Here is a 136,322-nt window from a genome sequence, read left to right on the forward strand (position 1 = left end):
AGGGGTCCGAATGAGGTAATGGACCCCATTGGGCCCCTAGTTTTTGTGACTTGTGGGGGTCTCTAACTGAGACCCCCACCAATCAGCAAGTTAGACCCTTTGATTAGTGGGAAAACGACTTTAAGGAAAAGAGGGGGGGGGGGGGGGTGTCAGAGATTTTCTATGGCAGGTACCTCTACCTCTAGCTCTCCTGAGGCCGCGGTCACACGTACCGCTAGACGTTCGTTCATAACGCGACACGCTAGCGCACAGGGGGCGGTCCTCGGCCCGACCGCACATGCGTTAACAGGGAAACGCATGCGATTGATAAGCCGATCGCATGCGTTTCCCTGTTAACGCATGTGCGTTCGGGCCGAGGACCGCCCCCTGTGCGCTAGCGTTGCGTTATGAACGGACGCCAAGCGGATCGTGTGACCGCAGCCTAAGGGTGAAGACACACGTGGCGTTTTTAGGCCGTTTTTAGTTTTCAGATCGTTATAAACGCACACATTAAAAAACGCATGCGTTTTTAAAAAACGGATACGTTTTTTGTTTTTTTTTGTATCATTCTTCTTTATTGCGGTTAGAATAGAAACAGAATTAACAGAGCATAGGACACGCAGGTCCATCAAATGACATATAGAGCTTATATTATTTCTGCACATGAATAATTACATCGATATGCATATACAAGTATATCAAAATCGTTACCATTAATCGTCTGGTAGATGTAATATGGAAATTCACTTTTATAACAGGTTTCCTTTTGAACGCATTAACGCATGCGTTTTTAATCTGAAAACGCACTAACTAAAAACAGACCAAAAACGGCCTAAAAACGCCACATGTGTCTTCACCCTAAGGGCGCGTTAACACGTTCCGCTAGCACCGCGTTCATAACGCAACGCTATCGCACAGGGGGCGGCGTTTGGGGCGATCGCATATGCGTTTCCAGAGAAACGCATGCGATCGGGTTATTAATCGCATGCGTTTCCCGGGAAACACATATGCGATCGGCCCGAGCCCCGCCCACTGTGCGCTAGCGTCGCGTTATGAACGCGACGATAGCAGAATGTGTGAACGCGCCCTCAGGTGTTTTTTGCATTGTTTACCGCCTCTTTCCCAATGGCAAACATTGAGGCGGCGTTGACACACTGCGTTTTGAAACAAGGAGAGAATTGCATAATAATAATTCCTTTATTTATATAGCGCACACATATTCTGCAGCGCTGTACAGAGCTTGCCAAATCGGTCCCTGTCCCCAATGGGGCTCACTAATCAACCTACCAGTATGTTTTTGCAATTACATTTTTGTTAACATTTTTATTTACAAAACATGTGCTAACAATATCATTTGTAAACTGTGTTAACTGAATTTTAACAGTGCAAACAAATGTTGTAAACACAAATGTTAACCCCAATGTAATTTAGCAAATCTCCTTTCCTCAACTGTTACAACGCGTTTCAAAATGCAATGTGTAAACGCGACCTTAGGGTGATGCCACACGTGATGTTTTTAGTCCGTTCTTAAGCATGCGTTTTCAGTCCGTTTAAAAATGTATGTTTTTTTTTTAACGTTTTTCCAAGTTATCTTAACAGATAAACAGGTTGTAAGGAGCCAAACGCATGGTAAACAGTTTTTAAAACAAAAATGAATTTTTAAATGCGTTCCTTTCAGGCAAACCCCCCTCCCACTTGCGTTTTGGATGCGTTTTTAAGCAGTCCGTTAAAAACGCGTCCGTTTTTGTTAACTGCATCCGTTTTGGACAGGTTTTACCAATTATCTTAATTAAAAAGGGTCCAAAACGGATGCGTTTCAAAAAAGCGACTGTTTAAAAATGGCCCAAAAATGGGTTCAAAGCACCACGGATGCCATTGAGACATGAAAAAGAAGGGATGCGGATACATAATAGAAGATCAGCACTAGAGTTGTGTGGTGCAGACAGATACTTAACCCCTTAGTAGAATTCTTATTAAGAGTGTTAATAAAGTTATGTATTTCATGTCAGTCTCACCTATTGACTCTCAATGTGATATACATTGGCACTGAGCTGTAGATACTAGTAGTAGCATCTCAAACAGTCTCTGAGAGCTGGCGAGGCGCGTCACTGCGCATGCGCGTCGCATATCACGCCCCCTGCAGAACCTTGCAGTCAGGTATCAGTTTCCACCCGGAGCGCTGATGTGCGCGCACCCTCTTCCGCGATGCTGGCGGTCGCGTTGGTTGCGGTGATTGCTGTGCTGTGGTGGGTGTGCAGCAGCTGGCGGGAGGCAGTGTGTGGCCGGGGAGCGGCTCTGCTCCCGGGTGTCCGTGCTCCGCTGCTGCTCATCGCTCACCCAGATGATGAGTGTATGTTTTTCGCCCCCACTATCCTCGCTCTGGTGCAGAGACAGCGCCCCCTCTCTGTGCTCTGCTGCTCCACAGGTATGGACACTGCTGGAGCCGGGCACCATGATAATATTATGTATCTGCCAACATTGGCCTATGTGAGCCTCGTCTATGACGACCAATCAGAGTTCAGCTTCCAACTTTCCTAAGAGAATATAAATATGAAAGTAGTGATCTGATTGGTTGCCACAGTCGCAATAGTGGAGACCGAGGAAACAAAGAAAATAAATAGTAGAAGCCAAGAGCAACATGTGTCCAAAGCTGCAATGTGTCTGGTTGCTTTGGGAAACGTAGTCTTTTGGAGTTGTACATCTAAAGCAGATTTTTCCCTGAAATGCAAAGCTAAAATCAGTCAGTCTTAAAGGGGTGTCCACTTTTAGCAAGTGATTGATATTTTGTTCAATAAAAAGTACAGAATTCCAATACAGTTTCTGTATCAATTCCTCAGTTTTCTAGATCGCTGCTTGCTGTCAACTCTATAGGATAAAAATAACAGGTTCATGATGATGTGATGTCATAACAGATGTATAACACACAGGTCTGATTACTGTAACGAGGCGTACCATCCACAGAATGTAAACAATGATGTTTGCTATAGAATAACAGCAAGCAGAGATCTAGAAAGCTTTCAGGATTTTGTATAACCTTTCATTACACAAACAATATCAATTATTTACTGAAGATGGACAACTCCTGTAAAGGACATTTATCAAAATCAGTCTATTACTAGAGCCTCTCCATGTTGTAGCTTCACAGGCTGTTAAGCTGTGCAGAAGAGAATCCCCCTCCCACTGTGTGCCGAAACTAACTCTCCTGCACAGTGTAAGGCTGCATTCACACTGGCACTAACACATGCGTTTTGAAACGCATCAGAACAGTTGAAGAGAGGAGATTTGCCTAATTACAATACTGTCAACATTGCGTTTGCAAAGCACATGTGTTAACACAATGTTAATGAATCTGTTAACACATGCGTTTTGTAAACACAATGCTGAGATTAATGTAATTAAGCAAATCTCCCATGCTTAGCTGTTCTTATGTGTTTAAAAAACACATGCAAATGCACAGTAGAGATGCATTCACACGTGGCATTAAATGCATGCATTTCAAAGCACAATGGAGAAGCTGAAGAGAGATTTGCTTTATTACACAGCTGTTAACATGGCGTTACCATAGAAAAACCGATGCGATTGGGTCGCGGCCTACCCCGGTTGGTGCGGCTTGGTCTGCACAGACAAAACGCCACGTGTGCCGCCACCCTAAGGGCGCTGTCACACGTTGCGTTTGCAGACGCAGACCAAACCGCGCCCACCGGGCGGTCCGCGGTCCAATCGCATCGGCGTTTTCAATAGAAACAAAGAGAAACGCCGATGCGATTGGACCGCGGACCGCCCGGTGGGCGCGGTTTGGTCTGCGTCTGCAAACGCAACGTGTGACAGCGCCCTCAGGGTGAAGACACACATGCCGTTTTTGGGCCGTTTTTACTGAGTGCGTTTTCAGATCGTTAAAAACGCATGCGTTAAAAAATGCATCCGTTTTTCTAAAACGCATGCGTTTTTGTCCGTTTTTCATTGCGCAATTTCTGAAAAACTGACAAAAATGCATGCGTTTTCTAAAAACGGATGCGTTTTTAACGACCTGAAAACGCACTTAGTAAAAACGGCCCAAAAACGCCATGTGTGTCTTCACCCTAAGAGCGCATTCACACGTTGCATGTTGGCCTGTGTTTTCATTGCGTTTGAAACTCATTGCAGCAGCTGAGAAGTGGTGATTTGCCTAATTACACTACTCTTGACATTCGCATTTACAAAACGCATAGCAAACACAATGTTAACACATATGTTCACAGTGTGTAAACACATGCGTTTAGTCAACACATGCGTTAACATGACATTAAAATATTTAAACAGTAATGTAATTAGGCAAATCATCTCTCCTTAGCTGTTGCAATGTGTTTCAAACACAATGAAGAAGCAGGGCAAAATGCAACATGTGAATGTGCCCTGTTTGACACAAATGTGTGTAGCCAGTGTAAACGTGGCGTATGGTGACACGATCCCATGGGCTGAACACAGAGCAGAGGACAGGAGTCCCTGCATTAGGGCGTTGTCTCATGCACCGCTATGCATCCATTTATAAGCCGAACGCATATGTGGCTTATCAATCACATGCGTTTCCCTGGAAACGCATTTGCGTTCGGACCGAGGACCGCCCCCTGTGCGCAAGCGTCGCTTTATGAACGGACGCCTAGCGGAACGTGTGACCGCGGCCTTAGAAAACCTCTGTAACACATAATAAATAATATGGAAGTAGAAAGTGACTCTCCTGAATTGCTGATGCAACATGGGAGCCCAGCCTTATGATCTTGTAAACATTATGTAAGATTAAAAAAAACAAAGTAATGATGTAATGATCCGAACAAGATGGAGTTACCGTAATTTATTTCTGTTTTGTAGGAAATTACTACAATCAAGGTGAGATGAGGAAGAGAGAGTTGGTTCAGAGTTGTGCTGCTTTGGGAATTGCTCCCTCTGATGTAACACTTATTGACCACAGGTATGATACAGAATAGGATTTCATACTGATTATGGTCTATCATGTAACGATAAACATGCATGTTTGATGATTACTACTCCACACCTGATGTAGAATTGCATAGAAAATGATCATTTATAAATCTCCCCTTTAAGCTGCGTTCACACATTGCGTTTCAGTTGCGTTTTGAAAAGCAATTTAAATGTAACGGGGAGTGTTTTTCCCGATCGCATATGCATTTCCACAGAAACACATGTGATCCTAATGAGCACTGAGTTATTTAAATGCAAAATATGTGATCCTTGTTCCCAGTCGCATCCGCTTCAGTGTAAACGCAAATGCGATTGTGCCAGGCACCTCCGCTGTGTTTTGAATTACGTCTAAAAACACAATTAAAACACAAAGTGTGACCGCAGCCTTAGGGCAAGGTTGTAATGTAATGGTTTTAACTGCTGTCTGCTCAAGGTCAAAGTTTAAAACCTTAAAGTACACAATCAGTTCAGCATAATCTTCCTAACTACATAACGTGGTGTATACCTTTAGCAAATGTTACTGTTTTTTGTGAATGAGGTTATATATATGCTCAAAAAGAAGTTCCATCTGTGGCTCATACCATCCAGAAGTACTGTAATATTTTACAGAAACTGATCAAAAACCATGCAAGATATGCAGTTCACGGCATTTATATTGCTCTAAGCCACGCCTTTTGTTCTGCCCCTTGCTCCACCCACACAGTATATTTTCCCCCTTTTCTCCCTCACATTTTGTGCCCCCAGCTCCCTGTCACACCGTAGCCCCTCTGATATTGTGCCCCCAGCAGTTCCTTATCTTTTTGCCCTTCAATTTTCCCCCTTATTGTGCCCCCTCCAGCAGTTTCCTATTTTTGCCCCCCAGCACCTCCCCCTCTTATTGTGACTCCCCCAGCACCTCCCCCTCTTATTGTGACTCCCACAAGCAGCGCCCCCGCCTCTTATTTTGCCCCCTTCCCCCCAGTAAAATAATAAACACCTTTCCCTGTCCCCCCCAGCTGTTTGTAGCAGTAAAGCTGGAATCACATTGCGCCTGTCGGTTCTGCTGCATTCAGCAGTAGGAGTGGATGCACAGTGAAAGTGCAGGAAGCCCGCAGCTCCCTGCACTACCACTGTAATCAGCTCTGTCAGTGTCCAGAGGATGTCAGCAGAGCTGTTCTCCCAGCACATAACTCCTGGCAGGAGGGAAAGATCCCGAAAAAACAGGTGGTCCCACAGGACAGTTGAGAGGTATCTAAGACTGGTGGATGCAGTGGGACAGTTGTGTTATAGCAGTATTTTAAGTTCTCCTTTATTTCAGTCTTGAAAGCCCCATCGATCATGAGAATTCTCCCACAGATATTGATAGAGCACATATGTATGTGTGACCAGCTTCTTCATTCATACAGGGTTCTTAAGGGACTGATCCATGTACAGAACCTTTGTTCTCCATTGTGACTACAACCCATAACATATTACACTATATTATGGTAAAATCTGTTGCTACTTTTTAGCTTTAGTGACTTTTTCTACACTATTGGAGATGGCAGAATGCGTCTCACATTCAAGTATAAAATCTCCCAGGCGCTCCATGTTCAACTGGAATGCCCCATTAATCTGGGAGATTTCATTAAACCTAGATGAGCTTGGCTGAACGGGTGTTAGACAGGGTCATATCCCATTGCATTGGCTGCAGAGCCCATCCCCCACCCAGCAGGAGACCCAAATAGCACATGATAATGGATCTGAAGGCTCAGCGTTTTGCATCATACAGGAGAGGCCTGGGACAGTGGGGCAATGAATCTCACTGCGGGGTCACACTGTCACATAGACTTCTCGCCACAGCAGCCACAAAGGAAGGGAGGAATTCATTTTCATGTATTCTGGGTCTGGATTTTTTTGGCTTCTAAAGGTCATTTGGTGGCTTTAAGTATATACAAGGAAATTAGTAATCTTGAAAGTCAGTGTTGTCTCTAATTATGTGTTCACAATACGGCTACATTCAAATTGCTTTTTGTGAAAAAAGTATGCTAGTAAAGCTCCCAGCACATATATATACGCTGAACCTGTTCATATACATGTGCTGCCAGACTTTTTCCCTCTGTATTCTCGCTATATGTCGCATCCAGCAGGGAACACTGGATGAAAAAGCACAGCAGACTGTGCTATAGCATCCTGCATCCAGGTTTTTTCATTAGCGATGTAAATCTCTATAAATGGATCACGATGAGGGAGTGTTCACAAGTGGCGATACCGTTGCTTTTACATACATAATGCTAGCGCCCAGGGGTAGGCCTCGGATCGGTTGCATATGAGTTTTGAGTGAAGCGCATGTAGCTGGTAACCAGCACCCTGTGTCTTGCATTATACAATACAAGACACCGGGTGCCTTGGCCCACTCCATCCGCATCCAGGTGCTATACGCTCCTGCTTTGAAGAGGAGAGGAGCTGAATCACAGGACGTATCCCACTATGTTAGCGTACAGTGGGATATGCTGTTAACCTTTCAATGCGGTCACAAGCGACGTTTGCAAAGGAAACGCATATGCGAATGAGCCGTGGCCTCTCTCCCCCCCCCCCCCATGCGCTTGCACTGTGTTTACATAATGCAAATCTCATTTACATCAGATATACATCCCCCAGCAATGGGCTCACGGCGACGTATGGAGCAGTAAACGTACTGTTCTGTAGCCGGGGAAAAGATAGGACAGGTCCTATCTTTCCCCGGAATACGGCGCCGACGCTCATCACCCCCTCCTCTCCCCGGGAACCCACGTGTGCCTGCTGGCGGAAACACATTCGTCTGAATTTAGCCTAAGGGTGAAGACACACATGGCGTTTTTGGGCCGTTTTTACTAAGTGCGTTTTCAGATTGTTAAAAACGCATGCGTTTCTTGAAAACGCATGCGTTTTTGTCCGTTTTTCCGAAATTGCGCAATGAAAAACGGACAAAAACGCATGCGTTTTCAAAAACCTGATGCGTTTTTTAACAATCTGAAAATGCACTTAGTAAAAACGGCCCAAAAACGCCATGTGTGTCTTCACCCTAAGGCTGGTGCCACACGTAGCACTTTGTCTGCGCTATGGAAACGCCTGCGATCGGGAACGAGCCGCCGGTGTTTCGCGTTTTGTGGTGGGCGCGACTTTGTCTGCGTTTGCAAGCGCAGACAAAGTGCTACGTGTGGCGCCGGCCTCAGGGTGATGCCACACATGGCATTTTGAAACCGCTTTAGGTCAGTTTTAAAGCAATCCGTTAAAAAACGCATACGTTTTTGACAGGTTTTCTTAATTTGCGCACTAAAAAACTGACAAAAACAGATGCGTTTTCAAAAACAGACCAAAACGGTTTCAAAACACCATGTGTGGCATCACCCTAAGGGTGAAGACACACGTGGCGTTTTTAGGCCGTTTTTAGTTTACATTTGTTAACTCGATGTTAATGCATGTGTTAATACTTGTTAACATTGTGTTAGGGCTTCTCCTGTGATCACCTGTTAAAGTAGCATTTTATTTGTTTTTGGGGGTGGAGCTTTTGGCTTTGTTTTAATGCCATGTGTGACATCGCCCTAATACTAATGGCGGCTTACAAGTCAGTTCTTACCATGTATGTACCTCGGTTTGCCTTGTACTTTGCAGGATTGTCCGATATTATTCCCCAGGTCAGTTTCCTACTTTCCCTTCGTGGGTACAATTTATGTTTTCTCATTCGCAGGGCCCCTTCAATAAAGATTGTTTTCTCCCTTTGGGTCTTTATGGAATATTTGCACTTTTGACTTTACCAAGGAAATGAAAAGGACATTTAAAAAAAAAAAAAAAAAAAAAAAAAAAAAGCTGTTTTTCACCACTTCCAACATAATTCATTTCCTTTAGTTTAAAAAAAGAAAAGGTTGGAAGGGGGAGAGGGGGCGAGATAGGTGAAAGGGGAGCGGGAGGAGGGAAAAATGATGGCACAAATCCTATTCTCTACTAGAAAGATCAGCTCCATCCGCAGGCCGTGTGTGAGTGGTTTGGAGACATTCATCAGAGCGGGGTGTTACTCCCAGCTGTATACACACAAGGCCGAGGCCCCGGAGCTCTGCTCCAGAATGGGATTACTCTGCCTTATGGCTCCCGCGATTGAAAGCAGCAATATTGGAGCTTTACAATCCAAACACCAGAAAATAGCAGGAGAGAGATGCAATAGTGAAGTTTCCGGTGTGGAAGACTTTGTAGTAAGATTTCTGCTCATGTATTGAATCTACACTAAGTAGAACTGGCCATAAATGGATCCTATGCGACCTCTTATATCATCTGTATCAGTGTTTCTCATCCTTATCGAGCCAAGTCCCCCCCCCCCCCCCCTAGTAACTCCCAAAAGAGCGATCAATTATAGATTTGATTAAAATAGCACTTTATTCTGAACCTTAGTAGAATAGCATTACATAATATCATTGCTCCTAAAAAGCATCTGGCATCATGAACTTGAAATGCAATTCAAACATAAAGTGTGAGCGAGATATAAAGCAGTAGGGTCTGTGGAGGAAGCGGCAGGGGGTGATGGTGTCCGTCCTGTGTGTGACCAAACTGGCTACCACTCAGAAAACACAAAAAATCGCACATGTAAATTATTGGGAAAACCTATGGTTTTTTCAGTACTGGCACTGCATTTTGGCCAGAAGACGGGGAGTCCTTGCATCTTATTTCTGTATGATGCAAGGGCTCCCGTCCTTTAAGTCCAACATACAAATATGTTTTTACAGGTTGAATACATCCTCTGCAGACTGCCTAAGGCAAAAAATCGCCACATTGCTCTCATAATCAAAACAATTGTACAACCATTGGCGCTATTTTTTTTTAGGGGAATCCTCTTTAAATTATGAGATATCGGCAGTAGTTTTTCAGCTGCCGTCTATCACGTGCATATGACCTGACTAGGTTTGCTGCGATTTAGTGAACTTTGGCATGACTCTCTAATCATGACCCCATAGTGGCTGGTTACATAACAGATAACCTTATACTTATACGATATTGGGTGACCTTCATAGATCCAACATAGATCCGCTAGCACTCGCTGCTTTTCCCCCCATACAGTTTGTGTGTGCTGCGTGTCATACAAACAAATCATCTGTCAGTGTCTCTTCGTGTGAAGGCTTCATTTTCTTTTGACGCTTTAGCATGATTTTGCATTTTGTGGAGTTCATATTGCAGAGCACCTGTCAGTATATATTAATCTACACCGGACAGGTTTTTATGGGGGGGGTTTGGGATTTTTCCAGTTCATTTTTTGCTTTTGTAGGAGTAAACATGCCCAAAGCAGTTGTTAATTGTTCTTTTATAGGAAAACATATCCAATAATGTAGACGTGTTTGTGCCTTTTTTAACATTACTTTTGGAGTTTTTGTTGTCACTGATTGAAAAACGAGTCTAAATGTATTACAGACAAAAAGCAAGCCTATGAATGATGGATCATCTGTGGGTTAGGGGGTTATTGGTGAAACATTTATCAGGGTTTTTACTCCAGGGGGCAGCGGTAGAGTGGGCAGGCATTCAGCGTTCCTGTCCCTCGTCTGCGCACTCGCTGTTGCCTGCGACCGATCACTGGTAACAGCGCAATTACCATCATGTATAACTATGATGTTTGAACTTCTGTCCCTGGAGCAGTGTTCACTGTCTGGGTGGCATGTCTCATGGACCGAGCACGTTCCTCTTATCGTCTCAGAGAATTTCTCCTTTTGTATTGTGAGGAGAGATGAAATCTGCTGCAGAAAATGGACAGTTTGTGGTTATTAAATTCAGCACCTGATGTTTCTTTCTGTGCAGAAATATTCCACATGGGCAGCGCTGTGGAGTCGGGGTCAGTATTGTGATAAAATGGAGACCCCCCCCCGAGCAGATAAAATTAAATAAATTCGCTCCTTTTCTTCTCCATGTACCACACTGCAACTTCTTCTCTTCTCTGCTTCACGCTGCAACGTCTTCTCCCCTCTCTCCTTCACGCTGCAACTTCTTCTCTTCTCTGCTTCACGCTGCAACGTCTTCTCCCCTCTCTCCTTCACGCTGCAACGTCTTCTCCCCTCTCTCCTTCACGCTGCAACGTCTTCTCCCCTCTCTCCTTCACGCTGCAATGTCTTCTCCCCTCTCTCCTTCACGCTGCAACGTCTTCTCTCCTCTCTGCTCCACGCTGCAACGTCTTCTCTCCTCTGTGCTCCACGCTGCAACGTCTTCTCTCCTCTCTGCTCCACGCTGCAACGTCTTCTCTCCTCTGTGCTCCACGCTGCAACGTCTTCTCTCCTCTCTGCTCCACGCTGCAACGTCTTCTCTCCTCTCTGCTCCACGCTGCAACGTCTTCTCTCCTCTCTGCTCCACGCTGCAACGTCTTCTCTCCTCTCTGCTCCACGCTGCAACGTCTTCTCTCCTCTCTGCTCCACGCTGCAACGTCTTCTCTCCTCTCTGCTCCACGCTGCAACGTCTTCTCTCCTCTCTGCTCCACGCTGCAACGTCTTCTCTCCTCTCTGCTCCACGCTGCAACGTCTTCTCTCCTCTCTGCTCCACGCTGCAACGTCTTCTCTCCTCTCTGCTCCACGCTGCAACGTCTTCTCTCCTCTCTGCTCCACGCTGCAACGTCTTCTCTCCTCTCTGCTCCACGCTGCAACGTCTTCTCTCCTCTCTGCTCCACGCTGCAACGTCTTCTCTCCTCTCTGCTCCACGCTGCAACGTCTTCTCTCCTCTCTGCTCCACGCTGCAACGTCTTCTCTCCTCTCTGCTCCACGCTGCAACGTCTTCTCTCCTCTCTGCTCCACGCTGCAACGTCTTCTCTCCTCTCTGCTCCACGCTGCAACGTCTTCTCTCCTCTCTGCTCCACGCTGCAACGTCTTCTCTCCTCTCTGCTCCACGCTGCAACGTCTTCTCTCCTCTCTGCTCCACGCTGCAACGTCTTCTCTCCTCTCTGCTCCACGCTGCAACGTCTTCTCTCCTCTCTGCTCCACACTGCATTTTGGTGGGGCTGGAGTCGAAGTTGGGTAAATTGAGGAGCTAAAGTCACAAGTTGGGTTATCGACTCCACAGCCCTGCACATGCGATATTCTCTCTTTGAAATATTATTAATTTGGAAAGCTATTGCAATCTAGAGAGGGTTTTCTATGTTAATACAATGCAGAAAATCTTCTATGAAAACTGACCACGTTAGGTACCCTAAGGATCCATCCACACGTTGCGCTTGAAATGTGTTTTGAAACCTTATTCAAGAGCAGTGGTCGCAGGAGTTACGCAGTGGAGGGGTGGGCATTGCTCACCCCTCAGCTCTCCGTAGAGATGCGGGCGGCCGAAAACACGACAAAATATAGGACACGTTCTATTTTGCGTTGTGCAGCGACACAACGTGACCCAATGGGGGTGACCTCATACCAGTCCCCATTGCGTTTGTGTGAATGATCCCTTACTCTCGAACGTTGTTGGGTTCAGACCTAAAAGCTTGTGATAAGGGATCTAGCATCACTTTTTGTTTTTTGTAAAAAAGGCAAAACAGTGTTGCCAGTTCCCACAAGAAAGCGTTTGGGTCAGAGCGCATCTGCTTTAGAGAGTAACTCCACCCGGATGCATTTTGGAAATGCAATTCAATCACAACATGTGAACACAGCCTAAGTACAGATGCACACGTTCTGCAAATGGATTAATTTTCGGTATCATATTTTATATAATGATGGCTCTTAAGAATATAATGATGAAATCTTAAGAATATGCTGAGATTTTAAGCACGTTTATCATGAATTCATAATTTTAAAATGGGTGGAGGAGAAATTCTCTGTAAAGTTTTCATAGAAATCCTGAGGTAAATTTCTTGCTATGATACACTTTGCTATGTGACGTCTCAATGTAATTGATCTTCACGCAGTGTTTTATTGATAAGCACCATGATAGTCCCAAAATTTTTGTGTGTGGGGTTTTTTTGCCGGCGGTTGTGGCTATTAAAACCTTTAAACCCAAGTATTGGTGACTTTTTTACCTCAGAAAGCGATCATTAGTTATGGGGTGACTTGGAAAAAGGCATTTTTTAAAGCTGCAAAATAAAAACCTTGTTAAAATGCTGTGAAAACACGTCATGTCTTCAGTTTGAATAACCCTGAAAAGTGTAGGTGTGAAAGTAACAGGTCCATTTAGAATGAGAAGTGTAATATCATCCCCTTCGCATGTCAGGAGAGTCCATGTCTGGATAATACTGAGAAGTCTACACGGAGGAGCGCGGCCAGCAGTTCCTGGAAACGCTGTCATTTCATAACCTTGTGACATAAACAGTCTAACCCCAGCAAGGCTATGCTCCGCAGGGAAATGTAGCACTCGGGAGGCCCCTGCTTCCCCACGCTCACTTTGTCATGCCTCAGGCTGCATCACATGTGACTAGTACTCAGTACTATTTTTACTATTGTGCTCTTACTATATGAATATGACCAGCATTCCCAACGTACACACACAACAGCGATGTCTCAACCATTGCAAGGTTTTTTCCACTGTAATCTGGATCCGACAACAGTCCGTTCTGGGAAAATTCTGGCTCTGTTCTGGTGATTATTGGTTGTCGCTTTGCTTCATCACAAACTTATGACTAATCGTTAGACTACTAATGCATTAGTGCTTGACAGCAGAGGACATCTCAAGGTTGTCTGTTTACAGAGGAATAGGTTTGTTTGTGGCCCGACCGCTGTAAAGGTCATAGGATACATCTCATCGTTAACTAGATGTTACCCCGGTATGTGACAAATTAAACCAGAGCCATACAGCAGTACTCAATTATAAGTTTGATTGTTATCCACTATCGTATGTGACACCGTGGACTCCTAACGATCATTGTATTTTAGTGTGTTTAATGTGTGTTAGTAGCAACAGTGCCATGAAAAATGCATTTATATTACAGGATTGTAGCCGGAATTCTGGTGTACTGTGTGAGATCTATCCAATCTATCCAATGTACACAGCAGAGCCCCTCTCTGAGTAACTCTCTGAAATTGCTATTTTGTGGGGAGGGGCTGTGCAGTACTACTGGTGCATCTTCATGGTCCAAGTCCAGCTACATCCCTAGGATGTTGGGGACTTTTAGTCCCTTATTCTTCTGATCCCTGTCATTCTGTTGGGACTACCCCTTTAAGCTTTTCATACACTCACTATAAAACACTGGAATATCAAGCTGGTGCTTTGCACAGATCAGATGATGGAAAAGAATATGCAAATCTTCCTGGCGAGAGGCTCTATCCGATCTCATTCAAATGTGAAACTGAGAGGAACATCCCTTGCACCTGTCAGACAGTAACAAGCCATTTATGACTAGGGCGATGCGACACCTTTATAAGTTAGTTTTTTTAGGTGGTAGTTCTTTTGAGTTACCTACCTTATGTATCATAGTGCAGGTATCATAGATAATACACTATGCAAGTGCTCCATCTACTACTAATTTTGGCATATTACATGAGGCAGTAAATCTGAGGGACTGAGGTGTCCCTGTCCTGCTCCTTGCTTTAAAAAATCAGGGTGTAAAATGCAAAAATTTTTACCTGTTGCAGACATGGAAAGCATAAAAGGCATGATAAATTTCCTCCCATGTTTTTAATAATAACACTAATAATAATAATAATTAATGGCCCCCAAAAAATGGGAAAAGAAGAACCACAAATGCAATAATCAGCAATAAGTGACTGTAAACCTGCTACAAACATGTGCAAGTCTGATGATAGAAGTGAGCAGGCATTATACCAGGGCAGCTGCGTCTTTCTACTGTCAGTCTTCTATGTTTCTGTGAAATATTGCAGAGTTTCAAAGTAAAATATTCATCTTTTTTTCATGAATGATCCAAGGTCTATTTTTTGCTGCCGGCTACTACTGTGTAAAGAATGGAATTTTTTCCCCCCACCTTGTGTTATTGCCCTACAGCTTTTTCTATATTTCCCAACATCTCCTCGCTTCACTACAGACAAAACTTCTCCCACATCTTAAGACGGTGTCCTTACAGGACATGGCGGCTGCGCAGAGGATCCTCTGTTCTTACAATGAACATGTACTATATAGTCATGGAATACTCTCCAGTTGAAAACGCCAGCCTGAATGTCCATGGCCAGCTGCACAGGTGCAGCGCACATGCGCCAGTGATGTGTACGTTGCACTGAGAGCCAGCCGCCATGCACACTAGCTCTCAATCACGCCCATTTCAGGCGCATAGAATAGCAGAGATTTAAAGAAGGGGGATATAATGGTTCTAAACTTTACGCGTTGTTTGGAAAATTGGGGAAATTCATCATACGCCCCTCTTCGGCGACATATAATAAAGGCCGACCCTGTCCTGCTGGATACATCAAGAGGCTTAGGCTTCTTGATGTATCCGGCGAGTGGCAGTGCCGCCCAGAAAACCTATACCAGGTCCGCCTGTTTGCAAATTTTTTGAAAGTCCCGCCCTGTGCCCGCCCACTCCACTGGCAGCCACGCCCCGTCATACCCACATGGCTTGGATATGGCGTAGTTGCAAATATAATCGTAATTTATTGCAGTGCACAAGAAATCTCTATTATATCGGCGCTTTTACGCCAAAAAACTGCAATGGAAGCACTGATACATCTCTCCTATTTCTGGTGTGTGGGTTGGCTGCTTTGTCTTCTGGCTTGTGAACCTTGATGGTCATAAGATTTATAGGATCAAAATGAAATGGTATACAATGGATGAAGATGAAGGGTGATGCCACATGTTGCGTTTTTGAATGTTTACCATGTGTTTGGCTGCTTTGAACCTGTTTACCTTCATTTCTAGAAGTATAGGCATCTGTGAAGCAGATCTATACCAGCCAAACACATGGTAAACACTGGCAAGGTGTGGCATCGCCCAAAGGGAAACAAAAGATCTATCGAATAAGCATTGGTCAATAGCTTATCATGCCGCTTTACAACATACAGTTGATGCCACATTTTACACTGTGAGTTCTTGAGATCCTATATGAGAAGTGTTTTCTGTGGTGATCAGTAAAGCGGCGTAGTTCATGAGAATTTAGACGCAGCCATGACCTGACAGCAACTGATGAGGCCACCAGTTGGCTCCACTGTCACAATGAACATGACCCCCCAAAACTACTATGGACCAAAGAGCTGGAGCTGTAAGGAAGGAAGGGGGGTTCTCTGGAGTTGAACTTAGAGCATTTAGAACAAAGAACCGTTAAGGTCAGAGAAACATAATCTTGGTAGGTCTTTGAATCCAGGATGGATTTCACAGGCCTACCACAATGCCGAGAAGGGACTCCAACCATCATGCATATATATGATGCAAGGAGTCCCTTATTCACAGTGTTATTGCTGTTTAGCAATGAAACAGGGACTCCTTGTATCGTATACGGTGGCTTAGTGGTTAGCATTACAGCCTTGCAACGCTGGGGACTGGGTTTAGGTCCAAGGGTCAACATCTGCAAAGAGTTTGTATGTTCTCTCTGTGCTTGAATGGGTTTCTTCCGGGTCCTCTGGTTTCCTCCCACTCCAAAACATACTGGTAGGTTTATTAGATTGTGAGCCCCATTGGGGATAGGGACCGATTTGGCAAGTTCTTTGTAGCACTCTGTAATCTGCATGAGCTACATAAATAAAGGAATTATTATTATTATAGACATACCATGGTCATTTCATACAGCCTTTAGTTTAATGCTCAGATTCCCGTCCTTGACACTGTGGTTGGTCTATGAAATCAGAACCGCGCACAGTCTGGGTTTCACAAACTGACCGTGATGTTATTTCTTTGGCCTTAGTGTCTAAAGTGCCTAACGTTTTGCTCTCATCTTGTCTTGTAGTTTAAACACGTTCCATTATTTTTTATGTTCTTTTGTGTTTGTTACTTCCTCCTAATTGTAAGGGGCTGCGGCTGTATAATCATATATGAAAGTTATTATTATGTGACGCCCCACATCTCAAAAACCTACATCCATGTGACATGAGGCGGGGGATAATGGCGTTAATTACGGCTACACCTTAATTTTCCAGGTTTGAGTGGATTTAGGCTTCAACATGCTCCGTTCTCTGCATTAAGGGAATTTTGATGCGCTTTTCACATTCATTATTTTTAATAGCTGCCGATAAAGGCTTTTAGCGAAGTTGTTCTAGTTGAGTAAAAAGTACATTTTAGAGTATTTTTTATTTATTTTTTAAATGTCTTTGCATTCTATTACGGTTTGTAGGATAAGGCGGTTTACTAGCACAGAAGGGGTTAATGAGTACAGCTTGGTATCCGGTCCCCTACATGTCAGATTGCCCTGGGGACTGGCAGGCCCCTTTGGACCACGTCCCAGAGGATGACTGAAGAGGACGGCGGTGTTGACAGTCTGTGCGCTCCAGGGCATTGTGGGACGGGTGTAATCAGTCCAGATCTGTAAACGCTCCATTGCTTTAACAATGAACTGATGTGACCTCCGTGTGTTTTGGACCACAGAGGAAGTGACTGAGTTGAGGGGGAAAAAAAAACTTGGCACAGTAAGATGAGACTGCAAAGGACAAATGAAGACCTCAAAACCAAATAAGGGTGTGTGTGTGTCCCTGATTCTCCTGCTATAAGGCCAAGCACATAGTGTGCGGAGGAGCCTGCGGCAGACATGGGGACAGGTCCATGCACGGATCAAATGTCTACACTAGAAGGTCATAGCGGGGAAAGCAGGGTGTCCCCATCTGGTCAGTCATATGAGCTGCCAACTAGGCCTAAAATTATTGCACTAGCAGAAACGGAAGGAAAAACCCTCCTCTTCAAAGTAAATTACTAATACTATGGATATGGGACTGTGACAGGTATAAAAGGTGTGTAGATCCTGAGAAAGCACAATGGCGAGCATTATCTTCTTTACTGTCCTTGTTGGGGAGGATTAAAGGGGTTTTCCCACTTAGGTTAGGCTCTATCCACGGGATAGGGTCTAACTTTCTGATCGGTGGGTCTCTCCGTGATGAGACCTCCACAGATGGCGAAAATGAGGGGTCCAACGTACCCTTGTTTTCGCGATCTGTGGGGGTCCCAGCACGGAGTTCATGGGAAAACCCTTTTAATCAAAATGATAATCTTTATTTATATAGCGCCATCATATTGCGTACCACTTTACAAATCATAGGGGACATGTGCAAATAATATAATGTATGACAGAGTACAAACATTCATATGCAACAAAAGGAGTGAGGGCCCTGCTCACAAGAGCTTACAGTCTATGAGGATGAAGGGGGTGACACAAGAGCTTACAGTCTATGAGGATGAAGTGGTGACACAAGAGCTTACAGTCTATGAGGATGAAGGGGGTGACACAAGAGCTTACAGTCTATGAGGATGAAGGAGGTGACACAAGAGCTCACAGTCTATGAGGATGAAGGGGGTGACACAAGAGCTTACAGTCTATGAGGATGAAGAGGCTGACACAAGAGCTTACAGTCTATGAGGATGAAGAGGCTGACACAAGAGCTTACAGTCTATGAGGATGAGGGGGTGACACAAGAGCTTACAGTGTATGAGGATGAGGGGGTGACACAAGAACTTAGTCTATGAGGATGAAGGGGGTGACACAAGAGCTTACAGTCTATGAGGATGAAGCGGGAGACACAAGAGCTTACAGTCTATGAGGAGGAGGGGTCGACACAAGAGCTTACAGTCTATGAGGATGAGGGGTGACACAAGTTTATAAGGAGGGAAGAAAACAAGATTTCTAAGATTATCAAGGGTGATTATCACTGTGCTGTATATAGAGTACAGCTATTCACTGTGCTGTATATAGCCCTATGGCTACTCACTGTGCTGTATATAGCGCTACGGCTACTCACTGTGCTGTATATAGCGCTACGGCTACTCGCTGTGCAGTATATAGTGCTACGGCTACTCGCTGTGCTGTATATAGGGCTACGGCTACTCACTGTGCTGTATATAGGGCTACGGCTACTCACTGTGCTGTATATAGCGCTACGGCTACTAACTGCTATATATAGCGCTACGGCTACTCACTGTGCTGTATATAGCGCTACGGCTACTCACTGTGCTGTATATAGCGCTACGGCTACTCACTGTGCTGTATATAGCGCTACGGCTACTCACTGTGCTGTATATAGCACTACGGCTACTCACTGTGCTGTATATAGGGCTACGGCTACTCACTGTGCTGTATATAGCACTACGGCTACTAACTGTGCTATATATAGCGCTACGGCAACTCATTGTGCCATATATAACACTACGGCTACTGACTGTGCTGTATATAGGGTACATCTATTCACTGTGCTGTATATAGCGCTACGGCTACTCACTGTGCTGTATATAGGGTACATCTATTCACTGTGCCGTATATAGCGCTACGGCTACTCACTGTGCCGTATATAGCGCTACGGCTACTCACTGTGCCGTATATAGCGCTACGGCTACTCACTGTGCTGTATATAGCGCTACGGCTACTCACTGTGCTGTATATAGCGCTACGGCTACTCACTGTGCTGTATATAGCGCTACGGCTACTCACTGTGCTGTATATAGCGCTACGGCTACTCACTGTGCTGTATATACCGCTACGGCTACTCACTGTGCTGTATATAGCGCAACGGCTACTCATTGTGCCGTATATAACACTACGGCTACTCACTGTGCCGTATATAGCGCTACGGCTACTCACTGTGCCGTATATAGCGCTACGGCTACTCACTGTGCTGTATATAGCGCTACGGCTACTCACTGTGCCGTATATAGCGCTACGGCTACTCACTGTGCCGTATATAGCGCTACGGCTACTCACTGTGCTGTATATAGCGCTACGGCTACTCACTGTGCTGTATATAGCGCTACGGCTACTCACTGTGCTGTATATAGCGCAACGGCTACTCACTGTGCTGTATATAGCGCAACGGCTACTCATTGTGCCGTATATAACACTACGGCTACTCACTGTGCTGTATATAGCGCTACGGCTACTCACTGTGCTGTATATAGGGCTACAACTACTCCCTGTGCTGTATATAGCGCAACGGCTACTCACTGTGCTGTATATAGCGCAACGGCTACTCACTGTGCTGTATATAGCGCAACGGCTACTCATTGTGCCGTATATAACACTACGGCTACTCACTGTGCTGTATATAGCGCTACGGCTACTCACTGTGCTGTATATAGGGCTACAACTACTCCCTGTGCTGTATATAGCGCAACGGCTACTCACTGTGCTGTATATAGCACTACGGCTACTCACTGTGCTGTATATAGGGCTACGGCTACTCACTGTGCTGTATATAGCACTACGGCTACTAACTGTGCTATATATAGCGCTACGGCTACTCACTGTGCTGTATATAGCGCTACGGCTACTCACTGTGCTGTATATAGGGCTACAACTACTCCCTGTGCTGTATATACCGCTACGGCTACTCACTGTGCTGTATATAGCGCAACGGCTACTCATTGTGCCGTATATAACACTACGGCTACTCACTGTGCCGTATATAGCGCTACGGCTACTCACTGTGCTGTATATAGCGCTACGGCTACTCACTGTGCTGTATATAGCGCTACGGCTACTCACTTTGCTGTATATAACGCTACGGCTACTCACTGTGCTGTATATAGCGCTACGGCTACTCACTGTGCTGTATATAGGGTACAGCTATTCACTGTATTGTATATAGCGCTACGGCTACTCACTGTGCTGTATATAGCGCTACGGCTACTCACTGTGCTGTATATAGCGCTACGGCTACTCACTGTGCTGTATATAGCGCTACGGCTACTCACTGTGCTGTATATAGCGCTACGGCTACTCACTGTGCTGTATATAGCGCTACGGCTACTCACTGTGCTGTATATAGCGCTACGGCTACTCACTGTGCTGTATATAGCGCTACGGCTACTCACTGTGCTGTATATACCGCTACGGCTACTCACTGTGCTGTATATACCGCTACGGCTACTCACTGTGCTGTATATAGGGCTACAGCTACTCACTGTGCTGTATATAGGGCTACAACTACTCACTGTGCTGTATATAGGGCTACAACTACTCACTGTGCTGTATATAGCGCTACGGCTACTCACTGTGCTGTATATAGCGCTACGGCTACTCACTGTGCTGTATATAGCGCTACGGCTACTCACTGTGCTGTATATAGCGCTACGGCTACTCACTGTGCTGTATATAGCGCTACGGCTACTCACTGTGCTGTATATAGCGCTACGGCTACTCACTGTGCTGTGTATAGCGCTACGGCTACTCACTGTGCTGTGTATGGCGCTACGGCTACTCACTGTGCTGTATATAGGGCTACAACTATACAACTACTCACTGTGCTGTATATAGCGCTACGGCTACTCACTGTGCTGTATATAGCGCTACGGCTACTCACTGTGCTGTGTATGGCGCTACGGCTACTCACTGTGCTGTATATAGGGCTACAACTATACAACTACTCACTGTGCTGTATATAGCGCTACGGCTACTCACTGTGCTGTATATAGCGCTACGGCTACTCACTGTGCTGTATATAGCGCTACGGCTACTCACTGTGCTGTATATAGCGCTACGGCTACTCACTGTGCTGTATATAGCGCTACGGCTACTCACTGTGCTGTGTATGGCGCTACGGCTACTCACTGTGCTGTATATAGGGCTACAACTATACAACTACTCACTGTGCTGTATATAGCGCTACGGCTACTCACTGTGCTGTATATAGCGCTACGGCTACTCACTGTGCTGTGTATGGCGCTACGGCTACTCACTGTGCTGTATATAGGGCTACAACTATACAACTACTCACTGTGCTGTATATAGCGCTACGGCTACTCACTGTGCTGTATATAGAGCTACGGCTACTCACTGTGCTGTATATAGGGCTACAGCTACTCACAGTGCTGTATATAGCGCTACGGCTACTCACTGTGCTGTATATAGCGCTACGGCTACTCACTGTGCTGTATATAGCGCTACGGCTACTCACTGTGCTGTATATAGCGCTACGGCTACTCACTGTGCTGTATATAGCGCTACGGCTACTCACTGTGCTGTATATAGCGCTACGGCTACTCACTGTGCTGTATATAGCGCTACGGCTACTCACTGTGCTGTATATAGCGCTACGGCTACTCACTGTGCTGTATATAGCGCTACGGCTACTCACTGTGCTGTATATAGCGCTACGGCTACTCACTGTGCTGTATATAGCGCTACGGCTACTCACTGTGCTGTATATAGCGCTACGGCTACTCACTGTGCTGTATATAGGGCTACAACTATACAACTACTCACTGTGCTGTATATAGCGCTACGGCTACTCACTGTGCTGTATATAGAGCTACGGCTACTCACTGTGCTGTATATAGCGCTACGGCTACTCACTGTGCTGTGTATGGCGCTACGGCTACTCACTGTGCTGTATATAGGGCTACAACTATACAACTACTCACTGTGCTGTATATAGCGCTACGGCTACTCACTGTGCTGTATATAGCGCTACGGCTACTCACTGTGCTGTATATAGCGCTACGGCTACTCACTGTGCTGTATATAGCGCTACGGCTACTCACTGTGCTGTATATAGCGCTACGGCTACTCACTGTGCTGTGTATGGCGCTACGGCTACTCACTGTGCTGTATATAGGGCTACAACTATACAACTACTCACTGTGCTGTATATAGCGCTACGGCTACTCACTGTGCTGTATATAGCGCTACGGCTACTCACTGTGCTGTGTATGGCGCTACGGCTACTCACTGTGCTGTATATAGGGCTACAACTATACAACTACTCACTGTGCTGTATATAGCGCTACGGCTACTCACTGTGCTGTATATAGAGCTACGGCTACTCACTGTGCTGTATATAGGGCTACAGCTACTCACTGTGCTGTATATAGCGCTACGGCTACTCACTGTGCTGTATATAGCGCTACGGCTACTCACTGTGCTGTATATAGCGCTACGGCTACTCACTGTGCTGTATATAGCGCTACGGCTACTCACTGTGCTGTATATAGCGCTACGGCTACTCACTGTGCTGTATATAGCGCTACGGCTACTCACTGTGCTGTATATAGCGCTACGGCTACTCACTGTGCTGTATATAGCGCTACGGCTACTCACTGTGCTGTATATAGGGCTACAACTATACAACTACTCACTGTGCTGTATATAGCGCTACGGCTACTCACTGTGCTGTATATAGCGCTACGGCTACTCACTGTGCTGTGTATGGAGCTACGGCTACTCACTGTGCTGTATATAGGGCTACAACTATACAACTACTCACTGTGCTGTATATAGCGCTACGGCTACTCACTGTGCTGTATATAGAGCTACGGCTACTCACTGTGCTGTATATAGGGCTACAGCTACTCACAGTGCTGTATATAGCGCTACGGCTACTCACTGTGCTGTATATAGCGCTACGGCTACTCACTGTGCTGTATATAGCGCTACGGCTACTCACTGTGCTGTATATAGCGCTACGGCTACTCACTGTGCTGTATATAGCGCTACGGCTACTCACTGTGCTGTATATAGCGCTACGGCTACTCACTGTGCTGTATATAGCGCTACGGCTACTCACTGTGCTGTATATAGCGCTACGGCTACTCACTGTGCTGTATATAGCGCTACGGCTACTCACTGTGCTGTATATAGCGCTACGGCTACTCACTGTGCTGTATATAGCGCTACGGCTACTCACTGTGCTGTATATAGCGCTACGGCTACTCACTGTGCTGTATATAGCGCTACGGCTACTCACTGTGCTGTATATAGGGCTACAACTATACAACTACTCACTGTGCTGTATATAGCGCTACGGCTACTCACTGTGCTGTATATAGAGCTACGGCTACTCACTGTGCTGTATATAGCGCTACGGCTACTCACTGTGCTGTGTATGGCGCTACGGCTACTCACTGTGCTGTATATAGGGCTACAACTATACAACTACTCACTGTGCTGTATATAGCGCTACGGCTACTCACTGTGCTGTATATAGCGCTACGGCTACTCACTGTGCTGTATATAGCGCTACGGCTACTCACTGTGCTGTATATAGCGCTACGGCTACTCACTGTGCTGTATATAGCGCTACGGCTACTCACTGTGCTGTGTATGGCGCTACGGCTACTCACTGTGCTGTATATAGGGCTACAACTATACAACTACTCACTGTGCTGTATATAGCGCTACGGCTACTCACTGTGCTGTATATAGCGCTACGGCTACTCACTGTGCTGTGTATGGCGCTACGGCTACTCACTGTGCTGTATATAGGGCTACAACTATACAACTACTCACTGTGCTGTATATAGCGCTACGGCTACTCACTGTGCTGTATATAGAGCTACGGCTACTCACTGTGCTGTATATAGGGCTACAGCTACTCACAGTGCTGTATATAGCGCTACGGCTACTCACTGTGCTGTATATAGCGCTACGGCTACTCACTGTGCTGTATATAGCGCTACGGCTACTCACTGTGCTGTATATAGCGCTACGGCTACTCACTGTGCTGTATATAGCGCTACGGCTACTCACTGTGCTGTATATAGCGCTACGGCTACTCACTGTGCTGTATATAGCGCTACGGCTACTCACTGTGCTGTATATAGCGCTACGGCTACTCACTGTGCTGTATATAGCGCTACGGCTACTCACTGTGCTGTATATAGCGCTACGGCTACTCACTGTGCTGTATATAGCGCTACGGCTACTCACTGTGCTGTATATAGCGCTACGGCTACTCACTGTGCTGTATATAGGGCTACAACTATACAACTACTCACTGTGCTGTATATAGCGCTACGGCTACTCACTGTGCTGTATATAGAGCTACGGCTACTCACTGTGCTGTATATAGAGCTACGGCTACTCACTGTGCTGTATATAGGGCTACAACTACTCACTGTGCTGTGTGTAGCACTACAGCTACGCACAGTGCTGTATATAGCGCTACGGCTACTCACTGTGCTGTATATAGCGCTATGGCTTCTCACTGTGCTGTATATAGCGCTACGGCTACTCACTGTGCTGTATATAGAGCTACGGCTACTCACTGTGCTGTATATAGGGCTACAACTACTCACTGTGCTGTATATAGCGCTACGGCTACTCACTGTGCTGTATATAGGGCTACAACTACTCACTGTGCTGTATATAGGGCTACATCTACTCACTGTGCTGTATATAGCGCTACAACTACTCACTGTGCTGTATATAGGGCTACGGCTACTCACTGTGCTGTATATAGGGCTACAACTACTCACTGTGCTGTATATAGGGCTACGGCTACTCACTGTGCTGTATATAGGGCTACAACTACTCACTGTGCTGTATATAGCGCTACGGCTACTCACTGTGCTGTATATAGCGCTACGGCTACTCACTGTGCTGTATATAGCGCTACGGCTACTCACTGTGCTGTATATAGCGCTACGGCTACTCACTGTGCTGTATATAGCACTATGGCTTCTCACTGTGCTGTATATAACGCTACGGCTACTCACTGTGCTGTATATAGCGCTACGGCTACTCACTGTGCTGTATATAGCGCTACGGCTACTCACTGCTGTATATAGGGCTACAACTATACAACTACTCACTGTGCTGTATATAGCGCTACGGCTACTCACTGTGCTGTATATAGAGCTACGGCTACTCACTGTGCTGTATATAGGGCTACAACTACTCACTGTGCTGTATATAGCGCTACGGCTACTCACTGTGCTGTATATAGGGCTACGGCTACTCACTGTGCTGTATATAGGGCTACAACTACTCACTGTGCTGTTTATAGCGCTACGGCTACTCACTGTGCTGTATATAGCGCTACGGCTACTCACTGTGCTGTATATAGCGCTACGGCTACTCACTGTGCTGTATATAGCGCTACGGCTACTCACTGTGCTGTATATAGCGCTACGGCCACTCACTGTGCTGTATATAGCGCTACGGCCACTCACTATGCTGTATATAGCGCTACGGCCACTCACTGTGCTGTATATAGGGCTACGGCTACCCACTGTGCTGTATATAGTGCTACGGCTACTCACTGTGCTGTATATAGGGCTACAACTACACACTGTACTGTATATAGGGCTACAGCTACTCACTGTGCTGTATATAGCGCTACGGCTACTCACTGTGCTGTATATAGGGCTACGGCTACTCACTGTGCTGTATATAGGGCTACGGCTACTCACTGTGCTGTATATAGGGCTACAACTACTCACTGTGCTGTATATAGCGCTACGGCTACTCACTGTGCTGTATATAGGGCTACGGCTACTCACTGTGCTGTATATAGGGCTACAACTACTCACTGTGCTGTTTATAGCGCTACGGCTACTCACTGTGCTGTATATAGCGCTACGGCTACTCACTGTGCTGTATATAGCGCTACGGCTACTCACTGTGCTGTATATAGCGCTACGGCTACTCACTGTGCTGTATATAGCGCTACGGCTACTCACTGTGCTGTATATAGCGCTACGGCCACTCACTGTGCTGTATATAGCGCTACGGCCACTCACTGTGCTGTATATAGCGCTACGGCCACTCACTGTGCTGTATATAGGGCTACGGCTACCCACTGTGCTGTATATAGTGCTACGGCTACTCACTGTGCTGTATATAGGGCTACAACTACACATTGTGCTGTATATAGGGCTACAGCTACTCACTGTACTGTATATAGGGCTACAGCTACTCACTGTGCTGTATATAGCGCTACGGCTACTCACTGTGCTGTATATAGGGCTACAACTATACAACTACTCACTGTGCTGTATATAGCGCTACGGCTGCTCACTGTGCTGTATATAGAGCTACGGCTACTCACTGTGCTGTATATAGGGCTACAACTACTCACTGTGCTGTATATAGCGCTACGGCTACTCACTGTGCTGTATATAGGGCTACGGCTACTCACTGTGCTGTATATAGGGCTACAACTACTCACTGTGCTGTTTATAGCGCTACGGCTACTCACTGTGCTGTATATAGCGCTACGGCTACTCACTGTGCTGTATATAGCGCTACGGCTACTCACTGTGCTGTATATAGCGCTACGGCTACTCACTGTGCTGTATATAGCGCTACGGCCACTCACTGTGCTGTATATAGCGCTACGGCCACTCACTGTGCTGTATATAGCGCTACGGCCACTCACTGTGCTGTATATAGGGCTACGGCCACTCACTGTGCTGTATATAGGGCTACGGCTACCCACTGTGCTGTATATAGTGCTACGGCTACTCACTGTGCTGTATATAGGGCTACAACTACACACTGTGCTGTATATAGGGCTACAGCTACTCACTGTACTGTATATAGGGCTACAGCTACTCACTGTGCTGTATATAGCGCTACGGCTACTCACTGTGCTGTATATAGGGCTACGGCTACTCACTGTGCTGTATATAGGGCTACGGCTACTCACTGTGCTGTATATACCGCTACGGCTACTCACTGTGCTGTATATAGCGCTACGGCTACTCACTGTGCTGTATATAGCGCTACGGCTACTCACTGTGCTGTATATAGCGCTATGGCTACTCACTGTGCTGTATATAGCGCTACGGCTACTCACTGTGCTGTATATAGGGCTACAACTACTCACTGTGCTGTATATAGCGCTACGGCTACTCACTGTGCTGTATATAGCGCTACGGCTACTCACTGTGCTGTATATAGGGCTACGGCTACTCACTGTGCTGTATATAGCGCTACGGCTACTCACTGTGCTGTATATAGCGCTACGGCTACTCACTGTGCTGTATATAGCGCTACGGCTACTCACTGTGCTGTATATAGCGCTACGGCTACTCACTGTGCTGTATATAGCGCTACGGCTACTCACTGTGCTGTATATAGCGCTACGGCTACTCACTGTGCTGTATATAGCGCTACGGCTACTCACTGTGCTGTATATAGCGCTACGGCTACTCACTGTGCTGTATATAGCGCTACGGCTACTCACTGTGCTGTATATAGGGCTACAACTATACAACTACTCACTGTGCTGTATATAGCGCTACGGCTACTCACTGTGCTGTATATAGAGCTACGGCTACTCACTGTGCTGTATATAGGGCTACAACTACTCACTGTGCTGTGTGTAGCACTACAGCTACGCACAGTGCTGTATATAGCGCTACGGCTACTCACTGTGCTGTATATAGCGCTATGGCTTCTCACTGTGCTGTATATAGCGCTACGGCTACTCACTGTGCTGTATATAGAGCTACGGCTACTCACTGTGCTGTATATAGGGCTACAACTACTCACTGTGCTGTATATAGCGCTACGGCTACTCACTGTGCTGTATATAGGGCTACAACTACTCACTGTGCTGTATATAGGGCTACATCTACTCACTGTGCTGTATATAGCGCTACAACTACTCACTGTGCTGTATATAGGGCTACGGCTACTCACTGTGCTGTATATAGGGCTACAACTACTCACTGTGCTGTATATAGGGCTACGGCTACTCACTGTGCTGTATATAGGGCTACAACTACTCACTGTGCTGTATATAGCGCTACGGCTACTCACTGTGCTGTATATAGCGCTACGGCTACTCACTGTGCTGTATATAGCGCTACGGCTACTCACTGTGCTGTATATAGCGCTACGGCTACTCACTGTGCTGTATATAGCACTATGGCTTCTCACTGTGCTGTATATAGCGCTACGGCTACTCACTGTGCTGTATATAGCGCTACGGCTACTCACTGTGCTGTATATAGCGCTACGGCTACTCACTGCTGTATATAGGGCTACAACTATACAACTACTCACTGTGCTGTATATAGCGCTACGGCTACTCACTGTGCTGTATATAGAGCTACGGCTACTCACTGTGCTGTATATAGGGCTACAACTACTCACTGTGCTGTATATAGCGCTACGGCTACTCACTGTGCTGTATATAGGGCTACGGCTACTCACTGTGCTGTATATAGGGCTACAACTACTCACTGTGCTGTTTATAGCGCTACGGCTACTCACTGTGCTGTATATAGCGCTACGGCTACTCACTGTGCTGTATATAGCGCTACGGCTACTCACTGTGCTGTATATAGCGCTACGGCTACTCACTGTGCTGTATATAGCGCTACGGCCACTCACTGTGCTGTATATAGCGCTACGGCCACTCACTATGCTGTATATAGCGCTACGGCCACTCACTGTGCTGTATATAGGGCTACGGCTACCCACTGTGCTGTATATAGTGCTACGGCTACTCACTGTGCTGTATATAGGGCTACAACTACACACTGTGCTGTATATAGGGCTACAGCTACTCACTGTACTGTATATAGGGCTACAGCTACTCACTGTGCTGTATATAGCGCTACGGCTACTCACTGTGCTGTATATAGGGCTACGGCTACTCACTGTGCTGTATATAGGGCTACGGCTACTCACTGTGCTGTATATAGGGCTACAACTACTCACTGTGCTGTATATAGCGCTACGGCTACTCACTGTGCTGTATATAGGGCTACGGCTACTCACTGTGCTGTATATAGGGCTACAACTACTCACTGTGCTGTTTATAGCGCTACGGCTACTCACTGTGCTGTATATAGCGCTACGGCTACTCACTGTGCTGTATATAGCGCTACGGCTACTCACTGTGCTGTATATAGCGCTACGGCTACTCACTGTGCTGTATATAGCGCTACGGCTACTCACTGTGCTGTATATAGCGCTACGGCCACTCACTGTGCTGTATATAGCGCTACGGCCACTCACTGTGCTGTATATAGCGCTACGGCCACTCACTGTGCTGTATATAGGGCTACGGCTACCCACTGTGCTGTATATAGTGCTACGGCTACTCACTGTGCTGTATATAGGGCTACAACTACACATTGTGCTGTATATAGGGCTACAGCTACTCACTGTACTGTATATAGGGCTACAGCTACTCACTGTGCTGTATATAGCGCTACGGCTACTCACTGTGCTGTATATAGGGCTACAACTATACAACTACTCACTGTGCTGTATATAGCGCTACGGCTACTCACTGTGCTGTATATAGAGCTACGGCTACTCACTGTGCTGTATATAGGGCTACAACTACTCACTGTGCTGTATATAGCGCTACGGCTACTCACTGTGCTGTATATAGGGCTACGGCTACTCACTGTGCTGTATATAGGGCTACAACTACTCACTGTGCTGTTTATAGCGCTACGGCTACTCACTGTGCTGTATATAGCGCTACGGCTACTCACTGTGTTGTATATAGCGCTACGGCTACTCACTGTGCTGTATATAGCGCTACGGCTACTCACTGTGCTGTATATAGCGCTACGGCCACTCACTGTGCTGTATATAGCGCTACGGCCACTCACTGTGCTGTATATAGCGCTACGGCCACTCACTGTGCTGTATATAGGGCTACGGCTACCCACTGTGCTGTATATAGTGCTACGGCTACTCACTGTGCTGTATATAGGGCTACAACTACACACTGTGCTGTATATAGGGCTACAGCTACTCACTGTACTGTATATAGGGCTACAGCTACTCACTGTGCTGTATATAGCGCTACGGCTACTCACTGTGCTGTATATAGGGCTACGGCTACTCACTGTGCTGTATATAGGGCTACGGCTACTCACTGTGCTGTATATACCGCTACGGCTACTCACTGTGCTGTATATAGCGCTACGGCTACTCACTGTGCTGTATATAGCGCTACGGCTACTCACTGTGCTGTATATAGCGCTATGGCTACTCACTGTGCTGTATATAGCGCTACGGCTACTCACTGTGCTGTATATAGGGCTACAACTACTCACTGTGCTGTATATAGCGCTACGGCTACTCACTGTGCTGTATATAGCGCTACGGCTACTCACTGTGCTGTATATAGGGCTACGGCTACTCACTGTGCTGTATATAGCGCTACGGCTACTCACTGTGCTGTATATAGCGCTACGGCTACTAACTGTGTCCATGTGAATTTATACCTAGTATAAGTAATAACAGGACAGGGACTGTGACCAGCCGAACCATGTTGCAATCCAACCAAGTAATACAGTCCCTCATCTTCCTTTCTGCTTGTACGTGTTAATGATAATGTACCTATATATCATTTCATGCTCAAACTGCTAATACCGATAATAGATCATTGGTGGTCCAACTATGGGAAACTTTCCCCAATGAATTGTTTAAAGGGGCCACAGTGTCCAGGCTAAGTCCATGTATACATATGATACTTGGACTCTCGTCCCAGGAACAGTGTTTGGTCTGTGAAATGCGTCCAATACACATTTGTGTGGTTCGGCCCTTTAGCTGTGATACCATCACTTAAAATATGGGTCTGTGACTGGGTGGTCCTTGTAGTGAATATCCAACTAGACCTCCATAAATGACCTAGATTTTCTATATTCCAAATCCTTTGGCTAACTACTCTATTTGTATTTTTCCATGTGCTGGATATTTGCACAATTGTGCTATGAATCTAGCTGATATTGGTGGTCTAATATCTGATATCTGGAATATGGATTGGATTAATGGAGTAATAAGAAAATATCACAGAAGAGGTCAGTTTTCCTTGTGTACCACTCTACAGTAGTGTAGCCTCTTGGCATCGGTCTAGTCAATGGTGTCCTCTGGATAAATACTACATATCTCTCTCATTAGGACTGTCCTGGTAAGTATGCCAAATGTAGAACAGGACCGAGAGAAGAACAGAGATGAATTTTGATTTAACTTTTTATGTGTGACAACCCCTATTGGCCCGGCAATAGCTGACTCTAGTGGTTTCATCTTTGTAAACCCAACCTTTGATATCTGGCAGATGGGTAAAAGTACCATTATGAAACATCACAGAGGAGGCCATTTATGTTTTGTCAGGATAAGAGCACGGTCGCTACATTGCACAAGAACAAATACTATTTAGGGAACACCGGGTCCTCTATTCGGTTCATAGACGATGGAGCAGATGTAGGTGCAGATCTCTCCTCGTGCAAAGTCTTGCAGGGCTCCTAGGGGTTTATCTTGGGGTTCTTGTAGACCCACTATAGATCTCCTTTTGGCAATGACATTATTCTACAAGAACCCCAAGGTACACCCCTATGAGCCCTGCAAGACTTTGCCCGATGCTATGCACATATTTTACAAATAGACAATAATATCTGTAGAAGGGAAAACCACAAGAATGCTTTTGTGTGCCGGATCGGTCCGGTTGGAGGCAGGTAACTATATCCAGGTCACTGTGGTTTTTCATTCACATTTGCCTTCTATAAATATCATGGTAAACAGTCTGGGATATGCTGAGTAAGTTACTCCAAGTTGAGAGATTATTATAGCAATGGAAAAAATGTATCAAGTCTACAGGTAAGTATATACTATAGATACCTCCTACTCTGTGGTTATGCTGTACTCAATAAAGATTTAATGCATATGGCTGATGTTATATGTTACTACAACTAAGCATCATCTGTTTGTTTCTGGATATTGGTAGGTGCTGAGCCTAGACCCCTAGATTTCACCAGATTGTAAGGTTATTGTAGCAGCATTAGTGTATAGGGAGTAGTCTTGGTTGTCATCAGGGGATCAATCAGAATGTAGACTGGTGAAGGCAAGGAAAGAAGAAAATGACTAGGAACAGGGGTCAGGAGCAGATTTGTAAGTTCATACTATAAGTTAAGTGAAATAGAAGAGCCATGGAAGGATGTACCTTATACACAAAATGGTGACTACTTGGAAGCCCTTTATTCAATAGCCCTATAGTTCCAACACATTATTTGAACATGGGTTGTCTTGGCCACTCTGACCTACCGTATCCCACACAACAAATGGGGCTCTGTTAGTTCTGCCCCCCAGGAGCTAATGGGGTAGTGGACAGTCACTTATATAATGTTGATGACCTTTACAAAATATAGGTGATAAATATCAATAGCGCATCAAATTCCTTTAATAGGATTTTTTTTTAAATTGGTCATCTTTACATCAGTTTTACCATCAGTGGTTTGAGAATAAAATCCCTTTACTGTATATAAGTATTCCCTTATAATAAGATACACAATAGAGCAGAGCCCTCTAGAATGGGAGATGCCCCTTCCAGCAGGTTTTTACTCTGACTTAGGCTACGGGCACACAAATATATTTTTGGATTGTGTGTCAGCCTTTGTTTTAAGGGCTAGCACCCTGCCTTTTTATTTTAATTGGCTTATTCCCATAGCCATAGTTTCTACAGTCCCCTGTGCGAGCCGACCGGCTGAGCTCCAAATTTTGGAGTAGGTCCTATTCCTGCTTGTGTTTGTGGTTTGGGCAGTCTTTTCTACGATCATTGGTGGCCCTCAAAACGGGCCTGAGTAGAGAGACTACATCTTTGCAGTTGTATGACATAATATAATAAATAAATAAATATCGTTGTCCAGATGTATGGGGCCTATTCATGTGTATTGTTGACATTGGACTGTTTTCCACGAACCAAAACCAACCTCTCATCTCCTAGAACAGAAGAGAGCTATATTCCAGCCATACAGATTATCTACATTACTAGTTGTGACTAGGGATGAGCAAGATTGATTTTAAGTTCAGACCTGGGATTTGGGTGCGTCTCGGGCGACCGCGACATATTGCCAGATTGGTGGCCATACAGATAGCCATGGTGGGACGCATCCAAACCCTTTAAGTTTGGCTCCCTCATTTCTAGTCGAGTCGGGGCCTGCCTGCCACAATATAATAAAAATGGTGCATTGACTTCCACCTCCCTTAATGTGACAGCAGTCTCACTTATTGTGTATCGTCTGATGAAGTGAAATGTGAAGATGCCATCTACACCCACCGCGCTCCCCCCTTTTTCATGGCACTGAGCTGTACGGGGGTAGGGGGGGGGGGGGGCAGAGGTTTCACGGGGCTGCCAAACAACAATATCAGGTTCTGAATTTGGACACCACTGTGTTGTCCATAAACAGTACTGACCTTTGCGGGATGGTTGGCGGCTAGAAAAAGCTAAGTCAATAGAGACGCAAGCAAACAGTCTCAGCATGATAGGGAGCCCTATTTATCTCCAGGCAGGGGGCCCTTTTATACGGCACACTGTCCCGATTGTAGATTTATTATTGCAAGGATGGAATGGGCATAAATGCCATTATGATTAGTTTTTATATAGATAAACCTCCAACATACAGTATGGCATTATATACACATATAGTGACACCACTTTGCCTAAAAGTTCAGCTTTTAAGTTCATGTTTCTGGTCCCCTGAAGACAATGGGGCACATTTACTAAGGGTCGCGCTGCACTTTTGTTGGAACGTGCATGTACTTCATGGCTACAATGGCTTGCACAGGTATTTAAACCGTGTTTGCGCTGGGATTGTGTCACAGGTGGCCCTTTTGTGCCACACGTGGCCCCTTTGTGGCGCCGCTGTGCTGGCTTCCATGCAATACAAATTAGGGGGAGTGCGGTTGGACGGTCCGACTGATTTGGACCGAGCGCCGTATTTACCTTTCAAATTGTGTCTCACTCCCTATGTTAAAGGTGCACCACAAAAAAGATGGTGACCTGAGCGGGGAAGCGACACATTCATGCTTTCTGTCGAACGATCTTAGTGAATCACCGCATCATCACTGGTGCCCTTGGTGTTGCAGCGCTCTTAGGTGTTTGGGCCGCCTGGTCAGGAGGAATTACTTGTGGTGTAGAAAAAGAGAAGTCCCTGTTTCCACTAAAGTCACTGAATGACTGGAGTGGGTCCAGTGGAACCGGGATCAGGGTAAGTACACGTTTTTTTTTTCGTTACTGTCTGCCATGTGTTTGCATGGGTTTCCTCCTCCCACACTCCAAAACTTACTGGTAGGTTAATTAGATTGTGAGCCCCATTGGTGACGGGGACCGATTTGGAAAGTTCTGTGCAGCGCTGTGTAATCTGTGTGCGCTATATAAATAAAGGAATTATTATTTTGTTTTCAGGATTCCTGGAGAATCATTTTATTTTCAGTGACATCTCATACTCTTTCAGTAGAAATGACACAACTTTTTTTTAATGTTGGTTCTTTGAAGGACCTTTGTGACCATTCAGATCATGTTAAAAGCCTAAGGCTGGCGCCACACTTGGCGCTTTGAACCTGTTTTTGGGCCGTTTTTTAAGCAGTCCGTTAAAAAATGCTTGCGTTTTTTGAAAACGCCTCTGTTTTTGACTGGTTTTACCAATTATCTTAATTAAAACGAGTCAAAAACGGATGCGTTTTTTTAATGCATGCGTTTTTTAACGGATTGCTTAAAAACGGCCCAAAAACTGGTTCAAAACACCACGTGTGCCGCCGGCCTAATGTCTGAGTTGTACATCAAAGGAATCTCGACATATAGCAGCCCGCCAGAGACACTGCCCTGGAATCTGTAAGTGATTTTGAGGCCGATGGATAAATTTTATTTTGGGCTGCCTGCACACACACACACACACACGGTCTCTTGTGTGAGGTTTGTGTATTAATGACGTGTGAGCCATGATGGTTGTGTGTTTGGGACGCCTGGCCAGGAGGCGTTGCTTGTGGCGTAGATTAAGGTTAATGGATGGCTGAAGCAGGACTCAGAACGGGGAGAAGGGTAAGTACTTTTTTTGTTACTCCCCATGCATGGGCCTTCATGGTTTTTTAGGAGGATTCCTGGAGAACCCCTTAATTTCAATGACGTCTCATAGTCTGGAAGCAGAAATTACAAAGCTTTTATTTTTTTTTTTTTAAATGTTAAATGTTCTTTGAAGGATCTTTGGGTCTGTTCAGATCCTATAAAAACCTAAAGTCTGAGTCATACATCAAAGGAATCTCGACATATAGCAGCCCGACAAAAACACGATTTTGGCCTCTGTAAGTAAATTGAGGCCGATGGATAATTTTGGTGTAAATGAAAATGAGCTGTTCTTGGCATAAACACCAATTGTGGGTTCCTTAAGTAACTTAATCAGACTCCCGGTTATTTTAGGTTGTGTTCAGCAGAAACACAGAAGTTTTTGTCCTCCGACTGAGAGGTTTTATGACTTTTTTTTTAATTATTCACTTTATGCAATCAGATTCACGTCTTTCCCTTGGAGGCTTCATGGGTCAGTGATGGTGTCATGTAACAATTTAAATAAACGGTAAAGGCCTCCTATAACCCGGCCTGATATTACTTGGCAATCACTTCTGTGCTTAAACAGGCCTGAGAAATGTCACCTGAAAGAGTTAAATTGAGGGCTGAGCGGAGGTCGGCAGGTTTAGAAGAAAAAAAATGACTTGGATAGTACATGAAGGTGCTCTAAATCCACAGCGGCCTCCCCATACTCGAGCCATGTGACTCTACCAAACATGCAGGAGTCCTGCCAACCAAAACAGGAGGGACACTAGTAGGCCAAAGTTGAACGCCTTCATGCCAAACCCCTCGGGCAATCAGACGCGTTCATCTGCAGAGGAGGGTGGAGGCAGCGGAGGTTACTGCAGATCATCCTCACTGTTACTATGGGGAAAGTCTTTCATAATCCTAGAAAGACGCCTACAAGAGGGGGGAACACATGCAACAGGTCCCTAAATCTCCTCAAGTTTGGCATCTTGCTCCTTGTGCTCAATCTTGAGATTTTGTTTCACAGATTTCCTTATCTGTAACTTTCTCACCCATTTACAAGCCAAAAGAAAACTTGGACATAATTTTGATTAATTTTTTTTTTTTTGGTACAGAAATACTATGAGATAAAAATACGACGAGGCAGATTTATAATATGTAGTTATGCTGAGTTAGAGTAGACACTTTGTAACTAGGAGATGATGAATTTGGCTAAGGCTCCATACACATGAACGCTGTTTTTGACCATGGGATAGCGATTGTTTTAACATCTGCATGTATCTCTATGGGCACATACACATGGCTGTAGGTTAATAGGTGTATGACGCAGTACAGGTGCATTGTTAGTGGCCGATAAATGTTCATGGTAGTATTACCGTATTTATCAGACTATAAGGTGCACCATCAATTAATGCCTCCTAAAACGTCTAGGTTCATATATAAGGTGCACCGGATTATAAAGCGCACCTTATTATAAGGATAAATGACCAGCAGGTGGCAGACCTGTGCACAGTTCAAGGCAGCTGTTGTCTGTAAGTACGATTCATATATAAGGCGCACTGGACTATAAGGCGCACCATTGATTTCTGATTAAATCAAAGGATTTTTTTGTGCGCCTTATAGTCCGAAAAAATACGGTACTTTACATCTCCTATTAGCTCACGGTAGTTTCTGCCAGAAAATATGCAAAAATTTGAGTCATTTTTTTTAGTGTACGTTGTCACGAGTTGGCAAAAAACTTTTCAGTAGGTCGAATTAGTTGTAAAAGTGGGCAACGCACTTGAGAAATGTGGTGAAAGGCAGGTTAGTCACGTTTTTGGCCACAATTTACACCACATTTTGGCCCATTTTGCTTTATAAATTTCCACCTATGACTGTATCAGGGGAAATAAATAATCAAGTTTTCTCAAAAATTTTCAAACTTTTTGATCACTACTGTATAAGGATCTGTCACGCATTTTCTTTATTGACAGGCGTATCTGTGTTTTTCCATGTTACTGGATCTAATGACTGACTGACGAAAGATTGCTGCGACTGTTCATTGTGCACAGCCAGGTATTTCCTCCATCACGTGGGCAGGTAGTGCTACATATTGCACCAGGATCTTGGCGCAAGATATACGGTAGCCGAATTCTACACCAAGGCCGAACCGGATGTAGAATTCACCAGGATCCTCTTAGTATTTTTGGGAACAAGTTGGGGGGTAGTTTCACTATTGGCGCACAATGTGCCCAATCGTAAGTCCCTCTAATTGAGTGTAACATTGAATACCCACCGTTGATTTGGACTTGAATGCATTATCCCTGCTCAAAGCAGGAATTACCTCCACTTTCCCCAAAAGACGGCAATACACACTAATAGAACACATTATATTTATACTTTTGTATCTTTTTACTATACTTGTCTACCGGTGTACCCTTTTTACATCTTTCACCTTTTCCCTAAATACGGTAAATAATTTTTTCGCTACCAAAGGTTTATTTGTTGTGAAATCATTCCAGCCCTTTATAAAGGGAAACACTTTCCAAAGAGAACCTGTTCCTTCTCCTGACATGTCGAGAGAGAGAGACTTCCACCTATGAGGGAAACCAATCAGAGCGCAGATTTTATTTTATAAACACCTGTGGGAAATTGAAAGCTGAGCTCTGATTGGTTTCCTTGGGCAACTAGAACAGTTTTACCTCCGACACTTCTAATCAATCTCCCCAAATTGGGGAGTGAGCAATTTTTTCTTTCTCGAAATTCTGGTATAAAGAGTCTCACCTGATTAGGTTGTGCTTGTCATTAGGCACAACTTTAGTTTAGCCAGCAGGTTCTCTGTTTAGTTTAGGGTGCTGGTTTATAGGTGACCTGGGGCATTGGCTGCCATGCTGGCTGGAGTTAGGAATAGGGAGTGGGATTGAAGTCAGGAGCCATACCAAAGATGTTTAGGTTCCTAGCTTTATTAGGTTCTTTCATTTCATTTACAGGTTTAAAAACCACAACGCCTTTCAGGGTCCTAGTTGGCTCTTAGAAAAGGGGCCACGTTGTACCGTGAAAAGCGTGGAGACTTTTATACCTGTACGTTCTCCAGTCATGTGTTAGTGCATGTATCTTGTATGGTATAATAGACTGGAAGCATCTTTTGTGCCTTCTAAAAATATGAATCAATTGAAAACTGGGTAGTAATTTTTCCCTATAAGGGTGATGCCACACATGGCGTTTTGAACCTGTTTTTGGTCCGTTTTTAGGCAGTCCGTTAAACGCATCCGTTTTTGACAGGTTTTACCAATTATCTTACCGTAATTAAAACTGGTAAAATATATATATATATATATCATATATATTCTGTCTGACCGGTATACGTAGCAGCTAATGATGGAAAGACTTAGCAAACTATGTGTTTTCAACCTGATCCTTCCTGCCCAAGCTACGAATATGCTCAGCAGAGGCAATAGAAGCGCATGGGGAGCAGGCCCCACGTATTTCATCCTGCATCCCCAGCTGCTGAGCGAGGGGGGACCTGGTGATGTCTCTGTCCATATGAGGACAGTGATATCACTGGGGGAACACCCCCTAAATCGGCAGCAATCGCTGGCTACTGCCATCGTTCACTCCTCCCCTCGCATTCATAGGGGGAGGAGGGGCCCATGGGTAGCTAATCCCATTGTATAAGCATACAGGGGGATAGGTCAGTGCCATATGTTGTAAGGACACATCAGAAACCCCCCCACTTGTCCTTACAATGTATGGCACAAAACTATATGTGAACCGGACCTTAGGTTCCAGTTTTAGAAAGAGTTTAATTGGAATTGTTTAATTATCTCATTTATCTAACATCCAAACGAATTACTATTTTGTGGCTTGGATTCTGTGAATGACAAAACTTTTTTTTTTCCTTCGGGAAAATGATAATTCAACATTGAGTTAAAAATGAGTTGTTAATAACCTTTAAGTGGGCGACTTGCGACATTGCATAGCACTTGTCCTTACACCCTTCATTAGGCAAGATTTCTGGGGAAAAATCCTGGTTTTGGAACATTTTTTTTTTTCTAATCAGAACATTTTGTTTGATATAAAATGAATTCGGATTTGTTAGATTTCCGAGAATCATTAATAATTTACCCGTAGTGTACATCCTGTCCTCCTCGCCCTGAACAGCCCGAATCAGACGCAGTTTTCATGTAATGAATGATTTACATGTGGCTTTATTTCCCTACTGTGCGCTGTGATGGGGAACAGTCTGTGACATGTTATACGAAGGCGCCACTGCTTATTCTATGCTTATATTAATAGGATTAAAATAACCATTACATATAAGTAGGTCCAGACTGCACGTAAATCACCAATACTTTTAATTCGTTTCAGTCTCAAGCACTTACAAAAAGAGTGTTTTCAGAGTCTAATAAGAATTAGAGGTCATCTTCGTCTCCCATTTCTCTTCAAAAGGTGCCAAAGTGGCCAAAGAGACCCCTTAACCACACATTGTGTGTCAGAAATTGACTACATATTGGTAGAGATGGTGGTGGTGAGTCTATATATATAAAAACAATAAAAAAAATATAAAACCACTTTCTACCTAGAGTCTCTACCATATTTATATGACTGTGTGAGCACCCATCCATGGGTGCATCAATGTATGGCCATCAATGTAGAGAACTTGAAGATCCACACCAATTCTATACAATCGGATACAGATTGTATTTAAGAAGGTTTCCACTTTAGGAGCTTAGATCTGTTGTCATCAAACTTGTGATTTGGGTAAGATCATTAGTAGTCAATACATAGGGTGGTCATTATGCAGGAGACCAGTCCCAACTGGCTAAGCTCTGGAGAACTTGCTCATGGAAGCTGCTGGGAGCCACTGATCATGTGACCCCCTGGCAGCAGTATTCAGGACTTCCTGTGACGTCCTATGTCCTGCTGGCTTCCTGTTGATGAAGCGGGCTGGACAGTCATTAATGTCTGCAAAAACCCTCTATCATAACCCCTCCCATTTCAGTGGTTGTAGGGACGTGTGGATGTCCCTGGCAGGCCTCTCCATCCACCAGAAACCAGCAGGACATGGGCTGTCACAGGTAGTCCTAAACTCTGCTGCCAAGGGGCCAAACCTAGGACTTCAGGCGAACGTGAAACTTTATCATGGTAAGAATGTGGATGACCCTATTAGGTTATACTTCTACTTAAACTGTTAAAGTTTCCATGAAGTGGCCAACCCCTTTAATAGGCGGTGTATATTAGGCCACTGTAATGGATAATAGGTCACCACTAGGTTATGTATATCCTCACGTTTACACATGTAGATTGACAATTATTAGGATGACAATGTAAGAAATTATTACATCGGGTTCAGACTACCACAAGGGACATTTCCTAATTCTGTCCTCATGCACACAAATATATTTTTTGTGGGCACCGGATTGTTTTCTGGTTTCCTCACCACTCAGACAAGCCACCATGGAGTTGCAGGAGAGTAACCTCCTTTTACGTAGAAGATGACTTCATCAAGGTGTGGACATTGTTATCCAACATTATCTTGTTCGGGGTCAAATATCGAAATCCATTCAATATTAATAGAGAATCATATTACGGTAACTCACCTTGGTGAGATCATTCAGCATGTACGACTGGAGACGTTTGCAAGTCACAATATTCTCTTTACTCCATGCATTTAGTATAGGATATAAAAATTAAAGGGAACCTTTCACTACATTTGCACATATACAGCCAGTGACAGGTTCCCATAGAGATCTATAAAGTAAACTGACCATCTATTTTTTTAGCTAAACATTGTTTTGCTGCCATCCACATAAATCACCTTTTATCTTATATTACCTGGCATCAAAGAGGGTGTGTCCTGCTCATTCGGCCCCTCCCATCTAATACTAATACCTCGTCTCGGGTCCTTTAACCTCTTAACAACAGCAAACGGTACCGCATGTATGTATCTGACCACATGAAGTCACAGCTGCCTTCATGGACTTCTACTCCTCCTCATCCTCCATGGAGGCTGCTGTGATTTAATGTAATCACATACATGGTGTACAGTTTACTATTATTAGAAGGCTGAAGGACCTGCAATGATGTCACTCAACACAGTATCCGATCTAAAAAAAAAAAAAAAAAAAGCCTATTGTTCTTCCTAACTGCTAGGAAGAGTTTAATCCAACAAAAAAAAGCACAATATAATACAAAAATAGGTAAATAATCAAAGAATGTTTTAATCCAAAATGTTTATTAGTAAAGCAAGATACTGGTTAAAAAACTTGGCCCCAGCGCAGGGGGACACAAGGCAAAAGTTGAATTACAGACAAACAGATCAGGCAGATAAACAGTGTAAATGGATAGTAAGGCTACAATGGCCATGAACATGTATGCACAATGTAGAATGGGAAGCATAGAGGAGTGACACCATAATTATGAACAGATAACAGTGGTATAATGATCAATGATATAAGAACAGCTTACCCATGTTAAACCTGATCGCTGCCTGGAAGACAACAGCCCCGACGCGCGTTTCGGCTGGTTCACAGCCTTCGTCTGTACATAGAGCTTTATATGTCTGTCGTTGAATATTAGCAGACAGTCCTTTAGTACTAGAAGGCAGAGCATTGATTTGAAGAGACACAGAGCTGTCAGTCACAATAATGGAGCGTGGCTCACTGCCAGCCTGAGAGAGAGAAGAGACACAGATACCAGACATGAGTCACAAAAGCTAATTTGCATATCACAAAAACATTTGTAATTAAGGTACAGTGCTCCACTGGCAGCTCATTTTAGTTCATATGGGGAGGACTAGTAACCCTTTATCAGCAGGCATTGTTAGTGAGGGGGTCAAAATCCGGTGACATGTCCTCTTTAAGGCAAACTTCTGCAGCCTTATGACAAAGCAGACGTGCAAAGCACCCCACCCCCAAACACCACTAACAATGCCTTTATAGAAACCTACCTTTGTGGTCACAAACTGATGAAGCAAAGCAGAGATAATTATCTTTTTTAATGATGTGCAAATCAGCTGCAGGTACACGGCGGGGTGGGGGTCTGACTTATGGGTGGGGGTCAAATTTATTACAGGCAACCATACCAGCTGTGGCTAATAAATTTCAAAATGGCAACAGTGGCTTGTGTTCCTAGAGGGGTCATGGGACACTTGTTTGTAATCTAATTGGACCTTCCCCCACTGCACTTTGATTGCAGGTCGATTTGCATATCCATAAAAGGATGATATGCTCCACATTGCACATTCAGAATATGGCCACAAAAATATGTTCTGCTCTTATTAAAGACCTCCTTAATAACACTTTAATTGAATTGGAAGGGATTTTAAATCAAACAAATAATTGATATTGTTTTTTATGTAATGTTATGTCATTTTCTAGATCTCTGCTTGCAGTCATTCTATAGGAATGTGGATAGAAAGCGGTCCCTGGTCATGTGATGTCACACAGGTGCACAACTTGTTAGTATCACAGAGTAATCAGAGCTCTATGAGCCGTGCACCTGTGTGATGTCACATGACCAGGGATATAACTAGCCCTGCACCTGTGTGACATCACATGACCAAGGACCGCTTTTTACCCACAGCAACAATGAGGCTTCCTATAGAATGACAGCAAGCAGAGATAAGGAAACTGAGAAACTGTTAGATAAAATATGTTGGAAAATTGTATAACTTTTTATTACACCAATAAGTTCAGTTATTTGCGGTTTGGAAGGCTTACACCCTCAGCGTTACACGCGCTGCTCCTTTTTCTGATCACGTATCAGGAAAACTTTGTAATGTCTCAATGAAACTGGACGACTTCCAGAAAATTTATGGGAAGACCTGAAAGAACAGAGCCATCCACTGGGGCTTGGTGTACTCTTCTTAATGAGGGACTCTGTAGTCACAATCCTTGGAGACATCTCCTGTTCACATTTCCATTGTTATATCTATTCTCCATAAACCTCATGCACACGACCTTCCGGATTATGGTGTTGTATGGAACTACAATATGGCACACATGGAAATCTATGGGCAATACCGATCCTCTTTCATACTGGATCATACTGAGGTTCTCCCATTTCATGGAGAATCAAAACCGAAAAATGGTTCCCCTGGAGGTTACTTTACAGAGACACCCCCCACCGTTTTTATATGGATGTCCCAAGATTGACACTTATCAGCTGATTGTCCACGGAATACATGGTAAGTGTATGGATCACCAAGGCTTCCTCAAGATCTCAAAAACTCTGAAGGGGTTTTCCGGTTCTGTAAAATGGACACCCCCCAAAAAAAACAGCTACAGCAATCTAGAATTTCCCATACTATCAGTTGTAAAACAGCTTGGGTCCCGTTTACTGAATTGGGCAAATGGCAATTGTATAACCAGACACAACTATTGAGTGCTAGCTACACAAAAGTGCAATAACACTTCAAAGCAGCAGCTGGTGTTAGTTATTGGCCCCGGAGATCTGTGTAACCATTCCTTTGTGTGTTTGTTGTTAGTAGCAGCAGGACTGAGACAATACATTTTTAAGTTCCAAGATTGTATCTGGACTTGAAACATGTCATCCTGGTCCTTGGACTCTGTTCTCTCATCCACACTTTAGTGTTCTGTAGCGATGTGTCGTTCGCGAATGAGTCTGCTCTTGTTCGTGAACAATGGGAGGCGGCTCCCATCAGTGATCCGTTGGCTCACTTAACCCCGCCCCTAACTGGCTCACCATGCCCCCTTTAACCCGATACAATCGTGTTAAAAGTGGAGTGGTGTGGGGTGATCGACCGGCCTGCGGCTCCTTATTCTATATATTTAAAGGGAGCCGTTCAGTAGCCATTAGAGCCGGCTCTTCTTAGTGAGCGGAGCCTAATGAGTCAGCTCACTCAGAAGAGCCGTAATTCCCATCACTAGTATTCTGCTGTACAGCCTCACACCCTGCTGTAGGAGCTTCTGTTTGAATACTACAGCAGTTACTTAGGGGGAGGGGCTGTGCTTTGTTCAGTGAAGAGACCTCACACCAATGCATCAGACTGCTCCAAGTACAGCTACAATCCTGAAGTATAAATGTATTTTTATAGTCCTGCTGCTACTGCTAACACACACAAAGGAAAGGTTACACAGATGGTTACACATGGTCAATACCTAACACTATCTACAGCTTTGTATGGTCTAAACAGCTGATACTATACATTTTATTGGACTTGTGTCTTTTTCCAACCATATATTATATATACATTATTATGTAAAAGTGCCAAACAAATTGTTTGGTCTCATAATTTTCCATGTTAGAATTAAGAATACAATATCATAGCAGATGACCTTCCTATTGATGAATAATAGGTGTCTTGTACATGTTATAGCTGTCATATTGCACCTGGTTTCCTTCCTGCGTACCTATCCGCTCTCCTTCCAGACATTAATACATGCGCTACGCCGGCATGTTTGGTAGTCATTTCTTTTATTTGTGTATATGTATATGTGTGTGTATATATGTGTATATATATATATATATATATATATATATATATATATATATAATTTTTTTTTTTTTTTTTTTTTTTTTTTTTTGAAAGCCAGAATATCAAGTAATTATTAACAAATGCCATAGGTAATGTATGTCAGGCTTGGCATGGATTGGCACCAAGCGTTTCAGAAATGGATACCCTGGCCTCAGGAGCCTCAGGCCTGCGCTGCAGAGAAAAGCATCCGGTGCGGGTTCACAGATCCGCATAGCTTGTCACTGTAGATTTGTAATGTTTCCCTGTATGGAATGATGGGTCGCGCTGCTATACGCTTTCTGTCTGGTAATTCATCTTCTACATCTCCAAATAAGATCACGTCTCTTATTGTATCGCTTCCCCAGTGTGGTCCTTAATCCCCTAATGCAGGGGTAGGGAACCTATGGCTCGGGAGCCAGATATGGCTCTTTTGTTGGCTTCATCTGGCTCTCAGACAGATCTTTAATAAATTGTGATGGCTGCTGATCACTGGACACAGGCAGCGACGTTACCACTGCCTATGTCCTTTGTACGACCCAGGGGCCATCGTCTAAGCCTGGTTCAAACCGAAGAATTTGGGAGCGATGAGGCGCTGCCTGCAGAGAGTGCTGGTAAGTGAATATTCTTTTTTTTTGCTGTGACTACCTATCTAATGGGGCTACCAATATACTGGGAGGAATGTGCTGTGGCTACCTATTTACTTGGGGGCATTTGCTGTGGCTACCTATTTACTGGGAGTATGTGCTGTAGCTACTTTTCTACTGGAGGTATGTGCTGGGACTACCTATCTACTGGGAGGCACGTGGTGGGTGTCAGGATTTGGAGTAGTGAACCCCCTTGACCACCGCGGTCAATGAAGTAAGCAGACACCTGGGACTGGAATCTAAGTGGCACTCGGTTTTCATCAGAGCCTGCCGCAAAGCAGAATGGTACCACCAGGTCGTTCCACAGGCGCGGCTTATCCACGGTGGCAGCCAAGGTCGAGGTACAAGATCACTAGGCAGTCGCGTGGTCAGGAACAGGCAGGCGGTCAAGGCAGGCGGCAATGATGAAAGAGGTCAGGGCTAGCAGTGAAGGAGCAGAATCAGGAACAGGTCCGGGGTCACAACGGGAGGTCAACTCTTTGGAAACATTAAGATCCGGCGGGGAAGAACCCGGGAAGTGGGCAGCACCAATCAGCGGCGCTGGCCCTTTAAATCCGTGAGTGCCGTCTGGCGCGCGCTGGCCAGCAGGGACAGGAGCCGGAAAGTGGTGAGTTGAGTGAATTCAGAAAGGGGCGCCGCCAAGGAGAGGGGCACGTGTATGCCTGCGATCTGAGACGTAGATCGCTGGGACTACCTATCTATTGGGGGGCTTGTGCATATGGTACGGCTCTCACGGAATAACATTTTAGAATATGTGGTGTTCATGGCTCTCCCAGCCAAAAAGGTTCCTGACCCCTGCCCTAATGTGATTTCTGCTTCATTGTAAATGTAAAGGGATAATGTACCATTGTATATGTGTAGCCTTGTCCTGCCTGTAGGCAGTATGTTATAGAGCTGGAGGAGCTGAGCTTATTGTACATTGTGTCCTATCTGCAGGCAACATGTTGTAGAGCAGAGGGAGCTAAGAGGATTGTACATAGTGTCCTATCTGCAGGCAGCATGTTATAGAGCAGGAGCAGCTGAGAAGATTGTACATAGTGTCCTATCTGCAGGCAGCATGTTGTAGAGCAGAAGGAGCTAAGAGGATTGTACATTGTGTCCTATCTGCAGGCACACATGTTATAGAGCAAGAGGAGCTGAGAAGATTGTACATTGTGTCCTATCTGCAGGCAGCATGTTATAGAGCAGGAGCAGCTGAGAAGATTGTACATAGTGTCCTATCTGCAGGCAGCATGTTGTAGAGCAGAAGGAGCTAAGAGGATTGTACATTGTGTCCTATCTGCGGGCAGCATGTTATAGAGCAGGGGGAGCTGAGCTTATTGTACATTGTGTCCTATCTGCAGGCAGCATGTTATAGAGCAGGAACAGCTGAGAAGATTGTACATAGTGTCCTATCTGCAGGCAGCATGTTGTAGAGCAGAAGGAGCTAAGAGGATTGTACATTGTGTCCTATATGCAGGCAGCATGTTATAGAGCAAGAGGAGCTGAGCTTATTGTACATTGTGTCCTATCTGCAGGCAGCATGTTATAGAGCAGGAGCAGCTGAGAAGATTGTACATAGTGTCCTATCTGCAGGCAGCATGTTACAGAGCAGGAGCAGCTGAGAAGATTGTACATAGTGTCCTATCTGCAGGCAACATGTTGTAGAGCAGAAGGAGCTAAGAGGATTGTACATTGTGTCCTATCTGCAGGCACACATGTTATAGAGCAAGAGGAGCTGAGCTTATTGTACATTGTGTCCTATCTGCAGGCAGCATGTTATAGAGCAGGAGCAGCTGAGAAGATTGTACATAGTGTCCTATCTGCAGGCAGCATGTTGTAGAGCAGAAGGAGCTAAGAGGATTGTACATTGTGTCCTATCTGCAGGCACACATGTTATAGAGCAAGAGGAGCTGAGCTTATTGTACATTGTGTCCTATCTGCAGGCAGCATGTTATAGAGCAGGAGCAGCTGAGAAGATTGTACATAGTGTCCTATCTGCAGGCAGCATGTTGTAGAGCAGAAGGAGCTAAGAGGATTGTACCTTGTGTCCTATCTGCGGGCAGCATGTTATAGAGCAGGAGGAGCTGAGCTTATTGTACATTGTGTCCTATCTGCAGGCAGCATGTTATAGAGCAGGAACAGCTGAGAAGATTGTACATAGTGTCCTATCTGCAGGCAGCATGTTGTAGAGCAGAAGGAGCTAAGAGGATTGTACATTGTGTCCTATATGCAGGCAGCATGTTATAGAGCAAGAGGAGCTGAGCTTATTGTACATTGTGTCCTATCTGCAGGCAGCATGTTATAGAGCAGGAGCAGCTGAGAAGATTGTACATAGTGTCCTATCTGCAGGCAGCATGTTATAGAGCAGGAGCAGCTGAGAAGATTGTACATAGTGTCCTATCTGCAGGCAGCATGTTGTAGAGCAGAAGGAGCTAAGAGGATTGTACATTGTGTCCTATCTGCAGGCACACATGTTATAGAGCAAGAGGAGCTGAGCTTATTGTACATTGTGTCCTATCTGCAGGCAGCATGTTATAGAGCCGGAGCAGCTGAGAAGATTGTACATAGTGTCCTATCTGCAGGCAGCATGTTGTAGAGCAGAAGGAGCTAAGAGGATTGTACATTGTGTCCTATCTGCGGGCAGCATGTTATAGAGCAGGAGGAGCTGAGCTTATTGTACATTGTGTCCTATCTGCAGGCAGCATGTTATAGAGCAGGAACAGCTGAGAAGATTGTACATAGTGTCCTATCTGCAGGCAGCATGTTGTAGAGCAGAAGGAGCTAAGAGGATTGTACATTGTGTCCTATATGCAGGCAGCATGTTATAGAGCAAGAGGAGCTGAGCTTATTGTACATTGTGTCCTATCTGCAGGCAGCATGTTATAGAGCAGGAGCAGCTGAGAAGATTGTACATTGTGTCCTATCTGCAGGCAGCATCATGGAGTAGTTATGAGAAGGGAGCATTCCATCATGTGTGGTTTCTTGGCTACTGAAATATGGACGACCTACCTCCTGTTGTCTTTGATCCTGCATGTGACACACGTTATACGTCATAACACATCGGATTTGTGGGTTTTGTGATATTGTGGATGATGACATAACGGGCCAGTGGTGTATTTTACAAGGCGGGGTAATATTGTTTGCGTAGGTGAACCTTTTCCGTCGTTGATCACACGAATGTCCTGCGCTGTCAGTGAATCATTAACAACTCAATGGCCTGTGGTGGAGATGGAGTTAGAGCATTGTGTGTTTGGCTTCTCTGGTGACAAGGGGAGGGCTGCATGGATGACTTCCCTCTTGTAGCACACGTGATTTATACCTTGATCCATCATGTAGCTTGTCAGCTCTGCCATCAGGACCCAGGAGACAAAAGGCCATGGGGGAGGCAGGAAGGCCGGGCCTGGGGACAGCGGTCCATCATCTCCTCTGTGTGACCTTGAGCTTACAGACGCTATCCCGTGTTACCAGCGCACATGCCACATACTTGGCCCGTCATGGCGTCTGCCTTACTCTCTCCAGGTTTTCCTAGACGACTTCTTCAAGGTCTTTCAGGCATCCAAACTTAGAAGAACACAGTGTCCATGCGGCCTCCTGCAGAAGATACTATCATGGGTTTTCTCAAGAACTTTTATCCCTAAATCTGGGCTTCAAGCTTCAATCCCTAATGTTGAAGCAGCTCTGGTTACCAGACATGGTTTTTGTCTTTTCCACAAACCTGCCTCTAGTCCGTCCTCATGTGAAATCTACCATCAAAACCCATCATGATAAACCAGGGACACTTACTCCTAGATCCAGGCTCGTGACTGTGGTAATCTTCTTATATGTGTTATCCACGGGCTCCATGCTTTAGCTTCACCGGCTGTTACACTGTGCAGGATCATTTCTTCCCCTCACCCTCTTTTCCCCGCAGAGTTCCCTCTGCCTGCTCTAATCTATCACAGAGGGAGGGTAAATGCTCCTCTACAGTGTAGCAGCTTGTGAAGCTGCAATACAGAGGGGCTCTGGTATCAGCCCCCCTTTCATTGACATAATTTTAAATATTGATTTTAGAAGGAAGGAGACGATAGATAACAAATATAAGAAGATTGCCACAGTTACAGTGTCTGGATCCATGAATAAGTGTCCCTGGTTTATCATGATAACACTTTATTAATCCTTATATAGGAAGTGGCTTCAACGCACTGTGCGCACGACCACTTTGTGCGGCTGAGTAGGAAGTGGTCGCGTGCACGGTGCGCTGAGCGGGGACCACGGTGCGGTGCAGCTACTTGTATATAAAGATTAATAAAGTGTATAAACGCTTTACATCTGTTTAATAAGATAACGAAAATAAGCGCCAGCACCAGATCACTCTGAGCTGGTGCACGTCATTTGCAGCTTATACCCACCATCGGAAGTGGTAGGTTTCCTTTAAGTACATAGGCATCTTTATTTCCAGTACCCTTGCCCCAGTTGTGCCCACAAGGCTTTGTTTTTTTTTGGCTTTTTCTGTAAAGTTCTACATACTTTATAGCTCTACATCAGAAAATCACTCAGGCAGTGAATGTCTGCAGCGGCCTGTTTGCTTATACATGATATCAAAACTTCAACCAAGGAAATAAAGTCTGATGGTTGGACAGGGGCAGCAGTAATGGATCAAACAAAGCAGTATAACATTTAAAACGAAAGGTGAAATACTTATCTTTAATATGACACCACGATCCTGTTTCTAGTTGCTATAAAAGTGAAGATAGGGGCGTCTGAAGTAACCTACCCCATGCAGCTTCCAATGTGGACTAATCTCGGGTAAAATATGACTCTTCTCTGCTCATTTTCACATGACTATGTAGCAATTTCTTTATAGGTACATGGATGAGTTTTCATATAAAAGAGGGAATTCTAGAAAGGACATTTCATACATTTATGCCTGAGGTGGGTAGTAGTCTAATGGGATAAAATTTGGTGAAAGGTTCCCTTTAAATGCTTTAACTTTAAAGAAAGATAATTCTGATATTATTATTATCATCGCAGTGAAGAGTTCTCTAGCAGATCGTGTTTAAGAGGATTATATTTATATCATACTTGTAGATGGATATTGCATGAGCGCTCCACTCTTTCTATATGGCACCTTGTTACAGTGCGCTGCTGAGAATTATCTCCGAAAACTGTCAGCAAGTATAAAAACCTGACAGAACAAGAGGAAGACCGGAAGTATTGCAACTGTTTCTAACATGTACTTTATACACTCACCGGCCACTTTATTAGGTACACATGTCCAACTGCTGGTTAACACTTAATTTCTAATCAGCCAATCACATGGCGGCATGTATTTAGGCATGTAGACATGGTCAAGACAATCTCCTGCAGTTTAAACCGAGCATCAGTATGGGGAAGAAAGGTGATTTGAGTGCCTTTGAACGTGGCATGGTTGTTGGTGCCAGAAGGGCTGGGAGTATTTCAGAAACTGCTGATCTACTGGGATTTTCACGCACAACCATCTCTAGGGTTGAGGGGATGAGTCTCGATTTCTGCTGCGACATTCGGATGGTAGGGTCAGAATTTGGCGTCAACAACATGAAAGCATGGATCCATCCTGCCTTGTATCAGCGGTTCAGGCTGGTGGTGGTGGTGTCATGGTGTGAGGAATATTTTCTTGGCACTCTTTGGGCCTCTTGGTACCAATTGAGCATCGTTGCAACGCCACAGCCTACCTGAGTATTGTTGCTGACCATGTCCATCCCTTTATGACCACAATGTACCCTGTAACATCTGATGGCTACTTTCAGCAGGATAATGCGCCATGTCATAAAGCTGGAATAAAGTGGCCGGTGAGTGTAGAACCAATATATGATCCTTTCCTGTCACTTTTTTCTTAATTTAAAGGCAACCTGCCTCCAGATTGACCCCATTAAACCCCCAGCCCCCTCTTTTATGTGAATTCCAAGCCTTTTACATATAAAAATATCTCCTCCAGAGTCATGGGAAAATTAGTAGAAAAGAGTCCTAATTGACTGAGATGAGTCAAGTTAAGAGGCTGCAGGAATAGAGTCACTTCAGATGCCCCTACTTTGGTTCTTTGGCACCTAAAAACGTGCTTTTGGTGTCATTTGAAAGATCATAATCTTCAGATTTCATCATTGTTTGTGGTTCTGTGAGATGCAGACAGTCACATACATAGGCAAGCTGCAGATAAAGATCCAGTTCCTTCCTGTATCTTACTCATTAACTGTGTAATGGGATGAGATTCCACATAAAAGAGGGAATCAGTTGAGGTCAATTGGACCTTTTTTGTATATACTGTAAGGCTGCATGCACACAAACACAGTCCACAGCATAGGACAGTGGTGGCGAACTTTTAAGAGACCGAGTGCCCAAACTATAACCAAAATCCACTTATTTGCCGCAAAGTGCCAACATAGCACCAACATAGCATCTTAAGCAGTAACTAATTGCTACCTGCTCTTCAACATCTATCAGTCGTACAGGCCCCTTCAGGCCACTAATACAGTTGAAAGAAGGAGGGCAAATTCAGTCTATCATTGTATCTTCTCACCAGGGTCTCTCTGTACAGTAAGAATGTAGGGTCCAGTAGGATGACCTACAAAGATACTGCAGTTCTATCAACACTTTCTTACTTTTACCGCAGTTTCAAACAGCCAATGAAGTGTAGTTTTAAAACGGCGCTGATTGAAGCATCTTTTATATTGCCTGGGTCTGCAGGAAGATTTGGTGAATTTGGTCCTGTTTAGTGAGCTCTGTCTTGGGATTAATGGCCTGAGTGCCACCTCTGGCACCCGTGCCATAGGTTCGCCACCACTGGCATAGGAGATGATCTGATGTCTGGGTCTGATTGTTGAAAATGGACCAGGGAGTCACGCATGAGTGGAACGGCAGAACAAGCATGTGCCATTCAATACTATGGGAGTATGGACATTGCTCAACTGTCTATGCGAGTGATGGAGAAACCTGAGGGCTGTGCTCTGCAATTTCAGATATCCCTATAGTGTTGAATAGAGCTGCTGGACACGTGCTGCACCCGCTGCTCCTTTATTTGTGAGAATGGGACCCAAGTTCTCCAGATCGCTGGGGGTCTTGTAATTTTGAGGGTCCAAGCACTTGGATCCAATCCAATTATTACAGCTCAGGGGATAACATGCAAACTTGAGACTGTGTACCCTCCTGTGTACCCTCCTAGCATATGGAAGCTACATATGGTATATACAATCCACACGTTCATGGACATTTTATATAATACAGTATATTTTGGCAAAGTAAAACAATGTTAGACTTGTCCATATTTGGGTCTGGTTGTCCCTCTCTACTCATTCAGTCTTCAGAGAATCTTATTAAATTCTGGGGTGACTGATGTGGCTCAGAGTCTGGCTCAGAGGTGACGGGTTCTCTAAAGGATGTGAACCCTGTCCATATAGGGTTAAAGGTGGTGGGATTAATTTGGGTCTTTGAGCTGTAGGGTTCCAGTGAACTGAAGTGACCTTTATCTGTCCCTGTCCCTATCCTATAGACAAAGTGGGCGCAGACTCGGGCAGGGACCCTCAGGCCTTTATTCAGCTTGTCACACCTAATATTAATGGCTCCTTCCTGACCCCATTCCATTTCCATAATGCCTTAATGGTTTTCACTTGGAATTCTTCCCAAAATAAATCTTACTTCATTATTTTTGAGGGAATGAAGCACATTGGGCTGACTCTGACGCATACGGTGTTATCCCTCTCCAGTTTCTGAAGGGCCTTTTTTCATGTTAATATTAAGCTGTGTCTTCACGCCCCTTCTTGATATGGGACTCATGATATCTAAAAACTTAGTGTGCGCAGGGATAAAAAAAAATGATGCATTTCAGACGGATGAACCATTAAAGATTAAAGGAAAGTTACCTTTATAAATCAAGCATTATAAACTTTTAAAATTATTCAAATAAGCCAGGAGGGTTAATTCTTCTACACAGTGTAACAGCCTGTGAAGCTACAGCATGGAGGAGATCTGGTAACGCTCCATCCGAACCCTTCTGGCATATACATCAACTTTTAGAAGGAAGCAAATAAATGATAACAAATATAAGATTACCACAGTCATAGTGCTTGGATCTATGAGTAAGTGACCCTGGTTTATCCGTGCTTAATTTCCTTTTATTAAGATTGATTAGATTTACTGCAGTTTAACAGCCTGTGAAAATACAACATGGAGGGGCTCTGGTAACGCCATTAAGAACAGTCTTGAAATTTAAAAGTAAGTGTCCCTGATATATCATGCTGGATTTTAAAGGTACCGTAGATTTCCTTTAATCTTGTTGCAATTAAGGATGATTCATCTGTCTAAAATTTGTGATTTTTTTTTTTTCTATCCCAGTGCATTTAACTAAATGAAATAAACCTTGAAGATTTCAACCCGTTCCCGCTGGTGGACTCCTCTTCTTAGATATATAAATATATGAAATAGGTAGATAAACAGATACGGGTTACATAAGATAATCTTAGACTGTAAGCTCTTGTGATCAGGGCCCTCACTCCTATTGTTTTATATGTTATTACTCTGTAATGTCTTATTTTTATATGTATTTGTTCCCCAGAATCTGTAAAGTGCTGCAGAATTTGAGGGCATTATATAAATACAGATTATTATGATTAGATAATGATGAGAAATGTAAGTGATTGACTAGGTAATGGCCTGTGTGGCGCTGGGTACCTGCACCCTGGATTCTAGGCTTTATTGTACACAATGTATAACGGCACATTGTTACTTTGACAAAACTGAAGAATTCCTTCCCTCTGTTGAGCAGTGAAGGTAAAGTAGTGAATGAACCTGGATGAGGTAACGGTGGAGCCTATTGTAAACTGGATGTGACCTTTATAAATCCGTGTAGTGACGTCGGTATCCAGCGCAGCGGTCGCCTCCGCTCTGTTTACAAAGCCTTTATCCATCCATGGGTTTTCCATAGATCTCTGCCTCTCGCTCTTCTGTCATATTTTTTTTTTATGATTTCTGTTATTTCCTTAAGCGACATCTAAGTCTCGGAAGCCGTCATTGCTTTTACGTACTGCGCCCAGCGCTTGTCTTAATGGATTTTTGCTGCTGTGTGTCAGGTAAAGTACATTTCTGGATAGTTTAATGCATCCGTCATCGCTTTGGGTGTATTGTACATGGACACGTGTCTATGGTGAATCATGTTACATTTTTTAGATTTGTTCTTTACATCTTTTGGATCGTTTTTATGGAAACTTTAGCAAGGGACTTCACCTCTTGCTTAGATTCCTTTATTGAAATTGGGCGGTTTGTCCGTATGCCACCCGTTTTAAAAAGAAAAATACCTAAAATGGGATGTTTTGGGGGTGAAGGTATCACAATACTGTGGTTAAAAAGGTAAAACATACAGAGAACAGCAGTGTGTGCTTAATCTGCACAGAACGCAGGTATAATAAATAAACCTCATTGGAGCCCTCTCCCTTGTAGGACACGATGGGGGGATTCCCAACGTATCATCACAATGGAGGGCTAGGATGTACCCCACTTTATGCACATACGGTTGGATACGTAGTCTGGCTCTTCCCTCCTGAATGCAAGAGTGAACATCTGCAGAAGTCAATCACCTCCAGGGTGTTCCCCTCACTGATGTCTCACTGACTATATGGACAGGGACATGACAAGGGCCCCTCTCTTGAATGCACACTCACCGGAGGCCAGGGATGGATGCAATACTTTGCATCCATCCCCCAAAGCAATTATGGCCTCTGCTGAGTATTTACATCGCTTAGCAGGAATGAACAGGATGGAAAGATGTAGCTTGCGAAATCTTCCTATCTTGTCTTTTCGCACTGTATACAACATAATACTGGGCTGACAGAGGCAAAAAGTGTGAATATACCCTTAGGAGAAGGTTGTAGGCAAAAGTATATTTCCTTATTGACTGGGCCATTCTGCAAGAGCTGAGAGGAGGGAGGAGATTGTTACTCACCGTCTGTTGTGCAAGCCTTCATGGGAAGTGTAGTCTCAGCATGTAAACGTTGCAGAAAAAAAAGTGTGTTCTTAGATCTGAGGAACAGGTAAATAACTTTTAATTCAAAGTTTTGACCGAGCTATTTCAGAGTGATGGCTCAGAAAGCATCATTTGGGGGATGGGGGACCAGTGTTATAGCTGTACTTGTACCCAACTTCTGTAAGGCTTCAGAAAGACGTATGGATGTATTGTAGCAGGATTTTTCATGTTAGACAGGTTATTATTATACATCGCTATAGGCTTTATTGTATCGCTGTTACTCATGTATTATTTTTGCTTCTCCAGTGATTTGCCTGACAGCCCTACAGTGAAGTGGGATGAACGACTTCTCTCTTCCCTTATATTACATCACATTAAGGAGAAGAATGTTGATCTGGTAAGTTTGTTCTTTCCTCTAGCCCATCCTTACAGTGATCTTCCCTACCTTGTATGTGTTATTTTTGTGCTTTTATTTAGCTTTTGTTTTCTTTGCGGTGGTCAGGTAAGTTAAGTGTTAAAGAGAACCTGTCCCATAAATTAACCCACTGAAAATAAAGACTTCATTAAAATCATTGCCCTTATCCCTGAATGGTTCCTTTCCATGGCTTTAATGTTATAAAAACTTATATGCGAGTCATTCACATTAAGTGAGTCCTACATATTATATTTTACTTGCATTGCTCTGTCTTCTTGTTCCTGATTGGTGTAGGTGTTATGATATTCTGCTGTATAGAACATTGAGATAGAGCTATGTTATATCATTGGGGACTTAGTCATGTGACCAGGAAGACATCAGCTAAGGTCCTGTTAAATCTGCCACACCTACCCCATGTACGAATCTGACCACATGAAATCACAGCAGCATGATTTCATGTGATCAGATATATCATAGTGTACAAATGTGGTGACATGTTCCCTTTAAAGGGCAACTACCACCAAGATGAAAGACTGTATGCAAATGAGCCTGAGGGGCTCCAGGCTCCATAAGTGTTAATGAAGCATGGAGCCCCTCAGGATCATTTGCATACAGTCTTTCATCCTGTAAATGTCCTTTAAGCTACATTAAATAGTATTGATTTATTGATAGGTGTTGGCCAAAATGACCTGTAGAATTTGATTACCCAGTGTTGTTGTCCATGTTAAAGGGGTTGCCTGTGTCACAGACAGCTTCTTTAATGGTATTTTGTGCTACAAAATTTCCGCACTTGATTCACCTCCCCATAGGCAATCGGTGACCTAAGTGATGACCTGGTGATGTCTCGGACTTCCACATGGTATGTGTATAGAGGTCAACGCTTAGGCCAATGATTAACAGTAGCAGTAACCTGCCCCGAAAATTGCTTTTCTTATGAACGGAAGCTGCAGGAGCCAGCACCGGACCACCATCGCTGGAGCGGAGGGAGGTAGGTACATTTATTTTGGTTATTTTAGCATAGAATGAATAAATTAAAGAAGCTTTGTGTCTGGCATTGACATTCCCTTTAAAATCACATTCAGGACGTGATACACAAACACCGGTCATGGAGATAAGAGGGTGACCACAACTTCGCAAATCAGGAACGTAACATGAAGCCAAAGCCTATCAAATCCACTACGCGTGAACAGGGTTTTAAAAAAACACTGAGATGTAATGTTCTGCACCTGAAAGTGTTAATAGTGCTTGCTCAGTGTAGATGGATCAGCCCATCTACCTGTGTAGATGGATCAGCCCACCTCAGTCTTCTGGAGGAAGACTGAGGTGACCTCGCTGTGGACTGCAGTAATAACACAGGTTTAACATTCTTACAATTTTTTAGACTCAGAAGAATGTTATAAATTTTTGTCTTTGTTTTCAAGATTCTCGGTAGTAAAGGTTACTGACAGCTGTAGGTTACAGGGGTTGTGACAAGTAATAGTGTCATCTCCTATCTACAGGGTAGGGGACTACATTCTGCTTGGTGGGATCCTGATCGGTGACGCTGAGATTGGGGGGGGGGGGGGGGGGTCCCGTTCTTACTAATTGCAGGTGGACCGTGTCTACTGCTGTTTCATTGAGTACTATGGGAATGGTTGGAAATTGCAGAGCACAGGGCAACTGCAGTGTTCTCATAGACAGTGATGAGTGCTAGAGATAATTGAGCACTGTACTCGGCAACTTTCCACTCGTCCCATTGGTCGAACCCGCACCATTCAGATTGTTATCCTCTTTCCCCTCCTTGTGGATAGAAGATAGCAATAATACTTGCTACATCCCCTTTAATTCCAGGAGCAGAGTCTGAGGGTGAATTCACATGTTGCAAACTACAAGTGTGGACGCACCCTCAGGGATATTCCCTCGGGGAATGTTTGTCCATTGAATAGGTGGTTCTAGCTCTGGTAATGTTTCCACCACACTCACGGAGGGGGACATACACGATTGTCCAATGCGGCCAGTAAATGGGCCCTGACAGAGGGGCAGGAAGAACGGAACATGTAAAACAAGTTACAAGTGGATATGTCAGAAGCTGTACACGTTTTATGACCATGCTGAGCATGCATGTATCTGGGGAAGTCTTTAGGAATAGCTCTTGGCTTATAAAGGTGTCCGGGCACATTCAAGCTCCAGGGACTGGGGGTCACAATGATCGTACTTTCATTTATCACCCGTCTGGTGGAAAGTTAATGAACATTTGTGATTGGAATACCCCTGTAACCTTTGTATTAGGTAAGGATGGGTTTAATCATTGGTGTGTAGCTCTATTTAACACATAAAGATCCATGGGATGCCCCCTACAAGGAGGACTCACCACAATGCAGCAAGACTCTTAGATCACCTTGTTCCACACTAAAGTGACTAAGACTCCAATAGGAAGACTCTAGATCCTACATTGTATAATCTCACATTGTTAAGCTACCAGTTACCAGCTGGATCCTGCTGCACTAGGGTTAGATGTATTTTTTAGGGATATGATGGGTAACCAGTATCACCAAGGCTTCTTTGAGGAATCATTGAGCGTCCTGTCCCCCCATCCCCTGGTCCATAGATGAAGCCTCACAAACATGTGGATCATGAGCCCTCTGGTGGCAGTAGTGTGTTATGTCAAAAACTAAATTAGATTTTTCTTTTAATTTTCTAACTCTATTCAAAGGATATTTAAATGTCATTGTTATATACATTTTCTTCACTCCCTTTATTTTGGGACTGATTTACATAACAGATAATATGGTAGGTAGCATTCTTATGGATGTTGGTCAAAAAGAAAAGAAACTTGCCAATCTGCACTGAGTTTACATTTGTTTTCAAGAAAACTGGGAGTATTCTCTACACAATTTAGGGCGCACGTATTGTTAAAATTTGCTCAAGTGTACAGACCATGGTGGTCTGCGCACCCATGATGGGGAAACCTAATGCATTGTAATAACCATGGAGCACAAAAACTGATGTAATAGCCCTTGGAGAATCTTAAAGGGATACAAATGACTTGAAGTTTTACTTAAGGACAACTCATATTACACTAGAAGAAGATTAATAAACCAGCTGCTCAGGATTTTTTGTTAAAAAAATAAAATTAACCCAAACTCACCAGGGGAAGTGCGCATCACTGTTTTGACATCACAAAACCACACACAGTGTTAAGTAGAAGCCCTGGAGAATCTGTGTAACCATACCTTTGTCCGTGTTGGTGGCAGCAGGATTGTGAAAAATGCATTTATACTTCAGGATTGTAGCTGGACTTGGAGCACTGTGATGCACTGGTGTGTGAGATCTCTTCAATGAGCACAGGAGATCCCTTCCCTCTCAGTAACTGCTGTAGTATCCAAACAGAAGCTGCTACAGCAGTGAATACATCTCACACACCAGTGGGCCATAGTGCTTCAAGTCCAGCTACAATCTTGGAATATAAATGCATTTTTCACAGTCACTACAGCACCCATCATGTGCCTCCACAGTCGTGTGCAGCAGTAACCTACCTACATGCAGGGTAGATGGATGAACAAAAGGGTAAATTGAGCTTTGTATATTTACTCCAACATGTTGCAGCGTTCAATCAGGGATGTGTTTGACTTGGACGACCCCTCATCATAGACTGTAAGCTCTTGGGAGCAGGGACCTTGTTATTGTTCTGTAATGTGTTATGTTAGTTGTATATGTAAAGTGCTGCTGAATAGGAAGGTGCTATGTAATCCATGATTTATTATTATTACTATTATTATTATAATAATTATTACTGTAAAGCTTCCACTAACCTTTGTCCTTGTTCTGGCTGCTGCTCCTGATACTACAGCACGTGACCTGTTGTTGTCTATAGACAGTCGTGTAGTTTTCCTCTCGGGTTATTGATCTGCCTTCTGTGTTTTCAGGTGATCACATTTGATGAGAGCGGAGTGAGCGGACACTCCAACCACATCTCCTTGTACCGCGCTATAAGGTAGAGTTTTATCACATGTATTATTACCTGTCTCCATCTCCTCATAGGAACCTGCATCCCAGAGACATCTCATTCTACACCCCATAATGTGTTATCACTGATATCAGGCTGCCGAGTTGCTCTTTTTTGCAGGTGCAAGGACGTAACCAGTAGCCATAGGGCCCCACTACAAGGAAAGTGATGTCACAGTACAGGGATAATACACACAGTGATGTCACAGTACAGGGGTAATATACACAGTGATGTCACAGTACAGGGATAATACACACAGTGATGTCACAGTACAGGGATAATACACACAGTGATGTCACAGTACAGGGATAATACACACAGTAATGTCACAGTACAGGGATAATACACACGGTGATGTCACAGTACAGGGATAATACACACAGTGATGTCACAGTACAGGGATAATACACACAGTGATGTCACAGTACAGGGATAATACACACAGTGATGTCACAGTACAGGGATAATACACACAGTGATGTCACAGTACAGGGATAATACACACAGTGATGTCACAGTACAGGGATAATACACACTGTGATGTCACAGTACAAAGATAATACACACAGTGATGTCACAGTACAGGGATAATACACACAGTGATGTCACAGTACAGGGATAATACACACAGGGATGTCACAGTACAGGGATAATACACACAGTGATGTCACAGTACAAGGATAATACACACTGTGATGTCACAGTACAAAGATAATACACACTGTGATGTCACAGTACAAGGATAATACACACTGTGATGTCACAGTACAAGGATAATACACACAGTGATGTCACAGTACAAGGATAATACACACAGTGATGTCACAGTACAGAGATAATACACACAGTGATGTCACAGTACAGGGATAATACACACAGTGATGTCACAGTACAGGGATAATACACACAGTGATGTCACAGTACAGGGATAATACACACAGTGATGTCACAGTACAGGGATAATACACACAGTGATGTCACAGTACAGGGATAATACACACAGTGATGTCACAGTACAGGGATAATACACACCGTGATGTCACAGTACAGGGATAATACACACCATGATGTCACAGTACAGGGATAATACACACAGTGATGTGATGTTACAGTACAGGAATAATACACACAGTGATGTCACAGTACAGGGATAATACACACAGTGATGTCACAGTACAGGGATAATACACACAGTGATGTCACAGTACAGGGATAATACACACAGTGATGTCACAGTACAGAGATAATACACACAGTGATGTCACAGTACAGAGATATTACACACAGTGATGTCACAGTACAAGGATAATACACACTGTGATGTCACAGTACAAGGATAATACACACTGTGATGCCACAGTACAGAGATAATACACACAGTGATGTCACAGTACAGAGATAATACACACAGTGATGTCACAGTACAGGGATAATACACACAGTGATGTCACAGTACAGAGATAATACACACAGTGATGTCACAGTACAGAGATAATACACACAGTGATGTCACAGTACAGGGATAATACACACAGTGATGTCACAGTACAGAGATAATACACACAGTGATGTCACTGTACAGAGATATTACACACAGTGATGTCACAGTACAAGGATAATACACACTGTGATGTCACAGTACAAGGATAATACACACTGTGATGCCACAGTACAGAGATAATACACACAGTGATGTCACAGTACAGAGATAATACACACAGTGATGTCACAGTACAGGGATAATACACACAGTGATGTCACAGTACAGAGATAATACACACAGTGATGTCACAGTACAGGGATAATACACACAGTGATGTCACAGTACAGGGATAATACACACAGTGATGTCACAGTACAGGGATAATACACACAGTGATGTCACAGTACATGGATAATACACACGGTGATGTCACAGTACATGGATAATACACACAGTGATGTCACAGTACAAGGATAATACACACAGTGATGTCACAGTACAAGGATACTACACACAGTGATGTCACAGTACAGGGATACTACACACAGTGATGTCACAGTACAGGGATAATACACACAGTGATGTCACAGTACAGGGATAATACACACAGTGATGTCACAGTACAGAGATAATACACACAGTGATGTCACAGTACAGAGATAATACACACAGTGATGTGATGTTACAATACAGGAATAATACACACAGTGATGTCACAGTACAGGGATAATAGACACAGTGATGTCACAGTACAGGGATAATAGACACAGTGATGTCACAGTACAGAGATAATAGACACAGTGATGTCACAGTACAGAGATAATACACACAGTGATGTCACAGTACAGGGATAATACACACAGTGATGTCACAGTACAGAGATAATGCACACAGTGATGTCACAGTACTGGGATAATACACACAATGATGTCACAGTACAGGCATAATACACACAGTGATGTCACAGTACAGGCATAATACACACAGTGATGTCACAGTACAGGGATAATACACACAGTGATGTCTCAGTACAGGGATAATACACACAGTGATGTCACAGTACAGGGATAATACACACAGTGATGTCACAGTACAGGAATAATACACACAGTGATGTCACACTACAGGGATAATACACACAGTGATGTCACAGTACAGGGATAATACACACAGTGATGTCACAGTACAGGAATAATACACACAGTGATGTCACACTACAGGGATAATACACACAGTGATGTCACAGTACAGGAATAATACACACAGTGATGTCACACTACAGGGATAATACACACAGTGATGTCACAGTACAGGGATAATACACACAGTGATGTCACAGTACAGGGATAATATACACAGTGATGTCACAGTACAAGGATAATACACTCAGTGATGTCACAGTACAGGGATAATGCACACAGTGATGTCACAATATAGGAATAATAAGCAGTGATGCTATAATATGCAGACAATAAAAACAATAAATATAATAATAATGAATGTCAGCAAACAGTGATAACGCAGGCAGCAATGTTATATCACCAACATGAAGCCACAAGAATAATACACATGATATTATAGTTTAGGAGAAGGTGAAGGGGCGATAGATACAGATCTCTGTAGTTGGGCCTCTGCTTAGTAATGTCTCATACAGTTACATCAGGAGAGGGAGGATGCAGCATGTTATCCGTCTCCTGTCCTTCATACAGTCTCACATACACATTACAGACCCCATGTGCCTCTATAGGGGGGGGGTTGTAAATACTTTTTTTTTTTGTAAGGTTTTGTTCACATCTCCTTTGGGACATTAATCTATTATGGGAGCAGAAATACAAATGCTGCAGGGGATAGACTACACAGACGGACCCCCTGGAGGCCATTGCCTATAACAGGGGCTGTCGGATTGGCATTACCCTGCCTGGCATTATATGGGTGAGACTTTTTTGCGGTAACATGGTAGCGGGGCACCTGCATCTCTACAATGTGTCCTAGTGGAGCCGCATCTGTGTGCCGTCTCTAGCAGCCGCCTGCGTGTATTGTCACCTCTCCGCCATCAATGACGCGTCCTTTCCAGCAGTCACCTGCTTTGCTGATATTTTAGTAATTTTTTTTTTGCTACCTTATTATATTTGCAGTGTTTTTGTAGGATTTTGCATTAAGCTGCAGTCAGCAATGACCTGTGTGAACACCGCTGTATTGGATGCCACGTGACCTGTGACGCCCGTGTAATATTTGACATGATGGATTGGGGGGGGGGTCCGGGGCCTCTTTCATTGTAAGCGGTGATGTGCGGCTGTACTTTGTCCCATTCTACTTCAGAAGGAGAATTTTTTTTTCTCCCCAAATTTGGAGGTAACGGCCCTGCGCGGCGTCCATCTAATGTTTCTTTCATGCTGTTGTATGGGGCTTTTCCATTGTGTAGCTAAAATCCTCCTAGTACTGAGCTCCCCCACATTGGTGAATTCGGCGCTGCTGGTTTCCATGGTAACTGTTATATAAGAGGCCATTCATTAACCCATCGGCAGATGGGTATCGCGGATACTGTGGCAGCTGCTTTCTCCGGCCTTGGATACCAGAGGCTTTCACGTCCGGGGCTGTGATTTACTTGTACAAGAACTATTGGCCCTTTTTAGTCTCCGCTATTATTATTTTTTCTGTACAGTCAGTCGCCTCATGTACTTTTATCTTCATACAAGATTTTGTACAAGGTGTTCTTTATTTTTATATGAGCCGCCAGATGTAACCCCTTAGTGACTGCAGCATTTTGTTACACCTTGGTTTTTATGGGTTTTTTATGCATTATTCTTCATGACGTGAAGTTACGTTCCATGGGGTAAATGCCCACAATCCAGAATACGCTCAGAAAATCCACTGTGTCCAATAGGACAATAATAAGCTCAGAGATTTATTATATCTCGTGTACATACAGCTGATTTTGACACCACTGTTTTGGTTTGTCTCTTATGCCTATTTGTACACGTTGTAGAATTGCTGTGGATTTACCATGGTGTTAAAGGGGTTGGCCACTTAATTTTTATGTTTCTTGTAATATGTAGAGGACAGGATATAAGAAGACTTACCAATAACCTCTGTTAAAATTTCTAAGTAAATCCAACTGGGTCAGGAATTTCTTTTACCTTATCAGCGCTCATTCCTGTCCATAAAATGGCCGCAGATGGAGGGATATACGATGTCTAGCTGTCCATGTGCATGCCCTACCTTCCAGGACCTAATTATAGTATTTTATGAATACAATCACAAGGTCCTGGCAGGGCGATTGATCATGGACCGTTAAAGATCACATGACCCTCTATCTCCTGCCGTTTTATGGACAGATATAGCAGCTTAGGTCTCCCCACGTGCAGCCGACAGGGGTGCCATCCACCGCCAAGCTGCCAAATCCAGCTCCAAATTGCACGAGAATCAATAGCGTCTGCTTATTTAGTGCACAGTTGCTACTGATAATGAGTGCATAGAGCAGGGCTCCGTCTATGAGCTCCTGTGTGGGGCCCCCTCTGTGTCCCTGCAGTGTGATCACATCATCATCATCATCATCGCACTGTATGAGTCATCAGAACAAGCCGGTAGACGAGCAGCACAAGGGGGGAGGAAGCCGTGTGAGGCAGAGGTATTTTTTAAAATATTTTTTTATTATTTTAAAAAAGGACCACTATATATATGTACATTTCTCTCTGAAAGAGGGCACAGTACATGCGCAGTGAAGCTTGATATACTATATGCATGCATATGGGGGGGGGGTCCCAGTGGACTCAAGTCATCAGACCCCTTCACTAGCTTTAGCACCTGACATTTTCAGAACAGGTAAAAGTAAAAGGCGTGGGACCCTAGAGCCCAGCTGCACGGAGGCATGCTGACTGTTTAGCGGCTTGAAGTTTCATTTTTAAAACTTTACTACAAGTCCGTTTTCTTCTGCAGATCCAATGCGAAGGTTCTACTTGCCCCTGAGGGTGCGTTGACACTCGGCGTTAACAATAACAACATTTTTAAGTTTTTAAGCATGTTTGCAATCCCTTAAAAAAAGCGTGCATTTTGAAAACACATCCGTTTTTATGGTCTTTCTCGGTTTTTCCTGATTATCTTCAGATAATTGAAAAAAAATGGGAAAAACCGCATGCGTTTTTATTTTTTTTAACAGGCTGAAAAACGGACTAAAAACGCCACGTGTGACATCACCCTTAGGCAGATTCCCTTATTCCAGTGTTGATTTCATTGTGGTGGCTGGTGATTTTGCTGCAGAGTGACTATAAAATGTTTCTCTTACTCTGCGGCTCAGTCATTATAATCATTTGTGTGAAAAATGTAATTATTCAAGCGTACTCATTTCTGATAACTTCTATCTTCCACGTTACTTGCACGACACTCGACTTCCTCCATTGTTCTGTCACATTCGCAGACATCATGTTCCTCCGTACAATCTCCTTGTGTTCATCTCTGCAGACAATGGCCGGTGATTGTGCCTGAGATGTAACTACTTTATGATGGATCCTGAGTAAATGTAATTACATAAGATCTGATGTTCTCCAGGATGGAAAATCCAACATTTCACGTGACCGTAACAAGAGGCATAAACAATTCTTCTCATCAGTTCTGCAATAAGTGTATTTCCAACAAATACGACATCATTCTAGATTCCTTCCACTATCCCAAATCTATCATGAACACTCAGGGCGCGTTCAGACAATGCTTCAGCCTTGATTACATTCTGAGGTTACATTGCATTTCCACTGCATCTGCTAAAACGCAATGTAACCTCTGATCTGATCAAGGGATTTTTCAGGAAATCTATCAAGATCCACCATGATAAACCAGGGACACTTACTCATAGATCCAGGCACTGTGACTGTGGTAAAAATAATTTGTTATCCATGGCCTCCTTCCTTCTAAAATCAACTTTTATTATTATGCTAAAGAGCCAGAAGGCTCTGGGGGGTGTTACCAGAATACCTCCATGCTATAGCTTCACAGGCTGTGACTCTGTACTGGAGCACACACATCCCCCAGGCAGAGGGAGAGGGCAAGTGCAGGGGAAAACCGTGTAAAAGCCTGTAAAGCTGTAGCACGGAGTGACTCTAGTAAAGCCCCCTCAGTCCTTCATGCTCATCAGCATAATTTTAAAAGTTGACTTCAGAAGGAAGGAGGTCATGGATAACAAATATAAGAAGATTACCACAGTCACGGTGCCTTGATCTATGAGGAAGTGTCCCTGGTTTATCAAGATGGATTCTGATCGCCCTTTGATTCTGGCAACATATTCTTAAAGGAGTTTTGTGTTATTATCTATCAAGAGATGGTGTGACTGCTGGAACCCCTACATGATTGGACCCCCAGCCATCCAGAAAATGGGGAGGGGGGCAGGTTGAGTATGTGTCCTGCCACTCCATTCATTAGTATGGGAGTGTGGGAAATTGAAGAGTGCTTGGGTATCTTCATTAGTTACAACAGTAAAGCGCCATACATCGTGTGTGGCCATCAACAGTACTGCAGCTTTCTTTCCATTTGAGTGTAGTAGTTGAAAGTTGCAGTACTTTTGACAGTGGATCAGCTGATCCGTGGGACCATCAGGAGTCTCAAGTAATGATTTGTGCTAAGGATAGGTCATCAGTATAATATTCCCTAAGAAACTACTCCGAATTTGTACCAATAGAGGGTGTAATAAAAGCCCTGTAACAGAGGCCACCATGACCTGGTTTGATGCAGTTGTGATAGGATCACGCCAAGGTTTTTTCCGTGATGCTGCTAGGTTACACAACATCTCTCCGGGATATCAGTGGAAATTACATTTTAGACTACAACCTTCCGCTCCTCTGTAACCCAATCCGTCAGCCTGAGCCTTTCCTCTAGTTGGCACGGGTCCTATAGTCAGACATTAAGAAGGCGTCGACTCTCAGTAGACTTGGCCTAACTGGAATCACAAGCCCAGGCAGAGTTTTACAGGGAAAATGAGTTTGGGAACACTCCATGATCATGTGTCGCATGTACAGCTCCGTAGGCCATGGGATGTGTAGCCATGAGGAACATTTTGTCCTGGTTTCTCACTTCCACAAAACCCTGAATTAGATTGAATTGTGTGATGCTTTTTGGTGACCCCCTGGAACTGAGCTGCAATACCAAGAACAACCACTATACGGTGTACAGCACTCTTCTTGGTAGTCTGTAAAAGATGCTAATGCTAACCGCTGAGCCACTATGTTGTCCGGCTTCTCGCTAAGAGGATCAACAGACACTGTATACAGGCAGCATATCGCAAGCACCGATCGCGGGTGTTTTCCTGCCGGTCGTGGACACCGAAGTTGCTCTCCGTGACATCATCGAAGAGTGGCAATCTGTCACCTCGACAGCCTTGGGTCTTCCGAAGACCCGAGGCTGCTTCGTGTTAACCCTTTCATTACAATGTGCTATCAGCACATTGTAATGAATGAGGAGGAAAATCCCCATATACTGTGGTTAAAGTACCCTAGGGAGTCTGAAAAATAGTAAAAATAAAAATTATAATTAAAAAACATAAAAATTCAAATCACCCCCCTTTCCCTAGAACTGATATAAATATAAATAAACAGTAAAAAATCATAAACACATTAGGTAACAGATGCGTCCGAAAATGCCCGATCTATCAAAATATAATAACTATTTTTCACTGCGTTTAACGCCATAATGGACAATAGCGCCCAAAGTCGAAAATGGCATTTTAAAAAAAATATTAAAAATTCTATAAGAAGTGATCAAAGGGTCGTACAGTCCTAAAAATGATATCATTGTAAACGTCATCAAAAGTCGCAAAAGCTCCCAAAGCTATGTACACAAGTATAAAAAAGTTATTAGCGCCAGCACATGGCAAAATCCCCCAAAAAAATTTTGTACAGGTTTTTATTTTTGTAACTGTATGAAAACATTATAAAACCAATACAAATTTGGTATCCCTGTAATCGTACCGACCCAAAGAATAAAGTAGACCTGTCATTTGTGGAGCACAGTCAAAGCCGTAAAATCCAAGCCCACAAGAATATGGCGCAAATGTGTGTTTTCACCAATTTCACTGCATTTGGATTTTTTTCCCGCTCTCCAGTACACGGCATGGAATATTTAATACCACCTTTTTGAAGTGTAATTTGTTACGCAGAAAATAAGCTGTCACACAGCTCTGTACACGGAAAAATAAAATAAGTTATAGATTTTTGAATGTGGGGAGTGAAAAATGAAAACACAAAAATGAAAAAGGGCTGCGGCGGGAAGGGATTAAATGTAGAAGCAGTAAATTGGGTATTGCTTTCAATTAGTGGTATATAATGGAGGGGTATGTGGTAGTAAGTGATCCCCAACCCCATCATTCTGTATAAAAATTCCTCATTGAGTTGCTTTTATAGGCCTATAATTTTTCAATGTCCGGTAATAGTAACATCTCAATATCATAGCTGTAGCTGCAGAGGAAAGGTGGCTTAAGGGGCGGAGTCTAATACAGGCAGTCCCCGGGTTACATACAGGATAGGGTCTGGAGGTTTGTTTTTAAGTTGAATTTGTATGTAAGTCGGAACTGTATATTTTATCATTGTAATCCCAGACAGAACTGTTTTTGGTCTCTGTGATGATTGGATTTTAAAAATGTTGGGTTGTCATAAGAATCAGGAGTAACACTAAAGCTTCATTACTGACACCAGTGATAAGTGTTACAGCTGGTTATTGTAGCCTAGGACTAAAGTACAATAAATTACCAATATCCAGAGGTCCGTTTGTAACTAGGGGTCGTATGTAAGTCGAGTGTTCTTAAGTAGGGGACCGTCTGTACTAGATTGAGGGGTTGTGTTTTGTATTTCACTAAATCCTTTGCTTGTAGTCACCTATCAACGTTCTCCCAACATAACCAGACAAAAACACCAGCACCAGCACCAGGCAAGGTTTATCATGTAGTACTTACCGTATATCAAATACATGTATTTTTTTCCCTTTTTTGTAGATCCCTTCACAGCTCTGGACAGTTACCTGAAGGTATGAGTTACCCATTTGTATATGTGTAGGGGTATATCATGACACCAGTACCTGGATCTCTTGAAGTTCTCCAAAACCAAGCTTACATGAGATTATGTAGTAACCTGTTTAACGTGCACCTGTCACCAGGAATGTAATTTTTAGCCGGTGACAGATTCCTATAGCCTATGCTGTGCCAATTGTAAGAATGCCAGCATTGTCAGCATTCTGAATAATTTCACTACCTCATAAAACTTTATTTCAAATTATCCAGCTCCATGCCAGCAGCGTGTGAACTTGGAGGGCGAAGGTGACTGTCGTAGAAATTGGGCTTATTCATTCTATTATGGCCACAATTATGGCCGTGTGAATTGAGCCTTACCTGCACACAGTAGTATAGAAAAGGAAACAAATATATATATTATTGAGAAAACAGTGCACAGAAGCATTAAATATCAGAGAGCAATGTGTAATGTTGGGCTGTTACTGTGTTCTTTAGTTATGTCTCTGGACAAGTACTGATATGATCTGTGGATTGTGATAACATTTGCCATGAGGATGTCTTGGTTCTGGGCTGCACTGGGCCTGATGATGGCAGGATAACGGGTCGGCTCTGCAGTACCATCCCATCAGCCGCATGACGTATAACAATGTAACATATAAAAGCATATTTCCCATGGATAGAGCTCCATCTCTTGGATTACCTCTGTCATTATACATGGTGTTATTGCTGTATCCCTGATGTCACCAGCCGCCTGTATGGCTGTGCCAGGGCCCGGGGTCATAAGATGTCAGAGCCGCAGCCCGGGTAATGGTTAACACACACTACGCAGGCTGTATGATGGCAGCAAGGACTCCAGATACAGGGAGATGTCTGCTAGTATATAGGGGGGTTCAGAGACTCTCTGTGTAGTACTGGAAGATCAGGTCCCTTCATAATAAACATCCTCTCTTTTCTCTCATCTCTCTGTCTTCTCTATCTCCTCTCTTTTTTCTACTCTTTTCTCTCCTCTGTCTTTTCTCTCCTCTGTCTTTTCTCTCCTCTGTCTTTTCTCTCCTCTGTCTTTTCTCTCCTCTGTCTTTTCTCTCCTCTGTCTTTTCTCTCCTCTGTCTTTTCTCTCCTCTGTCTTTTCTCTCCTCTGTCTTTTCTCTCCTCTGTCTTTTCTCTCCTCTGTCTTTTCTCTCCTCTGTCTTTTCTCTCCTCTGTCTTTTCTCTCCTCTGTCTTTTCTCTCCTCTGTCTTTTCTCTCCTCTGTCTTTTCTCTCCTCTGTCTTTTCTCTCCTCTGTCTTTTCTCTCCTCTGTCTTTTCTCTCCTCTGTCTTTCCTCTCCTCTCCCTCTCTCTCCCTCTCTCTCCTCTCCCCTCTCTCTCCTCTCCCCTCCCCTCTCTCTCCTCTCTCCTCTCTCCTCTCCCCTCTCTCTCCTCTCTCCTCTCCCCTCTCCCCTCTCTCTCCTCTCCCCTCTCCCCTCTCTCTCCTCTCTCCTCTCCCCTCTCTCTCCTCTCTCCTCTCCCCTCTCTCTCCTCTCTCCTCTCCCCTCTCTCTCCTCTCCCCTCTCTCTCCTCTCTCCTCTCCCCCCTCTCTCCTCTCCCCTCTCTCTCCTCTCCCCTCTCTCTTCTCCCCTCTCTCTCCTCTCTTCTCCCCTCTCTCTCCTCTCTTCTCCCCTCTCTCTCCTCTCTTCTCCCCTCTCTCTCCTCTCTTCTCCCCTCTCTCTCCTCTCTTCTCCCCTCTCTCTCCTCTCTTCTCCCCTCTCTCTCCTCTCTTCTCCCCTCTCTCTCCTCTCTTCTCCCCTCTCTCTCCTCTCTTCTCCCCTCTCTCTCCTCTCTTCTCCCCTCTCTCTCCTCTCTTCTCCCCTCTCTCTCCTCTCTTCTCCCCTCTCTCTCCTCTCTTCTCCCCTCTCTCTCCTCTCTTCTCCCCTCTCTCTCCTCTCTTCTCCCCTCTCTCTCCTCTCTTCTCCCCTCTCTCTCCTCTCTTCTCCCCTCTCTCTCCTCTCTTCTCCCCTCTCTCCTCTCTTCTCCCCTCTCTCACTAAGGGAGGGGAGAAGTGCTGAGCACGGAGAGGGAAGAAGGTGTAACAGCCTTTGAAGCTGCACACAGAGGGGTTCTGGTATCACCCCACCCCTGAAGAACGAACTGCCTAATTAACATAATTTAAAAAGTTGATTTTAGAAGAAAGGAAGCAATGGATAACAAATATAAGAAGATTACCATGTGTGATTTTGGTGTTAAAGATTTTAACCCCCACTCCCAAAAATGTAAGATTGACAAAAATGTATGTGAAATTTATATTCCCGAGTTATATCCAAAAGAAATATACCCCGCACGGCACCAGCCTGACAGGTCATGTGTTGTATTGCAGATCATGCCCATCTTATCCTGTGTCATCTACTCAACACTATACATTTCTTAATATGACTTGCACGTTGTGACAAGTAATGGGTGTTCTGTCTGTATTGATCCTCGCAGGATGCTCAGTTTTGCTGCTGGAGTCGGTGAATATATTCAGGAAATACATCTCGCTACTAGATCTGCCGCTGAGCCGGTTCTCCGGCCCAGACGTTCTCGTTATATCATCGGGAAGTCAGTACCAACAGGGAAAGGTAACACTTCCTCTTCTACATCGCTGCATGTATATTGCCAAATACGGCTATGTAACCATCTACAAACCTGAGGGCCGATTGTCTGTCTTGTTTCATCATTTTGACCCTTCCACCCTCCGGTAGAATGTGATGGACCCATGTTTTTGGGTAGTATCAGCGCAGCCTCTGTGTTGTGGTACAGTATTTGTATCTCTTTTGTATTATATAATACATATTATTCCCATCTCTGTTGTGTTCCAGGAGGCAATGCGGCAGCACCAGAGCCAACTTCTTTGGTTTCGTCACGTCTACCTGTTCTTCTCACGCTACATGATGATCAATTCGTTGAATTTTTTACATGACAAGAAAGTAGAAAAGGAAAGCTGAGCATGTGCTGTTCCTGATCAATGGACATTCTCGTATACAACCCCGTTCTGGTATCCAGGGCGTTACATGACCTTAAAGGGGTCCTGTGGGCAGATTGGTGGGGTCCAACACCCAGCACCCCTACAGATCCGAGGTTCTCAGCATGTGATACACAGAGAAAGATATGATATGGGAAGAAGACAGCTCCCTTCTCTGTGTAGTGGCCAGACCAGGTTACTACAGATCAGCTTCTATTCACTTGAATGGTTCAATGCGCTGACTGTTTCCGGTTTTTATTCTGTTATTAACCCCTTACCAACCCATGACGGAATAGTACGTCAAGGAGCCATGAAGGGTGTTGGACCTTCACTCATCTATTATTGAGGCTCTATCCTCAGGAATGGTCCTCAATATTTTTAGCTGGGAACCCCCCCCCCCCCCCAACCCTTTTTTTTTTTTTTTTTTTTTTTAAATCATCTTTTTTTACAACCAAACTTTTGGCTTTGACAAAAGTCTTAATTATATTATTACAATGGGACCAATCTGTCACTGGATTTTTAATGTATATCTGACAGTAAACGAACTATTAATAAATTTTCCAAGAACATTCTGGAGTCATCTTGTTTGTTTTATATCTGAAACAAATGTACCCCCCAACAGGAGGGAAAAAAGGGACAGACTAGAAAGATGCATATACAGGTAAATCTTTATTGGTAACACATATTCACAATAATGTGGACGATGCCAGCACTAAATGGCGCCGTCCTATGGGTATCAATTGGATACAATAAAAGTATAATAAAACCACGAGTGGTGTAATACAGAATAAGAAGAAGCAGATGGACCCGGACAAAGTGCAGTAACAGGTAGGTAAGAAAAGTTAAATGGCAAATAACTGGGCTAGCATAGGTCTAAAACCTGCTGTTGGGTCATGTGCTTTTAACAAAAATAGATGACACCTGTTGTGAATGGTGACAACGCTATCCTATATGTAAGCTGCATAGCCTAGTGGCTGCAAAACATGAAGACCAGTTCTTACCGAGTCGTAAAGGGGTCCACTGTCCGGGAGAGGCCGCATCCCCGACGTACGTTTGGGCTCGGAGCGAGCCTTCATCACCCCCGGTGTTACTGCACTTTGTCCGGGTCCGTCCGCTTCTTCTTATTCTGTATTACACCACTCGTGTTTTTATTATACTTTTATTGTATCCAATTGATACCCATAGGACGGCGCCATTTAATGCTGGCATCGTCCACATTATTGTGAATATGTGTTACCAATAAAGATTTACCTGTATATGCATCTTTCTAGTCTGTTCCTTTTTTTCCCTCCTGTTGGGGGGTACATTTGTTTCCTATTCGAGTTTTGGGGACTAATAAGAATAGGTGCGTTATTGCATGGGGTGACCACATGGTGGGCCACATACTTGGCCTTGGTATACATTTAGGAAAGATTTTTATCTCCCCACACAAAACCCCTTCACCTGTATCCAATTTTTTGTTCAATTTGTTTTATATCTATATATATATATAACATATACAGGTGATCCCCTACTTAAGGACACCCGACTTAACAGACAACCCGTAGTTAAAGACGGACCCCTGTGACCTGTGGTGAAGCTCTCTGGATGTTACTATAGTGCCTGCAATGATCAGCTGTAAGGTGTCTGTAATGAAGCTTTATTCATAATCTTTGGTCCCCTTATAGCTAAAAATTTTGAAACTCCAATTGTCACTGGGGCAAAAAAAACATTTTGTCTGGAGCTACAATTATAAAATATACAGTTTTAACTTGCATACAAATTCAACTTTGGAACAAACCTATGGGACCTATCTTGTACATAACTTGGGGAGATTATATATATATAGTTCATTCTTTGTGCTGTGTTGATTTTTACAATCTATGCTTTCCCCTTACATTATGCTGGGGGTGTCTGCTGCTCTCATCTCTCCATATAAAGCTCTGTATAAATAGAGGGATATCGCTGAATCAAGCGTCTAGCACTTTTCATATTTAGTTAGTCTGACTCCACGATTTGTGTCACGAGTGGTAATATTGTTACCTGCAAACCACCAACCGCTGTTGTATCCATTATATGATGCAGCAGCCCCCAACACAAGGACGTGGGACACTTGTGCTCACATTGAGCTGAATACAATGTTGAAGCTCCCGACCCACTACACAGCCATCACATTGCTCCCGTCCTGTGTGGTTAGGGTGGAGCTCATAAACTACGACATTTCATCCACGCCACCTCCCTCCCTAAAAACCAGTCCTCTTGGTTGCAATCTGGGTCTAAAAATAAGTTGTGGACCTGTCATATAGCGGATCCAGAGCCCAACACCCGTGTGACTATGGACATATGCAAAGATATAACAGCAAGCATCAGTGAATGTATAGAAAAGATTTAATTCACTAAATTGGAGACAGGCCACGATGGCGGAAATGTATAAAACTATTCATGGACACAAAACTATAAATGACTGAGAATAAAACGACTGTCTGGACGCTCTCAGGACTTGGACATGTTGCGGATGGTCTTGTGCTCTTTCATCGCTTTCTCCCATTCTTTCCCATTTATCTGCTCCACGTGGATGCTGCGCACCGTCCCTTCATCCAGGCAGTGAGGAGAAATGCCTGCAAGTACCAAACACAAGAGTCATCACCCACCTCACCTGCCACACACCCAGGTCATTGTCACATCTACATGTCCCAGTCTTTCCCAATACATTATCATAACGATGGCACCAATTTATAACCAGTAGGACCTATCAGGTTTTATTTTATTTCACTTCACAAAGCTAGAGGGGGGCTTGTTTTTTATAGACCACATTTTACTTTCTATTGCCACCACCTTTTTGTACATATTATTTGGGAAACTTTTTTTTTTTTTTTTTTTATAACTGGAACATGAAGAAAAATGTATTCTATACGACAGTATAATTATGGTGTTATACACTCACCGGCCACTTTATTAGGTACACCTGTCCAACTGCTCGTTAACACTTAATTTAATCAGCCAATCACATGGCGGCAACTCAGTGCATTTAGGCATGTAGACATGGTCAAGACAATCTCCTGCAGTTCAAACCGAGCATCAGTATGGGGAAGAAAGGTGATTTGAGTGCCTTTGAACGTGGCATGGTTGTTGGTGCCAAAAGGGCTGGTCTGAGTATTTCAGAAACTGCTGATCTACTGGGATTTTCATGCACAACCATCTCTAGGGTTTACAGAGATTGGTCCGAAAAAGTAAAAACATCCAGTGATCGGCAGTTCTGTGGGCGGAAATGCCTTGTTGATGCCAGAGGTCAGAGGAGAATGGGCAGACTGGTTCGAGCTGATAGAAAGGCAACAGTGATTCAAATCGCCACCCGTTACAACCAAGGTAGGCAGAAGAGCATCTCTGAACGCACTGTACTGTAACTTTGAGGCAGATGGGCTACAGCAACAGAAGACCACACCGGGTGCCACTCCTTTCAGCTAAGAACAGGAAACTGAGGCTACAATTTGCACAAGCTCATTGAAATTGGACAGTAGAAGATTGGAAAAACGTTGCCTGGTCTGATGAGTCTCGATTTCTGCGGCGACATTCGGATGGTAGGGTCAGAATTTGGCGTCAACAACATGAAAGCATGGATCCATCCTGCCTTGTATCAACGGTTCAGGCTGGTGGTGGTGGTGTCATGGTGTGGGGAATATTTTCTTGCCACTCTTTGGGCCCCTTGGTACCAATTGAGCATCGTTGCAACGCCACAGCCTACCTGAGTATTGTTGCTGACCATGTCCATCCCTTTATGACCACAATGTACCCAACATCTGATGGCTACTTTCAGCAGGATAATGCGCCATGTCATAAAGCTGGAATCATCTCAGACTGGTTTCTTGAACATGACAATGAGTTCACTGTACTCAAATGGCCTCCACAGTCACCAGATCTCAATCCAATAGAGAATCTTTGGGATGTGGTGGAACGGGAGATTCGCATCATGGATGTGCAGCCGACAAATCTGCGGCAACTGTGTGATGCCATCATGTCAATATGGACCAAAATCTCTGAGGAGCTTCCAGCACCTTGTTGAATCTATGCCACGAAGAATTGAGGCAGTTCTGAAGGCAAAAGGGGGTCCAACCCGTTACTAGCATGGTGTACCTAATAAAGTGGCCGGTGAGTGTATATATATAGGGTATTTTTGTAGAATGAGTTCAAAGCATTAATTGAGGAAAAAAGACATTTAGTTTTTTTACCTAAATATTTAAAAGGGAAGACAACAATTACCTCCTTGTTTCTGAGTTTATTCTAATCTATATGACGTGATAAATAATGCACAGTCTATCATTTTTACTCTTGTTTTAGTGGGTTGAGCTTTTTATTTCTTTTTTTAATGTATAGATGAGTTTAAATGATCTTAATCGTCAATTTTAGATTTTTTAATGGGTATAATTTAGGCTTTCAGGGCACTGCAATGCACTTCAGGGGGTCCATGTTGTGATAACTTAATGACTATAATACTATGGAGTTCGAAGGAGTGTTTGCCTCGAAGGCGACCTGCCATTCAAACTAATCCACCCAATACAAATAACTCATTTAAAAAAAATGATTCAAATTCATTGCCTTTATCTTTCCATGGCTGCAATTTAAAAAAAAAAATAACAAAGTTTGTAAATTTAAATGGAACTCACATGACGTGAGTCCAATCACAGTGAGAAGGTCCAATATATTCATTTGTTCCCTGCATTCCCCTTTTCCTGACTGACAGGTCTCAATGCTGCTGGTATGGAACTAGTACTAGTATGAACCATCTGTATTATTGAACTACAGACATATACTACTGTCCCTTGCAGGGGCTGTTATCAGGTGTAGGAAATGCTACACAGAGCCTTGCTGAAACATTGAGAGCGAGAGAGACCTTTTTTTAAACTGAAGCGAATTACTGAGGGAGGGGTGAGAGACAGTGATTGTTTGTGACTCAGCTCTGCTACATCATTAACCACTCCCTCAGAAAGGTGGGGGTAGAGAGGGACACTGGCTATGCTAACAGAAATCAGCCTTCCTCCTCACTCCACCCTCAGGCTTTCTCTTTAACCTGGTTAGCAGTGTGCACATCAGTGAGGAGGCGGAGCAGCGTGACTGTATACTGCAGCTGCACACCTCCGGGACTGGAAAAGAGAACACTAATAAAAATCTTTTTTAGAAGAATGCTAATCCCATGGATAAAGGAAACTAAAAGGTACTGTGTGTGGTTTTATAGGGGGGTCGCTGGTGACAGGTTCCCTTTACACAGTTATCATTACAGAAGATGTGTCAATTTTTTATTATATCTCATCTCTGTGTTTCCATGCTTTTGACTCCCAATAACTGGTAAAATAACTGAAATGTGAACAGGCGCTAAGAGCAAGTTGACATGAAACCCATAGTTTCCATCACATACCCCGGTTATGTTCCATGTAATCTTAGCTTCCATTATGATCCTATTTATAGAAGAAAAATGACTCTGGTTGCTGTGCTGTTTTTTTTCACTATAAATATTGGACGGGCAGAACAAAACGCCCTTGGCTGAGCCTTACCTGCACGTAAACATGACCACGAAGGTCTCTTGTGTGCGATTCATGTGTCATCGAGGTGTGAGATCCGCTCATGTGATATCTGACATCAGCTGTGTGCACGAGGGCTAATGATGGCACATCAGGGATAGACACCCCGCCGGGAGATTTATCAGAAGTGTCTGAGGTAGAACTGTTCTAGTTGCTCATGGCAACCAATCAGAGCTCAGCTTTCATTTTCCCACTGCTGTTTATAAAAGTAAAGCTGAGCTCTCATTGGTTTCCATGGGCAATTAGAACAGGCTTACCCCAGACACTTCTGATGAAGCTCTATGTAAAGAGTGAAATCCACCCGCTTACTCACGTGTTACAGAATATTTCCTCCTCAGCAGGGACGTAACAATTGCGGTCACAGAGGGTGCGACCGCATCTGGGCCCGTTGGTTGGAGGGGCCCGCACACAATTTTATTCTGTGGCCTGCCCGCCCCCACTGACACCTGTCCTGCCTGCCTGATCCCACGGCCGGCCAGCCTGACTGCCGTTGCCACGCACCACCCTCCTACCCTATGCCACAGCCAGCCGACTGCCCGGGCCTGCCGAACGCTCACCACCACAGACACCTGTCTGACGGCCCACTAAATATACAATATACACGTAAGTCCTTCTGTGCATGTGCTGTGAGAGTATGCGCACACTCTGTAAGTGTATATGTGGTGTGTATATGTGCTGTGTGAGTACATGGTGTTTGTGTATATGCTGTATATACTGTACTTATGTGTGTATATGTTTTATGTGTATGTATATGCAGCATGTCCTTATATACTGTATGTGTGTGTATATGCTGTATGTACATGTGTACATAAATGTGTGTGATTGTATAAAGGTGTACAAATATGTATATATTCTTTTATAAGGAGTAGTGGGGCCCCATGCGGAGGTTTGCTATGTATGGGGCCCAGCCTCTGCTCCTCAGTCTTGGATGAACACTACATAAAGCTCACATGCAGTGGAGGATATAGACAATCATTGTTCAGAATAAGCTAATAATAAGATCAGAAGATTAGTTGTTTGTTAGATATTGTGCTAAAATCTGATACTAATGACGGCTCCAATGTTAAAAGGGAATGAAAATCTTGCGTTCTGTATTAATAAGGATGTCCTTACCGGCCCTGGGCTACGCTGCTGTTGAAGCCTAGCAATTGGCCGTGCTGCTCACCCATAGAATTTCATGTTGTTAAAGGGGTTGGCCGCTTTACCTCATGTTATTTGTAATGTGTGTAAGTGTGGGGGGCAGGATATGAGGTAATTTACCAATATACATCTATTAATAGTTCTGCTCCGCTTTATTGTATTTTACCTCATCAGCCGAACATTGCTGACCATAAAGTGGTGGCAGATGGAGGGTCATGTGATCACTATCCTGGCAGGGTGATTGTTCATGAACAGATAGAGATAACATGACCCTCCATCTGCTGCCTCACCATCACCTAAGGAGCTGTGTACAATAGGGGTAATATGAGAAGATTTTTAACGTTGTGGTGAGAACTATATTCATTGATACTAATTGTATTATATACAGGCAGTCCCCTACTTAAGAACACCTGACTTACATACGACCCCTAGTTACAAGCGGACCTCTGGATGTTGGTAATTTACAGTACTTTAGCCTCAGACTACAATGATCAGCTATAACAGTTATCACAGGCGTCTGTAATGAAGCTTTATTATTAAAGGAAACCTACCACTAGTAGTGGCAGGTTTCCGATGGAAATACCGGGCACCAGCTCAGGGTGAGCTGGTGCCGGAGCTTATTTTAGTTAGTGTTTTAAACCGCGGTATCGAGCTGGTGCCCGGTATTTCCATCGGAAACCTGCCACTACAAGTGGTAGGTTTCCTTTAATCCTGATTCTTATGACAACCCAACATTTTTAAAATCACAGAGACCAAAACATTTTTGACTAGGGTTACAATAATAAAGTATATGGTTCCGACTTACATACAAATTCAACTTAAGAACAAACCTACAGAACCTATCTTGTATGTAACCCGGGGACTGCCTGTATACAGACTTCTCTTCAATGTAAAGCACCAGCACTTTAGGCTGAATATATTCATTGGATCTGTGTACACTGGTGTTAGTCACCCGGATATAATACATGTACATGCAGTTTCCTTTCAGGTTGAATGGTGTGGAACTGTTTTATATGTGGAACACATCAAATATAGCTGAGTAATCTGTGTGCGCTATATAAATAAAGGAATTATTATGAAATCTAATAATATTTGTACTGACTTTTGTTTTTTTTTATATATATATATTTGGATTAAAATAGATTAGTTTTAACAAATATAAGTGTATTACTGTTATTGGAGCTGCAAGCACCCATTTTTTGTTGGTTATGAAAGAATCAAGGAGTCTGCTCATAGCAAAAAAGTAAGTAGCAGGAGGCTGAATCAATTGATGAACACTCAGGGATTATCCACAGGGCAGCAAACGGCATCATATATACAAGAATGGCCATCCCATTTATACATATTTAATATACTGTATTATGATAAAACACTTGTGACAGGATACAGGCGGTCTCCTACTTAAGAACACCCGACTTACATACAACCCCTAGTTACAAACGGACCTCTGGATGTTGGTAATTTATTGTACTTTAGTCCTAGGATACAATAAACAGCTGTAACAGTTATCACAGGTGTCTGTAATGAAGCTTTAGTGTTAATCTTGATTCTTATGACAATCCAACATTTTTAAAATCCAATTGTCACAGAGACCAAAAAATTTTTTGACTGGGGTTACAATATTAAAGCATACGGTTCTGACTTACATACAAACTCAACTTGAGAACAAACTTACAGAATCTTCTATGTAACCTGGGGAATACATATCAGGGAATCGTCCTGCGAGCATCACCCATAACTTACCATAGCCATCGGGGTTGGAGCGAGGCGTGTAGAAGCTCTGGACACCGCAGGTCTTGCAGAAGGTATGTTGTGCTTTTTTAGTGTTGAAGGTGTAAGTGGTGAGGTTGTCTGCCCCCTGGACAAACACAGATCACAGTTAACATTAAGTTACTGGAGGACATACCGTAATCTGCTTTATAAAGGTCTCCTCCGCAGCCGTACTGCACAGAGGTCTGGTCACCCCATTAATGCCAAATGCATTATTCACCATGTACTGACATCTCTGATTGCTGTCATCAAATATAAACTTCCATCATCCAATTTGGGTGTAATTTCTTCTTGGGCTGTATATCTAAGCTAGGCTGCTTACCCTGACACAAGGCTTCTAATAGTGACACTAATTCTATAGATTTGTACTTTTCCAGTGTTTAAAGGGTTTCTGTCACCAGCTTTTACACCACTAGACTATCAGCAGGTAGAGTAAACTTGTTCATGTACCTTTAAAGATCACTTCCAAAGCCAAATGAGATGAGAAGAGTCATATTTTGCCTGATAGGAGTCAGTTTGAGAAGCTGCAGAGGGGTGTCATTTCAGGTGCCCCTATGATGCATTCTATAGTACCTAGAACTATGATCCTTGGTGTATTGTAAAGAAAAGAGTCTAATCTTTCAAAATGCAATGTACAGGAAGTAATATAGTTGGGAATTGGATTTTTATCTGCAGCTTGCATTTCCAATTGTGTGTTTTGTATCTCTGGTTCTGTAGATCACAGAAACACAGTTATTGAAGATTTTGAAAGAGACAATTCTCATCTTTACACTGACACCATAGGCATGTTTCTAGATACTATAGAAACCTTTATGGATGTTCTGAAGTGACGCTCCTCTTCAAGCTTCTAAAATTGACTCATCCCATGCAAAAAGTGACTCTTCTCAGCTCATATTCTTGACTTTTTTTTATAAGCAGGAGAATTCTAACATACCAGAATGAAACTCTCTAAAGTATATGTCATGCCCTACCTGAGGGGGTGGTAGTTTAGTTGTGTAAAAGCTGGTGACAGATTCCGTATGAAGGGTTTTTTTTTTGTTTGTTTTACCTTTTGCAGTTGTCAGAAAACCAGAGGAATTACCTTCTAAGGTCCCACCGTTCCAGGGCTATGATCTCAGCCTCCAAGGCCCCCAGTTGTGATGTCAAGGCCCCCAGTTGCTGATTAGTGGGGGTCTCATCGCTGAAACCCCCACAGATCACGAAGACAAGGGATTTCGGACCCCTCGTCACTCTGTCAGACTAATGGAGCAGTTGGCGGCGCAGGACTGTTCTGCTCTATTAATCTCTATGGAGCTGACGGAGATCGGTGAGCGCTGTGCTTGGCAATTTCCGTCAGCTCCATAGAGATGGAACATAACAGTCATGCACCGCCATCTGCTCCATTAGCCTGATGGAGCGACGAGGGGTCTGATGGAGGTCTGTGGGACCCCATCGGACCCCTCGTGTTCGTGATCAGTGGGGGTCTCAGCACTGAGACCCCCACTGATCAGCAAATTAGGCCCTATCCTGTGGATAGGGCCTAACTTTTGTCCGTGGGAAAACCCCTTTAAGGATAAATTCATCTGAAGCAGATTTAGTGCAAAACTATGAGCGACATTGAGATATCTGGTTGTATCTGAGAATTTCCATTTACCTTCAGTAGCTTGAAGCGTGACGAGGGGACGATGAAATGGCGATTCTGCTTCTTCACACAAATGCTGCAGCTAAAACACAAATTCAGAAACATGTCACGTGTGACGGATCTGCTCACTTACACCTACCTTCCTGCATGCTGAGGGTTCATAAAGGTAAGTAAACGGGGAAGTTACATTGTCAAATAAAACAGAATGTGAACTTCCCCAAATTTAACATCAGGTCTACATAATCCGTGGACATTTTAAAGGAAATCCACTGATACACCAGGACTGATGGACGGGTGAGTAGTAGTTACTTACTTGCAATCAAAGACATGGAGGTCAGAAGACGCCCAAACCTCGAAACGAACCGCTCCGCAGTGACACCCCCCGCTGTGCTTCACCAGCCCCTTGTACTCGCTGCAGGATGACAGGAATAATATAGTCACACATCAGCCGGGTAGTGCCAGTGTCCTGACCACTGCCAATCTATAAGATGTTTCTGGTTGTTCAGTATTATATATGTAAAAGATATGAAATATTGGAGAAGAACTGACAAAAAATGTGATTATATATATATATATATATATATATATATATATATATATATACACACAGGCAGTTCTCGGGTTATGTACAAGATAGGTTCCATAGGTTTGTACTTAAGTTGAATTTGTATGTAAGTCAGAACTGTATATTTTATCATTGTAGTTCCAGACAAAATTCTTTTTTGTCCCAGTGACAATTGGATTTTCAAAATTTTTTGCTGTAATGAGACCAAGGATTATCAATAAAGCTTCATTACAGACACCTTACAGCTGGTCATTGCAGTCCGGGACTAAAGTAACATCCAGAGAGCGGTCACAGTGGGCAGAGGGGTCCGTCTTTAACTAGGGGTCGTCTGTAAGTCGGGTGTCCTTAACTCGGGGCCCGCCTGTACACACATGTGCATGTATTGTCAGCTGTAAGGTTTTTCTATCATTGCATGAGGTGGAATATGGGAAAAATCCACAATAAAATGTGCAGATGCCATATATACAGTATATACTGTTCTGCATAAGGAAATCTAACTGAACTTATGGGGAAATGCTGTATTAATAAATAACTAGGTCAAAATGTCTAAACTACACATTCACCGGGGTCATGAACTGCAGACTATATACAGGATCCAGTATTATAATTGCTGACGATGCATCATTTGGGTCATTAGCCTGATATGTCTCCAGTACACAGGGTAATTACAGTATACAGATTACATGGTGCAAAAGTCCTGGTAGCAGGCGCGCGGGGTGGGTGACACCAGCTGCAGTGAATGGAGTCTGATTCAATTACTTCCCCTCCATCGGTCACTAATTCCCAAACTATGCGCCAATTAAAAAGATACTGTAAGGACCTGGAGCTGAAGGACCTTCTACCCAGATCCTAAAACACTGATATCTGAGGCATCTGTATTATGGCTGCCCGTAGCGTCCTGACCTTACTGGGTCTGGTTTCAGCCCTAATATGGTCCCAGTCCTGATCTGTCCATATAGGAATTATATGTCCCCATGAACAATCTCCGGAGCATCTTTTTCTTTGACGCTGCCCCTCTGTTATTCCTCCTGGAAGTGTAAGAATATATTTACAACTGGATGTTTTTCTTTCTTTTTTATTTAAAATAAATGTACATTTCTAAATTAAAATGCTGTTAGAGGTCCTTTCACCACCATCAACTCCAAGCCAGGACTGCCCCATTGACTGTAGTGAGCCTGACTGGGTACTGGAGCTACCCTATAACTGTGCTAATCAGGTTCTGTAATGTTGGATAGGGGGGGGGTCTTTGGTTGGAGAACGCTGGTTGGCTCCGCCTACTTGACAGTAGACAAAAACACAGTAGACAAAAAAAAAAAAAAAAATGCTCGCGTTTCAATGGAATTACATTTATCATCGGGCCGTGACCCGTCCAAGTACATGTGCAATGCATTTCTGAACACAATGCAAACTCAACATGCGAAACCGGCTCTCCTATAGGCTAAATAACCCCAAGAATTGGCCTGGTCCGAGAAAAAAAAATGGAGGTTTGAACATCTGTTTTTAAACGTTTGACCAAATTGTATTTATTTTATAGATAAACAGATACATTTACAGAGTGTATCCTATAAACCACGGACATCTATCCAATTGGTGTCCAATCCCCCCCCCCCCCCAACCCATTGACTTCTATTGTACAAACGGTGAAAGAAAACTTATCTGATGACCAATTATAGTAGGGGTCATACATATCAAATCTGGACACTGTCCCCTTCCCCCCAATCAGCTGATTCCAATACTAGAATAACAACAAAGAGCAGATGCAATTAACTCCTCGCTGTGTGTTTAACCCCACAAATATGATATTGATGACCCATCCTATTGATAGGATGGAAACCTGGAGTCAGGACACAAAAGGTCGGAGTGGCGGGGGTTGAGCGGGAGGTCACACATTGCATATGCATTTGCTTCTATAAAATTGGGGTGATTTCGTTCTCTTTGGCTGTCCCATAGAAGTTATTGGAGCTGCAGTATTCATACGGCCTAACACTGCATTCATGTAAGACCTGGGGAGGTTATGTTATTCAATACAACTGTATATTGAATATATAAAGGCGATCCCCTACTTAAGGACACCCGACTTACAGATGACCCCTAATTACAGTCGGACCTCTCTGCCCCCTGTGACCTCTGGTGAAGCTCTGTTCTCATTACAGAAAAAATTTTTGAAAATTCCCAAAAAATATTTTGTCTGGAGTAACAATGATAAAATATTCAGTTGTGATTTACATACAAATTTAACTTAAAAACGAACCTAAAGAACCTATCTTGTATAGTAAATGTTTTATTACGATGTAACGTCTTATTTCTTTTGTATATGTCTCTCGTGATTTGTAAAGCGCTGCCAGATATGATGATTCTATATGAATAAATATCTATCATTATAATATTATTTAACTAGACATAGCTTCTCGATCTATGATTTAATGGCAGTCGGTGGCAAATATACATCATATCTACGTTTTAATGTGCAGCACGACTCCCATTTTCCCATCCGGAGGATGGGGATCTGACCGATCACCACAATCTATCGTACATGAACAATGTCAGAGGGGGTCAGTCTAGTATAATACATTACGGCTCCATGTGACGCTCCATATCTGATCACCAACAAATGATTCCCCCAATTTCCTGCGATCCCTCCAGCGTTCCTCGTATGAGGACACAGCTTTGTCTCCAGACGTCACGCTGCCATTTTGTGCTGTGAGCTCTGTGTACATGTATATGTGTGTATCGTGTACAACGAGCGGCGACCGACCTGCGATATTTGATCTATAGATCCGTAGAAATCTAAGTAAACAGACGGATATATGACCTCATTCATCCTCAGATCAGTAGATCCCATTCTGATGTGGGATGATGGTCGCTGCCGCTGGTCAGACAAAGACACCTGGGGACCCCCTACCCAAGAAGAAAGAGCCCCTTGTGTGCTGCGCTGCCATGTCTGCCATATGGACAGGGGGCAGTATTATGCCCTGGCAGGTGCCCCTGGATACTTACAAGGAGTCCAGCAGAAGTTTGGCCGCATCCTCAGTGCTGAGACTTTGCTGTGTGACAAAGTTGAGCCAGCGCTGCCTCTGCGCCCCCAGGTCCAGCAGGGAGAAGCCCTCGTCCTCCTTGCTCTCCTCCTCCACCTGTTTCTTGATGGCCGCCTTCTTGGCTTTGCCCTTCTTGGTGCCCGGGAGCTGCACTGCGGGCTTAGGCGCTTCCAGCAGAGCCCCCGCCGTCCTGGTGTGCCGCTCGCTTGTTGCCACACGTTTCGGCGACGCTTTTTTCGCCTTCACCATCTTGGTCGTTGTTCCCACAGGCGATATGGCGGCGCGGTAGTGATCTGTGCCCGGTTTGGCGGCTGTTACTGACAAGTCCTCGCACACACAGGACGGAGGAGGAGAAGCGGCTTTTTCTTTTTCGCTTTGTTTGGTTGATTCGACCCCTTCTCCTTCTTCTTCTTTTAATTCGCTCGCTTCGCTGAGCCTCCAGCAGGGGGCAGGAGAGGGCGCCGTGCGGGGAGCGCGCAGCCCGGCCCTGCCATGTTGTTGTATAGAAGGCCGGGCACCACCTCATACATGTACTATCTGCCCATATTACCTGTCATACACCAGGCTTGTGCCAACCATCCGACCACCATCATCTGGCTCCTCTGTAACAAATAAATCATATCAAAAATTGCTTTGTAATAGTCTCAGAGCTATGAATGGAAGTATAAAAATTAAGCTATGGGCTGCCCAATCTCACTTACCTTAGGGATTGTGCCACCTACATACCTATAAGTCATGTTGTGCCAGTCTGATTTTAAAGATGACCTGCAGTGTCGATTTTGTTCTCTGGACCAGTAGTTTAGGGTCCAAAATGTGAGAGCTGTAAATGGTGAAAAACGAAAAAGATTAACTTTTATACTTACCTAAATGTGAGTCCGATGAGGCACATAGGACTCACATCTGAAGGCGCCAGTGCCTCATTTTGCAATTCGGCAAGTGAATCCAGGGGTGTACTACTACAGCTTCACCGCGCATGCACCATAGTTACAGCGCTTGTGCAATAAAGGCCGGGTGTAGCCCTACGGCTTAGGCTGCATTCACACACATGGATGGGGGACGTATATACGGCCGACGTATATATGGCCGATATACGTCCCCCATACACTTCTATGGGCTCACGACCCTGTACGGGAGCAGTACGGTGCAGCACACCATAGGACATGTCCTATCTTTTTACGTGATACGGCGCCGTGTGCTGTATATGCCTATGGAGAGGGGCGGGGGTGAGCTGGTCCCCTGCTCCTCTCTGCAGAGCCGATGTATGCCCGCCGTGCTACGGTACGGCGGGCATACATCGTCTGAATGTAGCCTTAATTGAAGAACTGTAACCACACGGGGAGCACAAGAAATGAGCCCGATGCACAGTGGTACTAGGTAAAGGGCGAGTAGAGACACTGAACCACTGTGGGTGGTTTAGTGGCCCAAATCACCCTTACAGGTCCTCTTTAAATTTTAGAACTGGTGAAAATATAATATAACGTTCACTAAGTAAAGAAGCTTTGTTGTGACTTTTTTTCTGCTGCTTCTTTCTCCTGTAGTGAGCGTATTTGATGTTCTTTACACAGCATAGAGATAAGGAAATTAGGATAATGATCCTTCTAGCTCCCTGTAGGACTGTTTATATGGAGTTAAGTCATTAGACACTTTATGTCTCAGCAGTTAATGGATACAGGACAGAAAGCAGATTAACAGAAACTGCTTAAAGTAAATCTACCACCAAAATTAAGCTCAATAAACCAGGGACACTTACTGTTATATCCAGGCACCGTGGGTGTGTTAATCTTCTTATATTTGTTATTCATGGCCTCCTTCCAATCAATTTTTTAAATTATACTAATGAGCCAGAAGGCCTCTGGGGGGGGGGGGGGTGTTACTAGAACCCCTTTGTGTTGCAGATTCTCAGGCTGTTACAGTGTGTAAGGCTCACTTCCCCCTCCCACCGTGTGCTTCAGCTGCAGAGAGATTACAACAGGCAAAGGGAGGGGGAAGTGCTGAGGGAGAAGGGGAAGTTTTAACAGTGTAATAGCCTGTGATGCCAAAGCAAAGAGGGGGCCCGGTAACATCCCCAGATGGGATGCTAGGATTATTAGCATATTAATGAGCGTAGATCTAACCTCAAACTCTAGCCTGGTTTACATGTTTATTATCTCCACTATTGTGCAAATAGCAACTAGATTGTGCTATTATATCCCGGGTATTGTGACTGCCACCTATAAGTACACACCCACCTCCGCAAACCTCAATCCTGGATGGTTTTATAAATGTTTCTCATATTCTCTTTTGAGATATGACTACAAGTCTGTAAATAGATACCAGGATTGTTATTTCTGGCCTCTATTTTGACATAATAACATATAGCCTATAAATACACACAAATATTTGACTTATTTACAAATGGTTTTATAGGACATTGGATTATTTTTTACTTTGAAGGAGTCTGCGCTGACCCCACCCGTGGCAAGACGGCAAGACTTCAACTCTATCTGTGTCCTCCAGACACAGCTAGCATTGAATAACATGATGCTATAAAGTGTTATCAGCTCTCTGCTTCATCACTGTTCCCCTGCTGCAGCTGTGTGGCCGGCAGGCGCCATGTGATGATGTCATCAGGTCTGCCATCATCACAGCATATAAATGCAGCAGAGGAAGAGCTGCTGGGGAATGGGGAAAGGTGAGTATGTGGTTTTATATTTTTATTATTAATTTGAAACAAGGATAGGAGAAATGGGGTCCACAATATGAGGGGGAAATGAGAGGCCAAAATTGAGGGAGAGGTGAGAGGTCACAATATAAGGGGGAAATGAGAGGCCAAAATTGAGGGAGAGTTGAGAGGTCACAATATGAGGGGAGATGAGAGGGCCATAATATAACGGGGGAGATGGAGGGGGGAGATGAGACAGGGCACAGTATAAGGGAGAGTCAAAATGGGACACAAAAGGAGCTGGTAGAGGTACTGATTTCTTTTAATAATAGGTCCTACCTAGTGCTGGACATTAAAGGACATCTACCACCAGGATGAAATATTGTAAACCAAGCACACTGACATACTGGTGTGTGCGCCGTCTGGTAAGAACAGCTCTTCTTTAAGCTTCCAATGGCCTTGTTGTTACTAGTACATCATGCGTCAGCTGCAGGTGAGATCTGCCCTCTCCAGAGCCAGTAAGTGTTTGCTGCATTTTACCGCAATCGGTGCGTAACTTATCAATTGCCGCCAGCGATTGGATGCCATGACAGCCTTGGGTCTTCCGAAGACTGTCTGGTTTTAAACTATTCATTACAATATGTGATTTAAAACACATTGCAAACACATTGAGAAAAACGCACCTCAAATACATTAGCATTTTTACCACCATTATTTTCTGGATGTTTTGGGATAAGTTTTGCCTGATACATTTTCAGTGGCTTTGAAAACGCACTGAAAACTCATTCTGTAATCACGGCCTAAGAATATACAGGTAATGTTTCCATGTAACAGTAGGTGGGGTCCCAGAATCAATTTCACTGGTGGGCCCTGGTAACAAGTATCTTTAAAGGACATCTACCACCAGGATGAAAGACTGTATGCAAATGAGCCTGAGGGGCTCCAGGCTCCAGTATCACCTATGGAGTCTGGAGCCTCTCAGGCTCATTTGCATACAGCCCTTCATCCTGGTGGTAGATGCCCTTTAAGGAGTAGCCCTTTAAGGAGTAGGTCCACCTTAAAAAGCATTCTCTCACTGCTGGTGTGAGTAGAGAGGTGGTCCTCTATGTGCGGCTCTGAGCTCTCATATCTAGAGGAGTCTGGATAATAGTCAGATCTCCCTGATTGGATATTCCCAGTACACATAGAAGTGAATGAAGAGAACCATGTGTGTCCAAACATTTCTCCATTCATGGCGAGAGCAAGTTAGAGGTCAAAATATGTTCTCCATACGGGGACGGGTGGAAGAGGATGTACCCTGGTGTATATGCTGCCATGTTCTAGATGGGAATGCCCGCTTTTTTAAATATTTATGTACTCATAGGGAGCAAACCCGTGTCATATCATTGAATAAAGTTTAAAAACCTCCTGTGTCTCTAAGAGCCGGTTCTTTCGCGTAAACGATGGGAGTCGGCTCCCCTCATTGAGGCGATGGATTACTTAAAGGGCACCTACCACCACAAATCTACCTATAAAGGTAGATCGGGTGGTAGGTGGATCAATGGGCCGTGAGGATACCCCTTTTAAGGGCTAATCCTCACGTCCCTGCACTTTTTTAGTAACTTTTATGCTAATTTTATTATACGGCTACTGGGACGTGGAGTAGCCGCATCTGAGGTTACACGAGGCAGCTACTCCACGCCCCGGTAACCTCTTTTCTCCTCCTGCTCACCATCTTTGGCACGCACCTGCTCGTAGCTGCGCGCCCTCGTCCAACGATTCTGCAGTCTGCGCATGCGCAGAACAGCAGGCCCGCGCCTGCGCGGTCACTGCTCCAAAGCCGGGGCTGCACAGGCGCAGGCCTGCTGTTCTGCACATGCGTCGCAGCTACGAGCCGGTGCGCGCTGAAGATGGTGAGTAGGAGGAGAAAAGAGGCTACCGGGGCGTGGAGTAGCCGCCTCGTGTAACCTCAGATGCGGCTACTCCACGCCCAGTAGCCGCATAATAAAATTAGCATAAAAGTTTGATAAAAGTTACTAAAAAAGTGCGGGGACGTGAGATTAGCCCTTAAGAGGGCTATCCTCACATCCCATTGATCCACCTACCACCCGATCTACCTTTATAGGTAGATTTGTGGTGGTAGGTTCCCTTTAACCCCACCTTAATCAACTCACCATGCCCCCTTTAACCTGATAAAATTGGGTTAAAAGTGGAGTGGGAGACTGGCTGGACTAAGGCTCCCTATTATACATGCAATATGGAGCCGTTCAGGAGTCAGAAGTGTCGGCTCTTCTTAGTGAGCGGAGCCTAATGAGCCAGCTCACTAAGAAGAGCCGGACTTACATCACTAATCTGCAAACTCCAAGAAGAGCTCTGCTGTGACCTGAGCAGCTGTCCACGGAGGACACAATTGTTGGCACCAGGATGGTGTAAGCTATACACTTGCCATCTGTTTGCATTACTGTGCCCACAGGATTTACTACTATAGCGACTGAATAATCAGGCAGATATCTATCTACCGGTTGTGTCTGCTTGTCGCCAGCCCCCTCCTTATCTGTATCAGGGCGTATTCACTAGTGGAATATTTGTTACACAAAAATCTGTTCCATGTGCTCTAAACGCTTTTTTAGGATAAGTATTTCTGCAACCAATCTGCTGGATGAGAATACGTCCCGTGTGATAGAGGTGAAAGTTTGCATTAGGGCTGTACTTTACCCTAAAGTGTACTCACCCTGTGGGAGCCATTGAAAGTGCCTGGGGTCCTGGGACCCGCTTTAGCCGCTGATTGGTCAAAACAATTGTCTTTACTTGGCATCGGGTACAGGGTGCCAGAGCAAGAACACTTTTTTTTAACATCATCCATGATTAAGGACGCGGTTAGCGTCTGAAACGCGTTGGACAAATCTCGATGTATCTCCACTTTTTAATCCTGTCTTAAATAAAATGAACAAGTTTGAATAAAACATCAAGTCTTGGTGGATTGAAGCTGGACCAAACCATTCTATATTCGCTATATCTCAGCTGGATTGAGGGTCTGTGCTCTCCTAACATGACGTCTACACGTGGTGGAAGCTGAATACAACCCAGCAAAAGCATCTACACTTTTTTTTAACACCTTGGTCCCCACACAGTTTTCGAGAATTCCTGGAAAACACCTTTAAAGTTTAATGTCTGTGATCTATACCAAGAACAAGGGGGCTCACTGTGATTTGATGAATTACAATGATCTATTTAAGTATATGCTAGTACAATATAAAAGGTTATCAGAGAAGGTAAATCATTATTAAATCTAATCAAATAAATAAATAAAATAAAATAAACATTAAAAAAAGCAAGTTCAGAGTTAAGGGATTATATGGACAAAAGAAATAGACAAGGCAGTTGTCATAGTGTTAAAACTCCAGAGAACTGGGGAAAAGAACAAAGACAGAGCATTGTGTATTGTATTTACAGCAAGGACTTTTATTCCAAATATTTCCCTAAAATGTGCCATTAATGATAATGATCCTACTTGGGTCCAATTGTCTTTTAATTTATTCACTCCAGGACATCGGTAGCAGCCATAGCAGCTGCTATGGGGCCCGCAGTGTCAGGGGGCCCTGTCTCTCCTAGTTATGCCACTGGTTCTGTGATATCACTTTGTACATCCCTGTACTGTGTCATCACTGTGTATTATCCCTTCATCTATGACATCACTCTGGGGCAGATTTATCAAGTTGTCTGAAAGTCAGAATATTCTTAGTTGCCCATGGCAACCAATCACAGCTCCGCTTTAAAATATTAATGAGCAAACAAAATGTAATCTGAGCTGTAATTGGTTGCCATGGGCAACTAAGAATATTCTGACTTTAAGACAGCTTGATAAATCCATGTACTGTGACATTACTGTGTATTATCCCTGTAATGTGACATCACTGTGTGTATTATCCCTGTAATGTGACATCGCTGTGTGTATTATCCTTGTACTGTGACATCACTGTATGTATTATCCCTGTACTGTGACATCACTGTGTGTATTATCCCTGTAATGTGAAATCGCTGTGTGTATTATCCCTGTACTGTGACATCACTGTGTGTATTATCCCTGTACTGTGACATCACTGTGTGTATTATCTCTGTACGGTGACATCACTGTGTGTATTATCCCTGTACAGTGACATCACTGTGTGTATTATCTCTGTACTATGACATCACTGTGTATTATCCCTGTACTGTGACATCACTGTGTGTATTATCCCTGTACTGTGACATCACTGTGTGTATTATCCCTGTACTGTGACATCACTGTGTATTATCCCTGAACTGTAACATCACTGTTTGTATTATCCCTGTACTGTGACATCACTGTGTGTATTATCCCTGTACTGTGACATCACTATGTGTATTATCCATGTACTGTGACATCACTGTGTATTATCCCTGTAATGTGACATCGCTGTGTGTATTATCCCTGTACTGTGACATCACTGTGTGTATTATCCCTGTACTGTGACATCGCTGTGTGTATTATCCCTGTACTGTAACATCACTGTGTGTATTATCCCTGTACTGTGACATCACTGTGTGTATTATCCCTGTAATGTGACATCACTGTGTGTATATTCCATGTACTGTGATATCACTGTGTGTATTATCCCTGTACTGTGACATCACTGTGTGTATTATCCCTACACTGTGACATCACTGTGTGTATTATCTCTGTACTGTAACATCACTGTGTGTATTATCCCTGTACTGTGACTTCACTGTGTGTATTCTCTGTACTGTGACATCACTGTGTGTATTATCCCTGTACTGTGACAACACTGTGTGTATTATCCCTACACTGTGACATCACTGTGTGTATTATCTCTGTACTGTGACATCACTGTGTGTATTATTCCGATACTGTGACATTACTGTGTGTATTATCCCTGTACTGTGACATCACTGTGTGTATTATCCCTGTACTGTGACATCACTATGTGTATTATCTCTGTACTGTGACATCACTGTGTGTATTATCTCTGTACTGTGACATCACTGTGTGTATTCTCTGTACTGTTACATTACTGTGTGTATATTCCATGTACTGTGATATCACTGTGTGTATTATCTCTGTACTGTGACATCACTGTGTGTATTATCCCTACACTGTGACATCACTGTGTGTATTATCCCTACACTGTGACATCACTGTGTGTATTATCCCTACACTGTGACATCACTGTGTATTATCCCTACACTGTGACATCACTGTGTATTATCCTTACACTGTGACATCACTGTGTGTATTATCCCTGTACTGTGACATCACTGTGTGTATATTCCATGTACTGTGATATCACTGTGTGTATTATCCCTGTACTGTGACATCACTGTGTGTATTATCCCTACACTGTGACATCACTGTGTGTATTATCCCTGTACAGTGACATCACTGTGTGTATTATCCCTACACTGTGACATCACTGTGTATTATCCCTACACTGTGACATCACTGTGTATTATCCTTACACTGTGACATCACTGTGTGTATTATCCCTGTACTGTGACATCAGTCTGTTTGTTATCTCTTTGCTCTGACATCCATATGCATAATCTAATCTAAGGAAAAAAAAAACTAAAAAATCCTTATAAGAATTCTGCATGGAGGTTCTGGACATTCTGGACATTTATCAGGACATGACAATACTATGACAAGCAAGTGTAAAAAGACAAGATAACAATACCTAAATAATGGGTTTAGATATAATATTTCACATTATCTAATGGGCTGATTTATATTTTACCATAACACATGAAAAGCATAAAGCGTCCAGCAGAGAGAGTCAGAGACAACACATTTCTAGTTTTATAAAAATACAAGCAGTCCAGTACTGACAGCAAAGTATCCAGAGCAGGAAGAGGGCGTAGTAACTGTATATATAGACTATAGATAGCATAGACCAGAGTTGACGAACCTTTTAGAGACCGAATAACAACCAGAACCCTCTTATTTATTGGAAAGTGCTGACATGGCAATTTAAGTAGTAACTTCCCTGATCTGTCACATCGTTCAATCGTACCCAGGGGAGGACCGGCCATAAGACCCACTGGGAAAAATCCCGGTGGGCCGACTAATAAAAAACATGAACTCCCCTTTCCGACGCTCCCCCGCAGCTCCGCTACTTGATCCAGTCCGGCCTGCGGTGACAGCTCCGTACACTCCAGCGTCGCACAGACTATGATGTCGGCAAGCGGCTGATGTCATAGTCTGTGAACCGCTGGCGCGCATGGAGCTGTCACCGCAGGCCGGACTGGATCAAGTAGCGGAGCTGCGGGGGAGCGTCGGAAAGGGGAGTTCATGTTTTTTTATTTGTATGTACTGGGGTGGGGAGGGGCTGCTGTATACAGGGGGGGGGGCTGTAACAGGGGGCAGGACTGTATACTGAGGGGGCTGGTTGTATAAAGGGGGCAGAATGTCTATATACTGGGGGGGGGCTGTCTAGCTATATAGCGGGGGCAGTCTGGCTATATAGTGGGGCAGGCTTACTGTATACCCAGGGGGGCTGTCTGGCTGTACACTGGGGGGACTGACTATACTAGGGGGACTGGCTGGCTGTATAATGAGGGCAGGCTATATACCACAGGGGGCAGGCTGGCTATATAGTTGTGTTCTTTTAAAAAAGAAGCTTTATTCCTGTATAAGGGAGGCCGTATGAGTCTCTTTCTCTGGGCTGTACATGTTGATTTCGACCATCTATAAACAGTTCCTGTGGAGTTTAGTAACTCCACCCACATCACAAGGCCACGCCTACTTGTTTTGACTCTGCCGATAGAATGGGGCCACTTTTACAGTTTTTTCCAGGGCCACTTTAAATTCCCAGTCCGCCCCTGATTGTACCAGTGTCCTGATGACACTGATACACCGAACTTTTCCAATTTCTTTCTACTATATCATTGCAGCTTTCCTCCAGGGACCCCTGAACAATAAGAAATACAGGGCCTGGATCCGTAGCTCTAATGGTCATCCGGCTGTGTCCACTCCTTCTCTCTCTTCCTACAGTCTCAGGCAGTTCAGGTTGTGTGTTTAATAATAAAATGGAGCACAGAATATCCTGGGTTTCCTTGGACTGTTGGAGGAGGCCTTGGGTCATGTCTAGCAAACTCTGGGCTAGGGTGACAGCCTGGGTGCCCACAGAGATTGCCCGCGTGCCATAGGTTCACCACCACTGGCATAGACTATACACACACGTACATAGCCATAAAGTGTGTGATAAAACATAGTAAAGTCAGCCATATTATATGACACACATAGCAATGAAACATGTAAGAACCATAAAGAATGATTCCCCTTAGCCAAAATAGTAAGCAACTGAATGTGTATGTGGGACTATTTTAGGGCGGTGAATACATCGCACCCAGTCAGGACGTGTCACGCTGACTAATATTGGGACAAGCTCTGAAAGTGAAACTGGCAAAGTCATGTGCGTCTGTCTGCTTCATTAATCTCCGGGAGCGAAGAGGGGACCGACTGAGGTACCTGGAACCCCATCGGACCCCTCGTTCTTTTGATATGTGGGGGTCGCCTCACTGAGTCCCCCACCGATCAGCAATGTAGGCCCTATCCTGTGGATACCTCCCAACTTTGATTTGTGGAAAAACCCCTTTAAATATTTTTACCTTTTGCTGAGTATTTAATTTATTTATTTTTTTAATTCTATGATTTACAAATGTTTTTATTAGTTTGGAAACATCAAGACACTTTGTTTAACTGCTAAATTGTTTAACTGTATCAAGAACTATGTCAAAACTTCGATATGCTAGTAATCATAATGTACCTAAGTGGGAAACAATATCATTGAAAATACAGTAGGTGATATTATTTTTTTCTTTCGTTGGTTGCTCTCCACAGTCTGGTGGGGTGGGTTGATAGGGGTATATACTCCTTTCTCTATTATACAGGCAGTCCCCGGGTTACATACAAGATAGGGTCTGGAGGTTTGTTCTTAAGTTGAATTTGTATGTAAGTCGAAACTGTATATTTTATAATGGAAGTTTTAGACAATTTTTTTTCTTTTGCCCCAGTGACAATTGGAGTTTCAAAATTTTTGGTGTAATTGGACCAAGAATTATCAATAAAGCTTCATTACAGACATCTTACAGCTGATCATTGCAGTCTGGGACTATAGTAAAGCATCCAGAGAGCTTCACCAGAGGTCACATGGGGCAGAGGGGTCCGTCTGTAACTATGGGTTGTCTGTAAGTCGGGTGTCCTTAAGTAGGGGACCGCCTGTATATGTTACATATTTAGGCTACCTATTATGGTACAGCGGGCATACATTGGCACCGTAGAGAGGAGGAAGGGGAGAGCGCCGCTCACCCCGCCCCTCTCTATTAGGGTAACATAGGGCATGGGACCGTATTCCGTTGAAAGATAGGACATGACCTAACTTTCTACGGGCTACGGAACAGTACGGTACTGTGTGCTGCACTGTACCACTCCCGTACGGCGCCGTGAGGCCATTGTGATATATGGGGGACGTATATACATCGGCCATATATAAGTCTCCCATACATATGTGTGCATGTAGCCTTAATGATGATAAGAATAGTAACGTGTTTCTATGTATTTTATAATAGCCAGAGGGCAGCTGCTGATTGGCTCTCAGCACATCCTGTCAGCTGTTTATAAAATAAAAGCTGATCTCTGATTGGTTCCTATCGGCAACTAGAACCATTTTACATCAGACATTTCTGATGAATCTCCCCCATCATGTGAATGCTGATACTGAGAAGCCAGTGCTGCTCCCTTATTGTATGCGCCCCATTATTTGCTCAGAACGCAGCAAACAATGACATCTTTTACAATCTATTATTCATTGTTTAGTGAGGGCAGGACGTCATTTTCATGTCTCTTCTTCTAAGTTTGCTAAACAAAAGACCTGACCCATAGCTTAGTGCGATTCACAGCCCACACTGACATGTAAATGCTCCCTGCTGGGTGCTGCACCTCCCAGGACTGCGGCATCTGAGAATGTGTAAATGAGTGTAAAGGTGTCCAGTGTCAGCCCCAGGTACAAAGTTCCTTCCCACCATACATCTGTACATAAATTAACAAGATTGAATCACCATAATGGGGGGCAGAACTTAAAACATGGCGGCTCCATTACAAATCATAGACATAGAAAAAATGTTGCTGGGGCTGCGGCACTTCCATAAAACATCAACACTTTATTTTCATAGTAGATGTAAAAAGCTGTAAAAACGTCCTGGTCACACTGGACTAGACCTACGCGTTTCGAACCGGGTGGTTCTTATTGGTATGAATTACACATTATACTTTGGGCCTAGGAGCTTTATGTGCCAGTTATAGTTATGGTGTCCTCTGATGGGGCAGTGTACACTTTGGACCCTCGCAGTCTTCAGGGCCTGCTGATAGGGACTGCTAACAGTGCACCCCCTACAGTGACTTTTTTGGGTATCATCAGCAAAACAGGGTAAAGGGTGTAGAAAAGAGATAGCTAGATAGGATAACTAATCATAGTGTAAGTCGGATTAAGGACACCCAATGAAACTAATGTAGGTTTACTGTCCATCCTTGTCCTCATGATAACCCAAAAAATACCTGTTCCAACATACATACAAATTCAACTTGCGAACAAACCTACAGAACATATTTATCGTAGTATGTAACTACGGGATTGCCTGTAGTTTAAAAAACCCTGGATGGTCATTGTTAACACCATCTTTGAAAGGAACACTATAATGGGGAGCTGCTGGAGGGGGTAGTGTGATGGGGAGCTGCTGGATGGGGGACACTACGATGGGGAGCTGCTGAGGAGCACACTATGATAGGAAGGTGGTAGGGGGCACACTATAATGGGGAGCTGCTGGAGGGGCAGTATGATGAGGAGCTGCTGGAGGGAGGACACTATGATGGGGGCTCACAATAATGGGAAGCTGTTGGAGGGGGTAGTATGATGGGGAGCTACTGGAGGCGGCGACGCTATGATGGGGAGCTGCTAGGAGATACACTGTGAGCGGTAGCTGCTGGGGGTCACACTATAATGGGGAGCTGCTGGAGCGGGGAACCATGATGAGAAGCAGCTGGGGGGAAGTATGATGGGGACCTGCTGTATGGCAGGGGGCACTATGATGGGGAGTTACTGGAGGGGGGACACTATGATGGGGAGCTGCTGGAGGGGGGACACTATGATGGGAAGGTGCTGGGGGACCCATATGAAGAGGAGCTGGGCACAGTATAAAGTAGAGCTGAATTATGAAGGGGGCCTGCAAATGTGGGAGCCACAATGTGAGGGGGAGATGGGGGAAGCACTGAGAAGGGAGCTATACTGTGTTGGGGTGGGGTATGGGGCATGGCAATAGGTGTGGCTAATGGAGAAAATATTTCCACCTTTCTCCCTCTTTTGCTGCTCCGAATGTTGGGAGATATGCAAAACAACTGTAACATATTTAAAAATGAAAAAAAAAAAAAAAAAAAGGAATGCACATACAAAGCGTCAGAAAATCAATTCTACAAAATGTTTTTAGATAGCCTACCAAATTTTAAAAAATTATCTCCATGAAATTGAAGTCCACAAAAACACTAAGTCTTTGTTAGAGGATTATGAAGGGGTTAATGTAGTTCATACAACAATACTCTATTTGTTCCCAGTAGAGAGCTTCACCTCTGTTCCTGCTTTCTATAAGTGTGAACGTGGCCTATGATTATTGGGTGAGACATGTTGGTACATGAAACAGAGAGTGAGGAAATGTGAGTCACAGCGCATGACACGTTATATAAGAACGAACCAGAACGCTCAGCATGACCTTTGCTTTTTAACGTAGAATCTGAATGACTTTGCAAAAAATTCCTCCCTGCGGGAAGATAGAAGCTGATAAATTCAAGGGAAAACAGAATCGAGACGGCCAAGTATTACTGCAGGACCTCCAGCTACAGGACCCAGTATGTGCTCGGAGAAGTTATAATGAGACACAATACTGATGTGAATGTTCCCCTTGTGACTTGTTGTCTGAGTAAATGAATCCCCTGCCCTCAGCTGACTAGTCACGGGTTGTGCCCGGCTGCCAGCGCTCTCTACACAAACACAACCTTCCTGTTCTTCATACTATAAAGCAGTGTACAACATTATACAACGATAACACTGTATATAAGAGCGCATGTATTCCTTTGTATACCAGTCTATTAGAGGGGTTGTCTGAGACAAAAATAGGGGGTTTGTAAAAATAAGTAACCTCTCGTTCACATATGGGGTTTACCTTTACAATACAACAGCTGATTAGATTTGCTTAATTATGCTGCTGTTCACAATTGCGTTTACAAAAGTGAATGTTAACACAATGGGGCAGATTTACTTACCCGGTCCTGTTGCAATCCTGCGGTGCGTTGTCCGATGAGGATTCAGGTCCGGCACGATTCACTTAGATCGTGCGTCCGATATCCAGCAGGTGTTGCTGCTGCGCTGAGGTCCGCCACAGTTCACCAGCTTCTTCCCAGTGTATGTGAGTGCTGATCTTGCGACACAACTTGTTTTTTTTAATTTCCGCGGGTTTTCCCAATCCGTCCGGTTGTTCGACGGCAACACCCCCCGATTTCTGTCGTGTGCATGCCGACGCCGATGTGCCACAATCCGATCACGTGCGCCAAAAACCAGGGGCAATTCAGCGCAAAATGGAAATATTCGGGAAACCCGACAAAAGTGCGGCGTTCGGACCCTTAGTAAATGTGCCCCTATGTGTTAAAGGAAACCTACCACTTAAAAGTGGTAGTTCTAACCCACAGATACATGGCACCAGCTCAGGGTGAGCTGGTGCCGGAGTATATTTTCATTAATACAAGAAACCTCTGATTGCTGTTTTATATCTTATATTAAAAGCCTTTTCGGCGCACCATGCGTGCAACCATGTGTGCGGCTGTTTCTGAAGTGCAGGAGAGCCGGTGACGTCACCGAAACTCTCGGGCACACTCGCACCTACGCAACTTCGTACGGCCTGTTTCCCTGTGCGAAGTTGTGCAGACGCGAGTGTGCCCGAGACACACTCTTACCGGCTTCAGCCAGTATCTTCACTAGGACTTTTGTGTTTGTTTTCTGCGTTGATATGTATATTTCAGACCAAAGCACCTTCATGTCTGGAACATAGAACCCGTCTCCTTCCTGAGCGGTATGATGGCTGGACATGATGATCAGCTGCGTAACCTGAAGCTGATGGGCACCAGTGCAAAGTCTGTGCCAGGGCAGCGACTATAATGTATGGTTTATAGTACTAGTCTTCTCATGTGCACCCCCTCAAGTTACGCCCTTGATGATGATCTTGTTTGTACTTGTGTATAATTGTTTGAACTAATGTACGAGGCACCTTCAGGTATCCTTGCACCCAAGGATGAACCAGGCTTGTGCAAATCCACAAAACCAGGGCCAGCCATAATGGTACACCAGTAGTATTATATAGTGGCCAGATAGATTACCGACCCTCAAAGCTCAATTCCTCCAGTACTGAAGTTGCTTTTACAGAGTGACTCTATTTTCTTACTCACAGTGAAGGGTTCAAAACACGAAAATGTTACATAATATTCAAGTTTGCCTTCCAGAAGAGATCTGTTGTGGGACAAAAGTAATTGCAGAGGTTAGATTTTTCTAATATAATACTTTGATTTAATCCAAGATTAACAGTTCTGTCAACAGTTCATCACCAATAACTGCATCAAAACACTAAAGGGAACTGGACTGCAATGTTGGCTGGCTGACAATAAAAACAGTGACCGGCATTACTCTCTTACTGCCAATTTCGACACAGTGGTGCTTATACACAGAGCCATATTTAGAACCTAGGCTCTCAACTAAATATGCTCCCAGTAACTCTGTCCAAACAATCTCCCCTCATTCATTTTATAATTGAGCAAAAATATATCTGAATATATTATGTCTACAATTGTCTATAACTAATGTGAAACCTTGTAAGGAAAGAATAATTAGTTAGGAGCAAATATCCAGGTCCCTGTATGGATCATTTGGTTTGATACGGTACACTGATCACTTACAGATCTTTGTATGAATATTATTGCCCCTACAGGTCTGGAATCACTCCCTACATATGGTGCTGGAATCCGGTTTCTTGGGAAGTGATGGAGGATGTCTCCCTTCTGCCTGGTTTCAATTTGCAGTTCCAGGACCTTTGGAGGACCTTCAAATGTCCTAAAATAGCTCTTGTGTACATGTGTATTGAGATCAGGAACAGACGTACTAGGATTTCATGAGTGAGGGCTCTTCTCAGTATAAAATTTGAGTGGTTTGGGCGGCCATGGGCCCCCGAGACAGCTTGGGCCCTGGGCTACTGCCCAGATCTCCTATACTATACTCCACTACTCCATTTTCATAACTTGTCTGACAGTAGTGGGACTAATGTGAATGGGGGGGTGGTTGAAAACACCCTGTACAGGTATTTTTTTTTTTTAAAAGTATTTATTTTTGCAAATTTTTTTGAAAAATTTTTTTTTAACAATTGCAATAAACAAACCAAAGAACAAGATTGTCTGTTACATACTTTCTTCCCCACAATACAGAATAATTGAATAGCATCCGTGGTAACGAACAGGATCTTGTTGCGTTCCAATATTAACTAAGGGATATACCGCGATAAGTGACAGCAGATATTGTAACCAGACATCTTGATACAACACAAATAACTATTGACACATAGACAATCAGTCACACACACACACACACACCAGCACGCTCAGTCTCCGTCATCTTGGAGAGGAGTATATATCACATGTGATTATAGGGCAGTATGGGGAGTCTCGCACCATCTGGACCAGATGCGGTCAAACTTCTGGGGACACTTCCTGTTGACATACAGGGACCGGTAGTGAGGAATGACGCTGTTAATAAGTAATATCCATCTTTTTAATGGAGGGGGCTCCTGGTCCTTCCAGGTCATCACCACCACTTTTCGGGCGTAGTATAATACAAACCTAAAGAAAATTTTGTCATAGTGGCCATTGATGACTTCATTTATGATACCGAGGAGACACACAGAGGGAGACAGTAATCGTGGGAACTCAAAGTGTACATTTAGGAACTCCAGCACTTCGGACCAGAAGACAAGAACCCTAGGGCAGGACCAGACACAATGCAGGAAGGATCCGACTTCAGCCTGACAGCGAAAGCAAAGATCATTAGGCATTGCTCCCATGCGGAATAGTCTAGCAGGGGTGAAATATACTCGATGGAGGAATTTAGATTGGATCAGGAAGTCCCTCGCGCTCACTACAGATGTGAAGTAGGACAGTTCGACCTCCCTCCAGTCATCATCCGACAGGTCAGGGATATCCTGTCTCCAGCGTTCACAGGCTCTATCAAACGGTCTGGACTTTTGCTCTTGTAGGAGAGCATAGCACTGAGTGAGTGGTTTAGGGAGGTCCGGGGTACTCATCAGAGTCTCTAGTTTGGAGAATTTCACTGTCAGGCCGAAGGAGCCGAATTGGGCTTTGAATGCATGTCGCAGTTGCGTGTAATGGAAGCTGGCCGTATTGGGTACAGTATGTCTCTCCCTTATCTCGTTAAAGCTGAGTAACTCTGCTTCCGGGGATAAGAGCTGGCCTACAAATTTCACCCCCGCCGCCCCCCACATTGTCCAGCCCGGGAGGGAGAGGAAGTGAGAAAGCCACGGATTGAGCCACAATGGAGTCCTAGGCGAGAGAGGGGGGGAGCTGTTTAGCTCTACCAGGGATTGTGCCCTACGCCAGCACACCGCCACCGTACGTAGGGGGAGTGGGGTATCAGATGGGGACTTATACCTGTACAGCAAGTTTGTAAGGGCCTCGTAGGAACCTACCAGGGCACCAGCCAGAGCAGTAGCTGCATTACCCATGTCTATATCTATCCACCACTGGGCATATACTAGCTGGGAAGCCAGGTAATAAAGATACAGATCTGGGGCAGCCAGTCCACCCCTAGACTTGGGAGCCTGAAGCAGCGCTAAACTGAACCGCGGGGCACTACTCTGCCAGTAAAAGGACCTGAGAATGCCGTCTAAGCGTTTGAACAGACTCTTAGGGAGCAGTATAGGACAAGCATGAAAAAGGTATAGAAATTTGGGGAGGAAGATCATTTTGAATATATTAATACGCCCGTATAGGGACAAGGGGAGAGTGGACCAGGCTTTTAGGCGCGATTCCGTTGCAGCTATCAGGGGTGTGATGTTTAACTCTGTATATGCCTGGACCTTGCGTGACACCTGGACTCCCAGATATTTAAAGGTGGACACCACCTGGACTGGGACGGGAAGGGAGCGTACCCCTATATCTGATAAGGGAAAGAGGGCCGATTTGTCCCAGTTAACCCGGAGACCTGAGAACCCCCCGTAGCATTCTATCAGGGACAGAAGGGATTCCAGAGAGGGGCCCACATCCCCAAGGTATACAAGTGTATCATCAGCATAGAGAGATACCTTTTCAATGATAGAACCTCTAGCAATGCCCTTAATGCTATCAGAGTGACGGATCGCCACAGCGAGGGGCTCAATGGCAAGTGCAAAGAGGAGGGGAGATAGTGGGCAACCCTGTCTAGTGCCCCTGGCCATCGGGAGAGTAGGTGAGATATTAAGATTGGTCCTTACCCTAGCCCTAGGGTCATTATACAATAACCTAACCATTGCTGTGAAGCGAGGGCCAATACCCAGCCTGGGCAAGAGGGTCCACAAATAGGGCCACTCCACAGAATCAAACGCCTTGCAATTATCTAAGGATAGTATAAACCCAGGGTCTGAAGACTTCTCTGCCTCTGCTATATTCAGGTGTAGTCTTTGAATATTTATGTCAGTTCCCCTCCCTGGCATAAAGCCTGTCTGGTCTGGGTGAACCAAGGATAATATTACTTTATTAAGCCTTGTTGCCAGAATTTTTGCCAGTATTTTAACATCTGAGTTTAGGAGGGAAATTGGACGGTATGAGTCGGGATGCAGAGGGTCCTTACCAGGCTTGGGAAGAACTACAATAAGGGCCTCTCGCATAGAATCAGGGAGGGAACCGCTGTCGAGCGCATCGGAGTACAGGCTAAGGAGATGGGGGACCAGAGTCTCACAGTTATCCCTATACCACTCACCTCCCAGCCCATCAAGTCCAGGTGTCTTACCGGGGGGCAACGATTGGATGGCCAGTTCCACCTCCTCCGCCGAGAGCGGGGCATCAAGCTCCGATGACTGTGCCGGTGTGAGCCTCCAAAGTGGAAGACTGTCAAGGAATCTGGAAATCTCGACGGAAGAGGCGGACAATCTGGAGCTGTAAAGAGAAGAGTAGAATTCGTGAAAAACCATGTTTATGGCCCGGGGTTCTGTGTTCAAGGCTCCGCTACTGTCAAGGATAGATGGAACGGAAGCACACGGACGTTCAGCCCGCGAGAGATATGCAAGCAGCTTCCCATTTTTATCTCCGAATTCAAAGATGGACGCTTCCCTGGCTTGCAGGCGCTTGCTGGTGCGCTCCTTCACTACAGCTAGATGGTTCCTCTGCGCCTGAGCCCAAGTCTTTTTATTCCCCGGAGTAGGCTTCTCTAGATATTCCTTTTCTGCGGTCACCAGTGCGGCCGTCAGCCCTTCCTCCTGCGCATTTAATAGCTTCCTATGGCCAGCTACCCCCGACATGAATGCTCCCCGCACTGAGGACTTGTACGAGTCCCAGACTAGAAGAGGATCAGGATGGGTTGAGTGTACATCCCAGAACTCGCTGTGCGCTGCCCTAACAGTACTCTGGACCGCTGGGGATAGGAGCCAGGCCGGGTGCAGGCGCCATAAGCGGGAGTCACTGGGGGGGCCTATAAGGAGACTGATAAGCAAGGCGGAGTGGTCAGATGCACTGCGCGGGCAATAGGATACTTGATCAACGTGCTGCATCATATCAGGGGAGACAAAGGCCAGATCAATCCGAGAGAAGCTCTTGTGCACAGAGGAATAGAATGAATATTCTCTCTCTTGAGGATGTTTACTACGCCAAACATCGGCGAGGTCTAGAGAAGTGAGCCACTCATTCAGACGGACCGAGCCTGTGTCTAGGCCGCTTGTGCGATCCAGGGAGGGATTAGGGACTGCATTGAAGTCACCAATGCAAAGGATTGGACTAGGAGGCATAGAAGCAAGTTTACTGGAGATTAGGTGCAATACAGCTGGATCAAAGGGAGGTGGGACATAGACCGACACTATAGTGAAAGTAAAGCCCCACAAGGCACAATGTATGACTACGTACCGGCCAAAGTGATCCGGTGCTACCTGTATGACCTCTATGGGAAGCGCCTTGGATATGAGTATGGATACTCCCCTGGCGTAGACAGAGTAGGAGGAATGATAACCTCTAGCCACCCAGGCCCGCTTCAGAGAGAGGACCTTCTGACCCGTAAGGTGTGTCTCTTGGATACATACAATGTGAGGGGCCTGACGCTTAATGACGTCTAACATCAGAGCCCTCTTGAATTTGGAGTTGAGTCCCCTCACATTCCAACTCATTACCTTAAGTGAAGACATCTTAGCGGATGGGAAAGGGGTGTGAGGAAGGAGACGTGAGCAACCAAGCATTCATCCTTTCATACCACGGAGACATAGACAGACAGACAACAGTGAGCATAACAAATATAACCAGAACTGTACTAACAATCCCAAGAATATAAACCCCCTGTCTAACACCCTAACAGCAGTAGTGCAGACCTATACCCAATAACAATCAAAGAATAGAACAGTGGTCCCTAACTCAAGACAAACTTACACCATTTGTCCCGGGACCCCTAACCCTCAGAGTATATATAAACAGGAGGTATTTAGGCAGCCATGTCTAAAGAGAGCAAAGGAGGGGATAAGGGAAGAGTAATATGTAGAGGGGAGCGGTAAGAGGATAAGGGAGGGGGGGGAGTAGGTACAAAGAAGGGGAGGGGGAGGGGAAAGAGAAATAAGTGCCATATGTGGCGCACAGGCCAAATTGACCAGAAGAGATAGCACATCAGTTATGGGGCACCATACACGAGGCGTGCGCCCCAATGTAAAGCAATATTAGAAAATTAGAGCAATGATTTAGGACCCCTAAGCATCAATACAGGACTAAGTCCAGCCATGTCATAGCTCATCAGATAAAAGGATATGTGAGTCCAGTCACTCAGGAGGTGCGGGCCTTGCAGCGGGAGCCCGTGGAGCTGCATCAGCCCAGTGAAGTGCTTCGGTTGGGCAGGTGAAGAATCGAGTCTTCTGTCCGTCCACAATTCGGAGCTTGGAAGGGTACATCATGGAGTATTTATACCCCTTGTCACGGAGACGGGCACGGACCTCAGTGAATTGTGCGCGTTGTTTCCTGACGGATGCAGAAAAATCAGGGTAGAAGGACACTCTGCTGTTGGCATAGAGGATTTCTCCCTTGGTACGGACAGCCCTGAGGATAGAGTCCCTGTCCCTAAAGTGCAGCAGCCGGGCCAGGAAGGGTCTTGGATTGCCCCCTGGGGGGCCAGGGCGGGATGGCACACGATGGGCCCTTTCCACTGTGAAGAACGGGGAGAAGGTATCTGCAGGAAGCAAATTTTTGAGCCAATTTTCAAAAAAGGATACAGGGTCAGACCCTTCTACTTTTTCAGGAAGGCCAACCACTCTGACGTTGTTCCGTCGCAGGCGGTTTTCGAGGTCGTCCGCTCTGTCGATGGATGCAGACATTTGGCGCTGAAGCTCTCTTATCTGTGTCGGCATAGGCCTCTGGACATCTTCCACCTCAGATATTCTGCGCTCAGTTTCGGTGATTCGCTCTTTAGCTTTATGGACATCGTGTCTTAAAAGGACAAAGTCCTGTCGCAGCTCATCCACCTTGGTGACCAGTTTGGATTGGCATCCGTTAATGGCCGCCAGCACCTCTGCAAATTTGCGGTCCAGTTCAGTGGCCACGTCAGGCGGATCAGCGCCCTCTTCATAGCTTACAAGCTGTGGTGGGCTCTGGGAGCCTTCAAAGAGGGAGGGAGAGGAGTTTGGGGACCCCTGAGGAGAGCAGGGCTGTGTGCGGGAGAATCTCCCCAACTTTTTGGCAGCGTTCGACTGAATCTGTGCTAGAACGGCTTGGGATGTAGAGCATTCCTGCGCATCCAGGGGTTCCAGGGACTGGAATGGAGGATCTTCATGGACGGATTCATCATCCGATGGAGGCGCAGACACCCCGGACGCTGCTTTGAGCAATTTAGCCGTCTTCCTCCGGTTACCCATGGCGTCTGGGCAGAGGGGGCCAGTGATAAACAATCGAGGAGCCTAGCGTCCAGTAATTAGCAGAAATAGAATCAGGGCCCACGTGGGAAACTGCAGCGGCACTGCAAGGGTTAATATAAAACAGAACCCGGGCAGGGGGTCACTGGGAGTATGTAGGACTCAGTGCTGGGCTGCACAGCTTGGGGTCCCCAGGTGAGAAGTGGGCAGCAGCAGGGGAATTACTTCCCTACCTTACTCCTGGCTGCAGTCCGGCAAGGGAGAGGTTAACCCTGCGCGCCTAGGCCTCAGGCAGCGCAGGGGAGTCCAGTAGAATGTCGCCTCCGGCAGGCTGCAGGGCTGACTGGAGCGCTGCCGCGATTCTACAAGTGGGTCGGCGGCACCGTATGTCCAGAGGTGGGGGGGGGTTTCCCTCACCGCTCCGGTGTGCAGCCGCGATGTCGGGCGGCTACGGTCCCGCCGCCGCGCTGGGCACGTGGGAGCTGCAGGAGCTGGAGTGCGGGGGGGCCGCCCGGAGCCGGAGACCTCCGCGATACCGGCACCGGAGTGTGGAGTCAGGTACCCGCGGCACCGGGGAGCAGGCTGGAGGGGGTACAGGTGGAGGATGGCTGCCTAGGAAGGGTGATAGGGTGCCGGGTCCCGGGAGCTCCGCGGCGCACGTCCTCCTAGTTCGGCATCAGGCCACCTACATTCACCCTGTACAGGTATAACAGCTGAGCGGGTAGTACAGTACGGTACAGTACAGTCGTCACAAGGTACCAGGTGACACATATAGATTTGTAACATTGGAGAATGTTTCTTACATCTTTTAATCATAGACTTTCGACGCAGCTGCCACGTCTCCAGGTTACTTATTAAACAGCTAAGTCTGCTCCCACTGGCTCAGCTGACACTCCCGTGATAAATGTCATAGGGATTATACGTGCACTGGGTTAGTGAAGTGTTTCATGAAATGTCACATTCGTTTCTACAGTCTTTAACTCATTGAATAACAAAAAATCATGTGGTTCTATCACAAAGCTTGTACGGGTTTTACAGGGCTAGAAACAATGTCAAAGTTGTCATGGGTCATGTTTACATTCTGTAATATTCACATGGCCGAGCCGACTCTTGGTGGTGAAATTAGGATGCCTGCACTCGGGCTCCTCTACTCATGTTTTTAGGAGGTTAGCCCACCCTAATTACTAGAAGAGCTTGACTCCGCTGATGAGGGCTGGTTAGGAGGAAAATATTTCCATCCAGCTACATATCCAACAAAAATGAAGCAGCACTCCGATAGTTGGTGTAAAAGGAGGGTGTGATTTATTCCAAGACAAGCGACGTTTCGGTGCGGTGTGCACCATCCAGCTACATAGTTATAATAGTGTCATCCCTTTATTGCTATACGCCCTCTGAAGAGTCCCCTGATAGAGCGGATGAAACATGTAAGGGTCACAGAAAATTCTAGGGTGCACTAGGGCCATTTGGGTCTTGGGTTCAGTCTTGGGACCACCCTTGTAAGGGCAGGAGGTATCTGCTGGAGTTTAAGGTGAGACACAGGGGCGATTAGGGACTTGTGTCTATATGGCTCACCAAGGACCTCATCCTGTCTACTAACCTGGTATCCACAGACGCATTCAAAAAGGCAGTGAGAGCTTTCCAATTGTTTGAGTCTATTGATATTTTGTGATAATGATGATGTTGATTAGTGGTTGCCAGATGTGTGATACCCAATGGGGGTTATTTATCATTAGACCAGCTCCTTGGGACAGTTCTATGTCTATTTTTTTTAGCTCTGCTTCCCATCGGATTCTGGAATTTATTTTACACAAAGTCTCAAAATGCATAAAAAGTCTAAGAACACAGACCAGCAGTGGACTGGAGTAGTTATGAGACTTATAAAAGTCACAAGTCATGAATGTGGTTTTGCACAGTGTTGCACTAGCAGTAGTTCTAGGTTTACACCAGATTAATGAAGAGGTGGAATAGACCTGTAAGACTTCTCAGCAGTGAAAAGTCTTAAAAAGCCCCAATGTGACTATTTAGAGACTTTTTTACACCCAACAATCCCAGGAAAACCAATGATAAATAACCCTAAAAGTGGTATATTGGTGGGTTTATCAGGATGCTCGAAGATTAGCGTTGATTGTATTTTGTACTTGGATCTTATGACAAAGCTTTGGCATGCAAATCGGTTTTGGTATTATTTTAAAGGAAAGCGTCCATGAGGAATTTACCATCAGAAGTAGATGTGATGGTAGATTCCTCTTGAATCTGCCCTAATATGTAATTTAATAATCCTGGAACCTAACTTGTTAAAAACTTTATTTTAGTGATATGTAAATTAACTGTAGAGGCTACTGGAGCGTGGATTAGCGTTAGCTCCCAGTGCCCGGCCACAGGCTAGTACATGCCCCAGTAGCCCCTGCAGTTTATTTACATATTACTAAAATAAAGTTTTTAACAAGTTAAATTAGGTTCCAGGATTATTAAATTACAGATTAGGGCAGAGGCAGACAGGAGGAATCTACCCTCACATCTACTTCTGATATTAGATCCCTCCTGGAAAGTTTCCTTTAAGGAATTAAAAGTTATGTTACTTTTGTGTCATAACAAGAGAAGTGATTCTGGTGGAATCAGTATTGTGGCTGAAAAAAAAATGTAAAAAGACAAATGAATAACAGTTTTCTCAAATGACCCATTAAAAAGCATTGGATTTAGTGTTGCCGAATGTTGTCCAAAAAAAAATAAATGTACCGTACATCGGAAAGTTTCACTGTCAAGTAAATAAGCCCATAAGGTCAGAGGCACACATGCGTGTTCAGACTGTGTGCAGAATTAATTCCATGCAGCAACCACAGTGCAGAGGACGGGAGTCCGAGCATCATAGTCATATATGATACAGGGAGTACCTGCTTCCCTATTGAACAGCAGAGCCAAACTCATGATTACAGTTCGGTGCTGCTGTTCCACTGTGAAGAAGGGACTCATCGAGGGTCATTTACTAAGGGTCCGAATCGCTCATTTTCGTTGGGTTTCCCGAATATTACTGATCGGATTGTGGCGCATCAGCGCTGGCATGCATGCGACGGAAATCGGGGGCGTGGCTGTCGGAAAACCCGACGGATTCGGAAAAACTGCAGAATTAAAAAAAAAAAAATGTGTCGCTTGACACGCGCTTACCTGCACCCAGGATAGGATAGTGAACTCCAGTGGACTTCAGCGCAGCAGCCACACCTGGTGGACATTGGGCACACTACATTAGTGAATCCTGGCCGGACCCGAATCAGCGTCGGAGAACCCGCCACTGGATCGCGACTGGACCAGGTAAGTAAATGTGCCCCATTGTGTCATATGTCACTGTGATGAAGGAATCCTGTTCTTTGAACACATGAATCCTGTACAGTGCAATGGCGAATTGTGTACCACTTACCTTACAGTTTTCCACAACTGGGCTGAATAGGGTCTAGATATTATTAAAAATATTACGAGGTATAGATGGAGAGGCAGCACTCACTGTAATAGGTGTAAAAAAGAAGGAAACTTTATTGGATGCAGCACATATAGAATATACAGTTCTATCTCACACAAGAATGTTATAGACCTTTCCTTTAATCTGTAAAGTACATCTCTTGGATGGTGGAGGTTGCACAACCTGTTCTCTGCACTATGTGTACTTTACAAACAAAACAAAGGCTCAGGTATATAAACTAGAACAATTTTTGGCATAAATCTGTCTCAGAAAATTGTGTAACCTGTTTTTGCAATGCAGAAAAATAAAAAATACAAGTAACCAAAGTGACCAACTTATTTGTTCCCCATGTATGTAGTCAAATTATGGCTGTTTTTTTTTCAGGGGGGATTTGTAGTTATTAGGCTACATTCACACACATGTATGGGGGACGTATATACGGCCGACGTATATACGGCCGATATACGTCCCCCATACACTCCTATGGGCTCACGACCCTGTACGGGAGCGGTACGGTGCACTGTATCTTCCTATGGAGAGGGGCGGGGGTGAGCGGCACTCATCCCCTGCTCCTCTCCGCAGCGCCGATGTATGCCCGCCGTACTACAGCACGGCGGGCATACATCGTGTGAATGTAGCCTATATGGAACAATTTTGGGACACATATTTTAAAATTATATATTTGAAAAATAGAATCCATTTTTCCATCCACTAAAAACATCACATTTGAAATGATAGAGAATACCACATGATAATCACCTCTATATGGAAATATCAAGAAGTTAGATGCTACTGCAGACTTATATTCATATATATATATATGCCACGTGTGCCCCCCGCCTCCTTGGGCATGTGCGCCTCCTCTGAAGAGTTTAAAGGGCCAGTGTACCACTAATTGGTTCTGGCTGCCAATTATGTTAAATAGACAGCCTCTTCCTGTGTTCCCTGATGGATCTATGTGCTTCTATGCCTAAAAGAAAGCTTATTCCTCTATCCTCTGCGTTTATGGTGATTTCCTATTGTGACCTTCATTCCATTCCTGACTCCGATCCCACGCTGCCTGCCCTGACCTACCGCTACATCCCCGACTCTGATCCTGTGCTGCCTGTCTCGACCTCCTGCCTGTCCCCGACCACAAGTTCGCCTTACGATTCTGTACTCCGCCTTGGCTGCCACTGTGGACAAAGTCGCACCCGTGGAACGACCTTGTGGTACCACGGCCCAACAACGCCGCTTTGCGGCCAACTCTGGTGAAAACCGGGTACAATTTAGACGCTCCCCGGTGTCGGCTTATGTCATGGTCCAGTGGGTCCACTACCCCTGGTGCCTTACATACTGTAAAAAAAGTGCTGAAAACCCTCTCCTCGGCTTATACACAAGTCAATTAAAAAAAAAACTTATATACTCAGCCTCCAACGGCCCCGATACTTGGCACGGCTCCTCTTCTGTCCTGTACAGCAGGCAGGGACGCGGCCATGTTGTCTTCCTGGCCAGCGCATACTATGATGCGGCCACTGATGACATGATAGTATGCGCCGCCAGGGAGATAACATGGCCGTGTCCTTGCCTGCTGTACAGAAGACCGAAAAAAAGGAAGAGGAGCGCGGGGAAGACAGAGGAGGAGCCACGCTGATATCGAGGAGCCGCGCTGAGCATAAGGCCGCCGGAGGGTGAGTATATAAGTTTATTTTTAAGTGCTGGGTGGGCAGGGTGTATACTATGGGGAGCTGGCAGGCTGTATACTACAAGGGGCTAGCTAGGCAGGCTGTATATTACAGGGGGCAGGCAGGCTATATACTACTGGGGGCTGGCTGTATACTACAGGGGGCAGACTGGGCTGGCTGTATACTACAGGGGGCAGCCTGGGCTGGCTGTATACTACAGGGGGCAGCCTGGGCTGGCTGTATACTACAGGGGGCAGCCTGGGCTGGCTGTATACTACAGGGGGCAGGCTGGCTGTACACTACTGGGGGCTGGCGGGCTATATACTACTGGGGGCTGGCTGTATACTACAGGGGGCTGGCTGTATACTACTGGGGGAAGGCTGTATACCACAGGGAGCAGGATGGGCTGGCTGTATACTACATGGGGCCTGGCTGGCTGTATACTACTGGGGGCTGGCTATATACTACTGGGAGCAGGCTGGCTATATACTGGGTGAAGGGGGGGCTGTGACCAATGCATTTCCCACCTGCGGCTTATATTCGAGTCAAAAAGTTTTCCCAGTTTTTGGTGGTAAAATTAGGGGTCTTGGCTTATACTCGGGTCGGCTTATACTCTTATAAGGTACCACGACCCATGGGGCAAATTATAGAGAAGGGCCTATTCCATAACAATTTTGTGGTTCAAGTAGATTTTTCTGATTCATGAAACTGACTAGAAGAAATACTTCATCATCCATAACAAATGATTTGGAGCAGATTTATGATAGATGTCTTCATGTCCTATACATGATCTCTGTGTCCAGTCATGAATGAAACACAATGTAACAAGAGCTAATCTTTTTTTTATATATTTATGCACTACGATATGCTGTAGATAAGAGCCTGTTTCTTGCCTAAGGCTTGACCTAAAGGAAAAATACAGGAGTAACAACCTCATGACTATGAGTCAAATAAGATAAAAATAAGGTGTTCACCACAAAACTTACTGACTCCTTAGACGTTTGGAACTAAATCTTACATTTTTGAAGATCTTCTTTTGGGTGTGATGTGTTAGAGGATCAGAGGTCACACTGCTATCAGCAGGTTTGGCCAACATGAAACTAATAAGTTTAAGACTTTTGAAGGTAACCATAGACTGTTAGATAAGTTTTGGTTTAACCTGCTCATTTTGGTTGGTCCTACTAACCATATGATGTGTTTGGGGTCATTCTGCCTTTCTGACCAAAGATGTTGGAGGATAAAAACAGTTTGAGTAGATGTTTATACAGGACATAGACTGCTGCCACAGGTACCTGGAAAGAGCAAAATCATAAATTTTATTATATTTATGGATGTCACACCCCTCTGCCACTGTTTATTAGGCTATAAGAAAGAAATAGAAAACATGAGCGAAATTTGAGTTTTATGAAACAGGATTAATTGTAAATTCTTTGAAAATCAGAACAAAAGGTATTCATCTACACACAAACAGCAAAAACAACAACATGTATATTTACAGTTTCAGGGAGAAAGGCAGTGATACTATTCTCCTTAATTATAACACATACAGCACAGAGCAAAAGTTTGGACACAGCTTCTCATTCAAAGAGTTTTCTGCATTTGCATGACTATAAAAATTGTAGATTCACACTGAAGGCATCAAAACTATGATTTAACACACGTGGAAGCCGAGTCCCCCTAACTCTAACACAAAAAAATGGGAAAAACTATTGACGAGTATAAGCCTAGTATATAGCATGCCAACTCATGCCCCCAGTATATAGCCAGAAGCCCCTTGCCCCCAGTATATAGACAGCAAACTCATGCCCCCAGTATACAGCCAGCCCCTTCCCCCGCAGTTTATAGCCTGCAACCCCTGCCCCCCCAGTTTATAGCCTGCAGCCCCAGCTCCCCAAGTTTATAGCCTGCAGCCCCTCCCCCCGTTTATAGCCTGCAGCCCCAGCTCCCCAAGTTTATAGCCTGCAGCCCCTCCCCCCCAGTTTATAGTCTGTAGAAAAAAAAAAAAGTGTACTCACCTTCTGACGATCCCTGGGCAGGTCCTCTTCTTTCCATAGATGTTGGGCATCTGCTCCATGTCCGTCAGCGCCGTGGATAGGGCCTAACTGTAGTTTGTGGGAAAACCCCTTTAAAGTAACGATGGCCACTTGTTTTTCTTTACTAAGAATCAGTATTATGGCTAGAAAAAAGCAGCTAACAGTCTATCCAGTAGGACTATCAGCTGTGTATCCACCTGACACAACACAACTGATGGTCCCAACCCCATTTATAAGGCAAGAAATCCCACTTTCAAAACCTGACAGGGCACCTTCTCTCCAGGTTCCCTCTAAACAGGAAGAACTGCAGGGTCCAGAGAAGGAGATCCAATGATAATCCAGTTCTGTCCACACCTCCTCGCTACTATTGGGCTGCCGGAGTCCTATCAGGTGACCTTATGCTGGGGCCTTGATGCCCATAGAGAGGGTTCTGAGTTCCACCTGTGCCATAGGTTCACAGCCACTAGAATGTCTCACTTTAGCAATTACTTGAGTGCAAAATGACTAATGTATTACTTAATTATGGCAATTAGGGGACGGTAGGTACATTGGCCTGAAAACAGGTATTGTGTCAAGGTCGGCGCTAGACCATTTTGGCTGTAACATAAATAAAATGTAACACACTGGGGCAGATTTATAAAAAGTGTCCTAAGGTTAGACAGTGCAGAGTTAGACCAGACAGTCCTATTCTGCTCCACATTCATATAAGTGTCTTGTGCTGGATGATAAATCTGGTGCAGTATAAGACTCTACATGTACATGCTATTAGTTGGCTTGGTTTAGGTGACCTGTCGGGTCAGCATTATTTTTGTCGCACTGATCTTTTAGGTGTGAGGCTACGCCGCGTTCATTGACCACGCCCCCCCTTTGTTGTACAAGTCGTGGAGAGCCAGAAAACTTCTAAAACCCTTTATAAATGTGGTGCAGACAGTTTTCGACATTATTTGATTGTGGACAGATTAATAAATCCCCCCCTCAATTTCCCCTACTTAGTCCTTGTGTTCTGTGTACGGTTAGGTGTGTTAACCCTTGTGGCACTGCCTCTGCTTACATAAGGAACTTTCTCAAATTTATAATTGCCAAACTTTCAGTCTTAAATATTTACTAATATATGGACAACTATACAGGCTGAATTATACTGACTGATCACTATCCCCAAAAAGGTTTAGGGATAACATTGATGGAAGGTAATGGACAGATTTTGGTCCCCAGCAGCTTCAGGTCATACCCGTCAAGTTACAACAACATACAGGGTTATTTTTCTATAGCTCTCACATTGCAAAACATTGCTGTAGGAAATATAGCACAACACTACTGCCCCCCCCTCTGCTATGTAGGCCCATCTATAATTAGAGCCCTGTACTCTTGTGGGGAACTAGGCAAGTCATTAAGGAAGGGGAAGAAATGTATACACGTCAGGTTGGAGTGGAGCCAGGCTGCCCGGTGTTACACCACAGAGAAGTATGTCTGTACAGGATGTTATCAGACATTGAGCAATATTATTAGCTGTATCTTACCAGAAACTGAAAAGCTTTGTAATCAAAGGTGTAAGGACTCATGCAGAGGAACATATGGGGCATAATGTGCATATAGAACATAAATGTTCTATATTATGGCGGCTTTTGATGGAGAGGGAAGTGCTCACCCCTCCTATCTCCTGCACTTGTCTGTATACATGTGTGTGCAAGAGACTGTAGAGAGAGTGGCCATGATATCTTTCTGCTAATGTAGTGTGATAAGACTTGCGTAAAAATACAATTTGTGGTCCTGTATCATTATTTTGCCTTATTTTTTCTTTTTTTGTACATATTTTGTTTCTTTGCACTTTTTTGGAGTATTTCTGCATTTTTTGCTCATACGCCTTGGTTTCTGTTGAAGTGTTCCTAATGTATCTTTGCAAGACAGATGTTTTCTTTGAATTGCACCTTCTTCACCAACTATTTTTGAGCAAATTAGCAACTTTTTGAGCGCAATTCTACACCTTAGCGCAATCTTTGCCCATGGAGCCTGAAAATGTTGCATAAAACTAAACACGGGTGCAAATAGAGAGACGGTATTACATGTACCGTATTTTCTGGACTATAAGACGCACTTTTTTTCCCCAGAAAATGAGGAAAAAACTGTGGTGCGTCTTATAGTCCAGATGTAGGGAATGGAGGGCATCTGGCTGCGCTTACTGCCAGCTAATGCTGGCAGTAAGCGCAGCCCTTCACAGCGAAGCGCAGCGGCTGCACTCAGTGCCGCTGCGCTCCTCTCCTCTTCTCAGCCCTCCACTGCTGGAGGGAATGGAGGGCTGCACCCCTGCGCTCTGCCAGCTCTGATGTATATCATGTATATCAGGGCACTGATATACATGATAATTATGGCAGCAGTGGAGAGAGAGAGGGGGAGGAGAAAATCACTGACAATCCCCGCTTGTAAGTTGCTTGTAAGTAGCCTGTACAGCGCTGTGTCTGACCTGTAACTTCTCTCCCAGCACAGGATCAGATAAGTGATTAGGGCTCCCTTCCCCCGGGTCTCTGCTCTCACACTCTTAACCACTTGTTGCCTGGTATGTAGTGGCTGCTGTCCCCCTCCTCATAGATTGTAAGCTCTTGGGGCCATTGTACAAGCACTGTCATCTCCTGTGTCCTCCTCCTTATAGATTGTAAGCTCTTGTGGCCATTGTACAAGCACTGTCATCTCCTGTGTCCTCCTCCTCATAGATTATAAGCTCTTGGGACCTTTGTACAAGCACTGTCACCTCCTGTGTCCTCCTCCTCATAGATTGTAAGCTCTTGTGGCCATTGTACAAGCACTGTCACCTCCTCTGTCCCCCTCCTCCTCATTGATTGTAAGCTCTTGTGAACATTGTACAAGCACTGTCATCTCCTGTGTCCCCTCCTCCTTATAGATTGTAAGCTCTTGTGGCCATTGTACAAGCACTGTCATCTCCTGTGTCCTCCTCCTTATAGATTGTAAGCTCTTGTGGCCATTGTACAAGCACTGTCATCTCCTGTGTCCTCCTCCTCATAGATTGTAAGCTCTTGTGGCCATTGTACAAGCACTGTCACCTCCTCTGTCCCCCTCCTCCTCATTGATTGTAAGCTCTTGTGACCATTGTACAAGCACTGTCATCTCCTGTGTCCCCTCCTCCTTATAGATTGTAAGCTCTTGTGGCCATTGTACAAGCACTGTCATGTCCTGTGTCCTCCTCCTCCTCATTGATTGTAAGCTCTTGTGACCATTGTCACATATACTCATACCTATACAACCATGGTTACTCTTGAGACCCCCTGACTATGTGCCAGCATAATTCTATCTAAAGATAGGCTGCTCGCCCCTGCCCCTCTCCAAAGAGGAACATGGCTGCACTGCCCAGTTATTTACTGTTACTTTATTAAATACTTTGGCATACTATTTGGGGAAAAAACATTTTTCTTATTTTTCCTCCTCTAAAACCTAGGTGCGTCCCATGGTCCAGTGCGTCTTATAGTCCGAAAAATACGGTATGTTTCAGAGGCAACCAGAGCCAAAGATACATATCATCTGAAGAAAAAAGAAACACACAAGACTGACTGCTACTCCGGTGTCTTGGAGTATTGACTGGGCAAGCATGTTAGTAGCAAAGACAATACCAGCTGTAGCCAAGGTAATTAGAAGTTTGCAGAGGCCCAGGTCCAGCGCTCGATTAAAGTAAGTTCACTTCAAAGTGGGTGTCTCAGAGGATTGTCACCATGTGATAGCAATACTGGACGTATTTCTCCTGCCTGACCCTAGTCAATAGCCTCTCACCCAGCCAAATCAGTTCCCTACACTGTACCGAGGAGACCCAACCAGGTCGAAACAGCTCTGTCTACAGTTGGGAGTGTGTTCCTTATGGAATAGATATACTGGTCTGAAAAATAGCAATAACAAAAGTATTTGTGCCTTGGTAACCTCCAATTTTACATCAGAAAACAGCATGTGGGGATATACAGGAGGAATTATAAAACATAACCTTTAATCAAGATATATAAAAAATTGCAAACAGTAAAACTCTGGCCTAGAGGTAAATAGTAATTTTAAACTGTTTGGCCAGTTACCATGCAGAAGTGAAATGCAAGTGTATATACTTAGCAAGTACGCCTAAACAACCTCTGGGGAATAATGGTTCAGTCTTACCAAGATTCAGGCGTATCCAGGCTTAATTCAGGTGGGTGATAAGGGGCACACGGAACGATCTGTCCCTAGAAAGCACCCCTTTTTAAACTCCCGCCCTTACAAGGGCAGTCCACAGCTGTCCTTGTCTACAAACACGCATGCCCCCTGTCGGCGTCACCTTCCCTGACGCGTTTCGTCTCCCGACTCCTCAGAGGGATGGTTAGTAAAAAAGCATTAAGTGGCAGAGAAATCCACTGATAATAAACTGAGGGTGTTAGCTACCTATGACAATGGGGCTGATGAAGCCCGTAAAATCTTAGGGAAATACTGGCATATTCTACAGATGGACCCTGATGTGAAAGATTTGGTACATCCAACCCCCCTAATCACTTTCCGCAAAACCCGGTCTATACGGGACCGTATTGTGAAAAGCCACTTTACAACCCCTAAACCGAAAGGCACATGGCTGGACAGACGGGTTGTGGGCTGTTTTAAATGCGGGGGATGTATAGCATGCCCTTATATACAGACATGAAAAAACTTCACAAGTAATATTACGGGCAAACAATTCACTATCAGGGATTACATAAACTGTAAGAGTACTGGTATTATTTACAAAATCACCTGCAGATGCGGATTGGAGTATGTAGGGAAAACTTTCAGGGAGTTACGCAGAAGAGTGGGGGAACACCTTGGGGATATTACCCACAGAAGAGATAAACCTATCCCCAACCACGTATGGATGCATCACCAAGGTGATGCAACGGCGTTACGCTTCATGGGGATTGACAGGGTCCCCTATCCCGAACGTGGAGGTAACTGGGACAAGCTGATCCTACAAAGAGAGGCTCGGTGGATATTTAAATTAGACACCACTCTACCAAAGGGCCTCAATGATCAGCTAACTTTTACATCTTTTCTGTAACTGAGTTTAGTGGTAGTCATTCCTGTATGGGTTTAGCCCATGCAGCGGATCGCATCTTGGCTTATTGAATCTGCCTACTAAGTTAGGCTAGCGCCTAACTTAGCGCCTTAGTGTTTAACATAACCTTGAGCCAGCTGTCTATCGTGTGTCGGCAGGTTTACCCTGCAACACCGGCTATTGGTGTATCTGCCCATAAGGGGATGGGCTTGATGTAGCGTCTCTATGGTGACGCGTCTACGAGGTCCTCTCCGCGTTACTCACGCATGCGCACTTCTGCCATGCCGTGCGCCAGCCTGTTTCCACTGTAGTCCGCTACAACAGGTGTTTCTATTACGGCCAGCCGCGTCATTTTGCGGAGGGCTGTGATTGGCTCACAGATATGACGGGCCTAGGAGGTGCGCCCAATCATGGACCAGCGAAGGCGGAGTTCAGGACTTTTATTGGCGGAAGTGTCTGCAGTCTGGCGCGACACATTTGGCCAGCCCGCACACGTGTTCTCCGGGTCCACCACTAGGACAGGAGACATGCGGCTTCTTTATATTTATTTTTGTTTATACTTGTGAAGTTTGACGCACAGAGTACTTCACTCCCCTCTGCATGCCACTTAATGCTTTTTTACTAACCATCCCTCTGAGGAGTCGGGAGACGAAACGCGTCAGGGAAGGTGACGCCGACAGGGGGCATGCGTGTTTGTAGACAAGGACAGCTGTGGACTGCCCTTGTAAGGGCGGGAGTTTAAAAAGGGGTGCTTTCTAGGGACAGATCGTTCCGTGTGCCCCTTATCACCCACCTGAATTAAGCCTGGATACGCCTGAATCTTGGTAAGACTGAACCATTATTCTCCAGAGGTTGTTTAGGCGTACTTGCTAAGTATATACACTTGCATTTCACTTCTGCATGGTAACTGGCCAAACAGCTCAAAATTACTATTTACCTCTAGGCCAGAGTTTTACTGTTTACAATTTTTTATATATCTTGATTAAAGGTTATGTTTTATAATTCCTCCTGTATATCCCCACATGCTGTTTTCAGATATACTGGTCTGGCTTAATCCCACATCATGTTTTTAGACTTCTTGTAGGTCATACTTGATGTTACGGGGGCTGCCTTTCAAGGTAGCAAAAGGAGGCATTGTTTTCCATGTAACACCTTGGAAAACTTATTTGCATTCTTCCCAGGACGTATTTTGAGCAGACTCTCTTCTCTTCAACAGCTGTCCGACTCATTAACAGGATTTTTATCCCGTTTCCTGTAAAAGCTGAATTATATGAGAAATTGGTAGCAAGTAGCAACTTGACTTGAAAACTTGGTAGACACCTTCAAAGGTTTTTATTTTATTTAACCTCCCCAAATAAATATATTTTTAAAACACTGCTATAAGAAAGTTGGGCAACGATGCCTAAATTGTTCCTCCTCATGCCTTCCACATTCTGTTCCCAAAGTAATCTCCTCCGGCATGCAAATCACCTTATGCGAGTCCGATCTGCGGCTTCCTTGGAGCCGATTTTTCTGTAGCTAATTACACAGAGCCAATTTCTCTCTAAGCTCCCTCATCCCCCCTCTCTCAGAAATTCTCTTTAGTGAGTCACACATAGCCAAAATCCCTCTCAACTTCCTCATTCACCCCAACCCTTGGGAATTCTCTTCAGCAAGTCACACACAGCAAACATCTCTCTCAACTACCTCAGGAATTCTCTGTAACTGTAACGCAGCCCCCTAATTCCCCCGTCCCTCAGAAATTGTCTTCAGCAAGTTACACACATCTCTGTCAACTCCCTCATTCCCCTTCCCTTAGGAATTTTCTACAGCGAGCCACACGCGGCCAAACTCTCTCAACTCCCTCAGGAATTCACTTCAGCAAGTTACACACAGCGTCTCATTCCCCCTCCCTCAGGAATTATTTGTAGCAAGTCACATACTGCCAAAATCTTTCTCATGAATTCTCTTTAGAGAGTCACAAACAGCCAACGTCTCTCCCATTCTTGAGGAAGGAGGGAATCAGGGAGCTGAGCCGAGCAAAGAGAAAACACACCTCTTGCAACTTTGGGAGTCTCCGGGCCAGATGCTAGTTATCTTTTTATAAGCGAGTTTATCTAGAGCTGAGCTATGGATTTTTATTGAAAAAAAAAAAAGCTTGGGGCACAGTATGAAGACTTCTACAGGAACCTGTCATTAGATTTAAAGGAAATTTACCATTAAAAACAAGCATGGATAAACCAAGGAAACGTATTAAAGGCACTGTCCCATGTTGCGTTTTGGCTGCATTTGCAAACCCAGCCCAAACTGCACCCACCGGGGCGGGCTGTGAAATGCTGATGCATTAAAGTAACGTAAAACACCGGCGGCTCGTTCCAGATCGCAGGTGTTTCCATAGAAACGCTGATGCGATCGGGCCACGGGGACAGCGCCCTCATAGATCTAGGAACCATGACTGTGATAATCTTCTTATATTTGTTATCCATGGCCTCCTTCCTTCTAAAACCAACTTCTATAATTATACTGAGCCTGAAAGGCTCCTGGGTTTCCAGAGGCCCTATGTGCTACAGGTTCACAGCCTGTTACACTAGGTATGGGGGGGGGGGTTAGACACCCTTTGAATCTGAAGGACAGAGAAGCTATGGGAACCGCCACAGTAGCCTTTAAGGCTTATTAGTACAATTTTAAAAGTTGATTTTAGAAGGAAGGAGACCATGGATAACAAATATAAGAAGATTGCCACAGTTACAGTGTCTGGATCCATGAGTGACTCTGGTTTATCATGATAGATTTTGATGGTAGATTTCCTTTAATGGTAAAAAAAAATCGTGATGACAGGTTCCCCTTATTGCGCGTTCACACGTTGGCCTGGGTTTGAAATGCATTACAACAGTTGAGGAGTGGTGATTTGCCTAATTACATTACTGTTTACATTTGTTAACACATGTGTTAACAGTGCACTTAAAATGTGTTGTGTTAACAGTAACGAAGCAAATCACCGCTCCTCAACTGTTGTAATGCGTTTCAAACGCAATGAAAACGCAACATGTGAACGCGGCCTTAAAGTGTATATAGATAGTACTAGTTCACTGCGGCCACAGCACTGACCCAATAGAGGAGTGGCACGTGGACCACCACTGATCAGATTCTGATGACCAATATAAAGCCAAACACAGGGATTTGGCTATTAGGTTACACAGACAGTGGTCATTACGGGTAACGGTCCTAGGGGCTCATTGACCAGTACAGGAGACATCAGTATTAGTCAGTGACCATATTACATATATGTACTGGGGTCCAGAATATCCATGCTACACTTCTCTATACAGAATAAGTGATTCGTCCCTCTAAGCCCATGACATTAGGTAGGTGTCCTTCACGATCTGAGCTCACATACTTCCTCAGCAGAAAACATTATCCTGGTTTCTCAATATCCTTCCAGTAAAAGACATAAACAGTGAGAACCAGGAAGCAGCAACGAGATCTCACCAGGATGTCTAGAATCTGCCAGGCAGCCCCAGCAACAACATTGCGTCACATCCCACCAATCAGCGCACGCCAAACACACGCCCCAAGAGAAGACCGGCTGGAAACTTCTAGAGGTCTCTGGCAAGTCTACGCCCCCCCTCCCCTTCGGTTAATATCCCTCCGCGCCTAGACTAATACATTGTACATGACCGTAATCTCTGCTGAAATATGAACTTAATTGTCCGTATTAAACTTCTTTTATCCCATAGCGAAAAATCAAGTATTTATTGAGGTAAAATGATTGCCCTGGCGTGATGCCGCCGGGAGCTATATTTTTTCTTGGCGGCGCATGAGCACAGTCGGTGACGTCATGGTGATGAGTCACCGCTGGGTTTATAAATTGGGGGCGGGCGCTGCACCCCTCAGAACTAGCTGTGGCTGAACTAACGAACATCTACGCAACGAAAACACGTTTTAGATTCCTGTGAACTGCTAGAAGGTAAGCGCCTCGCCGTTTATACCGGAGATGAGAATTGTAATTTTTATGGGAGGTTTTAGTCGGGTTTGCGGGTGTAAGCTTGTGGTATGAGCGGGAAACTAAGTCGGGCGGGAAATTGTCGTTATTACTATCGATGGTTCAACGGTCAGTAGTTTGTAGTTTCACATCGATGGAGATGTGCATTATTAGTTTTTTTGTTTTCATACGACTCTTCTTTGTTCCTTTTACCTCAGCTGAGGAGTGAACCATTTTGTTCCTCTGCGGGGGGAGGGGATGTCTGAGATATCAGGGGGGTTTATGCTGGTAGGCGGTGCTGGTTATGGTAGTCATTATGGGTGGCCTATTTGTCTCAAATTGTGGTTTTAAGGGGTTATCTAGCTGCTGGATAACTGCTGTAATATAATGACTATCCTTTTCTGCCCCCCCCCCCCTACACCGGTGGCCATTTTCAATGACCAAGACCGATAATTCCCCTCCCTCATGATGTAGCAGCGCCCCCAATGTCTAGAATAGGAAGCTGGTAGTAATGGTGGACTGTATTGTTACACTAGGTGCAGCAGTGACTATAGCTAGTGTTAAATCTAATTCCTTTTATGTATGATGTATATGCTTGTCACCTCTGGACACTCAACTCCTTCCAGTGTCTGGGTCAATGCCTCTTGAATTTATGGGCTTATTTTGCCTAAAAAAAAATTGCAATTGGAGCTTCTTCAATGATTGAAATTTAAAGGGAACCTATCATTTTTACATTAACTTGATTGCCTTTAATACTGGCTCCCTATCTGCTTTTATTAACCTTCCTTGTTTTGTTTGCTGTGTAGTTTTAATTATTGCTATCATAGTTAAAAAAAAAAATTTAGAACAAGGAAGATGTTGTGTTCAGTGAGTCTGATCTTGGAGATCAAGGACACAAAACCACCCACAGGTTTAGGACTTTGCTCTGTGCTAAGAAACAAACGTGTATGCAGGGAAGCCTATTTAGTACACCCCTGCTTCAGTGCACACGTGCTGAAGGTATGGTGCCAGCGTAATGAAGCTGGGACAGAGCTATGCTACCATTCATTGAATCATTAGACTTGTCTGCGCAAAAGGTTTTTTTTTTGGTGGCTGGAATGAACTGTAACAGTGCAATAAACCAAAGGTCAACAAACATATATAGTTGGTTTAGTATGCCAAGACAGTTTCTCTTTTAAAGATTTGGATGTTAAAGCTGCGTTGTGCAAATGTTTGTTTGAGATGTTGATTTGCTAGTAATGCTTAATCGAGGTTGTGTTTTTTTTTTTTTTAGATCACCATGCAGATCTTTGTCAAGACCTTGACTGGCAAGACCATCACCCTTGAGGTTGAGCCCAGTGACACCATTGAGAATGTGAAAGCAAAGATTCAAGACAAAGAGGGAATCCCACCAGATCAGCAGAGATTGATCTTTGCAGGAAAGCAACTGGAAGATGGGCGCACCCTATCAGATTACAATATTCAAAAAGAATCCACTCTTCACCTTGTCCTCCGTCTAAGAGGTGGTATGCAGATCTTTGTGAAAACCCTCACTGGCAAAACAATCACCCTTGAGGTAGAACCAAGTGACACCATTGAGAATGTAAAAGCCAAGATTCAAGACAAAGAAGGAATCCCACCAGATCAGCAGAGATTGATCTTTGCAGGAAAGCAATTGGAAGATGGTCGCACCCTATCAGACTACAACATCCAGAAAGAATCCACCCTACACCTTGTCCTTCGTCTAAGAGGTGGTATGCAGATCTTTGTTAAAACCCTCACAGGAAAGACAATCACCCTTGAGGTGGAACCCAGTGACACTATAGAGAATGTGAAGGCCAAGATCCAAGACAAAGAAGGTATTCCACCAGATCAGCAGAGATTGATCTTTGCAGGAAAGCAACTGGAAGATGGGCGCACCCTATCAGATTACAATATTCAAAAAGAATCCACTCTTCATCTTGTCCTCCGCCTGAGAGGTGGTATGCAGATCTTTGTGAAAACCCTCACTGGCAAAACCATTACACTTGAGGTAGAACCCAGTGACACCATTGAGAATGTTAAAGCAAAGATCCAAGACAAAGAAGGTATTCCACCAGATCAGCAGAGATTGATCTTTGCAGGAAAGCAGCTGGAAGATGGTCGCACACTTTCAGATTACAACATCCAGAAGGAATCCACCCTACACCTTGTCCTCCGTCTAAGAGGTGGTATGCAGATCTTTGTCAAGACCTTGACTGGCAAGACCATCACCCTTGAGGTAGAACCAAGTGACACTATTGAGAATGTGAAGGCCAAGATCCAAGACAAGGAGGGAATCCCACCAGATCAGCAGAGATTGATCTTTGCAGGAAAACAGCTAGAAGATGGTCGCACACTTTCAGATTACAACATCCAGAAAGAATCCACTCTCCATCTCGTGCTTCGTCTAAGAGGTGGTATGCAAATCTTTGTTAAAACCCTCACTGGCAAAACAATCACCCTTGAGGTAGAACCAAGTGACACCATTGAAAATGTCAAAGCCAAGATCCAAGACAAAGAAGGTATTCCACCAGACCAGCAGAGATTGATCTTTGCAGGAAAGCAACTGGAAGATGGGCGCACCCTATCAGATTACAATATTCAAAAAGAATCCACTCTTCATCTTGTCCTCCGCCTGAGAGGTGGTATGCAGATCTTTGTGAAAACCCTCACTGGCAAAACAATCACCCTTGAGGTAGAACCAAGTGACACCATTGAAAATGTCAAAGCCAAGATCCAAGACAAAGAAGGTATTCCACCAGATCAGCAGAGATTGATCTTTGCAGGAAAACAATTGGAAGATGGTCGCACCCTATCAGATTATAACATCCAGAAGGAGTCCACTCTTCACCTTGTCCTCCGTCTAAGAGGTGGTATGCAAATTTTTGTGAAAACCCTCACTGGCAAAACCATTACACTTGAGGTAGAACCCAGTGACACCATTGAAAATGTAAAGGCCAAGATCCAAGACAAAGAGGGTATTCCACCAGATCAGCAGAGATTGATCTTTGCTGGAAAGCAGTTGGAAGATGGTCGCACCCTATCAGACTACAACATCCAGAAAGAATCTACCCTACACCTTGTCCTTCGTCTAAGAGGTGGTATGCAGATCTTTGTCAAGACCTTGACTGGCAAGACCATCACCCTTGAGGTTGAGCCCAGTGACACCATTGAAAATGTAAAGGCAAAAATCCAAGACAAAGAAGGTATTCCACCAGATCAGCAGAGATTGATCTTTGCTGGAAAGCAGCTGGAAGATGGTCGCACCCTATCAGACTACAACATCCAGAAGGAATCCACTCTTCATCTTGTCCTCCGCCTGAGAGGTGGTATGCAGATCTTTGTGAAAACACTCACTGGCAAAACAATCACCCTTGAGGTAGAACCAAGTGACACTATTGAGAATGTGAAGGCCAAGATCCAAGACAAAGAGGGAATCCCACCAGATCAGCAGAGATTGATCTTTGCTGGAAAGCAGTTGGAAGATGGTCGCACCCTTTCAGACTACAACATCCAGAAAGAATCCACTCTCCATCTTGTGCTGCGCTTGAGAGGCGGCTGCTAAACTTCAGACTTTCATTCCATGTCACAATTTCATTGTTGCACTGTTTGGTCATATGCTACAGTTTTTAAATCTGTAGACGTGATATAGCTAAATAAAGTTTGTTGCACAGCAGAATTTTGTTTTGCATTGATTACATTACACTACAACTAGTTTTTCACTACATAACACTTCACATGTGGATATTCAAGTTTCTGACAATTGGAGCACAGCAACTGAGGGCAAACATGTTTAGCAGACTTAAATAATGCGGCTCTGTGCTTGAGTTGTCAGAAACCTGAATGTTAAACAATTTGTTAAATATTTAATGCCCAACTTCAGCTTTAGGGCTGCTGCACATGAAGCAAGTTATGAGTTTTTGAGACTCTTTATATTCCCCTTATTTTTGATATTGTAGATTCACATCTTGTTTTTTTTTTTTTTTTTTAGTGACTGCTTCATCCAAGCAAGCTCAGCTGGATTCAGTCAGAAGCCATAGATTTTGTTTGCAATATATTTTTTTTTACCCTGCAATAGTTGATACCTGGTAATATCAGCACACTGCCTCTTCTTTGGAGGACAAATGGTGTCCTCTTCAATGTAAGAGCAAATTGCCTACACACTCTGCATGTGCTCCACACAGAAGGGAGCTGGCATCCCTACATTAAGCTGGTCTGCACATGAAGATTGAGGATAGTTGGCTTGTGTTCTCCATACAGTGCTTTCTACTGCTCTTCTCTCCTTGGTAAGCCATGTACATGCACCTGCCGTCCACAAGAGGCTCCTAGTCTTAATGCCTTTGCACTAATGGCTCTTAGTCGCTGAATACTAAAGGTCTTCTAGTTAAAGAACACCTGTCTTCACGTCCATTACAATTACCTGTTGGAGCAGCTCACAAGGATTCCATCCCAGCCTTTATCTAGTCAATTCATACATCTAATGATTGTAATATCATCTTCTGTAAATGAGGCTGGGCACATGGAGAAAGTGATGTCACCCTTGTTACCACCTGCCCTGCCCATGTCTGTGTAATGTATAGTAAAGCATTGCTAGTGTCTGTGCTTTATCTGCTGTTGTGCTGTCCTCCCATACCCCATGTGGGAGACGGACATCAGCTACACATGTTCCTGGACATGTTCTGCTATAACATGGCTGCAGGGGGGTGCCAGTACCAGGAAGCACATGTAGAGCCATTACATCATTATACAGGCTGTCATCTGTATAGGAGTATCTTATACACACAGGCTACAGGGGTGTGCTGGTACCAGGAAGCATATAGAAGAGTCAGCAACAGGAGTGTTGCATCATACAGGCTGTTAGTCATGTGTATAGGAGTATCTTACACACAAGCTGCAGGGGACATTGCCACCAGCACCAGGAAGCACATGGAGCCATTACACCATTATACAGGCTGTCAGTCAAGCACTGGGGGTGTGGCTCTGCCTCCTACTCATGAATAAGCTGGACAGCGGAATATGACTGACTCATTGGACATCTCAGGTCATTTGCATTCAGCTTTAGGACCTCATCTGGGTATTTAGATTTGAATTTACTTCATTTGTCATATGTAAACATTTCTTCAATTGGATGTTGTTTAAAAAAAAAAATGTTCCTAGGTAAAGATAATTTTTCATAAATGTAGCGATGCAGTCCCTTAGAAACGAGATGGCTTCCTTGGATACGACCACCTCACATTTTGGCAGCGGTGGCCAGACATGCCCTATTGAGCCCTGCCTGACTCGCTGGGTACAGCAATCATTATATTACCACAGGACGGCTGTAGTATATACAGTAACTCCCAGACATTACATATACAAACCCTCTTTGTGCAATCCCTACAGCAGAGGTGGCCGTATCCGAGAAAGCCATCTCGTTTCTAAGGGACAGCATAACTACATTTATGAGAAATTATCTTCACACAGGTAAATTTTTCTTAATAACATCTAATTGAAGAAATATTTATATATGGCAGATTAATGAAACTGAATGTGAATGCCCATACGAGAATACCTCTAAGTTTACAGGCATATAGAGGGACAATGAAGGGATAGAGGCAATGCTTTCTAATGGCAGTTTATAAAATATATTTAGATTTGAGAGTTCGTTTGCCTGATGAGTTCTCTTTAACCCCTTCCCGCTCTGAGTGCAGTGACTTAGCGCTCAGTGTCCGATATATCGGATGCAGAGCCAATGCCGGTTCAGCTCAAGATCTGAGCCGAACCAGCATAGTGAAATACAGGATGCTGGCTATAACTAATAGCCAACACCCGCAGTCGGAGTGGGCTCTGAGCGCGATTGTTTAACCCGTTAAATGCCACGGTCGCATTTAACTTGGCTTTTGAGGGCCTTTTCACCACGATCGCCACCCCCTGAAATTGGCTCAACAACTCGGGTGCGATCTGGCAGTAAGAACTGCTTGTAAGATGGTGTCAGTGACGTAAGTGTGCAGATGGTGTCAGTGACGTAAGTGTGCTTGGATTACAATCCTTGATCCTGGTGGTAGTTGTCCTTTATGTAATGCTATACAGGGTCTCTTCCCTGCCCATATATATTTGGATACATCGCTGTATTTTAGCAGAAGTATCGTTTGCAAAGGAGATAAAGGGTATCATTTTTACTAAATGTAGGTGAATTCTAGTAATTCACATTTATATTTAAACAAATGTTCGTAAGAATAGAAAAAGCTGGCACTCACCCAGTTAAAACTTCAAGGCTTTATTTCTTCAGAATAAAAGAGACATCGTTGCGGGAGGGAAGAAGTATGTACAGCAGGAGCCCACAAAAAAGGCGACGGTCCGTTTCGCGCTGTAACAGCGCTTAAGCGCTGTTACAGCGCGAAACGGACCGTCGCCTTTTTTGTGGGCTCCTGCTGTACATACTTCTTCCCTCCCGCAACGATGTCTCTTTTATTCTGAAGAAATAAAGCCTTGAAGTTTTAACTGGGTGAGTGCCAGCTTTTTCTATTCTTACGAACATTTGTTTTGATGCTATCACTGCTTTACCTAAGCTAGAGCACCACCTCAGCATTCATACGGATAGAGACCCCTGCAACATATTCTTTTTCTCTTTGGGCAAAGCGTAGTCTTTTGCCAGAAACCTGCAAATGTTTGTCTAAGTGCAGTGCCCCCCTATGTTCTCCTTTACAGCAACTATCACATTTATATTTGTTTGTTTTAAAGCCCAAACAGGATCCAACGTTCTCCAATAGGGAAAGTGTTGGACCCAGTTCCTTTTCCGGTCAGGACATGAACAGTAGTATGTCTTCTGAGAAGGCTGTCACCTCTAAGCCCCACTAATAAGGCCTTCAGTTCCGTTTTTCAGTGCTAAGCTCTAAGGCTAGATAAAACAATAGAGGTGAGACAACACCCCCTTCGTGTAGGCCCTTTTGTAATTAAAGTTTTGGATTGGAAGCCAGGAGTACAAACTGATGCTGTGGGATCAGTGTATAAGGTCAAAAGATTGTTTCAGAAGGGGCCTTGAATATTAACCTTATCCAGTACTAGATACTGCCACGCCACATAAATATCAAAATTGTATTCAGAGGAGCACCATCCATGAGGCGAGTTGAGCCTCTTACCTCATGCTGCAGGATTTGCAGCAAGATGGGTGGGTCAGCATCAGGACTGACACCTAAAAAGAGTGACACTAGATAGAGAACCCACTTGCTAAAAAAAAACTGATATATAAGGTCTGGATGGGGGAAAAGGGGGCACCATTCTATAGCTTGCCTTAGGCAGCAGAGAGTATAGGTTCCTCCCTGGCTGTATGCACCCTGCCCAACCTACCAACCAACCTAACAGCTTTTATAGTGAAAGCCCAATCACAGTGGTAGATTTCCTTGTGGTTGTCTCAAGAAGATAATTTTATTGCCTATGTTTGTAATAATATAATAATCTTTATATAGCAAATATCAAATACATACATCAAATTCTGTAGCGCTTTACAGATTATGGGGAACATATACCGGCAGTCCCCGGGTTACGTACAGGATAGGTTCTGCAGGTTTGTTCTTAAGTTGAATTTGTATGTAAGTCGGAACTGTATATTTTATAATTGTAGCTCCAGGCAACATTTTTTGGGTCTGTTTGGCTATTGCATTTTAAAAATGTTGGGTTGTCCAGAACCCGGATTTACATTTAATCTTAATTACAGACACCTCTGATAAGTGTTAAAGCTGTTTATTGTAGCCTAGGGCGAAGTATAGTAAATTCCCAAAATCCAGAGGTCTGGAGTGACTGTGAGACTATTTGAGACTTTTTGCAAAATTCCCAAGTCATAGATCTGGCTTTGAGTGGCAGGAATAGTCCTGTGCGACTTTTTTGTGACAAAAAAAAGCCCTGCAAAACCAATGATAAACCTTCCCCTATGAGTTTTATAATGTATAATAGGCAAGGTACAGCAGAGTAGATCCTCCTTTGTGGGCCACAGAGTGCCGTTTAAACAATTATCCATGTAGACTCTATTTTATTCTATTGCCATCAGTCAGATCTTTTTAATGACCAATTCATTATTTGAGGCCTTATTTAACATTGAGCTGCAGATTGTAAGGCAGGGGTACAGGGGTAGCAGCCATAGCAACTACTATGGGGCCCACAGTGTCAGGGACCCCAGTATTTGAATTGGCACACTAAAGAATGGAGGATGTGCACCATTATATACACATGTAATGTACCGTATATACTCGTGTATAAGCCGAGTTTTTCAGCACAAAAAATGTGCTGAAAAACCTCATCTCGGCTTATACACGACTCAATAATAATAAAAAAAAAAATTAATACTCACCCTCTGGCTCCCGGTCCTCGGCGGCAGCTCCCGATCCTCTGCGGCGGCTTCTCTCTTCTATCTTCACGTGCCGGCGGGCGCACAATATGATGTAGCGGTGTCGCCGCTGATGACGTCATCAGCGGCGACACCGCCGCATCACACTGTGCGCCCGCGCGGCAAGTCGCATGGACGCGACTGCCGGCACGCGAAGAGAGAAGCCGCCGCAGAGGATCGGGAGCCGCCACGAAGCATCAAAGGTGAGTATCGTCGGAGGGTGAGTATTAAGTTTATTTTTTTATTATTCGCTAGGCATACTGAGGGCAGGCTGTATACTTTTTGGGGGCAGGCTGTATACTTCATGGGGGCAAGCTGATTGTATACTACTTGGAACAGGCTGTATACTACAGGGGCTGGCTGGTTGTATACTACACCCTCGGCTTATATTCGAGTCAATAGGTTTTCCCATTTTTTTGTGGTAAAATTAGGGGTCTCGGCTTATACTCGGGTCGGCTTATACTCGAGTATATAAGATATATTTAACAGTGCGCATCTTCCACCACACAAACTGAGTGGACAGCTCAGATAAGAAATGGAGAGGACAGTTGAATTGCAGGAATGGATTCTCTCATCTCTTCTTCCTGTCGTCTGCTTCCTGAATATGGTCAACAGCAACTGGGACATCTGTGGCCTCTGACACCCTGGGATAAGAAGACTACCTGACAGTGAGTGCGGGGAAAATATGCAAATAAACCACACCTCTTTTAGCTACCTTGTAAGGTAGCTCCCTTGACATCAAGCATGACCTTCAGGAAGCCTAATAACATGATGCAGGATTAAAACCAAACCAGTATATCTATTCCAAAAGGAACAGATTCCCCACTGTAGACAGCGTTGTTTCGACCTGGTTAGGTCTCTTCAGTACAGTGTAGGGAATTAGTTTGGCTGAGTGAGAGGCTTGCGACTAGTGTAAGTGAGTACATACATATGTGTTTAAATATATAAATGTATGAACAAGTATATGTGATGTTTTCATGGTAAATGTGTGTGTATATATGGTGTGTATATATTGTATTTATGTTTATGCTGTATGTTTGTTTATGGTATATATATGCTGGATGTTTGTGTGTATGGTGTGTGTTAGGGATTTTTATGCAGGGCCCAACAGCCCTCTTTCACTTTTGTAAGGTGAGTCCCAATTAACCCTTTGTGGGAGGATGAGATAGCTGCCGGCAGCGAGCTGACAGAGTCAATGAAAAACACAGTCGGTCTTCCCATGCACTCAAATCAAACTGTTTATTTCAAACCAATACCGCTATATTTTAACACATGAAGATCAGCATTTGGGGTGTTGATAAGACACTTAGATTCTATTGGCCATTATGTTTTTGTACCAGCACATTCTGGGAAAAATGACTAGGCCTTGTTTACAGCCATGCTTATCTACACAATGGCTCCTGGAAGCTTCTTCATAACCAAAATAAATAACAAGAATACAGAGGCCCGAAGGACAGCAAGAAATGCCAAGGATATTGTGAAAAGGCAAACAACAGTTTAAATGAGAAAAATAGCTGAATTAAAACATTTAACCCTATAGCTTCTAAGAGGGAAGCATACCCCCCCCCCCAAGGTAGCCGCTGTATCTAAGATGGCGGACAGTAGTCAAGATGGCGTCCGAAACCAGTGCGACCTCCTTAACAGTGTGTAAATACTGTATGTATATGATGTATGTCTGTATATGGTACTGTGGGCCACATTTATCACTTGTTTTTTCTGTTGTTTTTGCGCCTTTTCGTTTAGGTGCACCGTTTTTGCGCCATTTTTGCGATTAAACGTCAAATTAGCCGCGCAGCTAAAATAACCACCTTTCCCTCATCTATCGTTCAATTACAGATGTTTTGCTGCGCCTAATGATATTCATCACGTGCGACTTTTGCATTTAGGTGCAAAAACGGGCGCAAAAACAATCCAGCCCGAAGGTGGCGTTATCTGAGAAGAAAGCACTGAGCCCCTTTGCAGAAGAGCTCATTTCTAGCAGCAAAGCTCAGCCAGACACTGGAATATATAATAGATACAATTAGATACATTACAGACACTAGAACATATAATAGATACATTAGATACACTGCAGACACTGGAACATATAATAGATACATGAGATACTCTGCAGACAGGAGCTGCAGACTCTATTTACAGTTCATCACCTTCTATTTACAAAATATTCTGCAAAACGCTGAGCTCACAGCAAGAGCAAGAGACGTTTGCACAAGTTTGCAGAATGTTGCAGATACTAAAAACAAGTGTCCCCCATGTAATTCTGCACAGTATCACCAGTGTGTCTGAGGGGGATATTGTGCAGAATTACAGGGGTGCAGCAGGAGACCAGCACTGGGGGATCCCCTCCAGGAGAAGCCCCTGCTGAGGAGGTCACTGGGTGCTGGGTGTCACACACCTGGGTGCTGCTGTGAGTATTATCTTCATTCTGGGCTGTGGGAGAAGCAGGGAGGAGCTTGTAGCAGGATCACATGTAAGTGCCTGAATCTAACATTGCGCCTAAACTGCGCCTAAACTGTGTTAAAGTAAAGTGATTAATAAGAGGCAGAAAATATACTTATCACAGATGGTTGTAGCTTGTGATAATTCTGGCAAAACAGTGCGCCTGAATTTAGGCGCAAATACTACACTTAGGCGCACAAAAGTGATAAATGTGGCCCTGTATGTGTGTAAATAAATATACAGGCAGTCCCCGGGTTACATACAAGATAGATTCTGTAGGTTTGTTCTTAAGTTGAATTTGTATGTAAGTCGGAACTGTAGAATTTATAATTGTAATCCCAGCCAGAACATTTTTGGTCTCGGTGAGAATTGGAGTTTAAAAATGTTGGATTGTCATAAGAATCAGGATTAACAATAATTAACAATTACAGATACCATTGATAACTGTTATAGCTGATTATTGTAGCCTAGGACTAAAGTACAATAAATTACCAATATCCAGAGGTCCGTTTGTAACTAGGGGTCGTATGTAAGTCGAGTATTCTTAAGTAGGGGACCGCCTGTATAGTAATTTATTATTAGGCTGCTCCTTGGGACAGTCCTATGTCTTTCTTTGGATCTATGCTGCTCAATAGATTCATTAAAGTGTCTTTGGCCCTCTAATAAATGTTCTTATGCTCTATATGTGTCTGTGTTTTTTTTCCCACAAAGGTGCATAATTTTACATAAAAAAAGGTGCAAGTCATGAATCTGGTGTTGCACTAGCAGTAGGTCTATGTTTACACCAGCATAGGGAAGTGGTGGGAATAGTCCTGTGCAACTTTTTAGCAATGAAAAGTCCCAAAAACCCTCTATCCAATTTTTTTCCGGCTTTCATACGTCAAAAAAAGCACAGCAAAACCAATGATAAATCTCCCCCTATGTGTGTGTGTGTATTTGATGTGTACATACTGTGGTTGTGCATAAGATGTGCATATAGTGTATGTATAAATATCAGTGTATAAATGTGTGTAAGACTCCATCCACAGGTCCCTATCACATGGATGGGTGGAGAAGGGAGGGGTTAAGCGCTCCTCCCCCTTACCCTCTCCATAGGGAGCACAATGGCTGCACTGCAAAACCCAGGCATGAATAAGAACTGCCCTATATTTTCTTGTTTGGCTGTACAGTTCAGCCAGCATGTCCTACATAATGCTCCCCAATGGTGGCTGTTTTTGTGGGCATCTGAATGAAGCTCAAGGGCGCATTTAGACAAACATATGCACCCCCAGCTACATCCGGAGTGCTGGAAAGGAGGGGTGACCCCTCTCCTCTCCATAGAGATGCACGGCGAACATATACGGTAAGTATACACTTACTGTATGTGTGTATATATCAGTGTATAAATTTATGTAACTGTAACTCACATGTGTAAGTATACAAATTTGTATATTTTTTAAGGGAGCCCCATTCAGAAGTCTGCCATGTGGCCTGGCCTCTCCTAGTTACGCTCCTGTTCTGAGGTATAATTTGTGGGCATGCTCATGTTTTTGGTA

At 44.3% G+C, this 136,322-nt stretch overlaps 3 protein-coding genes across 3 annotated transcripts; 2 read left to right on the forward strand and 1 right to left on the reverse strand.

Annotated features, from left to right (window-relative positions):
• Positions 1 to 2,142: 2,142 nt before the first annotated feature.
• Positions 2,143 to 72,932, forward strand: PIGL (phosphatidylinositol glycan anchor biosynthesis class L). The gene is made up of 7 exons (XM_072138400.1): positions 2,143 to 2,404; positions 4,825 to 4,924; positions 55,798 to 55,888; positions 59,812 to 59,879; positions 69,344 to 69,375; positions 71,817 to 71,950; positions 72,191 to 72,932. The coding sequence occupies exons 1-7, from the start codon at positions 2,185 to 2,187 to the stop codon at positions 72,314 to 72,316; spliced, it is 771 nt and encodes a 256-aa protein (XP_071994501.1). The 5' UTR covers positions 2,143 to 2,184; the 3' UTR covers positions 72,317 to 72,932.
• Positions 72,933 to 74,682: 1,750 nt separating this feature from the next.
• On the reverse strand, positions 74,683 to 86,535 carry CENPV (centromere protein V). Its single transcript, XM_072138402.1, has 5 exons — positions 85,979 to 86,535; positions 82,730 to 82,828; positions 82,429 to 82,498; positions 80,769 to 80,883; positions 74,683 to 74,930 (listed from the first exon to the last, which is right to left on the reverse strand). The coding sequence occupies exons 1-5, from the start codon at positions 86,263 to 86,265 to the stop codon at positions 74,806 to 74,808; spliced, it is 696 nt and encodes a 231-aa protein (XP_071994503.1). The 5' UTR covers positions 86,266 to 86,535; the 3' UTR covers positions 74,683 to 74,805.
• Positions 86,536 to 123,816: 37,281 nt separating this feature from the next.
• Positions 123,817 to 127,668, forward strand: LOC140119405 (polyubiquitin-C). The gene is made up of 2 exons (XM_072138403.1): positions 123,817 to 123,974; positions 125,263 to 127,668. Exon 2 carries the CDS (start codon positions 125,269 to 125,271, stop codon positions 127,552 to 127,554), a length of 2,286 nt encoding a protein of 761 aa, XP_071994504.1. The 5' UTR covers positions 123,817 to 123,974; positions 125,263 to 125,268; the 3' UTR covers positions 127,555 to 127,668.
• The last annotated feature ends 8,654 nt before the right edge of the window (positions 127,669 to 136,322 follow it).

Source organism: Engystomops pustulosus, chromosome 2 (genome assembly GCF_040894005.1).
Source record: "Engystomops pustulosus chromosome 2, aEngPut4.maternal, whole genome shotgun sequence".
NCBI lineage: Eukaryota > Metazoa > Chordata > Amphibia > Anura > Leptodactylidae > Engystomops > Engystomops pustulosus.

Excerpts from the sequence above, each read along its gene's own strand:
- PIGL (XM_072138400.1), top strand. The coding sequence starts at position 2,185 with ATGCTGGCGGTCGCGTTGGTTGCGGTGATTGCTGTGCTGTGGTGGGTG. Across the intron at positions 2,405-4,824 it reads TGTGCTCTGCTGCTCCACAG|GAAATTACTACAATCAAGGT; the intron begins GTATGGACACTG and ends TCTGTTTTGTAG. Across the intron at positions 59,880-69,343 it reads TCCTTGTACCGCGCTATAAG|ATCCCTTCACAGCTCTGGAC; the intron begins GTAGAGTTTTAT and ends CCTTTTTTGTAG.
- CENPV (XM_072138402.1), bottom strand. The coding sequence starts at position 86,265 with ATGGTGAAGGCGAAAAAAGCGTCGCCGAAACGTGTGGCAACAAGCGAG. Across the intron at positions 82,829-85,978 it reads AAACTTCTGCTGGACTCCTT|CGAGTACAAGGGGCTGGTGA; the intron begins GTAAGTATCCAG and ends GTCATCCTGCAG. Across the intron at positions 82,499-82,729 it reads CTCCATGTCTTTGATTGCAA|CTGCAGCATTTGTGTGAAGA; the intron begins GTAAGTAACTAC and ends TTTGTGTTTTAG.
- LOC140119405 (XM_072138403.1), top strand. The coding sequence starts at position 125,269 with ATGCAGATCTTTGTCAAGACCTTGACTGGCAAGACCATCACCCTTGAG.